The 103,693-nt window shown below is 37.2% G+C and overlaps 1 protein-coding gene and 1 long non-coding RNA gene across 2 annotated transcripts; one reads left to right on the plus strand and one right to left on the minus strand.

The window, feature by feature from the left end:
* Positions 1–8,062: 8,062 nt before the first annotated feature.
* Positions 8,063–11,419, plus strand: LOC149621334 (uncharacterized). The gene has a single exon (XM_089853766.1). The coding sequence runs from the start codon at positions 8,063–8,065 to the stop codon at positions 11,417–11,419; it is 3,357 nt and encodes a 1,118-aa protein (XP_089709892.1).
* Positions 11,420–24,486: 13,067 nt separating this feature from the next.
* On the minus strand, positions 24,487–75,344 carry LOC149621335 (uncharacterized). Its single transcript, XR_016375101.1, has 3 exons — positions 74,962–75,344; positions 33,027–33,128; positions 24,487–24,519 (listed from the first exon to the last, which is right to left on the minus strand). It is a non-coding gene; the product is annotated as an uncharacterized LOC149621335 (long non-coding RNA).
* Positions 75,345–103,693: the final 28,349 nt, after the last annotated feature.

The following is a 103,693-nucleotide window of genomic DNA, read 5'->3' on the forward strand; positions in this document are numbered from 1 at the left end:
TGAGAGAGAGAGAGCGGATCACAGAATAGAAAGAAGGCGGAGACCGTAGAAAGGGAAAAAAGGCATACATCATAAGTTTATAAGATACGTTACATCATAAGAATGACACTACCCATACTATTCGTAATGCTACCTAGAGACTTACAGCTCGAGATAACTAGTTCGAGGGAGAACGACGGAAGCGAGTCAATTGAAGTACTTACTACACTCGGATGGTTAATTAATTTTGCAGGACTTCTTCCATCTAGCTCCTATTTAGTCTGCATTACTAATTAGGTCTTTGACAGTCAGCGCCTCATGCACCAGGCGTATGTCGCTTTACCTCGAATCTATGACCTACTTCAATCACTTCAAAATTACAAGCTACAGTTTCTAAGTTACCAGACATTACAAACTTATAAGTGGAACATATCTTATGAACTTATGTAATACATGCATAGCTTAGTCTGTCTGCGATCGACACGGAAACGCAAAAGTGTCCACCAGTACTTGACGCCAATACAGCCTCAACGCTTTTACATGGAGTGAAAGCGAGAGTGAGATATAATATAAGCATGACATTTTTATATTATTATTATACCGTCGTTTCGTAACTACAAATTGAATTGACGATTGCCATTTTCACGCGAAACTCTACATGTATTTCTCCACCAAACTTTCGTACGCACGCTCTCCAAAACTTCCATGATATTTTATCAAACTTATAGGAAGTCTTCAACTCTAGTTTTGTAAGACAAGCAATGTTATGCCTATTCTTGAAAAGTGAGGCCTAATTTAGACTTCAAATAGATGAAGCACGAGCTAACCCTAATTTGAAACAATTTCAATCAATTAGCTAACCCTAAATTCAAACCGTATTTAAAGGAACAACTTAATTCTAATTTCAAACTGAAATAGATAAGACATTCAAATAATCCTCCCAACTAAGCCCAGAATTCAAATAATACTACCAGCTAAGACTTGCATTTATATAATTCTTCCAGCTAAGCCTAACAATCTAATAATCCTCCCAGCTAAGCCTTACATTCAAAAAATCCTTCCAGCTAAGCCTGGCATTCAAATAATCCCCCAGCTAAGCCTGGCATTCAAATAATCCCCCAGCTAACCCTAAATTCAAATCATTCTCCCAGCTAACCCTAATTAGGCTAATTTCAAATAATCCTCCCAGGTAAGCCTAGAATTCAAACTTTTGTAAACAACCACTAAGCCCATTTTCAACCGGCTTAAAACGAAACCACTAAGCCTAATTTCAAACTATTTAAACTCAAAACAGTTAACCCTAACAATCAAACTATGAAATTAAACCCTAGGCACTAACCCTTAAATTCATTCAACCAATTTCATTACAAAAATCCCGATAAAATTATCCACAACAAACCCAATATCTCCATTCCATCGCAACTTTCATAAAACTTCACCTAGGGTATAGGAAAAAAAAAACAAATAACAACAAAAGACACCAACATTTTCATCCCCAAAAAATCAGATCCCAAACCATATATATATAGAACCAGATATATATATATATATATATATATATATATATAAATAAAAACGTCTCTATGGTAAGAAAAGAAAAGATATCTGAGAATGAAAAAGAAGAAAAAGTGAAGACACGTACCCAATCAACTCTCTCCAGAAACAAAGAAAGGAAGACCAAGGCTTAGCTATATAGTTCATTTCTAACTGGGCGTGTATATAACCATAAGTTTATAAGATATGTTACATGATAAGTATGACACTACCTATACTATTCGTAATGCTACCAAGAGACTTACAACTCGAGATAACTAGTTCGAGAACAACGACAAGCAGGACTTCCATCTAGCTCCTATTTAGTCTGCATTACTAATTAGGCCTTTGACAGCAGCGCCTCACCAGGCGTACGTCGCTTTACCTCCAATCTATGACCTACCTCACTCACTTACTTCAAAATTACAAGCTCCAGTTTCTAAGTTACCAGCAGACTTTACAAACTTATGGATGGAATATATCTTATGAACTTATGGTATAACCCAAGAGGGACACGAAGTAAGAAAAAGAACCCAAAAAAAGAAATCTGGAAGATTTCAAGAATGGTATAGGAGGAGAGAAAGGGGATGGGGTTAAAAATAGCCAATAATAGCTCACGTAACTAAGAACGAAAACCGCAAAATAAGCAGAGGACATATTGGAAATAAGGGAACAGAAAAACTTAAGTATGGAACCAATTTTCCTTAAGCGCATTCCGATAAAAAAATTCATAATAATAAATAAATGAATTCTTAATTATATCCTCATTAAAGTTACCTTCTATTGTTAGTTCAAGGACCCAAACACAGTGTTATGACGTAATTAAAACGACAGGGCAACGTCATAACTGTGTGTATTGTTTACTGCAGTACGTCGAAATTTAACAGATATTTATTTCTCAAAATTAAGATCAGGTATTCATCAAAGGTCTTAATTTTATATTAAGAAAAAAAAAATGTTTCAATCCGAAATTTAATGATAGATTTATATGCAACTATCTCTTAACTTTGATCAGTTATTTCTAATGCATGGCAACGTCATAACTGTGTGTAGGGTTTACTGCAGTACGTCGAACTGCTACAGATATTTATTTCTCAAAATGTAGATCAGGTCTTAATTTTATATTAAGAAAAAAAAATATGTTTCAATATGAAATTTAATTGTACATCTATATGCAACTATCTCTTAAAGTGTTAGTGACATAATTTTCGTCATCCTCAAACTTAAAATGCGAAAAAAATCCTTGAAAAATCTAGTTTATTATGATATGTTTACTTTTTTATTTGGTTTCGTAGCAATTTATTAAATTGCAATCAAAGTTTTGTGTTTGGAAAAGGCCTAGTTGAGATTTTCTTTCGTTTGATGACGTAGTAAGGAGAAAATTTCACTCTAGATGTCGCTCACGTGATGCGCCTGTTAGTGTCGCTGCGCCGCGTTAAGCCTAATTTATTTAGATTCGCGCGCGCGCCGCATTAGTAGACTCGGGAGTCTCGCGCTTGGCTTTTCCGCGAGATGCCGTGAGTGACGTATCAAGGAGAAAAACCCGCCAAAAATGTTCTCCGCAAATTTGCCTTTGTCCCCCAAATTTCAAGTTTTCAAAGTGCATTTTCTGTGTTTTCCCTCATAATTAAATATTAATCAAGCATATTTTTGGAATCAGAAGAGTTTAAACTCTCAAAAAAGTAAGGTTTTCTTTAGATTTGAGATTATTTTTAAATCACGTCGCTATTCCTTTAACTTTGAACAAATATTTCTAATGCAGAGTAGTGGCAATAATGTTACCTTACCATAAAGAGTAATTCAGTTCATTATGGGCAACTGCCAATACTATATAAACTGTGCACGAAAACAAACTTCTTATGACCAATTAAAGTACTAGCTATCTCTCCCCAAGGGTATATCCCCATCCTCTATAATTCCCATAGGGAAAGTAAAAGAATTGAATGCAATATATCAATTATTACACTTTTCCTTAGTGTCATCCAATAGGTACACAATATTACTTTCATATCTGGGCTAGAACATACGTACTCCAACTAGTTGTCTTGCAATAACCCTACTAGACCAAGAATAGCCCTTGCTCTATCAAACAGGCATCAACAAAATTCAGAGTTCAAGTTAAAATATGTTATATAGGCTAGCTCCTTTAGATATGTAATATACTTATGAAATTTGTGATAAACATAGTCAAAAACACTTAGAGAGCTTAAAGCATAATTTAGTAAGCTTTTTAGATGATTAAAGAAAAACATCGCGTAATGATTCGTGTTTATAAAAATAGAAAAAAACTTAATGGAACGCCTTAAGAAATTATACTGTGTAATGACTAGCCTCAAGACGTTTCTAAAATATTACAACCATTAAGTCTACACCTTCTTAATCTAGGGCCTTGGCTTGGTGCGAGTCCACAAAGATTTTGAAAGCAACCCACATAACAACAAATTTTGAAACTGTTTCAATGAAAAGCTAAACTATACAGGGTGTTTCTGATATTATAAGTCTGGTGGCATAAATTAAGGGTGATGTTTAATCTTTGGGAAAACGATCTATTTTGAGTCTAAAATGTTCTATAGGCCTACTTCTATCGCCTCCATTTTGTTTACCACAAGGGACAATGCTATTTTCGAGTTAAGATTACATTCAGAGTATTTTACGGATGACGCCTTAACTAAATTTTATTAAGAACCTAATTAAGGCAATTATTTCTAATTTAATTTAATTAATTAAGGGGTCATCCCTAAAACACTGAATCAAATCATAACTCGAAAACAGTGTCCCTTATGATAAACAAAATGGAGGCGATAGAAGTTTAGATGTTACATTTTCGACTCCTTAATTAGATTTAATTAAGAACCTGATTAAGATGATAATTTCTAATTTAATTAATTAAGGGGTCATACCTAAAACACTGAGTCAAATCCTATCTCGAAAACAGTGTTCCTTGTGGTAAACAAAATGTAACAGATAGAAATTACTTACATTTTCGACTCAAAATCGTTTTTCCAAAGAACATCCCCCTTAATTTATGGAAGGCAGACTTATCATAAACACCCTGTATGTATATTGTCGGATAGCAATTAATTCCATTGTTTATCTAAGGATCTGAAAGCCCCTAAAGCTCTAAGCCTTGGCTGGTTATTTCCCAAATGGTTTTGCCTTTGAAATTAAAAGCGGTGTAGATAGATATTTAGACAGTATCGCTGGCTGCATGCCTTGGAAAAGTGGAATATTTATATTTAATTGTTTGCTTTGGGATTTGTCGCAACGCTAAGAGGGGAAAGATACGGAAAGGTACGGCGTGGGAGCGAGGAGGACAGAGTGAGTGTGTAGACAGGTTAAGAAATGGCTTTTTAAACGCCTACGCGTATACAGGGTGTTTCAGAAAGATCGGTCAGAAAATAAGGGGCTTGTTGCCTTGTTCTTTAGGTGATTTCCAATAGAAAATCCAATTTCTTTGATATTATTCCAAAAGGGACAATGCTGTTTTCGAGTTAAGATTGTTGTTGGAGTATTTTACGGATGACCCCCTTAAATTTGATTAAGAAGCTGATTTAGACAATGATTTCTAATTTAATTTAATTAAGGGGTCATCCCTAAAACACTAAAATCAAATCATAACTCGAAAACAGTAGCCCTTGGTACATTTTATAAATAGGAAACATTTTTAAATAAATAACTAACTAAAAATATCCGCATCAAATTCACTTCTATAAAATAATTTTCACGCGTATTAGTTATGTAAGTGAAACCGTCATTGTTTTTGCCGAGATTAAAAAAAACCCGGGCTAATAATATAGTGTAGCATGTTATATAGAGGTGGTTCAAATTGAGTATACCCCGGAATACATACAGCTAATTTGGAATCATTGTGTCTCCATATCTAAAAACGTTTATTTCAATGCTAGTTTTGTGGGCAGGGCTAGAGAGCTCGTTACACGTCAAGCCTATTAATAATTCTGATGGCGTCTTCCCAACTGTGATTTAAATGGTTGGTAGCAATGCGAGGTTCTTGTGTTTTTATAGGAAAATATAGGACTAAAAATGCTCATATAATACTGTTGTGCTTTAAAACTTTGTAGAGAAATCTAAAAAAATAATAACAAATTGGATTATACTTTGAAAATTCAGAGGAGCTTAATTAAAATATAATATAATTAAAAATCCTGAGCGAGCCTTTGAAGAAATTTCGGACATGTCTAGTCAAATGTGATCTCGATCATAAAAGAGCCAACTAAATTTTGATAAATTTGATGATAAACTATACGAAAACTTCCCCCAAACTAAGTCAAAAATATAGGATACTATGGGACATACATTTCATGAAATTATAGGTGATAATATAGAACAGGTTCAAAAATATAGGATTTTATGGGAATTATAGGACAGCGCGAAATAAAATTCGTCTAGTCTAGTTAGATCTTGCCACAAAAAAGCTGCCTAGATATGTTGAGTAAAAATGAAACGTACACAATCATTCCTAGTAGCTGTATGTATTCCCAAGTGTATATAAATAGAGAGGGGGGTTCACAAGTATATTAGCATTCGTGCGCGAATCGCTAAAGTCATTCGTCACGGAATGCGAATCAAATGGTCAGCGAGGCTGCTGGCAAAGGCCTAGCCAAAGGCTTAGCGTTAGAAAGCTAATAAAAATGTAGCAGCGAGGCCATGAAACCCTGGAAGTCGTTTTGCGGTTCCAAACTAATGCTTTATATACGCTAATATTGTAAGGGTCAGGCGCCTGTTCCAATTTGTATAATATATTGGTTGGGTACGCTTGTATCAAAATCAATTTCAGTTTTCCAGATTAAACTTAACAGCAAAAAATGTTCATTGTTTTAAAAGAAGAATGCATAAAACTAACGGGAAAGTTCAATGGTTTTTTTTTTTGACGTCATCTCAGGTTTTTTCAAATTAAACTATCAGAGTTAGAAAAGACCCGGGTTTTATTAAAAATAAAAACCGTAGTCTACCGGGTTTTATTGAGTTTTTGTGGGTTTTATTTTGTTTTGTTTTGTTGGGGTTTTAGTGGGTTTTATTTGGTATTTCTGAGTTTTATTGGGGTTTTTGTGGGTTTTAGTGGGTTTTATTTGGTATTTCTGAGTTTTATTGGGGTTTTTGTGGGTTTTATTGAGTTTTTCTGGGTTTTATTGCTTTTTTTGTATTTATCAGTTGTATTATTGTAGTAATTTTGAAAGAAAAGTCAATACTCGATGTTTCATAATAAATAAAAGAAATTAGTTTTGCATTTAAATTCATTAAAATTGAAGATTTTAGTGATCTGGGTTTTAATAAGTGGGTTTTTAATGGTGGATAAAGCCCAATAAAACCCATGGTTTGTTTTTGGATTCAAACCCTATGAACTATTCCCAATTTTTAATTTTGGTATATTAATTACTAAATACTAATTAATCAAATATAGCTATATTAACATGAATTTCATTTTCAAGATTAACCTTAACACAGAAAAAAATTATTTGATAACTTTAAAAACCAATTAAATTGTATTTAAAAAGTGAATTTAAAATGAGAAAAAAATTTCTCGTTTTAAATAAATTGGCTTACATCTCTTGCATTTCATTAAATTTATAAAAAAAAAAAAAATATTTCCTTAGCAAAAGACCCTATAACCTAAATTTTAGTGTGGGCTTAAAGAAAAAGTAAGAAAAAAAATGTTGGAAACGTTTGGTGATAGGTGGGATTTAGGATTTGATCCCGGTAGCGGTAGAGGTAGCTGCTATGGCACCTTGGGGCGATACCCGGGCCGGGGATCTTCGAAATGTAAATTGAGTAATTCGTCTCAATTTACTGGGCATTTTATATCGAGACGAGTATAGAACTTAGTGAAATATAGCCTACATATATTTCAGAATTAAGAAAAATCGCTTGCTGTATTCAGAATACATACAGTTAATTGGAATCATTGCGTTCCCATAAATACCAGATGTTAATTTAAATGCGGGGTATTGTGGGCAGGGCTTAAGTATCCTACAATAATATTAATCATTCTGACGTCTTTCTACCTGTAATTTCATTGGTTGATAACAACGCGAGGTCAGGTGCAACAAGCAGAGAGATAGATTATATTATTCGCCAGGTAAAATTAGTCATACATAATGATTAGTCTATACAAATAAAGCTGACTAGATACGTTTAGAAAAAGGGTACACAATCATTTCAATTAGCTGTATGCATTCCTACAGTAACTTGACCGAATGTTCTTTGATGACACTGACCACTCAGTAGGAGTCTAAATAACACAGACTTAAAATTATAGCAAACTTATGAGAAAACTTATATTATAATATTCCGATTCGCCTATATTGAAGCTTATCCCTGGACACCAAAGTATTGCGGGCTAAACATTTCTACAGGGGCCAGCCCCACAGTCCCAGTCCTAATCCCGTGCCGTCCAGCGTTCCCCCCTGACATTCGACCACATCCAGTCCCTTCCGCCCCCAGTGTCCCTTCCGCCAAGCGCCGTAAGAAAGTGAAACGTGGTAAAAGGCCTTCTAAACGGGCTCCAGCGAGCCACCGTATGGGGTTTATTAACATGCAGGGCGGTCGCGGTGCTACGAAGTGGCAGGAACTGGCCCATATTATGGATCGGGACCGGATTGATATCATGGCGGTAGCGGAAACGCATTTGCGTGATGGTGAGACTCCCCCGGTATCGGAGGGGCTCCATTGGACTGGCCTCAACAGAATCCAGGGTGATAAACGCGGAGGGGGGATAGGCTTCCTATCGTCCTCCGCTGAGGTTACAGTACTCAAGCGCTGTTGTGAACATCTTTGGGTGACCACGCCCACGACGCCGCCGCTCAACGTCGCGGTGGTCTATGGTAGCTCTGGTAGATCACAGGAGGTCTATCAGAAAAATGCGTCGATCTATTCCTGTCTCGCGTCAGATATCGCGGCTATGGACCCGAACCAAAGACTCTGCGTGGTGGGTGACTTCAATGGTCACATCGTGGAACTACCTCGCGAAGACGCTACTGGGCTTCACTACGAAGAAAACGCTAGCGGAGCGCTCCTAAAGACCTTCGCCGCTGACACGGGTCTGGTCATAGGCAACCTCTCCTCGTTGTGTAGAGGGCGATATACGTGGCAAGGACCAGTATCGCGCACGGCGGTGGACTTTGCGCTCTACTCGCCATCCCTCGCCTCCCTCCTCGTGAGCTTCATCATCGACGAAGATGGTCACCTCAGCATCGGTAGCGACCACAACGCGTTGGTTCTGGAGTGGAGGAACGATCCCAAACCCCCGCCTCCCGTTTTGCCCGACCCCGAGGTTGTCACCCCGGACCGCTATACCTGGGACTTCCAGGATGACAGAGCGATGGTAGCGTTCTCGTCCTACATGGAGACTCGTGCTATCGCCGGCCTCCCCACCTACGATACTTTTACCGCGGCTTTATTCGACGGTATGAACCTACACCTGCGCAGGAAGAAGCTATCGGCCCGACCGCACAAAGGTCACACACCGAAAAGGTGGTGGGATCAGGATGTTAAGGACGCGATCCTAACGCGGAAACAGCGCAACAAAAGCCATAGACTCTCGGTCCGTGCTCATGAGCCGGTCCAGGTGACGCGGAAAAAATGGCTAGCTTACCAGGATGCTCGCCAGTCTACAAAGCGTTTGATCCAAGACAAGATTAGGGAAACACATCGCAGGACTGAAAGAGCAATACTCGCAGCGGGACGTGACAAGGGCCGAAAATTCTGGCGTCACCTCAAGCGGCTCCGTAGTCAGGGCAAACGATTATCTACACAGCTAAAGGGGATAAAAACAAAGCAAGGTGCCATCCTAACGGCCCGCCAGGACATAATCCTCCGCATAGTCGAATATGTCCAGGACCTGGAAGCTGAGCTGCTTGCTCCACCCGGCAGCGGGCCAGGGTCTCAGGGACATACCCCGTCCCCACCTTCGTTCCCGACTCCATCTTCGGACCTCTGTGACGCGTTTGATATTGCGGAACTTCGCCATGTCCTCCTCCAGTTGAAATCTGGTAAGGCCGCGGGCCCCGATGGCGTCTACACCGAACCGCTAAAAGCACTTGGGCCAGCAGCCGCTTTCGCACTTCTCACCATTATCAACTCCATGAGGGCAGAGAACGTAGTCCCTGCGTCCTGGCTGCGCGCCCGAGTCTCTCTCATATTCAAAGGGAAGTCCAAGGACGAGGCCGACCTCGCTTCCTACCGCCCAATCGCTGTGTCATCCATCCTCTACAAGATGTATGCCCTCCTGCTGAAAAACCGGCTAAGCCCTTTCCTTGAAACCGGCCACCTCTTGGAGGAAGCCCAGGGCGGTTTTCGCCCCGACCGTCGCCTTGCCGACAGCCTTTTCGTTGTCACACAGTTAGTAGATCTGGCCCAACGGGCAGGTACTCCGCTCGAAGTCGTCTTTCTCGACATCCAAAAGGCGTACGATAGCGTGGACAGAACGCGTCTGTGGGCGACTCTCGCTACGAAAGGCATTCCGCCCGCGTTTATAGAGGAGATCCGGCGCCTATACACGGGGTCGTCGTATGAGTATACGCTGCATGGCTGCACCACCGCGCCCATTCCCAGTCTCGTTGGCCTTCGTCAGGGCTGCCCCCTCTCGCCTCTTCTGTTCCTGGTATACATTGATCGGTTGGTGGCTAGTCTTATCCATCTCAAATGTGGCGCAACGTTACCGGCTGTGGGGAACGGGGAGGCGATTATCATCTCCTGCGTCCTGTACGCTGATGATATCGTTCTCTTCGCGAACTCCCCCCGCGACATGCAAGCCCTCCTGGACGCCTGCAGTTCCTTTGCCTTGGAGACAGGCCTTCGGTTTAGCCGTGAAAAGTCTAACTCTATGGCTTTCTGTCGACTAGTCCAGCACCCCGGCTACGTTCTTCAAGGCTTCCGGGTCCCAGAGGTGGACGAATACGCTTATCTGGGGGTAGTGCTAACCAATGTCGGCAACTACCTGTCCAAGGCCGCCAACGTGCTCGCACAGAAGTGTAACCGCCTCCGCTGGTCCGTCCGCAACCTTGCGGAAGGGTCCTACAATAAATACTCCGTCGGTCGAACCTTATGGAAATCCGTTGCAGTCCCGGCCCTCACTCATGGAAATGAGGTACTTTGTTACCCCAAATCGGTGGGTGATACCTTGGAGCGTACCCAATCGATGGTTGGCAAAACGGCACTAAACGCGGGTTCGATGGCGGCTTACGCGGCAATCCAAGGGGAAATGGGCTGGAGCTCCATGGAGGCCAGAGAAGCTCGTTCCAAACTCAGGTACCTCGGCCGCCTAAAGTTCCTCCCCCAGGACAGATTGGCCAAACAAGTGTACGAGTCCATTCGTGCTAACGGTCTAGAGACCGCATGGACTTTCCGCGTCGCGGCGTTGGATAGAAAATATGGGGTCGGCACCGCTAGGGGTGAAGCAACATCCTATGCTACCTGGGCCAGCCAAGTCGACGGGGAAACAACCGAGCACGCTGAACGGACGTGGCGCTCCGCAATCTCCGCCAAGCAAAGCCTACGGCACTACGGGGCTAAAGCGCTTCCCTCCGTGGAGGCCTGCTATGATGGCTCTCACGGAGGAGGCCTCCTTTTCCAGGCACGGACGGGGTCCCTGCTTACGGGTGTCCGCCGCGCCGACTTCGGCGATTACCAGCGCACCTGTCGCCTCTGTGGTCTCCAGGACGAAGATGTCTTTCACGTCTTAATGGCGTGTCCAGAGACATGTGCCTCCCCCGCGACTTCCGATTGGCGACATGTCAATCGTGGTAGCCCGTTGGAAGTCGTCCTAGGTCTGGAGGGCTCCGTGTGGGACCACGACGCCGTTCGGGCCATCCTCACGACCTGGTGGACCAAAAATGAAGCCTGGCGACGCGCCCACCCTGACTCGTCCATACCACATTATCTGGACCGATAGGTCTCAAGACTTCCGTCCCCCGCTGCCACCACAAACATTTGCGCATTTTGTTGGACTTATTAACTTCTGCTGCGCTCCCCCAATTGTAGGGAGCCGCCCTGTTTCAAAAGGGCGTACCATTGTACGGCGAACAATTAAACCTGTAAACCTGTAAACCTGGGGATATTTCACCCTGAAAGTCGGCTTCGCACGCAGTACAATTATACAGGAGCCATAGTAAATACATTGGATTTTATAAGCATTGCATAATTTAAATTTACACCCGACTTTCGAAATATTTTCTATTGCTTTCTCTCAACATGGCGTACAACATTCCATAATGGGGTATGACGCTGCCTGATTGGCTAAAAGGGAATCTTACTATTTATATAAACACTCGCGATAAAATCCATACTTTTTTCATAACACTAAATTATTCATAAATCCAATTTACTTAAAATAAAACTATACTTTTCATTTTTAAAAATATAACAAAAAAACCCTTAAAAATATAAAAATAAATTCAAAATAAATATTTTTCTTTTTAAAACTTTGAAAAAAATAATAATAAAAAAATCATTCATTTATGTGTACATAGTAGCATAGGTTTAGAAGATATGTTCCTGCATAAGTTTGACAACACTGGTATACCTAGAAACTGGAGCTTGAAGTGAATGAGGTAGGTCATAGATTCAGGGTAAAGCGACATACGCCTGGTGCATGAGGCGCTGCTGTCAAAGGCCTAATTAGTAATGCTGACTAAATAAGAGCTAGATGGAATTAAGTCCTGCAAAATTAATTAACCACCGAGTGTAGGACTTCAATTCTCGCTTCCGTCGTTCTCGAACTAGTTATCTCGAGCTGTAAGTCTCAAGGTAGCATTACGAACTTTATAGAAAGTGTCATACTTATCACGTTACATATCTTATAAACTTATGATAGTAGAGAGATGATAGAGAAAGATAGTAACGGCATAAGACATAATCTTTTCATAGACTATAATACAGTCAAAGCCTGGCAACTGTCATTATCCTATACTGTGTCCATACTGTACAAAATATGGATGGAGCCTTCGTTAAAAAACTAGTACAAGGAAAAAAATCATGCTACGCTTCCTTTCCCAAAGGAAAAATCGAGTAAAAGTGTACAGTGTATATAGATGTATATACATATATACTAACCAAATTTTCTCCTCTAAATCTCATACATATTCCATGAGGTACATAGGGTTCCCAAGAAAAAACATACATCTCGATGAAACGAAGGAGTTGGGGTTGGGGTTTGGGGGTTTTGAACAAGTACAGAGACATAAGATCAAAGATTTGGTCTGAAAAGAGGGGAGGGGGCAGAATTTAAAGGGCAAGTTTCAGGAGTCAAAAGTAGTTACTCAAAGGTTTTTGGGGGTTTAAAGGGTCAGTACAAGTACAGGGTTCATACAACTTTTGGAAAACAATTTCCCTTGAGATTTCCAGGTTTTTCCCCACAGAATTCCCTGAATTTTTCAGGTTTTTCACGTTTATGGAGTATCCTATGGAGCAAATGTTAACGAAAGAGGAGGGGGGCTGGTAAATATGACTATTACATAATCAAAGGATATCCCCGTATCTTTAATAAAACCAGAGTTATGAGCCCAGCTCAAAGTATAGTCTAATGCTAATCCTATGGAGGGTATGTTTATGAACATTTTGCTTAATTACGCGGCCCTTGTTTGACGCAAATTTCCCTGATTTCCCTGAATTTTACTAAAAATTTGAAATTTCCCTGAGGTTTTTGTCAACTATTTATTTCCCTGATTTTTCCAGGTTTTTCCGGTTTCTATGAACCCTGAAGTAGAAGTATATAGTACTTCTCTTCTTCGAGAGAAGTGTACCACAACAAAGCGGGTATACGTAATTGTAAAATAATTTTTCCCGACACAATCATTCCTAGTAGCTGTATTTATTCCTCTGAGACTTATCCTTTAAACAAAAAAGGGGGAGGGGGTAGCTCTTTAAACTAATGAATGCAAAGACCGAAGATTGCTTCGATATTTTGGAGGAGTTGAAGTAAAAAAAAAGGAAAGAAACGAAATGCCAGTATAAGTAAAAGTACAAGTCGTATGTATGTTTGTAGACTAAGAAGGCCTTCGTTTTTAAAGGTTTTCAAATGGAATTGGGTCATTTTCCTAGATTGCGAAATTTATATATAAGACTAGAGAATAAAAATGCGGTTTTCTCGATTGGTTAAAAAAATTCAGAGGAAGAAAACAGTGTTCACTGATTCGCAAAAGGTTTTTCTTTTTGAGATTGTATATTGGAAAAAAATAAAAAGACAGTTTTTGCATGGGGTTCTGGATTGATCATAGAAGCATAAGTAAAATAATTTTAATACAAGTTCTAGCTAGGATTACGTCTTTTTCTAGGTACAAGGTTAGTTGATGACATCATAAGTTTATAAGATATGTTCCCCCATAAGTTTGTAAAGTCTGGTAACTTAGAAACTGGAGCTTGTAAATTCATTGCACCAATGTTTTTTAAATTCAAACCCAGAGCCTCACTGGTTGGTCCCATGCAATGACTATTACGACTACTTTTTCCAGATTTTTCCGTATATGGAGTATACTATGAAGCAAATGTTAACGAAGGAGTGGGGAGGGGCAAATAGGACTATTACATAATCAAAGGACATCCCCGTATCTCTAGTAGAACCAGAGTTATGAGCCTCCAAAGTTTAGTGTAATGCTATTCCTATGGAGGGGATGTTTATGAACATTTCGCTTAATTACTCGGCCCCTGTTTGACGCAAATTTCCCTGATTTCCCTGAATTTTACTAAAAATTATAAATTTCCCTGAGGTTTTTGTCAACTATTTATTTCCCTGATTTTTCCAGGTTTGTATGAACCCTGACTATATTTTGAAAGAGCATTGGAATAGTTTAAATAAACCGCATCTACTTTTGGCGAGTTACAGTACTCCTTTAAAACAACATATCAAAAACTAACATGGAAAAATGTATCAGATTTCTCTTATATAATACAAAACCGCAAGCAGAGTCTTTCTCTATAGTCCATTAGCTATCCGTGTTCTAAAACTAAAACAGGGCACTAAGATATAGATTAGCTAGCTTGCCTATATGGTTGGGAGTTTTGGCCAATCAGGCTCTCTCGCTATCTTGTATAAATTCACCGCAAAACTAACACGAGGGGGTAAGCCTATAGTGAGTCAAGCACTTACGAGCTAAAAACCCGACTCTTATATGCAATAAGGGTTTGCATATAGACATAATAAATTAATACATAAATGTGCTCGATTTTATAAGATGTATAAACCACCCATCACCTCTTCATTTGCCTTTCTCTAAATAATTATTAAGTGTTGGCATAGTAGGGGAAAATCACTGCGCATGTCGGAATGATGTATAAAAAGAATTATCATGATATTGCATGTGCTACATAAAAAATTTTGATTTAGGTTTGTTTTACATGGTTCTTTTTTCAAAGATTGATTGATTTCACATTGTAATTTAAAATCTTTATTATTTCAAATATATTTGATACATTATTTGAATGTTATAATTTCAAATATATTTCACATATTATTTCAACGTGATAATTTCAAACATTTAACACATAAGTAAATAACAAATGAAATGGCGGGAGATAATCAAGAAGGGTTAAGTAAGGAGTGATAAATAATAAAGATGGTTAACAATAGTGTGAAAAATAAGCCAGAGACTCGAATGTATCATCATGTTAAAACGTCCATGCATAGAATGGGAATGAAACCCATTTATCATACAGTTATAAATAAATATATATAACTATTTCTTATATCTATGATAAGGGAACAGAGAGACGAGATAGCGAGCGCGAGCGCGTGGTAAGGAATGGCGGGAGAGTGTTTTAGGCGCGCTTCCGATATCGAACCACGTGAGATACGGAGCATCTGTCGCGCGGGACCCCAAATAACATGAAAAACAAAAAAGAAAAAAAAATGCACTTATAGTCAAGAACCTGCAAACAAGCATCGTGCGACCCCCGGCAGATTGCTAAGTTATAACACTACGCTATTACCTTAGCGGGTCATTGTGCGGTTGGTGTAATTCTCCCCAACTAAACCTTCCTTGGTCTTCTTAACGAGTAATCTTGCTAAATTCGCACAAAGTGTCTGTATTACTATAAACATGCAGAAGTATATAATACTTCTTCCCTTCGAGAGAAGTGTACCTACAACAAAGCGGCCGGTTTAATTGTAACATGACTCTTCCCAACATCATCAGAATTAACATTTTAATTATAGCAAGGTTACTAAACCGAATCACATACGCCATGTAAATAGTGATTCCCCTCATCATTTCTAATCTATTAGCGCTGATTCCAACCAAGGCGCATATGCGTATGCGCTTGTGGTCATTTTTGTCCTATCACGTCAAGACAATCAAGGTTTGTGCAGGGTTGATTAATTGATTGCTGAGGATTTAGTAAATACCAAACAGTAATTTTCGAATTCACCCTAGCACGGTGCGATAGTTAAACACCCATCTGAATTAAATTTGATGAGCGGGAGAGCAAATTTACAAAAAGGGCTCGATCGCCTGGGAAGAATCATATTAAACATAACTAAAGTGTTAAGAGGATGCAGAGTGTCACACTTCTTCCATTATCACCTTCTGATATAAGAAATTATAGCTAGTGTTGCCAGGTATTTGTGGCGTGTGCAATTAAACCACTATCTACAACAGAACAGATACTGAAAAGCTAGTAGAATTCAGCTCGATTCAGTTCTAAACTGCAGCAGTAGATGCTCAAAACAAATTACTGACAACTCTAAAGAGGTTCATGCGAAGTTAAAGTTAAGCTTAAGAAAAAGTGTTAAGACCCACACTCCATACATAAATCTTCAGATCTTGAGGTCACGTGGTACCTGTGACGTATTTAAAATAATATTAACAACACCATCTTGCCGAGCGAGTGCTGCCTCATTTGTAGTCCCATTAAGTATCCAGGACTAAAACGGATTTACTGTAATTCAAAGTCCCAAGAGAGTTTAAGAAAAGATCTAAAAACTTTAATAAAAGTTCCTAAATATAACCAACCACTTCACACTATCTTTGACATTATCACACATGCATATTAAAAATCGGCGTGAATTTTTCAACTGGGTATAAGGTAAGGTATATACTCCGTAGCTATAGTAACGGAGACAACAAAGGAAAAGAGTCCGGGGAGAATGTGCACAGAGCGAGCGTCCAAACTAATATTTAGCGATATGAATGACATTCGTATATAACTAATAATTAATTCGACCACGCCCCCCTCTCTCTCTCTCTCTCTGTGTCGCGCCGACATCCAATTCTCCCAAGAGAGAGCGAACGAGAAGAGAGAGAGAGAGAGTGAGAGAAAGAGAGAGAGAGAGAGAGAGAGAATTGTTGAGAAAAATAATTAGTCCGGCACAAGTATTAGATCTCAAGGGGTTTAAAGTTTCTTTGAAAGTATAATATAAGTGTCGGTCTCGACATTTCGAAAACAGGATATTTCTTTTGTGTGTAAAATGCCGTGTCTGGGAACAGAACTATTTTCACCTGTTTAATATTGTACCGGGAATGCATACATCCACTAGGAATCATTGCGTACGTGCATGCCTATTTTGTGGGAGGAGCAAGCTTGTTAGACTAATCACTATGTATGACGAGTTTTCCCTGGCTAATTTATAATCTATCTCGCTGCGTGTTTCACCTTGCTCCTGCCTAGGAACTCGCGTTGCTACTAACTGTAACATTTGAAAATCGCAGTTAGAAAGACGCCATCAGAATTATAAATAGGCGTCACACGTGTTGTAAGTTCTCAAGCCCGGTATACCCATAAAACCCGAATTCATAGAAATTAACATGGAATGATTCCTAGTAGCTGTATGTATTCCTGCTTGACATAAATAACTGTAAACAAACCCTATTACTACAACTATTTATTACAAATTTTAATATGTTAAAATTTACCTTAAAAAAACACGTGGTAGAAAGCATTAACTTTCTTGGGACTTATTTATAATAACCAAAAAGCCAAGTTGGTTCCCTTTTTCAATACAAATATGGGGTAAAAGGACCCCAATTTGGACAACACGACAGAGTTACTATACATTTGTTTGTACGTCATACCCTTTGATACGTCGTTCTTATATAAACCCGCATCTTTTTCCCGCATTTATTTTTTTCATTTCACTCCGCGTCATTTTAACTTGAAACCGCTTAAACCGCCTAGACTCTAGTAACGATTAAAGTTCCCTGGTATTGTTTAGTTAAGTTGTACTTTGGGTACGGATCTCATTTACTTTCCGCCTCCGTAATCTTATCAAGTTCGTTTTTACCCGCGTTGTGTTGAGATGCTAACGTAAACAAGCTTCTTGTACGCCTTGTAGACACACACGTGTATTGGAAGTTGGGGAGGGGGGGGGGTAGTAGTAGTAGAGCCAAGGCTTAGCTGGTGCAAACTGCATGCCTATATCTTTTACGTCACCTTTCTTGTATGTCTTTTCTTTAACACTCATAGCTGATTCTTAGGAAACTCCAGAACTGTCTCGTTTTAGCCTTAGGCTTTGGGTACCGAGGTAAATTTCACTATTCAGATGGAATTTTACAAAAGTGTATTAGTCTAGAAGTATAAAGCCGAGGTTGCCTAAAAGTTATATAAGTTATAAATATTTAACGTTGGTTCAATTCAGTTCAGTTCAGTTCATAAAGGTAGGCACGCAATTAAATTATTCAGATGTTATCATCGTAAACCTTAAGAATTTTTGTAAAATCTAGCCCTGTTTTAAAAGTTACAATTATGAAACATGGGTTCATTTCAGTTCAGTTCAGTTCGTCAAGGTAGCAACGTAATAAGATTAAAGATATTATCATTATGAACCTATAGAATTTCTTTGAATCATAGCAATGTCTAAAAGGTAAGTTATAAATATGAAATGTTGGTTCATTTCAGTTCAGTTCATTATCCTATGCAATTTTGTAGAATAATGTAAGTTATAAATGTGCAACGTTGGCTCATTTCAGTTCAGTTCTCCTTGTAGCCACGCGATACTTATGTAGATATTGTCACCAAACCATTAAGTAATCCTATGTAACTTCGTAGAGTAATGTAAGCCACCAATATACAACGTTGGTTCATTTCAGTACAGTTCAGTTCTCCTGGTAGCCACGCGATGCTTATACAGATATTGTCAAAATTCATTAAATAATCCTATGTTTAGTAGAATAATAAAAGTAAAAACATGCAACGTTGGTTCATATCAGTACAGTTCAGTTCATCATGATGTTGCAATAATAAAATTACAGACAGATATTACAATTATCCATTCGGTAAAAAAATCGTAAATACTTTAGCAGAATCCGACTCTATATACTTATAAAAGATTATCTGACCGCAATAAAAACAGGTATAGCAAAAGAAGCCAAGTAGGCTAGCTAATCAAGGCAAAAACACCTAAGTAACAATACAACAGTATGGTAGTATCCTATCTCCGTTGAGTTGTTCATTGCACGGTGGTTAAGCCTTGGCTATTCCATTGGGGGTTTTCCCTCCAATCAATCCGTAGCAACCTTATAATCCCGACCTGAACGGGGTTAATCCTAATCCCCATTTCAAAGGGAACCGATGACAGATGAGGAGATTAAGGACCCCCTAAATCTCATCGACAGTAGGAGGACAGACAGACGGGCGGGTCAAGGGGTCGGACACTTCCAAGTGCTGCTCAACATCAAGGCCATCTAATAGATATATAGTCAAGGGGAGAGTTACTAGTTTTATCAAGAAGTGATATCTAGTTTACTAGGGAGAAGGTATAAGATGCCTAAGTATTCGCGCGCCATAGTCCCAGTCCCCCTTTCAAAATACAAGGGGGGGGGCGTAAAAAGAGGCCCAGGGCTATTTCGCTACACTCTCCTCAGTCGGAAAATATGACTGTGATTTTCGTCATTCGCGTCGATCGCGCTGACGTGAGTTTTCCAGAACCAATGAGATCGATGCTGGTTGTAATTTAGAGGCGGGGATTAACTCCGGCCCTACTATACGTTTGGACTGGAGTTAAAGCTGGAAATGTGGAGTGAATTTATACCTTCTCCCTAATAAACTAGATATCACTTCTTGGTTTCAAATCTATTAAAACACTCAGGCAATGGCCGGGTAGCTTAGTTAGGTATGTTTATAGAGAACTGTTCGACACCTCTGAATAAATGAAGGTAGGCAGTCAGCTTAGGTGGCTATTAAATCTACTCCAAGAAGGTCTTAAGACCCCGGTCTAACATATACTTAGGGTTAAGGGGGGGACTTGCTCTAAAACGGACAGAGTATGTCCTTAGTTGAGAGGATATGGCAACCAAATTGACTGCTTTAAATGTTAATCAATCGAAATGGTTACATATGAAGGTGGTTATTTAGCATAAATTAATAATTTATTTCTCTATCTCTTATTCTAGCTTCTTAATTTGTCTGTAGACCAATTTGGCCAATTAGTGATTGCAATCAGATCTACTTTAATATTATATTCATATTACTGTATGCAGTTATCTTAATTTGTGAACACATTTAATTTCCCTCTATACCCTGCTGCAGAAAATAGCAGTAGCCAACAACTGCAGCTCCAATTCGGTTGGTGATTGGTGACATAATTTGTTAATTCATGTTTTGAATTTTGAGCCTGCATGTTGCGTAATTGTCGACACACGGGAAAAATTAATGAGTTTGAAATTACGTAAGTGCATGCAGCTTCTTGGAAATCAAATTATTATGATCCAGTTTTGTAATCTATTGCGAAAAAAATAACGTGGGATTTCGAAATATTATTATCGAATTTATACCTAGCTCCTTACAAAAAATATTTCTTCATACGTAACTTGAACAAAATGAAAAAAAAAGAAAAAAAATTGCCCTTTTCGGATTACCTTTTATAGAAGCTATAAAACTATTTAAAAATTTTACACCTATTCCATTTAGAAGGCTGCACGTTTTTATTAACACTAATGTATTTAATTCCGGATATTAAATGCAGATAAGCTCGTGTATAAAAGGTAAGTATATATAAAAATCTTTTTACAAAATTAGAGAAAGGTTGAAAAGGGGGGAAAATTAAAGAAAGGAAAGAGCATATAGGTGCACTTAACCGCCATAATCTCTCACCAATCTTTCAAAGGCAGTAAATCAAGATAATTTCGGAACACCTTCGGGATTTATTGCATAATGTAAAAAAACTGAAGTCAAAATTAAAAATTTCAGAAATAACTTCCATAATTCATACCTCAAGCTCAACGATTTAATAAACACCAACATTTTAACTTTGACAAAAACAAAAAACAGAGAGAATTATAAGTTGAGGAGAGGATATATATTTCGCAACGAACGTGTGGTAGAGATCAACTAAAAGGTAAATCTCATTCTCTGCATGTTGTACTTGAAATTCTCTGATTGATTTGTCAAAAACAATTATTAGAAACAGAGAGAATTATAAACAATTTATATAAATGGAATTACCAGAAAACAACACGTGAGTTTTTTAACTCCTCTAGTTATAATTCTCTATGGTTCCAGATTTATATTAAATGAAATTACCAGAAAAGAACGCGTTATTTTATTAAACCCCCCTAGTTATAATTCTCTATGGTTCCAGATTTATATTAAGTGAAATTACTATATAAAACCACGTGTGTGGCTATCTTTTCCACTCCTCTAGTTACAATTCTCTGTGAATCCATACTTAACATAGCAACCAATGAAACTTAATACCCGTAACCGTAATGGTCATGCAGAACCGTATATTTTAACAAAAACGGTTTTGATAGTTTGACTTTAAATGGACTTAATCATTAACTCTTCCTTTTTTCGAGAGAGAGTCTCCACCCCTCCGACAGTACTTCAATACCGGAAGTAGATATTTTAAAAGCGGAAGTACAACACCCCCTACCCACTTTCTCCCCGCAGAGCCTAAATAGACAGCGGGGAGGGAGTAAATTTTCTGGAACTATTAATACGAACCTAATAGTTTTGACAAACTCCGTTGAATTTTGAATTACCTCCACCTTAGCTCCCCCTCCACTTCTCCGGTATCCGTTTTAGTTTTTGGAAAGTTAGAAATAACCAAACCTCCCTTAACAACGGTCCGTTCCTATAGTTTATGCTACGCAAACCGTAAATCTGTTCTGCATATAATAAACGTTTATCAAGAATGCATACAGCTACTAGGATTCATTGTATTCTATGCGAGGTTTGTGGGTATACCGGGCTTGAGAACTTACCTAATAATTCTGATGGAGTCTTTCAAACTGCGATTTCAAATGTTACAGTTGGTTAGTAGCAACGCCAGGTCAAGGTTCAACGCCCAGCGAGATAATTCTCGTCATACATAAAACTTAGACTAGCTCCTAACACAAAATCCTCTTAGATACGTTGAGTGAAAACGGTCATACCATACGCAATAATTCCAATTAGCTGTATGTATTCCAGCGTATATTTGATTATGGTTTTAGTTTTGTTTTTAACCATTAGAGAATGAAATTATGTTCGAGGTTTGATATAATGGTTCGATATTTTCAGGTTATTTATAAGCCTAAATTAGAGCAAAAATAGATCAAATATTTGGTTTTATATTGGCATCGTATAAATGGTAATCTGGTAACTTTAGCAAAACAGCAAAGTTGAAGGAAGACTTATAGTTAATATGTTACTGACGATCTAACAAAAAAATCAATTGATTAGGCCACCAAGGCTTAGCTAACGTTTGTTCATTCCTTCACGCACGAGATCTTTCCCATAAAAAATTGTTTACCACCTTTCAGGCGTTGAAGAAAAGCTAGCTAGCTATACATTTATCAATCCTTCGTATAAAACCAGGAATACATACAGCTACAAGGAATCATTGTGTATACCCATGTTAATTTCTATGAATTCGGGTTTTGTGGGTATACCAGGCTTGAGAACTTACTACATGTCAAGTCTATTAATAATTCTGATAGCGTCTTTCTAAATGCGATTTCAAATGTTACAGTTGGTAGCAACGTGAGGTCAAGGTTCAACGTGCAGCGAGATAGATCATTGTTCGCCAGATAAAATTCGTCATATATAATGATTAGTCTCTAGCTCCTCCCACTAAAAACGGAGCCCAGATCAGTCGGGGAAATAAGAATATTTTTTAAACTAGTCCTTAGGACCAGTGACCCCTAGTGTCCAAAATAATAAACTGGTCTCCGGACTGGTCCCCACCTTTGTTCTCCTATAGAGTTGCAATTAATAAACTGGTCCCGAGGACCAGTAACCCCCATGCACTTCTTGAGTTTAAAAACTAGTTCAAGCAATTAATAAACTGGTTTTGGATCAGAGAGAGTGTGCTAATTCCCAGGATGGGGTAGATACATTGATAAAAAATCCCCACACGCAATTATTCCAATTATTTGTATGTATTCCTTATAAAACCCAATTCCCCTTACAGCTATCCAGTTGGGGATGATGAAATTTGTCGCTAGCCAATCATAACCTCGTGTACACGGATGAAAAATTCCTTAAACTAAATCAGAGATTCCCAGCGCGATTCATAAAGTATATAGGAATGTCACGAGGTCCAAACAATTTTGCAGTTCACAGAAAAAAGGAGAGATAGGCCTATAAAAAAAAGAAAAAAAAACGGGTCATCGAAATCGAAAATGGTTGGATGAACGGACGAACGACGAACTCCGTTACGCTGTTGTAGCAATTTTCCGCTTTTTCGGTCAAAGAAAATGGAGAAGAAAATGGTCGCTGTATCCCTACAACCACTTGGGGAAAAGTAGCTAAAGATGACATGTATACCCAAGCCTTTGAACTCACTGTCAATTGACTTTGAGAATGAATATAGGCATATAATAAATAAACTATGGGAAAAATAACTTCATCTATAGTTTTTCTTCTTCTTTTTGCAAAGGTTACGAACGAGACACATGGATCTTTGAAGAATGGTTATGTTATTGTTCACGATTCTATTTATAAACACAGTGATTTGAATTAGTTGAAATTTAAATTTGGTAATGTTCACAATCATAACTTAATTGTGTTAGGGGTTGGTGCATGCATCCCTTATGGGGGGCATTCAAAATCGGCTGCTCATAGAAAGAAGTATAGAGTCACAATTTCGATTCTCAAAATCACCGGTAGAGTCCCTACACTTCTCTGTCTCTCCCTTTTTGACAATATAAAAAAAAAGGATAAAATAAATATATTTATAAAAGTGACCCAGTCTAAGAAGAAGGACGAAATATCGTCTGCGAGGGGGCTATAACCCCTTAAGTTTCAAGAACGATATTCGGCTCACGTGGAAAAAACCCAGAAAAAAGAAAGCGGGGGCATTGCCTCCCAGACAGAATATCCCGTTGAAATATATTGACAAGGTACGGGGGATTTTTCATAAATTTACAATTGGGTTAAGACCGTCTATTTTATTTATTTCTTTTTTTTTTTAATATTGGTCTATTATTTTAATTATTTAGATTGGTGTGCAGAGGGGTAAACATTTCTACAGGGGCCGTTGGATTAACAAGGGGTAGATTCAGCCTGGATGTTGGTTTTGCCCTGAGCACCAGTGTGAGGCAGTGTAAACATTTCTACAGGCGCTCGTTTATAGGTTTATAGGTTTATTACGGAAGCCGTACAAAGTACACCCCTTTATAACGAGGCGGCTCCTCTGTTGGAGGAGCTCAGCAATAAAATAAAATAAAACTGAATACAAAAGTGGTGACATAAGATTGAGAACTTGAAATGAGGAGTAAAAATTAAATAATTAAATGAGACGCGCACAAGCGTAAAGGTCACTTCTTTATGGGCGAAAAAATTGCCAGCCATCAAACCCGGCGTTTTGATCCCGAAGGTTTTCCCTTCGCCAAGCCTGTTTCTTGGCCCACCACAGGGAGAGGATACCCCTTACTACGTCATATCTCCAGGGTTCCCCTTTCAAACCGAGCATGGCCTCCAATGGTTTACCATAGTTTTCTAAACGCCAAATTATGGCATCCGCGCCTCCAATAGAACATGCTTTGTGTTCTCGTCCGCCTCTCCACATAATCTACAAACAGGTGGACAGTTCCCTATCACTGATTGGCGGACCCCAGTTAGTAGGGAGCCTGTGCGAGCCTGAAACATTTTAAACAAACGAACATAAAAGAATTTCTCCTCACCCACGTGGTCTCGAACCCGGGGCCTTCCGTTTGTGAAGCCGGTGAGATAACCACTTCACAGCAGATACATATACATGAAGGCATCGTTTGACTAAATCTTATGTGAATTAAAAACTAACTATATAAAATAACTTCCGTGTGTGAGCACTATCTTAATTAGACAAGACTTCATTGGGTTATGACCATCTTCGACGATTGATCTTTCTGTCACTGTCATTCAATGGCGCTACCAACAACGCCATGATACACGCTGCTGAACGCTATTTGAGCTAATTTAGTTGTCAATTTGAACTAGAAAGCTTAAAAAACTTCGGCGCACCTACGCGGTATCGAACCCGGGCCTCTCCGGATTTGGGGCGGATGAGACAACCAAAATGAGGTACCGACCCCATATGGGATACCGACCTCTTGAGGTACCGACCCCATATGGGATACCGACCTCTTGAGGTACCGACCCCAATTGGGATACCGACCTCTTGAGGTACCGACCCCAATTGGGATACCGACCTCTTGAGGTACCGACCCCAATTGGGATACCGACCTCATGAAGTACTGACCCCAATTGGGATACCGATCTCTGAACTCTCTTTGAGCTAATTTAGTTGTCAATTTAAACAAACGAGCATAAAAGAACTTCTCCGCACCCACGAGGTCTCGAACCCGGGTCCTTCCGAGAGTGAAGCGGATGCGATAACCACTACACAACAAATACATATAGAAACACAATTATTTGGATTAAATCTTATTTGACTTAAAAACTAACGAGCATAAAAAACTTGGCCGCGCCTACGCGGTCTCGACCCCGCGACTATCCGAGTGCGAAGCGTATGCAATAACCACTACACAACAGATTCATATACAACTGTGCATCGTTTGACTAAATCTTATTTGCTTTAAAAACTAACTAAAAAAAATAACTACGGTATCTGAGCACGAGCTTCCTTTGACACGACTTCACCGGGCACACCACTTCGGGTACCGATGCACTGTGTGATACTGACCACTTCGAAGATAGATCCTTTAAGCACTGGCATTCAACGGCTCTACCCACTGAGCCATGATACACGATCATGAAATCTCTTTGAGCTAATTTAGCTGTCAATTTAAACAAACGAACATAAAAGAATCTCCGCACCCACGTGGTCTCGAACCCGGGGCCTTCCGTTGGTGAAGCCGGTGAGACAACCACTACACAGCAGATACATATACATGAAGGCATCGTTTGACTAAATCTTATGTGAATTAAAAACTAACTATAAAAAATAACTTCTGTGTGTGAGCACTATCTTAATTAGACAAGACTTCATTGGGTAATGACCATCTTCGACGATTGATCTTTCTGTCACTGTCATTCAATGGCGCTACCAACAGCGCCATGATACACGCTGCTGAACGCTATTTGAGCTAATTTAGTTTCCAATTTGAACTAGAAAGCTTAAAAAACTTCGGCGCACCTACGCGGTATCGAACCCGGGCCTCTCCGGATTTGGGGCGGATGAGACAACCACTCCTCAAGAAAAAAAGGTACTGACCCCATATGGGATACCGACCTCATGAGGTACTGACCCCAATTGGGGTACGGACCTCTTGAGGTACTGACCCCAAATGGGGTACGGACCTCTTGAGGTACTGACCCCTTGAGGTACTGACCCCAGTTGGGGTACGGACCTCATGAAGTACTGACCCCAATTGGGATACCGACCTCTGAACTCTCTTTGAGCTAATTTAGTTGTCAATTTAAACAAACGAGCATAAAAGAATTTCTCCGCACCCACTAGGTCTCGAACCCGGGTCTTTCCGAGTGTGAGGCGGATACGATAACCACTACACAACAAATACATATAGAAACAAAAATCGTTTGACTAAATCTTATTTGAATTAAAAACTAACTCTAAAAGCTAACGAGCATAAAAAACGTGGCCGCGCCTACGCGGTCTCGATCCCATGTCTCTCCGGTTTAGAAGCGGATGAGCTAACCACTGAACGTGACATTCAATGGCTCTACCAACTGAGCCATGATACACAATGTTCAACCCCCTTTGAGCTGAATTAGTTGTGAATTTAAACTAACGAGCATAAAAGAAAATTTTCGCACCCACGTGGTCTCAAACCCGGGCCTTCCGGCTGAGAAGCGGATGAGATAGCCACTACACCACGGATACACATAGAAGTGCGAATCGTTTGACTAAATCTTATTTGATCTAATTTAGTAGAGAACTTTCCCCCATGGAGTAATAATAACGGGAGTGGTTTTTTTCTATAGTTTAAACAACCACTTCAGAGCAAATTTACTCAAACCTCAGAAATTCCAATGATAAATAAATTTTAAATTTCACTGAGTTTTTATCAACTATTTACTTCCCTGAGTTATCCAGGATTGTATGAACCCTGAATAGGTATAAATACGAGCATAAATAAAACCAAACTATTCCGGAAAAACCATGGACGTACCACCACAAAAGCAAGCGAGCAAGCCAATCCCCTTAATTCTTAAATAACAATTTGGAAATTTCGCAATGTAATCTGATAGAATCTCCCCGGGTAGGTAGGTGGGGTAGGTAGCTGGCATCGTTCGGTGGACGTTTGAAGAAAGCGCGTGCACAAAAAGGAGTCCTAAGCTGGAAGTAAAGATCAAGAGGAGTTGGATTGGAACGACGTCGACAACGGAGAGAGCTGGATGGGGGTTGGGGAGCACTGGAGCGAGCTAGTGCAACCCAGTGCAGCGACGGAGTAGAGAAATAAAGGCAGATTTTGCGGGTAGTGCCTTACCGAGCGCGTCAACCCTTTGCCAGTGTGCCCCGCGGGTATCCCGACGAAAGAGATCCCTGGGAATTGAGAAAGTAGATTGATTTTTTTCCCTCTCTCTCTCTCTATCTGCTTTCCAACTACCTATCCATCGTTACAAGTGGAATTCAAACCAAACACAAAGAGAGTATAAGGATATGACGATATAAACACGATTTAAAGGAGAGGTCCAATGAAATAATATCTAAGTTAAGTTCCTTTTCTAAAAGATTGTCTGCTTCAAATATGGGTTGAAACGGAACATTGAAATAGTATGGTATTTGGACATTAAATATGTTAGAAAACCTAATTTTCTATCTAGTTCAATCGAGATCAATATTATATGTTCACTGTTTCGATATTATGGTATCCATGTTACCGGAAGTTATAACGGAGAGCTAAATAATAAGTGAAGCATGGTACCATTTTATCATGGTTCGTTCGCTACGAAATTTTAGACGCCTTGGTTCCGTTTTAAAGTTTGAGTTACTGCAATTTGTATAATATTTAAATTCTTACTTCCCTCTCCAAAAAAATGTTTAAAAAACAGCAAATCAAATAAATGCGTTGGAATCTGGAATAAAACTATATGGTAATTTTTAAAAGCATAGACCCTAAGCCTTGGCGAATAAAAGTTTCAAACGTGGTTGTTGGCTGCGTTCAGCGAGGAAAAAAGATATAACCGGTATTTCCGGTAAGTACAACTGAACGTATTTTAGAGACGTCAAAACATACTGCAAACCCAACAAATTCAGGAATCTTTTTAATTTTAAGGAACTTCAATTCAATTTCGATATATTCCATGAGACTTGTCTGCTAAACAAACCACGCCATACCAGGCATACTTGGGACTTCATTCTTTTCCTAAGTTGGTACAAAACCACCGACGTGTACCAGAGCTTCTCTTATATACTAAGGTCTTATTCTTTACTGGAGAATCATCGTTTTTTTTACCCCCTACAAACGAATTCATCCCTCTTTTCTCGGTAAGCTCCAGTCATGACAGAGCTAAGTAATGTATATACACGCTACGTAGAAATGTATAATATCATAAGCTAATGATTAAGCATAATAAGTTAAACTTACTCGTTTAAACAAAACCAAATAGAAAAAATGGAAAGTAATTAGATACAGGGGTAAGGTTAATGAAAGTTTTGATTTTTTTCTTTCTAACTCTCTAGCTTCTTAATTTGTCTGTAGACCAATTTGACCAATCAGTGATTGCAATCAGATCTACTTTAATATTATGCATATTACTGTATGTAGTTATCTTTGTCATTACATTTAATTTCCCTCTATACCCAGCTGCAGAAAATAGCAGTAGCCAACAACTGCTCCAATTCGGTTGGTGATTGGTGACATAATTTGTTAATTCATGTTGAATTTTGAGCCCGCATGCGAAATTGATATTCGGGAAAAATTAATTAATGAGTTAGAATGATTATATTTCAATTGCTTCAATTGGAGTGATTATTAGCAAGCATAGATTAGATTTCGTAGTAGTAGACGTGCGACACCTGGTGGCTGGTATATGAAATTATATTTTCGGTTTGCAAATTGCATGTACCTACTCCCCAACTCATTCACAAATTAAGAGGCGATGATTGTGAATCACGTACGGGGATTGTCACCTGTACTGAATACCTCACTTTTTATTATTTCAATTTGCCATTGTTGGTTGGAGACTTATATGGGTATTATTGACTTATGATCATACTCGGGAATAAGAGTGGATAATGTTAATCTAAAAACAATATCGGGTAGGATTGCGTAAGCCATATCATGGAATCGGCCTGCCACTCAGCAAAAGTTATTAAAAATGTTATTTTCTTCCATTTCAGTTTTCAAACGGTTTTCATCAGTTTTTTTAACAAATTGAAAAAGGAGAAGAAAAAATATTAAATAAATTGGAAGACAGATTGAAATGTCAGTGGGTGTAAAACCTGACGTCCTTATCTTATCTCTAACCTTTGTTTGAAGGAGATAAAAGCTGACATACACTTTATAAAACACTGACAATTCCACCTGACTCCAAAATGAATATTTTATTTTACGCGAGATTATTTTCAGGAATTTTCCTACACAAAATTATTTTTAAATTATTTTTCTAGGCGTTTTTTAAACCGATGTTCGTTCTGGTTCTACTTTGATCTGGAATACATACAGATAATTGGAATAACTGTGCCTTCATGTATCACAAATCCCATAGTCCTAAACCCTACTAATACGAATCATCATTATTACTCAAATAAATCCCATAAATTAACTAAATAAAATTATTTAATTAAAAATAAAACAAAAATAAATAAAACTAATTCCATAAATTTAAATCCTAATTTGACCCAATTCCTCCAAACTGAAGCAAGAAATTAAAATACACGAATCAAAATTAATTAATAATTAATTTAATCACATTAATTAACTAAATAAACAATTCATCCATATATGTTTATTTTCTTCAACAAATTAACCGAAAACTCATAATTAAACTTACTATCTAGGGGCCCTCAAAAAATTAAATAAACGTTACTTTGACCAATTAATAAGGTTAAATCAAATTAGTTCCAATTAAAACACATACATACACACACCTTTAAACCCAAAAAAAAAACAATTAGATAAAAAGAAGGCAAGGCCAAAGGCCCTTAATTCGTAAGTTAAACAGAATAAGCGTGGTTGGAGCATTGAAAAGATAAGGAGAATACAGGGGAATGAAGAACCATCACACTCCTGCATACCGAACTGCGCTCTCGCATTCCTCTACCCGTAAAAACCTAATTAATCTTAAGTAACAAGGACCAGTTCGAGATAAAAAGTATCAAACCTCGAGTTAGCATACAGCCAAAGACCTTTTCATTAGCTACTGTATACACTATTTTTACGTAATGTTAAAGAGACAAAAGCTATAATGTGAAGTTGAAAATTCAACAACTAAAAATTACGATTATGAAATTTCAATAGATTAACCATAAGTTCATAAGATATGTTAAATAGGTTGTCACTGGTAACTTAGAAACTGGAGCTTGTAATTTTGAAGTGAGTGACCTAGGTAGGTCATAGATTCGAGGTTAAGCGACGTACGCCTTGTGAATGAGGCGCTGCTGTCAAAGGCCTAATTAGTAATGCAGACTAAATAGGAGCTAGATGGAACTTGGTCCTGCAAAATTAATTAACCATCCGAGTGTAGCTAGGACTTCAATTCTCGCTTCCGTCGTTCTCCTTCGAACTAGTTATCTCGAGCTGTAAGTCTCTCAGTAGCATTACGAAGTATAGGTAATGTCATACTTATTATAGAACATATCTTATAAACTTATACTATAGCGAGTCTCGGAGAGGCTGGGGTTTTTTTAATGCCACTAGATGGCTCTCCCATAGTCAAGGGCAGTGTCGAGAAGGGGTACCACCATCTGAATGGGCCTTAAGTTAACTTCGTATTACGCACTTTCGATTAAACCTTGCCTGATCTTTATTTTTTTTACAGTTTCAAACGGCTTATTGCATTGCTATACCACAAAGGGGGGTTGGTTAAGAAGCCTCATCCAATTAGCGTATAGGAAAGATACACTATCTCATCCTGGAACTACCCTCGGGTCAACTGAGCTTTGGTGGTACATGATAGTAAAATAGATCAACGCAAAGTTGTAGAAATTAATACTGAGAAATTGTTCGTCAAAACGTGTAACGAAAACCTCTAACGCTCTATAGAGGCACGAAATCCTTACAGATGGCGCCACGAGAAAAATGCCACATTAGTCTTAACTAGTACAAGTTCATGTGAAAATTGTAAGAAACTTAACGGAATCAAAACGGCGAACGTAAAACATACAAAAATGCATCAAATCATCTACATTATGTAAAGGCTAGTTTTTTACGTTCCCTTAGTGTTGCCAGGCAGTTGGTGACTCAAGAGATAACAGAGAGAAAGACTTGCAGTTCAGTTTAAATCAGTACTTGACCAACTTGACTCACAGAGAGCATGACAACACTGCACTTACGTTAAAGCTGAAAGAGCTGGGGGTGGAATTTTCTCTAGCCCCTTTAGTCAGAACTATCCAAAAACTAATTAATTTTCAATTAGCAACTAACTTTAGATTAATTTGCTTCTGTCTTAACGAGACAATGCCTGTTTAATGTATGTAATACTTTTTTCCTCGTGGTTTGCCAATGGTAAGTATATACTGTTGCAATTGAAGTATTACGGTTCACTGATTACTCAAAATGAGCAAGGACTCAAGGAGCAGATAAAAAAAAAAGAAAGTTGTTTTTGTGTTTTTTTGTTTTAACTCGCTATCCTTAGGCCTCCCTGAACTGTTTTTACTGGTTCTGGTTTGGTTCTTCCAGTGACTTTTTCTCCTCTTCTCAAAACCAAAGGTTTATTTTTTTTAGTAAAGATTAAGCGGGAAGTGTGTTTATCTTTAACTTTTCATAAGTAAGTTAATTAACTTTAAATAGCCTCGTAGCAATGACAATGAGTTATTCAGAGAGATGTTGTAAAGATGTGGTAAAGGTATTTTTAGTTTGGCTATGGTAGAATTAAACAACGTCTGATAGGAACTTAAGGATGTATTACCAACTTATGCTTTAACATTTAGAGGGGGAAAATCTTACCGATCTAGTCGAGCGTATTGTACAGTATTTAACCTAAAATTAAAGCGGAAAAACGGAGTGCTTTTTTTATTTGGGGAGGTTTCAAGCTTTGGTTTTTGTTTAGGTTCTTCAAATTGAAAGGAGGATTTTACGTTAAGAGGGTACGTGCTTTTAAATGTTTTAAGAGTGAAAGGGTTGGTTAATTATTTATTTATTTATTTTCTAATTTGGAGAGGTCGATTGAAGTTTCTTTTCTATTTCACCAAAGTAGATAATTGATGAAAAGATTTATTTATCCGAATAGACCTACGATTATATAGGCTATAATGCAAACAAAACCTAACAGTCATTATACAGACTCCCACCCGAGCAAACGTTCATAACGTCAAACACCTCATAAAACCAACTCCAATACCTCAGCGTATAAACCAGAAGATTATAGTAAATTTTAAGAATTATCCATAATGCTTACAAAACCTAACGGTCATTGTACAAACTACTACAAGACAAAACGTTCATAACGTCGAAAACCGCATAAAACCAACCAAAATACCTCAGCGTATAAACCAGAAGATTATAGCAAAATTTTCAGAATTTTCATATTTCTGACAAACCCTAACTGTCTTTATTCAAACTTCCATACGACCAAACGTTCTTAAAGTCGAACAGCCCATAAAACTAACCCCAATACATCAGAAGAATATAAAAAAAATTAAGAATAACCCACAATTCCAACAAAACCTAACGATCATTATGTAAACGCCCATACGATCAAACGTTCATAAAGTCGAACAGCCCATAAAACCAACCCCAAACTTCACAAGAAAATAAAATAATAATAAAATTTACGAATAACCCATAATTCCCACAAAACCTAACGATCCAAATGCCCATAACGTCGACAACCCCATACTCCAAAAAGGTTCGAACAACTTCCAAAACAGCAATAATAATTAGAGTGTCAACAAATCATCAAATAAACACAAAAAGAAACTACTCAATATTGAACAAAACAAAGCCCCGCCCACCCCTTTATAACCAAAAAAAAAATAATAAAAATAAAAAATGATGAAAACAAAAAAATATTCTTACCGCGTTGCTTGTTGTCGTCGTCGACTCCAAATCAAAAACGAAACGAGAGAGCGTTCCAGTGTCGTTCAGTTAGAAAAATCGACAGTTTCGTGAGTTCCTCATCTAAAAACGAATTGATAAAAGAGAGAAATAGCATTTAGTCACGGTAGGACATAACAGAGAAAGAGAACAATAAATAATCCAGGATTCTAGCCTGCACAAATAAAATAAACATTACGAATAGAACTTTCAAAGATTATTAGACAAAAGTTTGTCATTTCCGTTAAAAGCCCTTCTTCAACCTTTTTATGTTTTTCATAAGCTTTTAGCATAAGTTTATAAGATATGTTCCATCCATAAGTATGAATGACACTTCCTAAACATCTATACATCGTAATTATTTTATGATGAAATTAAATATTTAATAATAATTTATTACGACGAAATCTAATGTATGGGATAATAATCTCCAATTGAAGCAATTAAAATATAATCATTCTAACTCATTAAGTAATTTTTCCCGTCTCAATTACGCTGCAGGCTCCAATCAAAATAAACACATGATTTAAATCATTCAATATCACCCTAAATCTACTTTACCAGCCACCAACCAGGTGTTAATTTCACGTCTACTACAACTAAATCTAATCTATGCTTGCTAATAATCACTCCAATTGAAGCAATTAAAATATAATCATTCTAACTCATTAATTAATTTTTCCCGTGTTAATTATGCCGCATGCAGGCTCAAAATTCAACATGAATTAACAAATTATGTCACCAATCACCAACCGAATTGGAGCAGTTGCTGCCTACTGCTATTTTCTGCAGCTGGGTATAGAGGGAAATTAAATGTGATAACAAAGATAAATGCATGCAGTAATATCTGATAATATTAAAGTAGATCTGATTACAATCACTGATTGGTTGGTCAAATTGGTCCATACAGACAAATTAAGAAGCTAAAATGAAAGAGAAAGAAACGAATACATAATTTTACTAGGAATACACTTACTACTACTTAAGGCTTTTCATTAGCCTTCCCATCCCTAAAGCCTAGTTACTTTCTATTATTTCAATTTGCACTTGATTTCATATTTATAATGAATGACCGCTTCATTCAAATTATTTAATCCTTAAATTATGGCTTTTTCGTTAAAAAGGAGTAAAAGAATATTGAAGGGCGTACTTTATGAAGGTGCCCTAGCTCCCACCCTTTTTCCATAGCAAGTCGACAAAGAGTTTTTACCGGATATCCGGTTCCCCATTGAGTTCCCCTTGACCACGTGGTCGGAAACGCGAATCAAACGCTTTTTTATAGGCCTCTACTATTCGATTCCCGTTTTTTTCTTTTTTTCCTTTTTATATATGTATATATAACTTCAATGGAAAAGAGCAAAATCAATATATTTCCTAACTCTCGGATCCCAGTATAGCGGTTAAGCTTCAAAATAAAGTCAATAAAACATAAAGTTATCAAGAATTAAATACTGTGACTCAGATTTCATGATTCAAACAAATTCCCTGGTTTTCCATGGCTATTTCCCGGGGATTTTCCCTGAAATTTTAGGTCAAAATTGGTCAGTATATTTTTAAGAATATTATTGTAAACTCTTCAGAATAAATATGAAAAACATATAGTAACATTAAACGTTGGAATTTCACTAAAATCAAATTTTTCTGAGTTACCTAGGGTTTTTTGGCCTAATTTTAAATTCTCTGACTTATCTATGGCCTTTTGAGCCTATTTTTTAGACTCCGACTTATCTATGATCTTTTGGTATATTTTTTACTTATACACGACCTTTTTGGCTTATTTTAAAATTCTCTGATTTCTCTATCACCATTTGGCCTATTTTTAATAAATTTCCTGACATATCTATGACCATTTTTGCCTATTTTTAAATTATCTGACCTATCCCATATCTTTTTGGCCTAATACAAAATGATCAGACTTATCCCTGACCTTTTTGGCCTAATTTAAAATTATCAGCCTTATCCCTGAACCTTTTGACCTATGACTTATTCCTGAAATATTGGCCCATTTTTAAATTTCCTGACTACTAATCTATAACCTTTTTCGCCTATTTTTAAATTCCCTGACTAATCTATAACCTTTTTCGCCTATTTTTAAATTCTTTGACTTATCACAGACATTTTTGGCCTATTTTAAAATTATCCAACTTATCCCTGACCTTTCTGACCTATTTTAAAATTCTCCTCCTTATCCCTGACCTTATTGGCCTATTTTAAAATTCCCAAACTTTTAAAGACTAGTTCATCCACAGTACTTCCCAACTTCCGTATAATCCACTTCCGCTTATATAGAATTCAGGAAAAAACACTCTTCCTTTTTTTTTCCTCCTTCCTACAGAATTTCCCTTTCTTTTTTTTTTTTCGTAAGATACCGAGCGCCTTTTCCCTTTTCTTTGGAGGGGGGGGGAAGGGTACACATATACTGAACGAATTGCGTCGGGCAGAAAAAGGGGACAAAAATCTACGTGACAGATATTCAATTTTGAAGTCCATTTATTTTGTTTCCTTAGTTCCGTTCCGTATAGGTAACTCCCGCTTGCTGCAGCATGCGCTTAAGTTCACTTCGCGCCCGATCCTTATGGTCAAGTCCGAACTCCGGACTGTCATTTTTTTAAGCTTACATAAACTTTCTATGGGCCTATAGTGTCTGCTCTAAAATTAGCTTGGTAAAGAGACATTAGACCGGAGCTGAATGATGTACGACACTCCGGTTATAATGTTGTTTTGTTGAAGAAAAGAACTTAATGTTTTGAGTCGAGTCTCAAAGAATATACAGGGTGTTTAACGTTTTTCTGATACGTCTGGTGATGGCATAAATTAAGGGGGATGTTTGTTCTTTGGGAAATCAATCAATTTTTAGTCGAAAATGTTCTACACTTCTAACGCCTCCATTTTGTTTACCACAAGGGACACTGTTTTCGAGTTATGATTTGATTCAGTGTTTTAGGGATGACCCCTTAATTAAATTAAACTAGAAATAATTGTCTAAATCAGTTTCTTAATTAAATTTAAAGGGGTCATCCGTAAAATACTCCAACAGCAATCTTAACTCGATTTGAAACAGCGTTGTCCCTTGTGGTAAACAAAATGGAGGCGATAGAAGTAGATGTTACATTTTCGACTCAAAATCGATTGATTTCCCAAAGAACGTTACATCCCCCTTAATTTATGCCACCAGACTTATCAGAAACACCCTGTATATATAGCGGCATCTTGAAAGGAAAAATATTACAATATGACACTATGCTAATACCACTTTTATTGTTCATAGAAGTATAGAACAATTTTGATCCTCAAAATTCAGTTGATTTCCCATAGAACCAACCATCCCACTCATTGAACATACTTAATTCGGTCCTATAATTACTCCCTATCTCTTTTTGGAAGAACACCCTGTACAAATACAATCGTAATCACATCCGTCCCGCATTCACTCAATAGCTTGAAAATGATTACCCTTAAAGACTAACCACATTAATCGCGGGAAACCCAATAACAAATCAAAAATAGCCAATAGACGAAATGAAACCTTAGATGAATGAACACAACACACTCCCTCTGTAATCAAGCGGCGCATGAAAAGGACTACACTAGTAACAACCAGTTCCAGAATCCAGATCAAACTATAAACTCCCAAATCCCAATACACCAACGATACTTCGACGAAGAAGTACTTGATGCCAATTCCACCATCACACCATCGTGACGTTTAGTAGTCTTTCCGGAAGCAGCTAGCGACTGATAGAGAAGGATATGGTGGTAACTTTATAAGCTTATAACCTCGTCGGCGGCAGTCTCTTTTGTCGAGAGTAATGTCTGACACGTGACAGACGATATCGGGGAAGGCAGGGAGGGAGGGGAAAAATCCATAACCTTCCAATAGCTCAGGCTACCATACTACACATCGCCATATTCAGGCCGTTATTCTTCATAAAAGACTTGCTAGCTTGCACTGATGTCCGATTAGGGATTGGACACTTTGTGCATGTTTGTGGGTCTCGAATTTAGGAACGTCAATTCCTGCAGCTTTAGTTATGTACAGATAAAACTTTTGAATCATAAAGCCCTGAAATCCCTCTCAAAACAGCCATGAAAGCTCTGTCGAAACAACCCCGAAATCCGTGTCGAAACAACCCCGAAATCTGTCTCGAAACAACCCCGAAATCCCTCTCGAAACAACCCCGAAATCCCTCTCGAAACAACCCGAAATCCCTCTCGAAACAACCCCGAAATCCCTCTAGAAACGACCCCGAAATCCCTCTCGAAACGACCCCGAAATCCCTCTCGAAACAACCCCGAAATCCCTCTCGAAACAACCCCGAAATCCCTCTCGAAACAACCCCGAAATCCCTCTCGAAACGACCCCGAAATCCCTCTCAAAACAACCCTGAAATCCCTGTTGAAACAACCTGAAATCCCTCTCGAAACAACACTGAAATCCCTCTCGAAAAAACCCTGAAATCCGTGTCGAAACAACCCTGAAATCTGTGTCGAAACAGTCCTGAAATCTCTCTCGAAACAACCCTGAAATCTGTCTAGAAACAACCCTGAAATCCCTGTCGAAAAAACCCTGAAATCCCTCTCGAAACAACCCTGAAATCTCAGTTTGGAGCGTACATAAAAAATATAAAACATTCGAATCTTTTGAAACGAACCAAAAATTAACAGAATAACTTTCAAATCAAGTAAAATTTCAATGCAAGACCCTCAATAATGTATAGACGGCGCTATCCGACCCCACGGTCCAAAAAGGGCCCATCGCCAGCCGGTCAAATTTGTCATACTAGTTTCCCCTATATGAATAAAAGCGGTATAGCTCCCTTTTACAAGCGCCGTCCATGCAGCAGTACCATCAGAAATGATAATCAATGGCCGTTACAATACGTAATAAAAGGAAAGGAGATTAGAAATTTAGTCAAAGGCAGTTGGCTCTACGTTGCACGAGCCTTTTGGAATTACCCAATAATTTAACTGCCAACTAGGCTTGACTACCCAACATCCTTTATAAAAGTCCGAGTATATTAAATCCGATGGGGTGCATGCTGCATGCACCATGCGAGAGAGGCTTTCTAAGAAGATATTCTATTGTGCAAGAGGATTAAGGCTTACTAAATTGTATTTCTTATCCTTTGGATATATGAAAATATGCTAAAATCATGCATTCACTGTTGCAAGGGTTTTGTCATGATTTTCATATTGGACAAGCTTCTTTATCATTTTCATTCTTATTTTGGTGATAACGTGGATTAAATGATAGAATGTGTTATTACTTCTTTAACATGACAAGAGACCAACCACGGATGTCACAAACTCCATATAGGTACATGGACTTTGTAATGTGAAATATTGTAAAGAGGACCAGCAAATTAAGGTTTATTTATTTATTTTTTTGCGTTACTAAATTAGCATAATTTATTATATTAGTCAGTTTCTCCACCCTTCAAGGCACGCCTACCTTTAAACAGAGATTATACTTTGAAATTAATTAAGTTCTAGCAAAGGTTCTAGTAAATACCTTGATACATCACTTAAAATAAATAAAGATCCTAAGCTATTTTACGTCACATTGGCTTTAAAAACAGCGATTTCTAAAATTAATATTAAAATTACCGTTGAAATACTAGAATAATCGGTTGATATCGGTTTCATTTGGTTAAATAATCCGTTGATATCGGTTTCCTTTGGTTAAATAATCCGTTGGTATCGGTTTCATTGGGTTAAATAATTGGATGAAATCGGTTTCATTTGATTAAAAATCAGATGATATCGGTTTCATTTGATTAAAAATCAGATGATATCGGTTTCATTTGATTAAATAATTGATTGCCTCGCCAAATTTAAATAATCGGTTAAAATCGGTATCGATTAAAGTAAAACTTCGATATCGACCATCACTAATTAGAAAAACGAATCGAAAGTCCAAAATCTTTAACTGTAATTAAAAATGTATTTAAAGAAATTCAGAGCAAGCGACAGACAGACAGACAACTTTAAGTTAAAGCATAATCCGTTTTCTACGGTCGTTCAGGAGCATCGCTCCCTTTTCACTAACGGATATTCAATGCTAATGTTTTCGGGGATCCCCCTGTTTTTCTTTTATGGCGGGAAAAAAGGCATACACTGTTAAAAATAAAGGTATTTTGAAGGTACTATAAAATACCTCCGCGACCTTTTTAGTACCCATGAACGTATTTTATTAGTTGTCTCACAGTGCGGGTATTAAATGATTTCGAAAAAGGTATTTTGGAAATATAAGGTATATAATGAAACCTTTTAGAGTTTCTGCGCTTCTGCTGGTATGTTATCGTACCCTGGAAGTAGAAAAGGACTTAACAGACTCCTTTAGAGGGAGTTTTTAGTTCCGGCGTGCTGATTATAATTAACACTACGAAAGTAAAATACATGATATAATACTTCAAGCCCAAATTCTCTAACACTAACTGTTTACTTCACCAGTAGCACTAGTAATGACAGCGTAGAAGAAATCTCTGTTGGAATATTATTAATAACCATAAAGAATAGGTTCGGTAGGGTAGAATAGGGTAGTGGTTTTCTACCCGAGATTTCAATTTCAATCTCAAGTTTCCTAGCTAGTGGTTTTTCTTAAATATATAATTACATATAATTAACATTAATTATTTTCTTTGACAGCTATATACACTAGCATACGTTACATCATTTAAAGGCAATACAATTATGATATAAGGCTTACATAGTTAATATAAAGGTTTGAATCCGAGCTTACGCCTTCAGTCGCCATTCAGAAAATATCCATGTATATGTGACCCTGAATTACCTTTACACTATAACAGTATCACACCTTCCTTAACAAGGGGAAGCTAAATATAGTATCGGGAAATGTAGAGTGGTTAATCCCTTGCTTACTATGCGAACTCTCACGACCCCGCAAGCCTATGGCGCAGACACTTAAAGGCGAGATGGAAGGCAAAATTTTACCCTCATCCCGTAAGCCCACAACACAGACACTAAAAGTTGAGATGGAAGGAAAATATTACTCTCGTGTCTTTCAGTCTCATTTGCATCGAAGTGGTGTATTGCTTACCATGTCTGAAAATGATTCAAGCCCGCGGTAATAAAGGAAAGTTTACCAGTTTCAAATGTGGCGCAAATATTTTTGATGGCGCGAAAGTATAATTTAGACCTGTTTGTGGGTTTTATTTGACACCTAATTCGGTAGCACAAAATACCTTTAGAAGTATATTATCGAACCTTTTCGAGTGTTAACAGGTACCCTTTTCGGTAATAAGGAGTACCTTTCACAATTTGAAAGTTTTATTCCGACCTTTGTTGAGGTTTAAATGATACCCATTACGGGATCACAAAATACCTTGTAGTCCTCAAAAGTACCTTCTTCAAGAGGTATTTCATAGTACCCTTACACAACGGTATTTTGTAGTACCTATATAGGTACGTCTGGGGATGCATTGAAAAATACCTTTAAAGGTACTAGACAGTACGGTTATTTTTTACAGTGTAGGGTCCAAATGGGAGTCCGATGTCATCTTCCCAACTTAACTTTTATTTCTGTGTCCCCAATCTCTTACTGCTACCGGGGTTCAAAAATGGGGACTTTAACACGTCCCTTCCTGTCGTCTGCTTAAACGATTTATATCTCGTTTCATCGATTTTTAATCGGAACTCGCCCTATCGAGGTAAAAGTACTTTTAAAACCCCCCATAATGTCGCACGTCGACGTTATGAGAATTGCACTTAACGTGTGTTAGAGGTTATCACCTTAGCTTAGAGGTATTGTCAGGGATAGATTTAATTTTAGAAGTAGGAATAGAGAACAGAGTAATATCTGGGCGCGCGCGGCGCGCCACAGTCCCGGACCCCCTTCCACTGGACGGGGGGGAGGTATGAAAGAAGAGGTGGCCGGTCATAGCGACAGAGGTAAAAAGGAATTACGTATTTTTCGCCGTCCCCGCATCAGCAACGTCATCAAAACGTAGTTTAAGTGAGCAGCCAATAAGATAATTTAAACTTTTCGTTACGTGTTGGAGGGAGGGGCTCTATACTGGGTGGTCTATGAGTCGGAATAATTGAAGTAAATACTAACCGTTCTCCATTCCTACTTCTAAAATTTAATCTACCCCTGAAATTACTAAAAATTCTCTAGCTTTTGGTAAAGATTTAAAAATAAATAATTAAAATAACAAAATTAGAAAATAATATTTCTGTAATTCCAAAAATTAACAGAACTTCCATAAATTAGTTCTATTAGAGGAAATGAATATTAATAAAAAAACTCCCATTAACATGACTTAAAATTAATTCGTGAATTTCAATTTTGGTGCAAAATGTTCATAATTCATTAAGTTGTGCAGGTACATAATCTAATATCTAAGTTAAATAATCCGGGCGTTCAAAATGAAATCAACAAGGATGTAATTACAGAAATCCTAGCTTAGTTTCTCATCGTGGGTGGCTCATACCCTTAAAACCCCGTGCGCGAGGCAGAAACTAAAGGGATAATAGCACGTAAATCGATAATTTTATTGACAATAGACCTGTTTCAAAAGGGGCGGGGCGTAGTAACGTCTGCTTGATATAGGGGTAAGGACTAAGGACGGAACATTGATTGGGTACGTGGACACAAAGACCTTAGATAAGGGCTTCGAAGTTACCAGTCCGTCATATTTGGTCTGTATTGTTTGAAGTCATGTCTAGGGTATTTGTATCAAATCGATTTTAACCGATTATTTCACCGAATGAAACCGATATCGACGAATTATCAACCGAATGAAACTGATATCGACGAATTATCAACCGATTTTACCGATTATAAACCGATTTGTACCGATTATTAACCAATTTGAATCAATTATCAACCGATTTGTACCGATTATTAACCGATTTGAATCAAATGTCAACCGATTTTTACCCGATTATTAAACCAAACAAAACCGATATCGACGAATTATCAGCCGATTTTTAACCGATATATCGGTAAAACAACCTCTAACCGATTAATCGGTAAATTAAGCTCGACCCTCGATGTATCGGTTAAAGTGCCATAGGTGTCACAGATACCGATACCATATCAGTTTGTGTCAACCACTAACCTAAACTAAATTATTAGGCCTAGCTCCTCCCATTTTTCATAAACACATTGCAACAGTATTTCACAGTCGAACATTAAAAACTACTATCCCTTTTACTGGGGACTTAGAGCATCGCGGCGACGGTGAACTCAGTCACTTAAGCCTTGGTCCCGCTGCTGTACCGGAAGCGTGCCATTTAAATATTGATAGGTAAAGTTACGGGTATATGAAAAGGGATTTGTTCGAGTCTGACGTCAATGGTACCGGTATTTCCCGAGGGGGATTAAAATTGAAGGAAAGTGAACTTTAACCTCGACAAAGTTAGAAAAGGCAGGTATTAATATATTAAAATACTCGAAATGCTCTTGATTAAATGACTTCTCGAGGGATTAAAGGTCGACCTATTATTTGATAGCGAGTTTTATAACGAAAGCAGACGGACTTTAATAACAATATCGTCAAAGTTGGATTAAAATTTAAATTGTATAACGAAAAAGAATCGCGTACGTGGTTTACAGGCTAGACTTTAAGTCTGACCTAGAACTCATTCATGTCACTAAGAATAAGGAAATATTAAATTAAAATTTAATATTTCCATATTCTTAGTAACATGAATGAGTTTAAACACTAGGAAAATGAAAATTTATAAATTTATTTATAGGAAATTTATCTGGTGTAAAATATAGGAGGAAATTGGTGTAAAAGCTAACATATGATATTAAAACGCAGAGCGCATGCGCTAAAATACCTAAACTCGATAAACCCCATAATTTAAATCTTCCAACTTCAAAAAAAAAAAAAAAAAAAGAATACAAAGTTATTTTATTGACATAGTACAAAATCGACTTCAGAATCAATTCAATAAAATAGGAATATCGCAACCTACGCAATTTGAATATAATGATCACGGGACAAAACTTTCGCAACGTTTTGTTTGTCCTTATAATTTTCCTAAGCCTTGGCCAAGACACTTTCTACTATATATATATTATGAAAAAGAACACCTGGTTAGTCCTCCACGAAAACTTCGATTAGTTATAAGGTCGTTAATGGTACGGCGCAGTATACTAAAGCAACATTTCGAAAATAAAAAAAAAACCCCAAGCTATTGCCAGTTACATGAGTAAGGTGGAACCGATTTTGGTCAGAACAATTTCAGGATAGTTTAGCGTTTGGGGACTGATGGTTGCTGCTTACTGGTAAATCCATATATGTACTTGAACATATCATGTGTATACATTGGTTTAACCTTTCAACTTTGTACTATTTTTATAAGTTGTCTTATTTAAGGTATTTTTGGTAGATTTCTAGGCTTAGGAACAAAGGCTTAAGAAAGCTAGTAATCAATTGGTTTTTCAATAAAAAAAAAGATCTACTGAGGGATCTAAAGGCCCGATTCTACTCTACTGGGGGGATCCAAGGCCGGACTCGCCTCTACTGGGGAATTCATGGCCCGGCTCTACTCGACTCTATTGGGGAATTCAAGGCCCGACTCGCCTCTACTGGGGAGTACCAAGGCCCGACTCGCCTCTACTGGGGTGATCCAAGGCCCGACTCGCCTCTACTGGGGTGATCCAAGGCCCGACTCGCCTCTACTGGGGTGATCCAAGGCCCGACTCGCCTCTACTGGGGTGATCCAAGGCCCGACTCTACTCTACTGGGGTGATCCAAGGCCCGACTCGCCTCTACTGGGGTGATCCAAGGCCCGACTCTACTCTACTGGGGTGATCCAAGGCCCGACTCGCCTCTACTGGGGTGATCCAAGGCCCGACTCTACTCTACTGGGGTGATCCAAGGCATGACTCGATTCTATTGGAAACCAAGTTCTTACACTGCCATATCAAACCCCAACTCAACTACAAACCAGATCTTAAATTGGCTCAAACAGAAACCAAGGCCTCCTTAACTACGTGTTCTATATCCACAAAAATACATCCCCAATCTCACATATCTCTTAAACTGGCCATTACAGGGTCTAAATTGCAGTAATAACTCAAATTTAAAAACGAAAAATCTAGATCTAAACATTTTCAAATGATAATTGCGGACCGGACTTGGCCATATCTCATAAACATACAAATATGCAAAATTCAGTTCGAAATAAATAGCTGAAAAATTGCATTTACATATTTGGTATCTCCCCAGGCTTGCAAATATCGTACAAACCAGAAATAAAACGAGAAAAATAATAATAAATAAAAAAAATAGCAAACAAAAAAGATACATAAGGTTCTGAAATCGGAAATATAGCTTAATCATGGACTTTACGATTACAAAGAGGACAGGAAAAGCATGTAATATTTTGCTATAAAACTAATTAACATATACATAGATGAATACATCCAATTCATTAACCCTTCCCTTGTGCACCTTTGAAATTATTTAATTTCATGAAAGTAACCTTGATATACCAGAAAAAAAAACAAAATACAGATACTAATTTTCCCGCCATCTTACTTTAAAATTTATACTAACCTTGATATACTACAATTTTCACCATAATTTCCAAGCTCGTACCAACCGTGCGTGGTTTTGCCTCAACCTTTAAATAGTGACCTTGATATACCAGTTAAAATTGCCTTGATACACAACAGCACTAACAATCCCCTTATTCATGCACAGCGTGTGCATGGAATATATTTTAACACATGGGGAAATTGTTCTCTCCTGGTTCTCCAATCCCCTATGGAGTTCTTAAGATCCGTGGCTTAATGTAGGAAGTGTTTTCTTGTTCGCGTTTACACCGTACCTATACAGGGTGTTACCAGCAAAATTTAAGGGGGTCATTGGTAAAACACTCCAATCCAATGTTCAATCATAACTTGTGTTAGGGGGTGCATGCATCCCTTACTGGGGGCATTCAAAATCGGCTGCTCATAGATAGAAGTATAGAGTTATACATTTTCGACCCTCAAAATTGATCAATGATTTCCCATAGAACCATGCCAGGGTTCATACAACTTTTGGAAAACAAATTTCCCTGCGATTTCCAGGTTTTTCCCCATATATTTCCCAGAGTTTCCCAGATTTTTCCCGTATATGGAGTATCCTAATTAGCAAATGTTAACGAAGGAGGAGGGGTAAATAGGACTATTACATAATCAAAGGGCATCCCCGTATCTCTAATATAACCAGAGTTACGAGCCTCCAAAGTATAGTGTAATGTAAATCCTATGGAGGGTATGTTCACGAACATTTTGCTTAATTACTCGGTCCCTGTTTGACGCAAAGTTCCCTGATTTCCCTGAATTTTACTAAAAATTCGAAATTTCCCTGAAGTTTTTGTCAACTATTTATTTCCCTGATTTTTCCAGGTTTTCCCGGTTTTCCAGGTGTGTATGAACCCTGCCATGCATTCTGGTACTTCGGTTCTATAACTATACCCTCCCTTTTGGGGAGAACACCCTGTATATTCTGTTCGGGGATCTCTAGAGAAACAGCATCTGGTCTTTTTCTCCCCAAAAAGAGGCCAAATATTAGCTCTCTAGTCTTCTTGCTTAGCAGCAACGAAAACCTAACGTAGTATCTTTTGCAGGGAAAAGCAAACGAAAATGTTTCGTTTCCCAAAGTCTCCCCTAGAGAAGCCAATTTCAATTTGCCCGGGAATTAAATATTAAAATGATGAGAAATTATTATTCTACAGAGAAATTGGTTGGTGCAGTATAACCCCCCCCTCTCTCTCTCTCTCTCTCTCTATCTCTCTCTCTCTCTCTCTCTCTTCCGCCCTTAACCCTTGGTGCCTTTTCCCTAGGCTCTTTTCCATTAGATTTATTAAAACGTAACGTATGCACGAACTCTTTGCTAGTATTCAAAAGAGTATTATTATCTGGAAGGGTTTTAAATTAAATTGAATTAAAAGTTAGTTCAAAAATATTAATAGCGGGATTCGTTTCCGGGTTTTAGAGTTTAGAGTGAGTTTCTTCTCTTCATTAGCTTTTAAATGAGTGGTAACTCGAAGGGGTTTAATTGAAATTAAATGTTAGTTCAAACTAGTTCAAAAAATATTAATGAGGGAATTCGGATCGGGGTTTTAGAGTTTAGAGTGAGTTTCTTCTCTTCGTAAGTTTTTAAATGAGTGGTAACTCGAAGGGGTTTAATTGAAATTAAATGTTAGTTCAAACTAGTTCAAAAATATTAATGGGTTAATTTGAATTCTTAAGGTAAAGCATCAGTGTTTAAATAAATTAAAGTATCAGTTCAATTAAGTTCAAATAAAAATTCGAGGTCCACCATCAGCTTTCTCTCTGTATAAGCTTTCAAATGAGTGGTAACTCGATAGGGTTTAAACCAATCAAAACTTGCGTTAGTTCAACTAAGTTCAAAATCAATTTAATATACCTTTCCAAGTACTCTAATGAAAGCTGGTAACGAGATTAACCCAAATATGCCAATAATTTAACGATAATCCAAAGGTACAACCCTAAAACAAACGTTTAAACATCTCAAGTAAGTACTTAACCCGAGTCATCTGAATTAAAACCAACAAGATGCCATAAAATGACGAATGACGCGGTCACTCCCATTCGTTCCCGTGACCGTTGCTTAGAAAGGTCAACAAGGCAGGGTCAAATAGTTAAACCCAAAATCCCTCGGATAGTCTAAGCCTTATTTATGAGCTAAAGTAATTGGAGCTGTCATTTTGAGCGATTTCCCATACAAGAGCGTCACGCTAGAACAAAGAACACGTCACGGTTGAGCCGCTTGACAATCCCAGTGTACGGGTAGACTATAATCTCAGTAATATAAAGCTATACTTAAAGATAAATACACCACCACGGATTTAATATAAAAAGTAAACAAGACGCATTACGTATACGCTGCTCAAGAACCCATAAACGACCACCTGAGAACCTTCAAAGATTGAACTGGGCTGTACTGTAGCGTTCCCACCAAGATTTTGGCAAGTTTACAATGGCCAAGTTCAAAAAGTATGAACTCACTGGCTCAAGAACCCATATACGACCACTTGAGAACAATCAAAGATTGAACTGGGCTGTACTGTATAGCGTTCCCAACAAAATATTGACAAGATTACAATGGCCAAGTTCAAAAAGTATGAACTCACTGGCTCAAGAACCCATAAACGACCATCTGAGAACCATCAAAGATTGAACTGAGCTGTACTATAGCGTTTCCACCAAAATTTTTGCAAGTTTACAAAAAAGCCAGTTCAGAAAGTATAAACTCACGGAAAGCCACGCAAGGGTTCTCAGTATTTACATTTGTTCTTGATATAGTTGGTACATTTCCACGTTACCTACGCAGTCTAGTCACTATCTAAAATCCCTTGACCCTACTGAACTTTACCTGGACATTGAGAATCAATAGAAAGGTTAAGAAAACTTTAACTGGTGGCCATTTTGAAAAATGGCGACCAGAAAGATTTGTCTTCCTAAAAAATGGTAAATTTCAACCGATTCAAATGAAATTCCGTACACAAGTTAAATAAATATAAAGCAAAATCCAGCTTAATCTGTCTGTCTATTAGTAACGCTCTACAACAATTATCTTAAGAAAACCTACTTAGCAACTTTACAAACAGTGGCTTAAGCTTAGAATTATGGTACCATAAATTCAAATAGTTTCTAAAGTGTTTGAGGTACACGTAGACGTTTAGAAAAACCAATCTTAACCTCTCCAAACCGATACGAGGAACAGAAAGAGGGGGGGGGCAAATCTTCAGAAGCCATGGAGTCTTGCTTGTAGGAAAAAGTCAAACATCAAGACCAATTTAGTGGAAATCAGACGAAAAAAAAAATTCCCGTTCCAAGATTGGAAGATTGTTTTTTCTTTTTCATCAGTACATACCTGACAGGGACAGGGACAGTAGGGAAGGTGGTCCCTAAAGACCGTGTGCGAAAATCGAATAGAAATCCCAATAGGTAAGTAGGTAGGCCTACACTGTTATTTTTACTTCCAAAAACCAAAAGTATGCGTGGTAGGTCAAATAGTAGGCCAATTGGCCTATTTACCAGGTGGGAATTTTTTTATATTAGTAGTAGTAGCTATTTGGGAAAAAAGCCCTATTAAAGGGCTTAATGAGGTCAGAGTTCGTTGAAAAATGGTTAAGGAGTTGCTACACAAAGTTTTCAGACTATGGGAGGATTGGTACTATTAACACCAGGAGACCAGGCTACTTTTCGGACCAATTGCCTCGCGGTACCAAGTGGTCTGGCCTCCTGGACTCAAAATAGAACCATCCCACTCACTGTACATCGGTCCAATAATTACCCTACCTTTTTGTATTAACACCCTGTATTTTTGGGGATAAACCTAGCCGCTCAAATACTATATCTATATAAAAACACCCATCGATTTTTTTCTCTTTGCTACAAAGAGTTAAATGAAAAACAGCAAAACCGAAAAAGGTGAAAATAAAATAAATTAACTTCACCAGGTTTTTCGCCAAATCCCTTTTACTAAATAAATCCGGTTTTTAAAACAAAAAAGTCTTATAACTCCTTCGCCTTTCTATCGAGGCCTTAAAGATACCTGAGTTTCTCCTGTCATTTACCAAAAAAACAACAAAATCCATGGTATCTAAAGAGGTACTTAAATGATGAAAACAATTTTTTTTTGAAACCATGCGCCTATTTTGGGGCACTAAATTTTGGTATTGTTTCCAACGCAGGTTTCTCAGCAACGAATTAAGCGATTTCGTTCATTATTTAATTATAATTAAAGGCAGTTTAAATATCTACGACGTGATATAACTCGATTTCCAAATATGTCATCGGTGGTTGAGATATTTGAGGTCAAAGGTCAACATGTCTATGTGGAAGAAAAAACCTCACGGTTTTATTGGGTGCTTAATAAACTCATCACTAAAATCCGAAATTTTGATGGATTTAAATGCTTAAATAATTTATTTTAAATATAGTTTAAGATATTTATGGTTTGCTTATCATTTTTTATGATGCATTTTAAGATATTTTTAAAATTGAGCACAAACTTTTGAGTGAAAATTACTACAATTTACGTAACTGCTAAATAAAATTTAAAAAAACCCAATAAAACCCGATGGATTGAGATTTTTTTAATTAAAAAAGCGCGTCTTTTCGAACCGTTTCAAATCCTGATAAATAAATAAATAAATAAAAAAATTTGATTAGATCACGTTTTTTATCTATAAATTAAATCCCCTGTTTCTTTCCCCATACCAAGGCTACCAATCATATTAAAACTAATTAATACATTATTAATTAATTTAAGAGTTAAAAAAAGTTAAGTACGACTTTAACAAAAAAAATAAATAAATAAATAAAAAAGAATAGAATTGAGACGAAGCAGATGAGCAAAACTTGATAAACACATCCTAGCTGCAATCAGAGTCAACTTTAAAAGTCAGCGCGTACAACCCTATAGTCACCCTTTAATCTTCCCGATAAAACTTAAGAGTTTACATGAACAGTAGGATTACAGGTACTGACAATTCAACCTGACTCCAACTGTATATTTTTTTTTGTTTTTTGTGTAGTATTCCCAACCCAACCTAACCGAGATAAGAAGCCCCCAAACCATAAGTTCATAAGATATGTTCCATATAAGCTTGTCAGTGGTAACTTAGAAACTGGAGCTTGTAATTTTGAAGTGATTGAGGTAGGTCATAGATTCAAGGTAAAGCGACGTACGCCTGGTGCATGAGGCGCTGCTGTCAAAGGCCTAATTAGTAATGCAGACTAAATAGAAGCTAGATGGAATTAAGAAGTCCTGCAAAATTAATTAACCACCACCGAGTGTAGTAAGTACTTCAATTGACTCGCTTCCGTCGTTCTCCTTAGAACTAGTTATCTCGAGCTGTAAGTCTCTAGGTAGCATTACGAAGTGTCATACTTATCACGTAACATATCTTATAAACTTATGTCAAAACGTATTGATCCGCAGGCCCACAGTTTCCAAAAACTAAAGGATAGATACACTGGCAGGCAACGGGGTTTGCTGGAGAGTCGACCTATATACATCAAAGAGCTATTTTTACACCCCAACCTTTTAGGTGGACCGGATATATACCTATACAAAAATCGGACAGTCGCCCAGTCCAGCTAGGGCCAGTTGTCATTTTTGATAATTCTATGATGCTAAGGTATAGAGTGAAATCATTTGATTAACCCTTCTCCCAACCTTAAAGAGATAGTAGCATTTAATTACGATTAACTTAAGGTTTTGGTAGTTTAAAAACGCAAGAGATGTTTCTAAAGGCCGATTCAGACTATAGAGTCAAATATTACGATCCTCTTAAATTTCGTTTCAGTCGCGTCATTGGTACGTTCAGACGTCACGCGAGAGCAGACGACTTAAAACGAGTCGTGTCGTGCATATGTTGATTTTTTTAAAACCCAAGACTTTTGAATACTAAAATAACAGCTCATCCAAAATGCTAAACAAATACCCCTTGCCAAGAATCCTAAAACATTTCATAATATCGTCTGCTAAAGCGAGCACGAAGTTAACTCGATCACGCGTCAGCTAGTAACTTAGGCATGATCGAGTGAGCTATGGCTAAAGAAAGACGGGCTAACTTAGGTGGCGCCATCTCGATCTACACTGCCCCCGATGAAACTGAAAACTTGTTTTCAAACTATAAACCCGCGGCGAATCTTATACGTAGTCGTTTGTTGACACGTGTCTAACTAATTAAGCGAGAAAAGGGACTTCACCGACGTGAACGTAAAATTTTCGTTACAAAATTATCAATTTCTATACTACTATCCCTTTAAGTATCATGTTGTTAATATTTTTCGGGGAGGAACTATATTAAGTTTTATGACCTCCGGTAATATAAAATCCATCGTTAATTTTGATTAAAATTAATGGTAGATAGTAATTTCGCCGATACAGTCGATTACGTTTTTTTCTTCTTTGAACATACATAAGTCTTGCCCTGATTGTTGTTAACCCCATCGTTGGAAAGAGAAGATATAGGACTATAACATACTCAAAGGACATCAATGTATCTCTTACAGAAACAGAGTTACAAGGTGTCGTGTAAATAAGCCAAATTTAATCATATGGAGATTTTAGGTTTATGAAAATTTTGCTTAATTACTCGGACCCTGATTGTTGTAACCCCCACAGTATTTAGTATCATTGGAAAGCTAAGAAATAGGGCTATAACATACTCAAAGGACATCCCTGTATCTCTGATAGAACCAGAGTTATGAGCCTCCAAAATATAAGATACAACTGTATAGTCAGCCCCTGGAAGGTGTTTACACCTCAAAACAGTAGTGCATAGCGGGTGAAACACTTCTACAGGCGCCATAGAAAATACATTAGGATAATTTTTTATTTTAAAAAATGTCAAAGGGCACGATAAATAATTATATATTAAATAGAACTCGACGAGGGCTTTAAAATAGTACAAATTTCGCCAAAATCGGTAAAATAGAAATGACCAACTGAACCTCATAAATAAATATAAAGAAAGATAAAAAATATTTTTAAATTAAACAATAGATAAATAAATAAATAAATTCGGTTATTGCAAATATTCGGTACGAAAAATATAACTTTAGCAATAAACACGATGGGAAAATTCTTTACAGGTAAACCTTTCTAAGGAGCAGAGCCGCAAAATCTAATTAATTGAAACCTCGGTGTTCACAAAGATCGAGTGAGTGAGTGAGTTAACTCCAGAACTGTAAAACTATATAGACGTGTGTTCCACAAACAAGAACAGAACCAAATCTCAGCAGAAAAGAGAAGAAAAATCTCGTAAAACAAAAGTCTTAAAAGAGATTTTTACGAGATAGAAACAAACCTTTTCGCCTCGGACATAACTGTACACGCGAATTACTTTTCATCATTTGTTTCCCAAGTATTGTCGGCATTGCGTGATAAACGCCTTAAAAACGCAACGACTCACTCTCAAGTTAAACTGAAATCTTCGCAGCGTTCTAATGTCTTTATCATACCAACTTCAAAGCGAGTGTACAAGGCAGGTATTATTTCTAACACGGTACGGTTTCCTTTTGAAAAAAGATAACTCGGTTGAATCAAAAGTAACATAAACGTGTATAAGTATGATAAGTATATTTTTGAAAGGTGAGTAATTGACCTTTTTCAAAAGACGGTTGGTTTGGGGGGGGGGGGGGTTAAATAGATCACCCAAAGACGATAGATATGGCTTCAGACAAAAGGACTGGTAACTTTGAGCCCTAAAAGTCTTTGTTGTCCACATACCCAATCAATAGATGATATTAAGCAGATGATTCAGCGCCCCTCCCCCTTTTTGAGAGAACCAATGAGGTGCCGGGTATTAAACACCGATATCCAATAAAAATAGTTCTAGGTAATCTGATACTAAAAAATTGGGAGGGGCGAAAAGTGTGTTCCTTTTTGGCTCCTCCCCTTTAGGCCAAAATTTACGTGAGATAGTGGAGAAATGCACCTGATTGACTAAGCGAGGGTCTGACGTTTCTTAGTGGAGATTTTAACCCCCTTTGAACGCCTCTATTGATAATTTCACTTAATTTTAATTAATTCTGAATCTGTTAACGAAAAACAAGGGGAAGTTCAAGGTGGTTTAGTTCAACTGAAGATCAAGAACATAAGAGACGCCCTATTGTTAACATAGAAGCAATCAAACATTTGCCAGAGCAATTCGCAACTCAGACATACTTATTATTTTGACGTTACTTCTGGTAGGTTGAATGTAAGGTAAGCTAAAGGTAAGAGAGAGAGAGAGAGTTGTATAAGGCGGCTTGGCGAGCACCTGGACCCTGGGATCATTGAGGTTAAGTAGTTGGAAGGCGTAGCCTTACCCTTAAGGCTAAAGGCTCAGACCTAAGGGTACCCTCGTGGTCCTGAATATAAAAGGGGTTTGTTTTTTCTAGCACCAAGCAATTTGAGCAAAATGTTTGGTGAGCTGAATACTGGATAGTGTAGGAGTAATATAAGACCGCGCCAAATTCTTAACTCGGATAACTCCAACCTTATTCAATCACTGAATTGAATTATTAAGAATAATACAGTTCGATAAAATGGTACAAAGAGAGACCTCAGTGAACTTACTCCAGAATCAAATGTATTTCAGGATTGTTTATAAATTTTAAGGAAAAATGTCAAGTAACATAACTGATTATACCAGGGATAGATTTAATTTTAGAAGTAGGAATGGAGAACAGAGTAATGTGGGCGCGCATGGTCAAAGTCCCGGACCCCGTCTTCCACGGGACGGGGGGGGGTATGAATGAAGAGGCGGGTCATAGCGACAGAGGTAAAAAGGAATTACGTATTTTTCGCCGTCCCCGCATCAGCAACGTCATCAAAACGTAGTTTAAGTGAGCACCCAATAAGATAATTTAAACTTTTCGTTACGTGTTGGAGGGAGGGGCTCTTTACTGGGTGGTCTATGAGTCGGAATAACTGAAGTAAATACTAACCGTTAGACTCCATTCCTACTTCTTGGGGCTCCTTGATATTGTTTATATTACAACTAATTAAATAGTTAAGCCTAATCTTAGCTGCACATAACCATAATCCAAAATCCTCACGTGAACTCAATCTGAATAACCAATCTCCTCTATACTCTAGAGAAACCCAAAATCCCTAATCCTAATAACCAACACAAAATCCAAAATCCTTAAGCCTAATCCGAAAACGTAATCTTCTGGCACGAAAATTGATTGTTAAGCCTAATCCTGAATTCCATCAATGCTCTTTCAATACAATAAGACTCCTTAAAAATTGAACAACTAATTTCCGGGATTGGCGCATGCTCATTAATACTGCATTTGAAAATAATCAAGGAATGGATCTTATATTCCCTATAGGGGACGGGAAAACTGAACTGAACTGGTATTCCTCCTAATTTGAAGTTCTGCAATCATAATTTATGCCAACTAATTTGGTAACGCCAAAAAATTATTTCTGGTCCTCTTTAGAATTATAAAGTCCATGGAATATTGAGGGAGGAAGGTTCTTCCGAAAATATTCGGAAGTAAGAATCGGAAGAGAGAAAAATTCGAGGAAAAGAAAATTTAAATGAAAAATAATAAAAATGCGAACTCAACCGTGTACTGTCAAACCCATAATTCCTAACAAATCCGAAAAAGTGAGAGTTGGAAACCCAACGGGGGAAAAAATAGAGAGAAGGAAAATATAGACAGGACGAAAAGAAGATTTGCAAGCAGCTATACTCTCTTAGAAACTTGGGAAGAAATTACTTAGTATCAAAGGTGGATAGTGAAGTAACTGAAAGTGAAATAGCATAGGCACTGGGGAGACGTTAATGAAAGCTAGTATCCAGTTCCAGTATGGTTTAGGTTGTACTACAACAAAGACTTGATTTTGGTTCCCTTTTTGCCAAATTGCTCACTTTCTGTTATTTCTATTTGCCTTTGAAAATAAAAATAAATGAACATAAACTGAATAAATGAATTAAAATTTGAATAAATGAATAAAAAATTAAATAAATGAGTACAAAATTAAATAAATGAATACAAAATTAAATAAATGAATAAAAAATAAATAAATAATTGAATAAATGAATAAAAAATTAAATAAATAATTGAATAAATGAATAAAAAATTAAATAAATAATTGAATAAATGAATAAAAATAATATAAATATAACAAAATAAAAGCATAAATAAACATAAAAAATATAAAAAACATAAAAAATAAATAAATACATAAAAAATAAAATAAAGTAAATTTAAAAATTAATTCTACTTAAAATAATCACTCAGTGGGTGAAAAAAACTCTGATCTTAGCAAGGCGAATCTTCCAAGATGCTAAGCGACTAGAGACCGGAAAAAAGGAGGAGGCATTTCTATTCATACCCGATGTAAGCTTAATTCTCTCGTCGGATCTCTTATTTTTTTCTCTCTCTCTTGTCTCAGAGTCTGAGAGAGAAAGAGAACAATTTCAGTGGCAATTTAAATCTCGGCAAAAGAAATCCCCGGCCGGCACCCGTACCATACAGAACAGAACAGAAGAGAAGAGACAGCTCGCGGATTTCTTTAACGCAAAAGAAAGAAGGAAGGACTATTATATAATGGGATGAGAGACAAAAGCGAGAGAGAGAATAAGATCCGCGCAATTTTAACATCATTTACATCTTTTTCTATAAAAATATACATATAAAAAAGGGTGTGGATGGAAGAAAACTTATAAAAGCGTATATTTGCCCAGAAATAGGTCTATAATTTGCGACTGTACGAGGTTTTAAAAGGTACCCTTTAGTGTCCCTCGTGTATTACAAAACACTTTACCAAAAAAGGGTTCAGTTTTCGTTCTATTTTTTCATCTGAATTTTTATATATATTTATAGATCAAAGAGACTTTGTAACAGTTTTTGTCTAGGTCATGAATTTTCTTCTCTTCATTATTTTTTAAACGAGGTGTTACACGATATTTAGTTCAATTGAGTTCAAATTAGTTCAAAAAATATATTTTTTTCTAAATTATATGTGGCATTGGATTCCTCTCTTTGTAAGGATTCCAACGAGTGGTTACAAGATAGGGTTTAAATTTAAATAATTATGAAATTAGTTCAGAAATAGTTCAAAAATTAAGAAAGGTTTCTAATTTTGGGTTTATATTTATACCATTGGCTTTCTCTCTTTGTAAGGATTCCAACGAGTGGTCGCAAGATATGGTTTAAATAATTATGAAATTAGTTCAAATTAGTTCAGAAATTGTTCAAAAATTAAAAATATTCTAATTTTTGGTTAATATTTATACTATTGGCTTCCTTTCTTTTTACGGATTCCAAGATAGCGTTTAACCAATTTTCCAAGTAAGTTCATAATAGTTCAAACAAGTTCACTTCAAATCGTTAAAAATACCAATTTAATACAAAATATAGCTTATGGCTACTCAAATGAAACGTTACAACACTACCAATACACTTAAACTACCATAAAAAGTTTCAAAATCAAATTCATCACGTAAACACCCTTTAAAACCTATCTCTACTTCTAAAAAGAGACAAAATCCGAAAAGACAAAGACAATCTCAATATTTCCTTTATACATAATTTAATACATCTTTTCTATTAAAATGTATAAGACTGTAAAATACTCAAATCCAAGATAAGAAAGAGGAAAGAGAATAAAAAAAATCTGATGAAATCGTGTCAAAATGAATTTATTTCAGAATATATCTGAAAAAGATTTAAAATTCAAATTTGCAGGAGGAGATCTTTTTCAAGATAAAACCTTTCACGATCAGAGAAAGAAAATCTAAGAGATAAGAATATTACTTTCTCATTCTAGAGGGATTAATTAAATTTTTTCTTTTGCGCCAGCTTTCGTTTAATCCGATTAAAGATTTTAGACCAAATTTTTGTTCCTTTTCTGAAATAAATGAGCTCTAATATTTGCTTTTTCATTGTCTTAAATCTACATTTATAAATTATTAAAGACCCTAATCGCTTTACCCAGGAATTTCAAAACTAGATTTGCAATTTAATTACTGTTAAATTAAAAATAAAATTTCATTTACGAGCCACCAGGTGTCGCACGTCTACTACAACTAATATTAAAGTAGATCTGCAATCACTGATTGGTGCATTGGTCTACAGACAAATTAACAAGCTAGAAAGAGAAATTAATCAAGACTTGATTGGTGTACGTCGTAAACCAGGACTAAACTGCGAAGTTCAGGCTTTCATGAACCTCCCCAGCACCTAACCTAATTACTTTCTGTTCTTCCTATTCACCTTTGATATTACAAATACCTATACGGTATTTTTATGGTTAATTTCACCGTTATCCAGTTAATAGAAAAATGAATAATCTTCTCAATGTCAATGATAGTTCAATGAAATTTCTTTAGGCCTATTACGTAACAGCAAAATCATAGTAGTTCAAAGTAGAGTTAAGGGCTGGACCTGTCTAGGCGCCTATATGTGAAAATCAAAGAGTCCACAACCCTTAACCCTAAGGGCTAAATCGCGCAAAACACGAGGAGGGTAAAGGGAAAGCTCAATATTTCCTTTCGGATAAATCCCAAAGAAAGATTCCCTTTTTCTTCTTTTGGTTCTTTACGTGACGCGACTTCAAGACGAAGATCGCGTCTTGTCTGTCTTGTTAGTCTCCTCGCAATCAAAAACAAGATGAAGTAAACTAGAACGAATTTACTGTTTGCAAGAAAAGATAACTTGTGTTGAAATAACTATCATTACAAGAAAAAAAAACAAATTTTGTGAAATTAGATGTAGTAGGTCTATTGTTTATATAGATTAGCGCTATATCAGACGTTTTAATTGTGGTAGAATGATGGCTTGATTAGGCTTCGAGATTTTAGAAAGATAAGGGCAGTTAAGGCTTAGGGATTTTAGAAAGACAAGGGTAGATTAGGCTTTGGGATTTTAGAAAGACAAGGGTAGATTAGGCTTTGGGATTTTAGAAAGACAAGGGTAGATTAGGCTTTGGGATTTTAGAAAGACAAGGGTAGATTAGGCTTTGGGATTTTAGAAAGACAAGGGTAGATTAGGCTTTGGGATTTTAGAAAGACAAGGGTAGATTAGGCAAAACAACTGTGGAAAGATGACAGCTAGATTAGGCTTTATGATAGATTATGTTTAATCATTGTGTAAAGAATGGGACTAGATTAGGCTTGGAATAGGTTAAGCATTGGGATTATGAAAAGATAAGTCTAGATTAGGCTTAAGGGTGATGGAAATATTATGAATAAATTAGGCTTAAAGACTGATAAGATGAGGGCTAGATTATGCTTAGGAATTGAGGAGAGATTAGGGAGTAGATTAGGCTTAACTACTGTAGAAAGATTAGGCTTAACTACAGCAGAAAGATTAGGAGTAGATTAGGCTTAACTACTATGGAAATATTATTAGTAGATTAGGCTTAACCACTGTGGAAAGATAGCTGCACGCCTACATCTACTACATTACTACAATCTTCAAAAGCACTACACACTGCGAAGAAATGAAGGTGGAGCGACCTAAAACGAATCAAATGGAGTACACTGATGCAGTACGCGGGCCCGAGAACGATTGTCATCCCTTCGCTATTAGCTAGAGGAAAGTCCAATCGGAATACAAAGCTATTCCCTTTCTATCTATAAAAAGAAAAGAAAAGAAAAACCCCGGGTCCGCTCATACGCGTAAAAACTACACGATGTATCAAGTTTATTCCTAGCAAATAATATCGTTGTTTTTCCTAACTTTATCCAAACCTCGTAAGAAATTTAAGGAACGTCAGTGGGAGTCGCGAGGCATTCTGGGAAGGAAAATAACAAATAAAAAAGTTGGTAAAAAATGTCTTGCAAAAGATAGACAATCTCACTTAAAAAAGAAAGAGAAAGATATAAAAAAGATGAGCTATATATAGTTTTCAAATAAAAGTGACTTGTTTTTTTTTTACCAAAAGCAAATAGAGAAAAACAGAAAGTGAATATCAGTAAGGAGAGCGTATGAGTCAAGAAAACAAATATTTACTGCCCTCTCGTACGTCTTACTCATAATTTTACTGGGAATACACTACTTAAACCTTTCATCCACTCACTCACTGACTTTCTGTTATTTCTATTTGCTATTGATATTACTGACCGGTTTTTTATTATTGTACGAAAACATATCGAATCAAATTGTATTGAATTGAATAGAATTGAATTGGTTGGGAAATGCGAAATAAAAACTTCGATAAATTGTAACGATTTAACCTACAGCCAATAGCGTTTGACCTACAGTCCTACACTGAAAAGCAACTTAAAGGGCAAGCCTCACCTAACTAAAAAAAACCCTATAGTTATTTTTAATAATTATTTAAAACACCGAATCAATTTAGAGACATATAGAGATATTTATTTGTTGCTATGAACTTTCAAAATAACCATAATTTTATACCCAAACCAATTCAGTAGCGAAAAACATATGGAAGATTTTGTTAGTAAAAGATAATAAAATTCAGATAGATGTTCTACATCTAGATTCAAACTCTCATAAAATACTCATAATAATAATGATTTCCCTTGTACAATCGTCATCCGAAAAAGAGAGGGGGGAAAAAAGTAGTTGAGTTCAAACGAGAAAAAAAAGAACTTAGTGTTTTATGGATGAAAACGAATTTGATTGCTTCATGGTGACACGGAGAATATACCTCCAGGAGTAGAAGTTTAATTAATTTGGTACTTCGTCGTAAACATAATTTTCTCGTGCACTACCTAATCAGTGTCGAATTACTTTCTGTTATACTTCTATATACCTTTGCTATACTCACACAGGGTTGCTACGGAATTTTCAGAACCAAATTCCCTGACTTTTCCAGGTAAAGTTTTCCCTGACCTTTTTAGGCCAAAAGTGTAAATGTTTACAGCACGTTTAAAGTGCTTATAATTAAATAAACTCGATCTACATTAAGTTTTCCAATGTATTTGTTACACCCAAATGAATAAGAAACATTTTAACTATAAATAACAGTCCAAAAGATTTTTTTAAAGGCATTTACTATATAAAAACAATTCTAGACATTTTTAAGGATTGCTCTAGAGTTTTCTGTGTTAAGAGAGGATGAGGAGAAACTTTCATTACTCTTTCAATAAAGACATCCCCAGAAAGTTTACCCACTAAAACCAAATTCCCTGACTTTGCTAGCTGAAACTTTTAAAATTCCCTGACTTTTCCCTGACCTTTTCGGCCCACTTTTAAATTCCCTGACATTTCCAGGTTTTCCCTGACCCGTGGCAAGCCTGTCACAATGCCAAACAAAATAACCTCGAGACAAAAGCTAACTTTCAATGCCTTTCGTTACATTTTCTATGGCGACTCTGGGAAATATTATAGCTAAGAATCCCTAGATCGATTTCCTGAAGAGACAACGAGAGCTTGCAGAGAGAAAGAGAGAGATAGGAAAGAAAAGACGTCGACAAAGATAAAGGAGGGGGGTAGGTAATTGTTATTTAAATCATCCAGAGGGTTCAGTTCCCTCCGTTGACAAGTGTCGTCAACGTCCCTGAGGGGACAACTGGGGACACCGTCGTCGTGTGATGGTGTGAGAAAACGAACTGGCACTAACAGCAGTTCCAAACTCCGTATACCACCACCACCACTAGCACCCCAGCCCCTAGGCCTTGGTCCTGTGTAGAAGCTATACGGAATCATCGAATCGACAGCGCTGGGGGAAGGGTTCAAAGGTTATTGGTTGGCAAGGAATAGAAAGGAAAAAAAAAGAAAATATGCGATGTCTGTTGTCAATCAGTTGTCAAAGATGCCTGGAGTAATGTCATCGGGTGGTTGGTGTTGTTTTTTTCATATTATTCTTTGCTTATAAGTTTGGAATAACTTTTAATTACGAGGGTCTTGTATTGACAGTTAATGCATTGTTCGATGATCGATACAGCATGGGTTAGATATTAAGGAACGCTCTTGAGTTATATGGGAAATTTTATATTATTATTTAATTTTTGGGAGCTATTGAAAAGTTTTTCAAAATTGGTAGCTCTTTTAGGGTTTTATCAAGAGGTGGTATCTAGTTTATTAGGGAGAAGGTATAAGATGCCTAAGTATTCGCGCCAGGCCATAGTCCCAGTCCCCCTTTCAAAATACAAGGGGGGGGTAAAAGGAGGCCCTGGGCTATTTCGCAGCCTCTCCTCAGTCGGAAAATATGACTGTAATTTTCGTCATTCGCGTTGGTCGCGCTGACGTGTGTTTTCAAGAACCAATGAGAAGCTGCTTGTGTAATTTAGAGGCGGCGGTGATTAACTCCGGACCTACTATACGTTTGGACTGGAGATAAAGCTGGAAATGTGGATGAACTAATTTATACCTTCTCCCTAATAAATTAGATATCACTTCTTGGATTCATATTGAAAATCCTTGACTTTAATTAAAAGCTTATCTCGGAGTGAAAATGGTACGTACACAATAATTCCAATTAACTTTATGCATTCCTGCTAATAATTATATGAAATACACAAAATATAAAGACTATTTTTTATGTGTGCCTGTTACTTCTTATTTCTTCTTGTGGTATCATATGTTTTCAAAGTCACGTTTCGAGTCTTAAGATATCATAACATTCAAAAGAAAAAGAGCATCTTTTCTAATGTAACGACCACAAATTTTCAAAAGTTTTCCAAGCGTCTATAATATATTCCAAAATCTCTTCACTATTTGAACGTCATCGTCCGCGGTTAAAATTTGTGGAAATACCCAGAAATGTCACGTCCCGAAACTAAACTTAATGATATACCGAAAATATGTTATTTTTCTTTTTTAATATTATAGCCAAAATGAGGTTGAAATTATAAAGTCGAAACAGTTTTCGAAAAACCCCTATTTGTAATTAGATATAACGCTCAAAAGACCTAATATCGTTTACCCATAATCGTCATAACGTCTAACCCATGCGCATATACAGTAAATAGATTATGTTAAATAGTAGTTTTATTAAGTCAAAAAGTTTTAGAAACTCCTATTTGTAATAAGATATAACGCTCAAAAGACCTAATATCGTTTTCCCATAATCGTCATAACGTCTAAACCACATAAACAGAAAAACAAATTATGTTAAATAGTAGTTTTATAAAGTCAAAAAGATTTAGAAACTTCTATTTGTAATTAGAAGATATAACGCTCAAAAGACCTAATATCGTTTTCCCATAACGTCATAACGTCTAACCCGCATATACAGAAAATAAATTATGTTAAATAGTAGTTTTATAAAGTCAAAACGTTTTAGAAACTCCAATTTGTAATTAGATATAACGCTCAAAAGACCTAATATAGTTTTCCCATAATCGTCATAACACCAATACCGCATATACAGAAAATAAATTATGTTAAGTAGTACTTTTAATCTTTTATAAAGTCAAAACGTTTCAGAAAACCTATTTTTAATTAGATATAACGCTCAAAGACCTAATACAGTTTCCTATAATCGTCATAACACCTAACAGAAACTTATGACTGCGAGATTAAAATTTAATCAGTGTTCATAAAATTTCAGGTTAAACTGACCAAATTCCACACAAATCAACTCAAGGCTAATAAAATTCAGGCTAAGCTGTCTGAATTTCACTCAATCTGAGGTTCACAATTTTCAGGTTAACCAGTCTGAATTTCACTCAATCCGAGGTTCACAATTTTCAGGTTAACCAGTCAGAATTTTACACATAATTCAATCCATGGTTCATAAATTTCAAATTTAAAACCAGGCTGACTTCATTTCGTACAATTTCATGCTTACTTCGAGTGTCTGATAAACTTCTGATAATATATATATAGTCTATACACGACAAACGAAGCAAGAGAGAGAGAGAAAGAGAGAATTGCGCTTCGGCCAAATGACTAGATCTCGTGCTCCGATTGAAAATAGCCGATGGAAGCATGTATAGTATGGTAGTGTCTAAGGGGGTTCCCAGTGGATCTATATTTACAGACACACACACATTCATATGATAAATGAGGATATACTGTATACGGAGAGAGATATGGTATAAGATATCATTCCCGGATTGCAAAAAGCCCAAACCCAATACATATTTCTTTGTATATTTCTCCATCTCATAAAATATACTGGCATACAAACTGAAGAAATGTAAACAGATAAACAAATTAATAAATAAATAGAGAATAGTATAGAAAAACAACAGAAAAATGTTTTTCTTAATTTGTTATTTCCACCAGGGATAGATTTAATTTTAGGAGTAGGAATGGAGGACAGAGTAATCTGGGCGCGCGTCAAAGTCCCGGACCCCCTTCCACGGTACGGGGGGGGGGTATGAAAGAAGAGGCGGCCGGGTCATAGCGACAGAGGTAAAAGAAATTACGTAGTATTTTTCGCCGTCCCCGTCAGCAACGTCATCAAAACGTAGTTTAAGTGAGTCAACCAATAAGATAATTTAAACTTTTCGTTACGTGTTGGAGGGAGGGGCTCTATACTGAGTGGTCTGTGAGTCGGACTGAAGTAAATACTAATTAGCCGTTCTCCATTCCTACTTCTAAAATTAAATCTATCCCTGATATATCCTTAATTTCTATTACCTAAAAGAAAATTGTTAAAATGTACAAGTTTAAATAAAAACTCCATTTTGGTCAAAAATTTCCGGGTTGGCAAAGTTTCAGAAAAACAATTTTTTTTAATTTAAAAATAAAATATTTAAGTGGTTACACGCGTTGTAAGTTAATTCGCGAACAAAGGCTGTAATTAACGTTTCTATTCCGCCGTTAATGTACTTAGAAAACCGTTCATTAATTACAAAATATTTTTTCAAGGACATGTCAGTTAATTAAAAAAATAAATAAATAATAGGCAAGAAGAATTTTCATATCGAATTTTTAGCCAAGCCTGTGTATACACACGCCTTAATTTGTTCTTTCTAATGAAGGTTATTAAAAAAACCGGCATTATTTTTTAAAATTAAGTATGATTTAAAGGGAAATGCATTAAACTTTAATCCCGATGCGTAGGTGCATGTTTTATGTCATTATCTACCTGCGGGTCGATGTAACACCAACGTATATACAAAATGTCTTTGTTGTTTGAAAATAATTAGGTATGGCTATAGTAATTTTTGAGTTAATTTAATAATTTGTTTAGGGATGATGATTTGATTAGGACAAAAAACCATCATAGAACATTTTCGCCTTAAAATTGAACATAGAACCATAACCAGGGTTTGAATAAAAAATTGGGATTATAAAAAACTCACTTAATAAAATCCATCATTAAAATCTTCTTCAATTTTTATCAAATTTAAATGCCAAATTTATTTATTTTTAAAGGATGTTTCAACTTCAAAAGTATTATTTTAAGAAATTGTTAAGATTTATTTTTAAATAAGCGACGTACGACTTTTGAATAATTACTACAAAAAAACCCAATAAAACCCGGTGAGTTGGTTTTTTATTAAAAATAAAACCCGGTTTTTTTATTAAAAATAAAACCCGGTTTTATTTTTTTTTCCAAACCCACTAGACTTCGGTCCTGATACCACCCTTATCACAACCCTTTGTACAACACTGTCCTCTAATAGCTAATCAACCTCACGAATATTCTGACTAAATGAAGATTTAGAATGTTGGCGCCATTGAGAGGCAGATTGGGTCGAAGTTTCCGCATTAGAGACCCTTTAATAGTCGATAATTACTTTCTCTTCCTTTGGTACGTCGTTGTCGACAACGTCATTCGGTTCTCTCGCGCTTGTGTCAACCCATAAAACCCGATAAAACCCAACGCGACAAATAGAGGGACATTTATTTCTTATATACCACCAATATACCTGCAAAAAGGAAGAACATACACTGGTCTTTAATAGCTTAGTTGGCAATTAAAAACAATGCCTTATTAGATGCCACGTCCAAGAGTTTAAAGATACAGTGCAACTAGAATACAGTCACACCAGACCGTATTTTACACCGTCGACCTTTCCAAAGGGTCAATTAAACGGTCAAAACAACGCTAGCTTTACAGTACAAGTTGTTCCAAATTACCAAATAACTAACTCACAAACTTGCGATTCAACTTAAAACTAAACCTAAACTATTTATAACTATTTTAAACGCAGCTACAGTAAAACCAGGGATAGATTTAATTTTAGAAGTAGGAATGGAGAACGGCTAGTTAGTATTTACTTCAGTCCAACTCATAGACCATGCACCCAGTATAGAGCCCCTCCCTCCAACACGTAACGAAAATTTTAAATTATCTTATTGGCTGCTCAATTAAAGTACGTTTTGATGACGTTGCTGATGCGGGGACGGCGAAAAATACGTAATTCCTTTTTACCTCTCACACTATGACCCGGCCGCCTCTTCTTCATACCCACCCTCGTCCCGTGGAAGGGGGTCCGGGACTTTGACGCGGCGCCCAGATTACTCTGTTCTCCATTCCTACTTATAAAATTAAATCTATCCATGGGTAAAACAATACAAAACCTTTACCCATTGTCCATGTGGGTCATAATGCTTCCAAGGAAGCAAGGTAGGAAGGTATATAGCGGCAAGGTTCAACCGAGCTTAGCCAATAACCATCCGGAAGACCGAAGAAGTAACGTAAAAGTAAAACAAGTTGGGAAACCAAAATAAACCTCTCCGAGCCGAGACGAATTTACTTTCTAAACACAGGTCCACCAGCATATGAGAAAAACCGGAAATACATAGTTCAAATTGGCGAAATATTGCCAAGGTCTTTAGCAAAGGCTTAAGCGTTTAACAATTTCCTTTGTATCCTCAATTATTCTAATGAGGACCTAAAATGTATCACTGAAGGGTGTATTTTACTTTCGGCTCACTCTGAACCGTTAACACCTCCTATAAGAGGAGGTTTTCTAGTTTAAATCTAGGGTATCTTATTTCACAGACCCAATCGTTTCAGCACTTGTGGATAGATGAAGAATAAACACCCATATTATCTAATGAATAAAAGAAATGCGATTACACTATATATATAAATATAGTAAAGCTGAATTAAAAAGTAAACACCAAATTTGAAATATTAATATCTAATGATGTTCTTGTAATATTAAGATGAAACAGAGCTTTATAGCTACACAACTACTTAAAGAATCGTAATGCCGAAAAATATTTAAAATATTTCCATTTAATATTCTTCAAAAAGGAAATGTTATCGTTTTGTAAGAGATCGTATCATCCTACTCGCTTTATATTAACTTTGATGTGCGTGTAGTGTTTCGATTCGGATGCCATCTTCATTACTCGTTATATATAAATTCTCACTTGTGTCATTACATAGAAATAAGTTTATCTTAAATAATTAATTAAATATAAATGATATTAATTATTTTAATCGCTAGTAAATAACTTTAAAAATAGTTAAATCGTTTAAAATAAAATTGTTCCTATTATCTTTCGAAACTTTGCTAATATTGACGTTTAAGTGAAGGGTACCCCTCTTGCCCGCTTTCTTCAAATTTTGGGGTATATATACAATTCGTTTCCATTATAATAATAGATAAAAACGCATGCGCGTGAACCTTTGGTGGAAGCCCTACCATTGGGAGGCTAGACGTTTCTCGTAACCCTGGCCGATCGCCGCGTATATCTTAAAACCAACCGATAACGATGGAGAAGAAGCCGGAATGGACAAAGACCTGAAGATGGTGGTGCATAGAAGCTGGTGTCAATGTGGGATTGACGAAGAACAGAAGATGGTGGTGCTTACGAGCTAGCAAGTACAGGCTAGTGTCCATGTGGGATGGACAAAGACTTGCAGATTGTGGTCCTTAGAAGCAAGTTAGTTAAGACTGGTGTTGGCAGATGAATGGCCAAATTTCCGTGAACCGCGAACGCTTTCGGGTATTTGTTTGCTCCGATTTGTAAACTGCGAACGCGGTCACGTGGGGTGTGACAGACAGACACACACACAGACAGACACACACACAGACAGACACGTCCAGTGCAATACCTCTCCGTGACGTCATCGTCACTCGGAGAGGTAAAAAGAAATCATAAACGATAACCCAGTATTTTTTACGATCGTCCATTTCCTTTTTACAACTAAACGAACTATTTTCTCCAAAGACAAGACAAGACACTGGACGCTTGGACAGGGTGTCCTTCCCAATCCCAAAAAGGGACTGAGAGTGTAAGTAATTATAGGACGGAAGTACAATGAATGGGATTGTCAAGAAGCGATATCTAGTTTATTAGGGAGAAGGTATAAGATGCCTAAGTATTCGCGCGCCATAGTCCCAGTCCCCCTTTCAAAATATAAGGGGGGGGGACGTAAAAGGAGGCCGGGCTATTTCGCTGCCTCTCCTCAGTCGGAAAATATGACTGTAATTTTCGTCATTCGCGTTGGTCGCGCTGACGTGAGTTGTCAAGAACCAATGAGATGCTGGTTGTAATTTAGAGGCGGCGGGGATTAACTCCGGACCTACGTAACGTTTGGACAGGAGATAAAGCTAGATTACAAATGTGGCGAATTTACTCCTTCTCCCTAATAAACTAGATATCACTTCTTGGTAAAACATTGCTCCAATGAGCAAAATTGATTTTCCATAGAACCCTTCCACTTTGAAACACCCTGTAGATGTTAAAGTCCGAAAAAAGGGTATGTATGGTATGAGCAACCGTTAAGATTTCTATTTTTGGTGTCCAAGAGAGAGAGAGAGACAGGAACACAAGGAAATTCTTATCTCTTTTAGTTATTTCCTTGTACCAGTATAGTAGACACAGAGATAGGCGTGGTACGGACCCAGCTAGGGCCGAGGGTATTGTGTTTACCAAAGGTAAATTTTGTGACCTGTTGGTTTAGGTAAGGGGTTTTTTTTTTTTTCGTTTCCTTTTTTTGATGTATTGTGACGTACGTCCATCAGACATGGTCAATATTTGCTACGGTGTTTCTCGCTTCAATTCTCAAACGAAATAGCCTATGCCTTATTTCCATATAAATGTAATGTAATATTGTATAATACAATAATACGCCTTTACGATATATTTGTTGATTTTGAAGCAAGGCAAAGAAGGGAGATATAACTGTATTGCAAAATTCAATGGTTGAGTTCACATTTGCACACGTCACAAATGACTGGCAAAAACTTGCACACTATCTATAGATAGACAAGTTTATTTTCGAGTAAAAAAACTTCCATGCTATTTGCCAAATAACGAATATTCGCCATTCGACGAGTGGTATTTGACCTAATAGTAGCGTTAATCGGAAACAGATATGGGGGAAATTTTACGTGGAAAATATCGACATATATTTTGCTCCATGTACTATTTGGCAAATAACGAATATTCGCCTCGCCTTTCGTCGAGCGGTATTTGCCAAATGACAAGCATTCGTAAACAAATATGGGAGAATTAACGGAGGACGACGAAGATCCGTGGACACATTACGCGAAATGACGAGTACGAAATATTCGTGCTCGCCTTGAGACGAATAACCCATATTCGTATTCCCAAAAATAAGCGTTTTTTTTCCTCAAACAGCGCTAACTTATCCGGGAGGTCTTCATTCACTTATGTCAAAATTTAGACAAGAAAAACTTAGCAGTTAAAATTGCTACAATATTTAAATAAATCAAAGCCTTTTAAAAAGAAACACTATGACAAGAAGGATAGCTTTTAAAGCGAGTTGTTACACAACTCGCGGAATGTCTGCATCCAAAAAAAAAATGCAATCAAAAAAATTTAAAACATTTTCCTTTTTTTAAAAAAAAAAATAAAATAAAAAAGTGAACTTTTTTTGTGTAACAAAGTATGTTAGCCCTTTAGCTATGAGTTGACACTCTACTCTAGTAGTAGTTGGGAATTCTTCTTGATAGCAGTGCCTTGAAAGCGAACTAGCCTAGGCTAGAGAGGGCAACTTCAGGGCAGCAAAGGTTACTAGGCTTAGCAGCCCATAACCAAAAGTAAAATGAAAATAAACACCAGGCGTGAGTATGATTTCAATCATTCAATATCACCCTAAATCTACTAAACTTTACCAGTCACCAACCCGGTGTTAATTTCACGTCTACTACAACAACTAAATCTAATCTATTCTTGCTAATAATCACTCCAATTGAAGCAATTAAAATATAATCATTCTAACTCATTAATTTATTTTTCCCGTGTTAATTACGCTGCATGCAGGTTCAAAATTCAACATGAATTAACAAATTATGTCACCAATCACCAACCGAATTGAAGCAGTTGTTGACTACTGCTATTTTCTGCAGCAGGGTATAGATGGAAATTAAATGTGATCACAAAGATAATTAACTGCATACAGTAATATGTGTATAATATTAAAGCATATCTGATTGCAATCACTGATTGGTCAAATTGGTCCATACAGACTAATTAAGAAGCTAGAATGAGAGAAGGAAAGAAACCAATTAAGACTTGATTGCATAATGAAAATTTAAAAGACGCAATAAATTAATTAACTAAATAAATAAATAAATATTTTAAGTTTAATAAATTTTCGGGGACTACTTCAAAGTGATGGACCTTGTTCAAATAAATATAGGAAAGAGGGGACCTGGAAAGGAAAGAGGTCTTAGCCCTTAGGGACTTCATTACTGCAAGAATCAGAGGGGGCTTTGAGAGCCGGGGCAAGCGAGCAAGCAAGCAAGGGCCGTGATTCTAACGAATTTGCCCAGACAATCGAAAATACCCAAAACGTAGCCTAAGGACACGAGTGACGGCAAGGATGTTAAGGCAAAGGCAACAACCAGGACACTATGAATCCAACTTCCTACCCCCCCCCCTTCGACATCACATGCGGAGGAGAAACAATGCGTCCTCTTTAGAAGTAAAGAAGGAAAATTGCACGATTTTCAGCTATAGTGCATTATAGGCTTTGGGTGTATTGGATTTTTGCGCAGTAGGTCTAATAAATCACTCGATACCGATTATTCAACCCAATGAAACAGGTATATATCGATTTTATTTTAAATACACTGATAATCAACCGATTTTATTCGAAAAAAATCGATAATCAACCGATTTTATTCAAAATCCTCCGATATTCAACCGATTTTATTCAAAATCCACCGATATTCAACCGATTTTATTCAAAATCCACCGATATTCAACCGATTTTATTCGAAATACACCGATAATCAATCGATTTTATTCAAAATACTTCGATAATCAACCGATTTTATTCGAAATACACCGATAATCAACCGATTTTATTCGAAATACACCGATAATCAACCGATTTTATTCAAAATACACCGATATTCAACCGATTTTATTCGAAATACACCGATAATCAACCGATTTTATTCAAAATACTTCGATAATCAACCGATTTTATTCAAAATACTTCGATAATCAACCGATTTTATTTTAAATACACCGATAATCAACCGATTTTATTCGAAATACACCGATAATCAACCGATTTTATTCAAAATACACCGATAATCAAGCAATTTTATTCAAAATCCACCGATATTCAACCGATTTTATTCGAAATACACCGATAATCAATCGATTTTATTCAAAATACTTCGATAATCAACCGATTTTATTTTAAATACACCGATAATCAACCGATTTTATTCGAAATACACCGATAATCAACCGATTTTATTCGAAATACACCGATAATCAACCGATTTTATTCAAAATACACCGATAATCAACCGATTTTTTAAACCGATAAATCGGAAAAATTGGCCTCGAACCCGTTAAGTCTCGCATCAATTTATGGTTATTTTGAGCAAATAAGCTTAGGTTCCAATTTCATATATAAGACATAATATCCTTACGTATCAAGTTTCTTATTCGTTCCGTGAAAATTTGCATAATTTCAAACTTGGTATATGTATGATTAAAATGCCACGGTGTACTTTTCATTAGGGTTTATGTTCGGCTACATGAATATATTTATAATTAAACCTATATTTTACAGTATTTTGATACCAATTAGGGGTAGAAAGGATACCGCATCGGTTACCCATATTCAGTATCAAATTATGAGATGCATTGACCTTTTCCAAACTAAAAAATAACAATCTAAACAATACCATAATCATGATACCCTTTCACAATTAACCATGATACCCTGTTAAACCAGCGGATGGCGCTAGTTACTACCATTAAAAACAGGTTATCCAATGACCAATGCTTCCCATAGCTGACGCTGTTTCCGATATCTTTCAACTCAATTTTAATACCAACCCAAAATAACTCAAAATAGACCTAAACTACTTTTGTATCTTATATCCATTAACTCTAAAATCATTAAGCTATAGAACAGATGGGGGACTTTATAAATAACAAACGGATCTCATTGGCTCAAATAAAATAAAAAAAAAAGATTTAAAAAAGGTCCATTACGTGCATTCAGGAAAACATGAATCGGAGGTAAACATTCAGACGTGCTGAGCTATTTGATATTACGTTCCCTAAAATTGAATTCATAAATGTAGAAATAGAAATTAGACCTTATTTTAGATGAAAACTCTACACAGGGAAATATATAGAGAAAAACAGGAATACATACAGCAGTAATAGGAATAATTGCGCACTCATATTTCCCATGTTAACTTTTTGTGGGTATACCGGCTTACTTACTTATCCATCTGAAGTTTTTCTAACTGCGAGTTGTTAGGCGTAGGCAGCGAGATAGATTATTGGCAAGGTAAAATTCGTCATATATATTGATTAGTCTAGCTTTCGTCCCACATAAAAACATGCCAAGATACGTAGAGTGAAAATGGCAGTTGCACAATGATTCCTGTTAACTGTATGCATTCCTGAGAAAAACCATAAATCATAGAAGCATATGGCTTTCCTCAAATAGCTAAACCATACTGTCGGTAACGATATTATAAATTCACTTTTAACTATAGCCACTACGTGAAATAACCATTAAAAAATATATATCTACATTTTGGTTTATAAAATATTCAAAAATGTAAAACCATTTTTAAAATATGATAATACGACTTCGATCATTTTGTAGATATCATCTTCATTTTTTAAAAACCGATACTGAACTAAAAATGAACCATTTTGTCAAATGTCACTCCCCTCTTAGACGATAAAAAAGAATAAATACAGCTACTAGGAATTATTGTACCCCCATTTATCCCTTGTTAATTTCTATGAATTCGGGTATTGTGGGTATACCGGACTAGAGAACTTACTACACACGTCACGCCTATTAATAATTCTGATGGCCTCTTTCTAACTGCGATTTCAAAAATTACGGTTGGAGCAACGCTGCGAGATAGGTTATATTATTCGCTTTTGTAAAATTTGATAAGTCCAGCTAGCTCCTCCCATTAAAAAAAAGTTGCCTAGATACGTTGAAAAACAATGGAACCTACACAAAGATTCCAATTAGCTCTATGCATTCCTGTTACATCACACAAAGTACTTCTAAAAATAATGATTATTTTAAAACTTCAAAGCAGTAAAATTTTGTGATAAATTATAGACGTTTCTGCAGACTCAAGTTCCCTGGTACACACACATTAGACGATATTAACGTTGTTTAATTCAAATCGATCTACACTGGAGTACCTCTGGAGTAAAACCAGAGTACTAGCTCGACCTGCGAGGGAGCCTTGTAAAATTAAGATTAATCTAGTACGGAACACCTTCTGACTTTTGCGCGTTTGTCCGCAAAGATTTCATGGACTTTTTGTTGTCATTCTTAAAGAGGACCGGCAATTTAGCGTTACCAAATTACCCTAATTAACATTATTAATTAAGATTGCAGGACTTCAGCTTGCATGCGCCCCTACCAGTTCAGTTCAGTTTTCCCGTCCCCTATATAGGGAACATTAATAAGGTCCATGAATGGATGGTTGTGTTCAACTCAAGGCATGCAGAACTTAAGTTCAATCTCGGTTGTTATTATTAATTATTATTGCGTTGGATTTTCGTCCTTCAATTCAAGTCCGACCGCGACCTCGACCTCTCGCGGATGGAATTTCGACTTTCTCTGTTTTAGTTAAGATTGATTAGGAATTTTTCGAAATCAGTATAATGAATGTATAGTTCTCTTTCATATATTTTCTAGGAAAATTTATATTTAGGTCTTGAAATTTAATCTCAATTAGTTTTAAATACCAGGCCAGACCGGACCGGGCCAGACTGGGAAATTTGGGAGAATTTAATTTTCCGGATAAAGTAAATTTAATAAATTAAATTTTGTATTTATTAATTTGTAGAGAATTTTCCTTTTCCGGAAAATACTAATTAACTATGTAAATATTTTTGGGGAGTTTATTTATATTTGTTTAATGTTAAAATCGTAAAAAAAAATAATTATATATGTACAGGGTGTTTCTGATAAGTCTGGTGATGGCATAAATTAAGGGGGATGTTTGTTCTTTGGGAAATCGATCGATTTTGAGTCGAAAATGTTCTATACTTCTATCGCCTCCATTTTGTTGTCACCCCAAGGGACAATGCTGTTTTCGAATTAAGATTGTTGTTGGAGTATTTTACGGATGACCCCGTTAAATTTAATTAAGAAACTTATTTAGACAATTATTTCTAATTTAATTTAATTAAGGGGTCATCCCTAAAAGATTCGAGCATTTTATTGATATTGATTTTTGGAAAATTCCGTTGCTAGAAAAACACAACTTAATAAACGCTAAATTTGAACAGAATATTAAAGTATAAATTTGATAAATATCTCAAAATTTATTTAAAAATTAATATAACTTCCTTAGTTTTGGTCCGATTTTAACGTTTTTGGTCTCATTTTAAAGAGAAAAACAAGCTCTACACGATTCTATAATTAAACCTAACCTAATTAAATACCCCTAACAGATAATGAGCACTTAAAGGGGTTAGATAAATTTCCTCCCCCATTCAGAGTTGGTAACTTGGTTGTCAGAAATTTGTTATTAAATCATTACTGCAGCAGATTTTGAACTGAATGATAATTTAAATTACTGAATCAAACCGAACTACAACCTTTACAACCTATTGTAGATAGCGACAGTTGAATTTCACACGTCACAAAGACCTAGCAACACTTATAGACACCCAGTATATTTAAATAAATAGTAGAATTAAATTAAACTTATCTCGATATTAAGTCAATTAATGTGACATCCAAATAACATCGCTTACTAGAAACATTTTCACGGTTGCTTCCCGGCCCGGGCCAAACTTGACCCCAAAAAAAGTAAGAGAAACATCAGCCAAAAAAACTAAAGAAAATGCGCGAAAACGGCATACCATCCCCAAAAGGCCCCTAGTTAACCCAAACATCACAAATGCCCTCTATCGAAAATATAGAAGAAGAAAAAAAACTTGCTGCAAATCCTCCTCAATTTATCTTATTTTTAGTAGTGCTAAAGAAGCAAGGAGTTGGCCACCAAAGAAGTCAATACATATATAACGTAGAAAATCCGATATGTTTGTAATTCGTTAAGATAGCTGGCCCAGAAACTTCCCGCCAATTACCTAAGAGTCCCAGGAAGATAAACATCCCAAAAAAAAGCCTAAGAAAGAAAAAAAAATAATAATACGAACACAACCCTTGTTCTGAATTTTTTCCCGCCAAATAAGTTAGCCAGCCGGCAAACTTCTCAAGTTATAACATAATCTTAGAAGAAAACATACTACCTAAATATTAAATAAAAAGTGATATTTTTATTTTACACTAATACCCGATTATGTAAACAAAACTGTGTAGTAAACACTCTAGATTACTTTCTGAATTTTTCAGGGCTCATACAAAATTTCTTGTTGTACTTGTGAAATAAATTTCCCTGACTTTTCCTGCTAGGTTGAGGTTTTGAAGAGCACTTTTTGATGAAGATAGTGGTATTTTACGCTACAACCTGACTATAACCATAGAACTAACTAAATTTACCGAAAAACGTGAACGTCAACGTGTAGAAAACACTCTAAAATACGTCCTGAACTTTTCAGGGCTCATACAAAATTTCCTGTACTTGTAAAACCAATTTCCCTGACTTTTCCAGGGATTTTAAAGAACATTTTTGATAAAAATAAAAGGTGGTATTTTACACTAAAACCCGACTCTGTCCATAAAACAAACTAAATTTGCAGTCAAAACGTGAACTTCAACGTGTATAAAACACTCAAAAATAAGTCCTGAATATTTCAGGGCTCAAACAAAATTTCCTGTACCTGCACCAAATTCCCTAACTTTTCCAGAGCTTTTACCGAGCGATATTGGTAAAAATAAAATGTGGTATTTTACACTAAAACCCGACTCTATCCATAGAACTAACGAAAATAACCGAAAAACCTGTACGTCAACGTGTATAACAAACACTATACAATACGTTCTGAACGCATACAAAATTTCCTGTACTTATAAAACCAATTTCCCTGACTTTTCCAGGGGCTTTTAAAGAGCGATATTGGTAAATTTCCAGGAGGTGTATCACTACATTACATTTGAAAGAGTAAACACAGAATCCACGCGCTTATTAACAAACAACGAGCACTTAAAGAGAAAATACAGTCAAAACTTACCCCCAAAAAAATCAAATCAGTGGAGAAAACCTCCTAAAAACACGTGTCTAATGTCAACTATTATGGTTAAATTTAACTTTAACGTAACTCAGTATCAGTACTGTCTTGAGATTCGACACGGACAGAGCCGAGCGTCCGTCTATATGGGCAACTATTCGACAAGTGCCGTGCAGCAGCGAGCCTGACGCGTTTGGATTCAGGCGCCAGAAAGCCTACTTGACTAGAGCGACTCTTTCCTTAATAGCAAATCTCCCCGGATTCTACACCGGAGCTACTCTAGTGTAGTCTAGGGTGTAAGAAGGGGGCAATGTAGAGAACGCCCAATGGCTGAAACTTGAGCAGCGGAAATAGCTATCGCGCAACCTCCGGACTGCTAAGACCTGCCCGACGCTAGCTGCCCCTTCCTACGTAAACACCAACGATTTAGAACAGCAGAAATCGAAATTCTAGTATTCTACATACAGCTTTGCCTCTCGACACCATCAAAAAAGCTCCAGGGATAGAGTCGCCCTCTATGACCTCGAGTCCGAAATAAATTATTTTGTGCATTACAGTGCATTGGGTTAAAAGATTGCGATATTTTCAGTGGCTATATTAGAGTGATTTGTAGCTTTAAATTGGGTGGTAATTAATGGGTAGGAAGAATTAGTAAAGTTGGGTAGTATAGAGGTCGAGAAATTGGGCTATGATTTGTGATTGGGTCGAAAATTTGGGCTATTATTGGTGAAAGGGTCGAAAAGTTGGTCTATAATGGGGGAGAGGGTCGAAACTTTGGGCTATAATGGGTGAAAGGGTCGAAACGAAACGTTGGGCTATAGTGGGTGAAAGGGTCGAGATCTTGGGCTAAAATGTGTGAAAGGGTCGGGATCTTGGGCTAAAATGGGTGAATGGGTCAAGATCTTGGGCAAAAACGAGTGAAAGGGTCGAGAAGTTGGGCTATAATGGATGAAAGGGTCGAGATGTTGGGCTATAATGGGTGAAAGGGTCGAGATGTTGGGCTCTAATGGGTGAAAGGGTCGAGATGTTGGGCTCTAATGGGTGAAAGGGTCGAGATGTTGGGCTCTAATGGGTGAAAGGGTCGAGATGTTGGGCTCTAATGGGTGAAAGGGTCGAGATGTTGGGCTCTAATGGGTGAAAGGGTCGAGATATTGGGCTCTAATGGGTGAAAGGGTCGAGATGTTGGGCTCTAATGGGTGAAAGGGTCGAGATGTTGGGCTATAATGGGTGAAAGGGTCGAGATGTTGGGCTCTAATGGGTGAAAGGGTCGAGATGTTGGGCTATAATGAGTGAAAGGGTCGAGATGTTGGGCTATAATGAGTGACAGGGTCGAGATGTTGGGCTATAATGGGTGAAAGGGTCGAGATGTTGGGCTATAATGAGTGAAAGGGTCGAGATGTTGGGTTATAATGAGTGACAGGGTCGAGATGTTGGGCTATAATGGGTGAAAGGGTCGAGATGTTGGGCTATAATGGGTGAAAGAGTCGAGATGTTGGGCTATAATGAGTGACAGAGTCGAGATGTTGGGCTATAATGAGTGACAGAGTCGAGAAGCTGGGCTTAATTGGAAAAAACGTCAAAAAGTGGCTAAAGTGTCTATAAATTTGACCTAAAATGGCCAACGTGTCACGAAATTTGTCATAAATTCCAACAAATTATCCATGCACAAAGTCAAAACAGCAAAAGAGAAAATAAAATTGGCTTATGTTCTACCCTTAATCTTTCCCAAATTACGAAATTATGTGGATTATGCAACGTTTAAAGTAATTATAAAATATCTAGATTAAGTCATTAATTACATGTACGTGTTTTAGCACCGCAGAAGCGAGCAAAAGGAAAATCTTTTGATTATAAAGATCACCGCTACTTTTCCAACCCTTGTAATTATTTTCGCGGAAAACCGCCAAAACCATTTAATAACAGAAAGCGCGCGCAATTAATTGGTGACCCCCGGCTGCAAGTGACGTCCCTTCCAAGTTCCAACCACCATCCTACATGGAATTCCCAGAAAAAGCGAACGTTTATACAATTTCATCGAATTAGATATAGATAAATCAGATGCTATAGGCTATATAAGTTTCCTCGAAACTTCAATACAATTCTTCATCGTGCCGGATCTTCTCAAATAGCACTTTTAGGGTTTCTGGTGCTTTGGGGCAGTGTTAAATCAAGAAGTGATATCTAATTATTTATTAGGGAGAAGGTATAAATTCACACCACATTTCTAGCTTTATCACCAGTCCAAACGTTACGTAGGTCTGGAGTTAATCCCCGCCTCAAAATTACAACCAGCATCTCATTGGTTCTTGAAAACTCACGTCAGCGCGGTGACGCGAATGACGAAAATTACAGTCATATTTTCCGACTGAGGAGAGGCTGCGAAATAGCCCGGTTTCCTTTTACCCAAGGTTGTTGGAGATATTGCCTTTTACCTACCCCCCTGTTGTATTTTGAAAGGGGGACTGGCCCTATGGTATGGAACGCGAATACTTAGGCATCTTATACCTTCTACCTAATAAACTAGATATCACTTCTTGGTTAAATGTAATGCAACAATTGGGCAAATATTAAGGACGCTGTGCCTTCTAAAATATGATGGTGTACAGTTTGGGGTTTAACTAAAATATGGTGCATAGTTTAGATTTTCCTAAAGCAAGGTGCAAATACAACGAACATTTTTTGGGCTATTTTAATAACAAACCAAAGACTTTCTAATAGCAAATAAAAACATTGCACAAATATTGGACTAAATTAAAAACAATGTTCCCAGAACATCCTAAATTTCAAAACACAATATCAAAACGAAAAACAATAAAAAATGCACTCACCCAAACACAACCCACATTAGAATCTTCCGTGAAACCCAATCCAACCTGCAATTTAAAACAAACAAACATAAATTTTAAACATTTGTAAAATAAATAAATAAATACCTTTACAACAATTAAGCCTTAAACATCATAATCATTTAAATACCGAAGCATTGAAACCACGTGCCGAAAAGCAGCTGCCATAAAAGCTGTACAAAGCCGCTTTGATACACACGTAAACACTTGTACAATATGAGCTAAACCCTTAATTACTTTCAAAATATATGAGGGCGTTTAAGTCAACTTAAAGCGGCACGACAGCTGGTTTCCTACGTCTGCCTTGACTATTGCTATCAATTTGAGTTGAACAAATATATTATAATAACCATATTCGTTTCATATTAAGTGTATAGCGTTGATTAAACGGGGGTAAAGGTTAAAAACGTGCTCCCTCACGTGGCCTCGTGCGTAGCGAACGCCGGAATTCATTTATTAAGCATTTATTGCGTAACTCCAGCCAGTTCTATAGGGATCTAAAAATTTTAATTATGTTTCATACACAGCTAAGCCTAGGCCACCTATTGGGGAAATTCCGAAACTTGCTTGAAGATAAGTGTCATAACAAGAGTAAGTAGAACGATGCAACAAAATTTATCATACTACGTATGGCCCTCTTAAATTTAGTTAAGAAACTGATTTAGACAATTATTTCTAATTTAATTTAATTAAGGGGTCATCGCTAAAACACTGAATCAAATCATAACTCGAAAACAGTAAGTGTCCCTTGTGGTAAACAAAATGGAGGCGATAGAAGTATAGATGTTACATTTTGGACTCAAAATCGATTTCCCAAAGAACAAACATCCCCCTTGGAAATAACCCAATAAGTTGTTTGCTTCTCTTATCTTCTAGAATTAATGGAAGGGTCTATTGTAGGCTAAGCAAACTAAAACAATAATTAAGGTTTAAAATAATAATAAATAATAGCAGACTTATAATTTCCAATTTACTTAAATAAGGCGTACCTAATGTATTTTTCAAAATAACCAGCTATAAATTAATTCTTTTGGAAAAAAACCAAAAATATAATAATATTTCAACCAATTTTTATCAAAAAAAAAAAAATGTAAACACGAAACTTCGTGTAGCATTTAAAATAAATTTGGTTCCAGTACGGGTCACGTCACGAAATATAAGATAATATTATTTCTATCATATGAGCTATGTATAAAAATTATCTAAGATTTAAATTTAAAAGACAGACAAACATAACTCCGATAATAAACCTCGCCTTAAAACGTTCCTTACCACTACAGAAACTGAAAAAAAAAAACACTCGATACAATCGTACTCTACAAACCAAATGCAGAAAACCGACGACTGGAGGGACAAAACAAGTAATTTATGATAAAAATAGTGAAAAAATATGTATTCTCAACTTTGTCATTTTATAGTCGAATAAACAGAAAGAATAAAAAACGAGGGGACCACCACTACAGATTAAGGGGGTCATTGGTAAAATAATCCAATCCAATGTTCAATGTTCATAACTTGTGTTAGGGGGTGCATGCATCCCTTATGGGGGACATATTCAAAATCGGCTGCTCATAGAAATAAGTATAAAGTTACATTTTCAATTCTCAAAATTGATCAATGATTTCCCATAGAACCAATGATACATCCCACTCACTGACTGTACTTCGGCTCTGTATTTATTATTGCCCATTTTGGACAACACTCTGGGGGTTGGTTAGCCCCTCGGAAAGAAGGAAGGGGGAGATTTTTTCCCCCAGACTTCTAGACAGAACACAATGAATTATGACATTTTGGGTAAAATCCTAGAGAGAGAGAGAGGAGATTGGGGGCCCTCGAAGTCGAGTCGGGGTTAAAAGATGGGAAAAAAGTTGCCGAAAGGGAAATGTATCAAAACAAGACGTTCTCATTATAAAGGAAGGAACCACCCGTTGTTTTTTAACGCTAACTAAAGTCCCATTCAGACTAGAGTAAATTACATATTACGTTACCATCGGTCGCCTCGTTAATTAATTTCGTTTCGGCTGCACCGGTACGTTCAATTTACTGTTCAGTCTGAATAGGCCTTTACTAAGTCTACAGGTCGGTACCATCATTTTCCTGTTCAGTCTGAATGGGCCTTTACTAAATCTAAGCGCAGATATACACGTCATTTCATTCTCTCTTTAAGCTTTGAACGTCTTTCATTCAAGATTGATTTAGTTTTGTGATTGCATTTCATACGAAAACTACTTATTTAATTAGTCCACGTTTTCAAAAGCTGTCTATACCAATCACGTCATCAATTTTATAAACCTTTCGTCGTCTGCTCGAAAAAAAAAATCAAAAAAGGAAAAGAAAGTACAATAAACGAGATTACGTTTTTCGCTTTTTACCCAGATTAAAAATCTAAAAAAAATATACTATATAGCTACAATATTTTAAAAATTCCATTTGTTTTTAAAGTTTTGATGTTTAAAGGGCAAGTAAATGTTCGTTTAACACTATATAAAGCAAACTTGAAACTACCTATTAACTACTTAACTTGGAAAATAGTTCATAAACACAAATCCATTAACGTTAATAATTAATTCGGAGGTCCCATAAGCATTGTTATTGTAGTTAATGCCAATATTTATTATTTATAAATGAAAACAAAACCCAGTACGGAAACTTTCCCTTTAAAAGGGAGGGTGAAAAGGAAAATCAAATTATTTTGCTAATCGATTCTTGTACTAATTATAAGCTCAATCTACTTATAGTAAAACATCCAGGAATACTTATAAATCATTTAAAATTCAAATTAGATTTCATGGATAATTTCAAATTTGCACCAGCGACCAATCAAGTAACGCATTGACTTCTTGTTAAAAAACCACCTCACTTTCCTTAAACTCCACTCTCCCTTAAACTTCACTCTCCCTTAAACTTCACTCTCCCTTAAACTTCACTCTCCCTTTTAAATATCTCGCTTTGCTTTTAGCTGCAAGCAAGCAAAGCAATCCAGTTTGCATACTGTTTAAATCCCCGTACAGTTTATAGCGATGCAAGCTTGAAAAGTGTCAATATTCAAGGCTCACCAAGGCATTATAATAAAAAAAGAAGAAATATTTTCTAATCCCCTTGAAGCTCACCCAAAGTTTCTAAAGAAAAAGAAGAACGGAGGAGGATCGTAGCCTTAAGTTTAATCCTTCGGAAAGGATTAACTTCGAAAGAGAAACGGGGGGGGGGGAGAAGAAAAAGAAGAAGATGTAATCAGAGCGAAAAGCGAAGATTCGAATTAAGTATGCAAAAGAGATAAATCTTATCTTTGAACCCATCTCCCGGACCCGCTCACTCCAAAAACTATAAACAATATTGGGATAGAATGGTTTAGCTAATAGATATAAAGTGTAATATTATCATTATCTATGTATATCATAAGTTTATAAGATATGTTCCTCCATAAGTTTGTCACTGGTTAGTGAGAGCTTGACTATTCCCTGACCTTTTTGCTCCATTTTTAAATTCCCCGACTTTTCCTTAACCTTTTGGCCCCATTTAAAATATCCGTGACTTTTCCCTAACCTTTTTGGCCAATTTTAAAATTCTCTGACTTTTCCCTACTTTTTGGCCAATTTTAAAATTCCCTAAATTTTCCCTAACCTTTGAGACCACTTTTAAAATTCCCTGAATTTTCCCTAACCTTTTTGGCCCATTTTAAAATTCTCTACTTTTCCCTAATATTTTTGCCCCATCTTAAAATTCCCTGACTTTTCCCTAACCTTTTTGTCCCATTATCAAATTCCCTGACTTTTCCCAAACCTTTTAGGCCAATTTTAAATTCCCCAACTTTTCCCTGACCTTTTTGGTCTCACTACCAAATTCCCTAACATTTCCCTGACCTTATTGTCCAATTATCAAATTTCCTGACATTTCCCTGACCGTTTTTGTACCATTACCAAATTCCCTAACTTTCCCCTGATTTTTTTTACCCATTTTAAAATTCCCTAACTTTTCCCTGACCATATTGTCCAATTACAAAATTCCCTGACTATTCCAGGTTTTCCCTGACCTAGCTGTAGCAACCCTGTAAAAAAAACAAAAACCTTGAGAACACCTCGTTACTATTCCACGAGCTGTTAAAACCCTTACCAACCTACCAACTCCTTCAGAACACAGAAGTAAAGATCAATAATGACATTTTAAAGCATAAAGGTTTTGGATGACAATGTATCAAAAGAATTCCTAGCAGGCAGAGCAGTCACCCCCGTGAATTATAAAAGCATTTAAAAGCAATAAAAACAGTCAGAAGAAAATCATGAAATCCTCGCCGCATCAAATGTTAAAAATATGCTAATGACCACGCCCTCCCCATCATCCAAAGCCCCCCCCCCCCAAAGGTTATAAATTATTCAGAAACCACCACCGTCCTCTTTAACAAAACCCATTTTTTCGAATCCTAGAATTGATAAGACGGTAGAGGGGCCAATACGCCGTTAAATAAAGAAAGAAAAAACCGTGGAAATATACAGGGTATTCTTCCCAAAAGGGCTCAGAGTAATTACTTGTCTTATGGGACATTCAAAATCGTCTGGTCATAAAAGTATAGATTATTGATAATAATTAAACCCTCTCTTTTTGTTACACCAAAAAGTGATATCTAGTTTATTAGGGAGAAGGTATAAGATGCCTATAAGTATTCTCGCGAGGCCATAGTCTCAGACAGTCCCCCTTTCAAAATACAAGGGGGGTCGTAAAAAGAGGCCGGGCTATTTCGCAGCCTCTCCTCAGTCGGAAAATATGACTGTAATTTTCGTCATTCGCGTCGCCTCGCTGACGTGAGTTTTCAAGAACCAATGAGATCGATGCTGGTTGTAATTTAGAGGCGGCGGGGATTAACTCCGGACCTACGTCTTTTGGACTGGAGATAAAGCTAGATTATAAATGTTGCGAATTTATAGCTTCTCCCTAATAAACTAGATATCACTTCTTGATTACACCATGTAAATGTTTTTTGGATAAGACTGGAATTAGAGCAATGGACATAGTACCCCCTAGCAATTCTGCCGGCGGCGTTAAGCCTTTTTTGAACAGCGACCTGACGACGGAAGTCACAAGCTATTTGTCAGAGAGCGCTAAATCCCTCTGATATTTTTTTATACTTCTTTCTCTCAAGTACATATAGAAGATATAGGCCAACGTAAAGCCATTAAATCGACCTAGAAAACTATATACAATTTCCAGGTATGTACACCTTTGAGAAAATTTGGGGTACATCCATGGACCTTACTTAAACAGTATACAAGTATTGAGAGTCATTTGTGACGTAAGCGTATCAATTCAACCGAGTAACATGTTCACCAATCTTTAGTGACGCGAGAAATTACTTCAACACTTTAAATACTAAGTGTGAATGAATTAAGGGGGTTAAAATGAATTAGACAGCTCACTTCATAGAAACCGTTAAAAAGCGTTAAAAATAACATCGCTTCCGGATAACGGTTCTGCTTGTATCTATAAATTTAACTTAGCCATGGTACTTTTAAGTTCGTTCGGTCGAGGGGACAATCACTTATAATCAGGGATAGATTTAATTTTAGAAGTAGGAATGGAGCATGAACAGAGTAATGTGGGCGCGCATGGTCAAAGTCCCGAACCCCCTTCCACGGGATGAGGGGGGGGGTATGAAAGAAGAGGCGGGTCATAGCGAGCGACAGAGGTAAAAAGGAATTACGTAGTATTTTTCGACGTCCCCGCATCAGCAACGTCATCAAAACGTATAGTTTAAGTGAGCAGCCAATAAGATATGATTTAAACTTTTCGTTACGTGTTAATTGGAGGGAGGGGCTCTATACTGGGCTATGATGAGTCGGAATAACTGAAGTAAATACTAACCCGTTAGACTCCATTCCTACTTCTAAAATTAAATCTATCCCTGATCAAATAAATCGTCTCGTGTAAACGCGCAGCTATACTGAAGCTGAGAGTAAATACCCCCTCGAATTCATACCCACACTACAATCTGTATCGCTTAAAAATCCTCTAGATCAAAAGGCGTAAAAACTCGAGAGCCAAAATCACCACTACCAAAGGAATGCAACATACACTCGACATTTCTCGTTAAGCCATACGTAGCTTTAGTTAAGATTTTCGGGGGTAGCCATAAGAAGCCGACGGTCCTTTGTCGGTCCCAAAACGATATACAGCTACTTAGCTTTTCATTTTTCTTTATTTTCTTTTTTGGACACTTAAGCCTTTCAAAAATTATATTTTCCAACAACTACGGCAGGCTTTTGGAGGAAGTAAAATTCTTCAAGTTAGTTAATTTGAAAAAGAAACCTCGAGGAAGCAACGCCAGTACTGGGATTTAAAATTAACTAGAAGATATCATGTCATGTCATGTCATTTTCGATAATTCATAATCACAACTTGTTTATGGCTCCAGCAATACACACAGTTAATAGAATCATTGTGTCAACAACATATCCCTGGTTTTGTGGCTACTCGTTTAATAACTTCAAATTACTTTACTTCTGTTTACAATTTTAAAAATAAAGTCGTTGAGATCGTTGACAGCTGCGATCGCTTACGACACGATTAAGTAAATGCAAAAAACAACCAGCTTTAAATGTGCTTAATTCTTAAGCATACAACTACAATTTTAAAAACTAAAATTCCCTAATAAAACCCATTCTCAAAAAACATCCCTGACAAAACCCATTCTCAAAACATCCCTGACAAAACACATTCTCATAGTCCTTGAACCTTCATGGAAAACATGAAAAAAATCAGGGACGTTTGGGAATAGATGTCAGGGATGTTTTGACAATTGGTGTCAGGGATGCTTCGGAATGGGTTTTGCTGACAAAAATTCTCAAAACATCTCTGGCAAAACCCATTCTCAAAACATCCCTAGCTTTCCCATATTTTCCATGAAGTTCAAAGTACTATGGATTTAAACCCATTCTCAAAACATCCCTAGCTTTCTCATGTTTTCCATGAAGTTCAAAGTACTATAGATTGAAACCCTGTTTAAATATGCAACCAGGTCACAAACAAAATAAATAAAATGCACCGAAAACTAAAATTTAAATATCCTAAACAAACAATGGCATCTCTTTCATAAAAGAAACTCACCCAGGGCAGAGACTCCAGTACATAAAAATTAATCGTTCTACTACGTCGTCGTGGTATAATCAAATGGCAAAGAGCTGCCTGCGACAAGGCAGGCGGACAATAAAATTACTTATCGAATGGAAGGCGTTATGTAACGTATATACAATACGGCCTAGATTCATCAAAATCACTTCCTTGACTTTGATATAAAAAACAACGCCACTACAAGATGAACTGTATTTGTAAGATTAATGAAACGCAAATAAAATAAAAAAAAATCCTAGACCATCGTAAATCAAAACCCCCAATGTAATCCTAAACTCTAATTTATAATAATCAAAACAATGACGTCATAACTACAGTTCCTCCTCGTTATTGGGCTAGGTACCGTCTTTGCCTGTAGACCATTTGACCAACCAATCAGTGATTGCAATCAGATCTACATACATATTACTGTATGCAGTTATCTTTGCGATCACATTTAATTTCCCATACCCAGCTGCAGAAAATAGCAGTAGCCAACAATTGCTCCAATTCGGTGATTGGTGCAGTAATTTGTTAATTCATGTTGAATTTTGAGCCTGCATGCATGGGTAATTGACACACGGGAAAAATTAATTAATGAGTTAGAATGATTATATAATATTGCTTAAAATTTAGATTATTAGGCCTATCATAGATTAGATTTCGTAGTAGCAGACCTAGAGCAAACTTTTCCATTCTGTAGCACCTTACTTTCAATAATTTATATCTACCTTTGTTAATAGTTAATTTCAAACTATCTTAATCTGCGTGAAGGAGCGAGTAAAACACACCCACACAAACACAAATCCTTTGAGAATTAAGAGGGAATCATCAAAAAGAGCAAAGATTGGAGAGAGAGAGAGAGAGAGAGAGAGAGAGAGAGAGAGAGAGAGAGAGAGAGAGAGAGAGAGAGAGAGAGAGAGAGAGAGAGAGAGAGAGAGAGAGAGAGAAAGAGAGAGAGAGGGAATACTGGGTCTCCCCCCCTCTCTTAACAAGTATTTAATTAAGAAGTGAGCGGAAAACGATGATGAAATGCAGGAATGCTTTTGGTCATTAACCTTGCTTTCGGTTTTCTTTCCTTAAGAACAGCGCTAAGATTATCATTCTAGAATATTCTATCCCTTTTATGAGAAAAAGCGTAAGTCTTAAAACCCCTTCTAAGAAAAACTCCCTCTGAGATTCGCATCTCCGAAGTAAATTCAACTGAAGTATTAGACATTCGTCAAAATGTTTGAGAGCATCTCACAGTTCGTTTTCTATGGGTTTAACGTTTCTGTACACGTCAGAGGGGCGTTCAGTGCACATACCAAAGAGATTGGTTACGTGACCGGTTTGCCTCGCTGAACGCCGAGTAGCTTAAGAAGTGAATAAATAAAATAAAGCTTCGTTCACACAAGGGCGTTCAGTGCACATACCAAAGAGATTGGTTACGTGATCGGTTTGCCTCGCTGAACGAAATCAACAACACGACTATACTATATCCATGCTTAGTTAGTTGGAAAGTCAATTTCCAGTCCCTTCCCAGTTTTATGTCCTTTAAAACACGCCTGGTAGCTAAGACACTGTACAATAATAAAATAAAGCTTCAGTTTAATTCACTTTAATTCCTTAAAAAGTGTACTGGCATTAATTATGCCTTCAATTCTTATTTCCTCCTTAAACTGACGTAAAGAAAGGTAATTCGGTTTCATTAAAGCCTAGTTAACTTGACCATGATTTTGCCATTAGTAAGCTGTGATAAAATAACAGATTGAAAGATGTATGTATACATACAGGGTGTTTCTGATAAGTTTGGTGCCATAAATTAAGGGGGATGTCGATTTTGAGTCGAAAATGTTCTATATTTCTATCACCTCCATTTTGCTACAAGAAACACCCTGTATATCTAATGCCTTATTTTTGTTTTCAAGAGGACCAACTCCCCTTGAGTTTTTAATTTATTATATCTAGCTAGCAAGCATGGAGTGCTTTGCTCTGTGGTCCATGCAAAAGCAACTCGCTGTGTTCTGAATTAGAAGTGCTGTTTAACGCTTAAATACTCACGGGATAAAATCATTATGAACGCTGTATGGATTAGTTACGGTATAATTTCCTGTTTTGTAGAATTAACTATAATAAACACCCTTAACCTTGGTATTATAAATTTTAATTCGAAAGAGGAAAACCTACTGAGCTTAAAAAGTGAAAAATTAATGTTCTAAAACTAATTTTCTAATAACTATTCCATTAATTAGTTGGTTAACACACAGGCGGGAAGTAGACCACCCTCTAAGGTTATTTCGTTGGCGCCAACCGAGAGACAACTCCAGACGGAACCCAACGCTGGTGGCTCAGGCTACCCAACTCGCACAGTTGCCTCTAGCGGCGCTTCTTGGCGAGAGAAAATAACCCAAGATGGTGGGTGACCTTAGGTGAGATGGATGGTGTGGAAATGAAGATGGGCAACCTGCGTCATGCACAGAAACAATCTCTCCCAGGCAGTGTACCTTGGGTATACCCCTACCCTTGGGTAGAGAGGCCTTTTGTTAAGTGCTGCCGCGTAGCGCCAATGTTGTAATTGTATCTGAACTAGCTTCAATATTTAAGACAAAGAGGGCGTCATTTACGTTTCCGTACTGTACGACCCCACCAAAACGTAATAAACTAAGGATGGTGGGAGGACTATGGAGCCGTTCCCTAGATGGGGCTACAGAGGGAAGATTATAACTATAAGGGGGCGTTACCACTCCATCTCTCTCTCCTTCAAGCTTGGTCCATGACACTTGCCTCTAGATAAACTTTGAAGAAATAATTTAACTTATGATTTTCTAGGGTATAAATGAAGCGAATTTCTTTGAAAAATAAAGAGAGAGGGGGGAGCTAAAAGTACTTGGATCTCTGTGTCCCTAGGTTTAGCCATCCTTCAAGACGTGATCCAAAGGGGACCGTCCAAGCTAATAAAACAAGAGTCATTGAAACGGGGTATAGGTAGGAGGTTACCGGTAGCTGAAACCATTACTTTGTCGGGTCGATGTCAAAAAGAGACAGAGAGAGAGGAAAACAAAATGAGTCCTCTCCTCGCCTATCTCTCTCTCTACCATTCCAACTCAACCCTTGCGATACACCTAGTTTTCAACCCATGAGGAGAATTGATACCATTTACACCAGGATACCAGGGTACTTGGCTTACAAAGTGCAGTACCAAGCATAGCCTCACCTCCTGTAGTGTAAATGGTATCAATCCTCCAAGTCTGAAAAACCTATGTACTGACAACATAAACAGGTATATACTGTTCTTTAGGTACTACTCGCTAATGGTAGAACATAAAGCAAAATAAAAAAATACATATAAAAAAATAAAAGGCTACCTAACTGTCAAGTTTTAGTCTCTGTGATAGCGTCACTTTGTACTATCCTACCCACTACAAAGTTAAGTTGATTTTTTACATCAGATTAATATCGTTTGTGACCATCTTAGTATGTATTGAGACATGAAGACGTTCGTATTAACCACGAATAAACAGCGCTTCCAAATAATCCTTGAATCATCTCAGGGATAGATTTAATTTTAGAAGTAGGAATGGAGAATAGAGTAACGTTGGCGCGCGTCAAAGTCCCGGACCCCCTTCCACGGAACGAGGGGGTATGAAAGGAGAGCCGGGTCATAGCGACAGAGGTAGAAAAGAAACTAGGTATTTTTCGCTGTCCCCGTCAGCAACGTCATCAAAACGTAGTTTAAGTCAGCCAATAAGATAATTTAAACTTTTCGTTACGTGTTGGAGGGAGGGGCTCAATACTGGGTGGTCTATGAGTCGGACTGAAGTAAATACTAACCGTTCTCCATTCCTACTTCTAATATTAAATCTATGCTTGATCATCTATAATAGACCATGTCGATGTAACTATAAGGGAAAGACACGCACGAGTGTATATTTGTTGACTATAGAGAGCTACTGAGAGGGGAGGAGCTAAGGAGACGCGACGTCAACATCGGTATGGCCTGCAGGACTGACGACTTCCAATATGGTCGCCAAAACCGAGAGAAAAGATGGTGTGATGTCATGAGAAGGTTCGTAGTAGCAGACTATACTAAATTTAATAAACGTTTCTGGTGTTATATATTAATGTTAGACACGAATAAATTCATGTTTCAACATCGTAGTGTCGTTTTTTGATCTGAGCAGCGAGAGGAAAGAGTTAGTAGGAGTTAGTAAAGGAGAAGAGGATAAAATTGTGTTTACTGGCAATAATTCCGGTGAACGGCAGTTAAAAGGGCCGGGAAGCTTCAAGTATACAATGTCCTGACAGCACTTAACCGAAATTGCTGTCCGCGCGAGGTTTTTTCTAACGAAATTATGCTTTTAACTCCTTTACTAATAAAAAAAGAAATGTTGAAAATCTAACCCCTTATCCTCTAACCCTATAACTGACCTCTGATGAAAAATATAAAAAAGAGATAGTCGCAGATGATTTTATAAACGCCTATAGCAATATACAGGGTGTTTCTGATAAGTCTGGTGGCATGGCATAAATTAAGGTAGACAATGTTCTTTGGGAAATCGATTTTGAGTCGAAAATATAAGTAACTTCTATCGCCTCCATTATGTTTCCCACAAGTGACACTATTTTCGAGTTATGATTTGACTCAGTGTTTTAGGGATGACCCCTTAATTAAATTAAATTAGAAATAATTGTCTAAATCAGTTTCTTAATTAAATTTAACGGGGCCATCCGTAAAATACTCCAACAACAATCTTAACTCGAAAACAGCATTGTCCCTTCAACTAACTAGCTGACTCGCATAGCTGCCTCTAGCGGAGCTTCTTTGCGCCAGGGTAATAACCCATGAAGGTTACGTCTCCACCCTTGTGGTGTCTAAATGGCCTATATTGAACAAGATGACGTCATGTCATGCCATCCTCCTTAAATAAGGCCGCCAAATATAATTTAATCCCATATCCGTCCATTATTCAAATAAGCGTCCGGATCTTATTGGACCCAAAATCCTAAAGCCTATATCAAAAGTTGTCGATCCACGTGCCTGGATTGGTTTCTAGAGCTTATAAATGTCCCATTCTCCACCAGCCTACCCAAGTCCCAGCCCCGGGTCCGGGTACTGTCCAGAATCCCACGTCTTTTAGTGTAAACATAAACAAAATAATTCTAGAATAAGTTACAAAGAAATGGTTCGCAACCCAGGGCAGCAGACAGTGTCTGTATTTTGACTGTATGAGCCTCTCCGAAGTATAAAAGGGGGTAGACAAACGTACAAGGGTGTTGACCCATAGTCATCTGTGCTAATTTTCTAGCCTCAAAACGCCTAGAGCGCAGGCGCCGAGAAGCGAGATGGAAGGCAGAGTTTCACCCCCGTGTCTTTCCTTCATAGCTACATTGAAGAGGCTTATTATAACAATGGCGAACATAAACTTAGTGGATAATTATTTACTTATGATACATAACGGAAGTGAAGGAATATTCAATCGTTGGTTTGGGAGCGACGGGCGCGCGGTGGGCTCATCTTTAAAGATAGGTGTCCATGGTTGTCTTCTCACTTTTCTGTAGATCCTTCTTTTTCTATACCAACTGGGATTTGCCTGCCTCGCAAATCCGCCAAGGCTTAGTAAGACGGGGCTAGCAGCAGCGTTTGAATCGTGGATTTCTTTCTTTTCCTCTTCTCCAGAAAAGGGAAAAATCAAACGTCTAGTTCCGATGACGACCGTCGCGGGGCGCTAGAAGATCGGTCGCTAGCCGCATACTTAATAATATATACTCGATCTAAAGCGAATGAGCCTGAAAGAAAACGGGGGAAATGCGGGTCTTGGTTGGATAAGGAGGGTACGTCTAGTTAGGTCGCGATGTTCTTTGGGTCGCTGTCGCGACCTACTAATTCATATGGGGTAAGGATCCGATGGGTCAGTCGAGAGATGAAAGACCTACGAGTTGATGACGCTCAACAGCGTTTGAGTTTGGGACGGTCAACAGGAAATGGATCTCGGTCTACTAGTTCGGGATGCTAAAGAGGAGGACCTGAACCTATGACTTGGTGACGCTTAAGAAAAAGACCTGGACGGTCAACTGGAACAACCTGAACCAACGGGACAAGGACTTGGACCCAACATTTGGGACACTCAGCAGCAGAAGGACTGGGACCTAGGAGCACTTGGAGGACGCTTAACAGGAGAAAGATCTCAACCAACGACTTCGAGACGCTGACGCTCAGCAGAAGGACTTGCACCCAGGAGATGGGAACGCCTATTACCTAGTCCTACAAAGATGGAGACGACTATTACCTAGTCCTACGAAGATGGAGACGACTATTACCTAGTCCTACAAAGATGGGGACGCCAATTACCTAGTCCTACAAAGATGGGGACGCCAATTACCTAGTCCTACAAAGATGGGGACGCCAATTACCTAGTCCTACAAAGATGGGGACGCCAATTACCTAGTCCTACAAGTTAGGAACGCTCAACAAGAGAAGGACCTTGACTTACAAATTCATATACTTCCTCCACAGTAAAATTTGACAAAAATTCGAAATACAAGATCACGAAAGACATTCTTTAGATAAACTCCCTTCTAAACACGACGATGGGCAAAAATCTATGGTAAGCCTTTCGTCTGAAGACGGAAGAAACGTTGGTTGGTCCATAGGACGGTGAGGGAGAAAAAAGTAGCACGACCATCATCCTAATTGACTTGCTAAATACAATATCGACGATCTATATACCTACAATGTCCTCCTTAAACCTAAAGGAAGCAAAGAAAAAAGGGACAGCCATATCCCACCAAAGTCCCTCTTTGGAAAAAAAAGAGAAGAAAGTATATGTTAGGGACGATGAAGCCATCAAAAGAGTCGGGGGCTCAAGCCAGGATTTAAGGGGACCAACATTCAACGTCTTGAATACTAAACAGGCCAGAAAAGCTCCCGCCGACAAAAACCCCCAGATAGAAGCCAGAGTGCGTTCAGTTGTCCCTTGAATATCAACAACCCAGTCATAACTTGAGAACAGTATCTCTTAGAGCAACAAAATGGAGGCGATAGAAGTATAGAACATTTTCGACTCCAAATCGATTTCCCAAAGAACAAACATCCCCCTTAATTTATGCCACCAGACTTATCTTACATTGTTGGTTCTACATATTCATTGGAAGAAATGAATGACTTCACGCTCATCGCCAAGAAAAAGTTACAAAGAATAAGTTCTAAGAAAAAGAAGAGCAAAAAAGAGGCTAGTGATTGGGTCCCTAGTTCCCTCCCTCCCAATGAAGGTCCCTTGCCCATTTTATAAGGCCAAAATAAATCGAACCTTATGGGAACTTGGCCAACATTACCTACATAACTAATGTTTCTAGCTAAAAATTACTCGGAATTACTTAAAAGAGAAAAGAGAAATTTACCAAGAAAAAAACCAAGACCAAAAAGAAAATAAAAAAAACTCACAATAAAACCTCAGAAATCTTTATCAACAGCGCTGGACTGGTTTTCAGCAACAGGCGAAACGGCGGGATAAAACTGGACTAATTCAAATTAAATATCGCGGCTAGCAAATGGTCCTAAATCATTATATACCTCCGATAACAGTTTCAACGATAAGGAAAGTAAAAAAAATAATTTTAGCATAACTCTATAAGCATCTCCTTAAGTATGGGTTTACCGTAGAAGCCTATGTCCATGCGCGTCAAGAATAAGGCTGCTACGCCATCTACATTTAAAACTTTCTAATATAATAATCGGAATAACAGAATAGAGGCATGGCCAACTGTATTTCTTGATTTGTCGAATCGGGCTACCAATAGAGATATAGATCACAGTAGGCTATCATGGTTTTTGTAGCGCCATCTATGACAGAAATTTTCTCCGCAAACCAAAAATAACAGAATAGAGGCAGGGCCTACTGTGATTTTCGTTCCGTGGTCAAGTGGAGTTACAACAAAGACAAAGTTTGATATCTCAGTAGGCTATCATAGTTTCAGTTTCCTTAAAAACGGCCCGTTGCGCCATCTATGACAGAAAAAACTACCCAAACCCAAAATAACCGAATAGAGGCAGGGCCTACTGTGGTTTTAGTTCCTTGATCAAATGGAGTTACTACTTCCCAAGTAGAGATGGAGACCTCAGTAAGCCATGGTTCCTAACGCCCTTTACACTTTCACAAACGATGCGTGCCATAAACCTTTCTACAAAGTCTTTATTCTAGCTCTCAACATGTCAAAATGCTGCCTCATCTTCCCTCCCACGTCTACGTACGTGCTAGCCCCTGGTGGGAAATAGCATACAGAAACCGCCTATTCTTTCGACCCATACTTATGGAGAGCATTATAGGGTTTTGATAATATATAAAAAAAATCAAAGGTTAGGCGTTTTAAGCTTAGCTGCAGGGCAAAAACGTATGTACAAGTTACATGTAGACCTTGTTTTTTTTTTTCTTTTTCGAACCCCATAACCATAAAGGGGGTCCTATCAGAACCCTAGTTGAAGCAAACTGCTTGCAATAATACCATAGATCGGCACTAGGGGCTCCACCATAAAAACTAAAGACCTCAGATAAAATAACGTTAAAATGCCTGGGCTGGAAAAACGGTGAAAAGCATCCGAAAAATCCCTAAATGTTTAGACAAAATAAACCACGTCGGGACAATCATTGACTACAATCCCATGAAATTGGGCTTAAACTTATTTAAAGGGACAAGGGACAGATCACTTCATTCTTTAAGGAAGCGCTAATCAACTGATTAAATCCAATTTTTAATCGCCAAAAAATTAATTAAACCAAAGCAAATTAATTAGAAATAACAGAAAGTGGATGAAAGCTTTAAGAAGTCTCCAGTAAAATTATATTTACGACTTACATATCCAACTTCTCCAAGTCTTAATATGTTTCTTTCTCTCTTATTTTAGCTTCTTAATTTGTCTGTAGACCAATTTGACCAACCAATCAGTGATTGCAATCAGATCTGCTTTAATATTATACATATTACTGTATGCAGTTATCTTTGTGAACACATTTAATTTCCCTCTATACCCAGCTGGAGAAAATAGCAGTAGCCAACAACTGCTCCAATTCGGTTGGTGATTGGTGACATAATTTGTTAATTCATGTTGAATTTTGAGCCTGCATGCGTAATTGACACGGGAAAAATTAATTAATGAGTTAGAATGATTATATTTTAATTGCTTCAATTGGAGTGATTATTAGCAAGCATATATTAGATTTAGTTGTAGTAGACGTGAAATTAACACCTGGTTGGTGGCTGGTAAAGTAGATTTAGTGTGATATTGCATGATTTAAATCATGTGTTTATTTTCATTTGAGTCTGCAGCGTTGACACGGGAAAAATTAATTAATGAGTTCGAATGATTATATTTTAATTGCTTCAATTGGAGTGATTATTAGCAAGCATATATTAGATTTAGTTAGAGCATCACAAATTCCCCATAGAATCAATAAGATAAGATATGTATGCCCCTGTGATATCTAACTTGTCTAAAACCATACCGTAACGTAGGACATATCCTAACGTAAAATACATCCTTACCACCCCAAAAAAAGGAAGTCATTCCCAGTCTTAAAAAGTCTTGAAAAAAACTGATAACTTCTTGTAAATTAAGGTAGTCCAAGAATGCAAGGACAAAAAAAAGGTATTTCCTTGCCTTCCTGCCTTCCTTGCCCCCTTCGTCAGGCATAAGGAGCTTTAGCTTTTCCTTAGAGCGTACGTACATGAAGGTTGCCTTAAATTGAGCGAACTAAATTTTTTGAACCTTCAACCATTTTTCTTTATTTCCAGAGTGAGCGTGGCCCAGGAAGGTTTTTTGGGTATGGCCAATGTATGTAATCAGGAATGCATACAACTAACCGGAATCATTGCGTCCCCCACGTTAATTTAATTTCTATGCGGGTTTTGTGGGTATACCGGGCTTGAGAACTTACTACACGGCACGCCTCATAATAGGGACTTGGCAGTACTACGTCATGCAACGCCAGACTACCTTTCACAAGTGCTAAAACATACCGGAAGGAGGAGCTTATATAGCTTTCATTCTGTTAAAAAGCATACCATAATGGCCATGGGAGCGGAGTTAAGCCCGAATTGCCAAGCACCTATTTAGACTAGAAGTATATAATACTTCTCTTCGAGAGAAGTGTACCTATTGGCAGCACTACGTCATGCAACGTCCAACTACCTTTCACAAGTGCTAAAACATACCGGGAGGAAAAGCTTACGTAGCTTTCATTCTGTTAAAAAACATATCATAATGGCGATGGGGGCGGAGTTAAGCCCGAATTGCCAAGTCCCTATTTAGACTAGAAGTATATAATACTTCTCTTCGAGAGAAGTGTACCTATTGGCAGCACTACGTCATGCAACGTCAAACTACCTTTCACAAGTGCTAAAAACATACCGGAAGGAGGAGCTTAAATAGCTTTCATTCTGTTAAAAAGCATACCATAATGGCCATGGGAGCGGAGTTAAGCCCAAATTGCCAAGTCTCTATTTAGACTAGAAGTATATAATACTTCTCTTCGAGAGAAGTGTACCGATGAAAATGGAACGTACGCAATGATTCCTAGTAGCTGTATTTATTCCTGGTGATAATATAGACGGAGTAAAAGACTAAGTTTGAACGTGGCACTAAGCGGGTTCTGACCCTTTCTAACACGTCCAAGGCTCAGGCACTTTTAAATTGGCAAAAGACCTAGCCGTGTCCTGAATTTTTAAAAAGGCTGATATTTTCTTTTTTTTTCCTTGATATACCATGCCTGAGCTGACTTTGGAGCGACTATACAACGGAAAAGTTTAACACCGTTCCGTTTTCTCAAAGCTTGTATACTTAAATGTATACTATATACTATACAGAATGGGTTTGATATACGAGTGTTTTTGGTCCGCAATCGTAATTAACTTTAGTAGTTATTAAAAAAAAAAAAGAAAACGAGGTCGGAAATAATCATAATTTGCGAGTCTATCTTTAAACAGTAATTTCTTAGTTTAAAGTGACCTTGATATACCACCACCATCCAGAAAACAATGCAGGTATCCCTTACGTCCCCCCACCCAGGTTAGGCGTACCTTTGATCTTTATTAATACTCAGCGAGTTGACTGAATGAGCAGCTGAAGTTTATTCCATTGATGTACTCTAATTAGTGTTAACGCTAATCGTTAATCAATTTATTAATTTCTTCGAGCTGATCTATTTATCACGTACCGTTAATCCCTTATTATTTATATTTTAATTTGCACGTGGACAAAGCTTTCTTGACCAGTTCAGTTTTAAAACCCATCCCCTATAGGGAACATTTATAAAAGTCTAAATCCATGGCTTAAACTTCTACCCCAACTGCACGCCACGATCTCAAACTTAAGTAAAGAATATTGATGGTTTAAAACTTCTTTGAAAATTTTCTTACGTTTGGAAAAATTCAAACAAGACACAATTAAACTTGAATAAAAAAAAAACTTTCTGAAAATCAAATCTATAGGGAAATGGAATGGATATTTAAAAAGGAACAGTTTTTATTTTAATACAACGATCACAAAAAGCTTTAAAGTATTGAACAACCGTGTTCAGAGGGAAAGAAACCTTTAAGGATAAAAAGATGTAGGTTTTTTTAGTACAATATACAGGGTGTTTCTGATGAGTCTGGTGATGGTATAAATTAAGGGGGATGTAACGTTCTTTGGGAAATCATCGATTTTGAGTCTAAAATGTAACATCTATACTTCTATCGCCTCCATTTTGTTTACCACAAGGGACAATGCTGTTTTCGGGTTATGATTTGATTCAGTGTTTTAGGGATGACCCCTTAATTAAATTATTAATTAATCATTGTCTTAATCAGTTTCTTAATTAAATTTAATTAAGGGGTCATCCGTAAAATACTCCAACAACAATCTTAACTCGAAAACAGCATTGTCCCTTGTGGCCAACAAATTGGAGGCGATAGCAGTATAGATGTTGCATTTTGGACTCAAAATCGTTTTCCCAAAGAACAAACATCCCCCTTAATTTATGCCATCACCAGACTTATCAGAAACACCCTGTATATAAACGATCATTCTAAATTTAATTAAATATAATGTAAATTAGGGCTTTGTACTACCTTAAACCTTACATATGTTTAAGTCCGATATAAATATTTACGAGATAAAATTATAATTTTATAAATATAAACAATCCTAGTCCAGGTTTAAAATTTTAATATAATCAAAACGGTAGACACAGCCCCTGTTAAAAACCCTAGTAAGGGCACACCGCATTTGTTTCCTAACTAAATCCCTCCTAACCCCAATCAAAGGCATCTGGCACTAACACCCGGGCCCTTTTTAAAAAACAACCTAAAAAAAATGAAACAAGATGTTTTCTATACAAACATCCTGGGATTCTGCAAGGGCATTATTACATCGTCGGATGTTGTGAGATCCAAAAGACATCAGAATAAAAAAAAATGTATAAATAAAAAGAAACATGGAGTAAAGATCTCTCTTTTGAAAAAAAAAAATCAAAGAAGAATACAAAGAGGATGGGGATGAGGATGAAGCAACCGACACTTTGGCGCCAAAAGTTCCCGCCATCATCAAATCAATACATCAGGATGTAAGAAATGGGTATTATCATCTCCAGGAACCCATATACGAACTGAGAACGTTCAAACATGTAATACAGGATTCAAAGAACTTTTGGAAAACAAATTTCCCTGAGTTTTCCAGGTTTTTCCCCGTATACTTCCCTGAGTTTTCCAGGTTATTCCCGAATATAGAGTATCCTATCGAGCAAATGTTAACGAAGGAGAGGGGGGGGGCAAATAGGACTATTACATAATAAAAGGACATCCCCGTACCTCTAGTAGAACCACAGTTATGAGCCTCCAAAGTTTAGTGTAATGTTAATCCTATGGAGGGAATGTTCACGAACATTTTGCTTAATTACTTGGCCCATGTTTGACGCAAATTTCCCTGATTTCCCTGAATTTTACTAAAAATTATAAATTTCCCTGATTTCCCTGAATTTTACTAAAAATTATAAATTTCCCTGAGTTTTCCCTGAATTTTACTAAAAAATTATAAATTTCCCTGAGGTTTTTGTCAACTATTTATTTCCCTGATTTTTCCAGGTTTTCCAGGTTTGTATGAACCCTGTAATAGACCTGGTCTATATGGGTTCCGATGAAATTTTGGTATTGAAAATCCCCTGGCTCACTTTTAAAGCTTATCTCTGGAAAGGGATAGATTTAATTTTAGAAGTAGGAATGGAAAACGGGGTTAGTATTTACTTCAGTCCTACTCACAGACCACCCAGTATAGAGCCCCTCCCTCCAACACGTAACGAAAAGTTTAAATTATCTTATTGGCTGCTCACTTCAACTACGTTTTGATGACGTTGCTGACGGGGACGGCGAAAAATACGTAATTCCTTTTTACCTCTGTCGCTCCCCCCCGTCCCGTGGAAGGGGGTCCGGGACTTTGACCATGCGCGCCCAGATTATTCTGTTCTTCATTCCTACTTCTAAAATTAAATCTATATAGCCGAACTCTAGTGTGAATAGGCCTTTAGAACTAAGTACAAAGTACGGCAAACCCATAATTCCTCGCGCAATATTCTACTGGATTTAATGAGACTAAAGCTACATAGTCTTACTAGTTGCAGGAAGAACACTTTCCACGCACTTAAGACTAAATGTAGTTTGTTTTTAGCTAAAGAGGGGAAGAAACCCGGCATTCCATTCTTAGGGTCCAGGTCTTGATGAGCTAAGGATAAAGAAAGGAGGATAGGTGCTGAATGCTATACGAGACCCTAGGGAATTCGGAATACGTACGCGGTCCTTGTCCCTGCAGCTAAAGGTCCCAGATTCCCAGCGTTATCGTAAAACCAGGCCAAGGACTTTAAAACTCTAAGAGGACTAGAAAATCAATAAATTATTTCGTTTTCTTGCAAACAAAACTCATGTTGAAAATAATTAATTTCTCAGTTTAAAGTGACCTTGATATACCAGCATCCAGAAAACAATACAGATCCCTTACGTCCTCAAACCCCGTTACGCGTACCTATGATCTTTATTAATATTCAGCGAGTTGACTGAATGATGTACCCTTCTAGTGTTAACGCTAATCGTTAATTAATTTCCTCGAGCTGATCTACGGCGTACCGATAATCCCTTATCATATATATTTTAATTTCCACGTGGACAAAGAAATCTTGAATGCATGCGCCCCTCTACCGGTCCAGTTCAGTTCAGTTTTCCCGTCTCCTATTTATAAGATACATGTTGGTAAAACGGGCCATGAGAGAAATACTATAGCTCTGCAATCCAGAATAAAGAAAGAAAGAAGCCCACAATTTCTTTACCTAACTGAATGAGTAGATCGTGCTCAAGCACTATAGTACAACTTTTCTATAAGTAAATAGGTAGGCCTTGCCTTCTAGAGTTTTCTTTATCTCATATTGAGGATGCCGAACTGCTATGAAAATATTTTAATTGCGTAACCTTCCGCCGCTTATTGTCTCTAAGTTGCGCTTTACAACTGAGATGAATGTATACTCGTCATAATAGAACTAACCCTTCGTATCATATGAATCCCGGGGACAAAGAGAGAACAATTTTACCTTTTTGGGACAACAACTTATACCTATTTCTATATATAAAAAGAAGTTACTTTGTTTTGGTTCAAAAAGTACCAGGGAAAGGTGTCTGGCAGCATTGCATCTTCGAAAATGGCGCTAGGTTTTGCTCCCTACGTAGCTACGCTTCGTGCAATGCTAAATATGTGGGCCAGGTGTGACCAACTCTTCACGAAGTGGGCTCTGGTACATACCTTAAAATGGTCAGGGATATTGGCAAATTTTGGTCAGAGTAGGGATAGATTTAATTAAATCTATCCCTGGACCTACTAAAATCACATCCAACAAATCAGTATACCTAACATAATGCGTCCTTTAGGCTTAGGGCTACTAAAGCTTTTATACCTAACCTATGGGCCAAAAAAACAACAAAAACAAAAGAATGAAAGGTAGCTAGCTAGCTTTATATATGTCCCTTTTTCTCCCGCTGCAACCTTTTGTAGGACAAACGAAGATAGATTTGTTCGCCGACAGCATCTCATGCAGTCTCTGAGAGGGCCCGGGGTACTTTTCTTGGGATACTGGGGTAACCGGGGGCGTGGAAGGGGGTATGGGACCCTCTTCTTTAGAGCAAGCAAGCAAGTTCCTCGTGTACTATTAAGACTGTACTCAGGGACGCACGGTAATTGGAACATGTTCGCATTCGGGGCATAATTCCAAAAGCAAAAAGTAAATAAATTCGAGGTTATGATAGGATGGGGGTAGGCAATCCTAACCAAATTTGGATGGTCCGTATTGTTTTAAGACATATCTTAATTAAAAGACGCTTTGTTGACAAAAATACCCATAAATATTCAATACGTCTTAAGACAACAGGTTGGTCAACACACCAGACTCAAACCCCCGACTTTTGTCTCATAAACTCCAACAATAACTTGTAAATGGCGTCCTTAAGTCCAAAATATTACAGAACAATTTTGACTCAAAATTTATTCCCCATAGAACCATCGCCCCTGTACTAATTCGGTCCAATAGTTACCCTCCCTTTCTCTAACACCCTGTACAATAATAAAAGATTGCGTGAATGACCACGTGATTGAGAAGTTCGTCTAGAACCCCAAGATTCTAAAAAAATTCTATTTAATTACAATGATAACTTCGTACTAATTGACGATTTACAATATAAGTCCCAATCCCTTCATCACGGCGCTTCAGCTATGTCCCCAGTATCAAAGTCACCTTTATCAGTAGCCATCCCTTAAACGTCATTGGTGACAGGTTAGATTGGGACTGGTGGTGACGCTAAACCATTTCCTCTATAGCCTATTCGAGTGACGTATTTTCTCGTGTTTTCCCCATCAAGACTATCACGGGCTGCGCAAACGGAAATAGAAGCTTTCAACTTCCGGGATCGCTCTATAGTATAGTATAGTAAGAAAAATAGGCCGTATACCTTTTTTGTTCCGTACGATCTGTTTTAAGCGATCTACTGATTTCAATTAGAGTCACAGGGGAGGTCCAAGAATTGATGTTACTATAAGCATAAGTTCCCTACGCAACTCGTAAGTATGGGTCTACAGTTGCAGCTAATGGTTCATGCGAAAGAGATAGAAAACATTAACAGGCTGTAGAGTTATCGTTGTTTAAATGTTGGTCCTCCACACGCCACTCTATAAGAAATATATCAACTCGACACGCCCCTCTACGAAAAATACATAAACTCGACACGCCTCTATACGAATAATAAATCGACTCGACACGCCCCTCCACGAAAAACACATCAACTCGACACGCCCCTCCACGAAAAACACATCAACTCGACACGCCCCTCTTATAGAATTACATGAATTAGACACGCCCCTCTTAGAGAATTACATGAATTCGACACGCCCCTATATGAAAAATACATCAACTCAGCACGAAAAATAAATCAACTTGACACGCCCCTCCACGAAAAATACATCAACTCTACACACCCCTCTACGAGAATTACATAAATTAGACACGCCCCTCTACGAGAACTACATCACAACGACACGCCCCTTCACAAGATACACACCCCCACGACACGCCTCCTTACCCTTTTCTAAACAATGCCTATAGAAAATACTCTCTCGATCTTCACTTATCAGCAGTACGATAGCCCTATGCTATAAGGTATAGTTTTACTTGCACTTCTATTTCTTAGAGTTAATGGCGTTAAAGTTGAACAAAAGGGCATACACACACACCCACGCCACCACTTCGATCTATTTTCGATTGAAGGAAAAGGGCAATACAGGCTGTCTTGACTCTTTTACCGGATGGTGATTTTTATTTTGTGTTGATGTGTTTACCCATTCAGGTTTCTAAATTACTTTTATCCGGAATTTCTTTTACAGTTTCAACCCTTTTTTCTCTTAGAGATTGGGAAGCGATTACATTGGACCTTTAACCTTGGTAAAAAAATATCCTCCTCAAGACGTCTATAGTTCTTTACAATACCAGGAATAATTGCGTATCCATATATATCTAAAAGGTTAATATCTAAGCTGGTAAAAGGTTAATATCTAAGCTGGTTTTGTGAACCGGGAGCCCAGCCAAAAATTCCTAAATTCCTTATAGGAAAAATAGGATTTTTTTTCAGGAATGATAGGATTTTACAGGAGAAAAATCACGTGTTTTTATAGGAAAATATAGAGAATATAAATTATGATCATATATAATGCTATTTTGGCTTAAACTATGTGTGTAGAAAAATCTAAAGAAAGAAATAACAAATTGGATTTTACTTTGAAAATTTAGAGGAAATTAATTAAATTAAATGATATAATATAATTAAAAATCCCGAGCGAGCCTTTGAAGTAATTTCGGTCAAATCTAGTCAAATGTGATCTCGATCATAAAAGAGACAACTAATTTTTTTTTAAATTTGATGCTAAACTATAAACGAAAACTTACCCAAACTAAGTCAAAAATATAGGAAATTATAGGACCTTCCTTTCATGAAATTATAGGACCTTCCTTTCATGAAATTATAGGATAATATATAATAAAATAGGCTAAAAAATATAGGATTTTAAAATAAAAATTTTATAAACGTACACTATAATTCCAATTATCTGTATATATTCCTGAATAAAACGAAGAGAATTAGTCGCATAGGAGTCTGGGTAGGTGGAATGGATACGAAAAGGGGGCGGGGCGGGGCGTAGAGTGGGAGGGGGGGGGTGTTGCAGCTCGCAAAGTCGTCGTCGGTATGACAAGATAATCGTCCATTAATGAGCGCTAATAGAGGCAGATTTTATTCACGAGTCCTAGGCATAGCTTTCGTTGGTTGCATTCTATCCATAACTTTCCTTTCTCCTCCTTAGTTTTAATCCCGCGATACTTTTCGGCTTTAGAAGTATAAGCCAAGGCCCTCTCTTAACGTCTCTGTAAACCCTCCCATACAGATCCCGAAGCACTTATGAATATTTAACAATTCTAGGCTTAGTTATTACCAGCCGTTAGGGGATTTTATGTTTTAAAATTTCGGAGGCGGTGTATAGGCTATACGGTTCTGTTGGACATAGTGGGAGGTAGACTAACTTATATACAGGGTGTTTCTGATAAGTCTGGTGATGGCATAAATTGGGGGAAATCGATTTTGAGTCGAAAATGTTCTATACTTCTATCGCCTCAATTTTGTTTACCATAAGGGACACTTACTGTTTTCGAGTTATGATTTGACTCAGTGTTTTAGGGATGACCCCTTAATTAAATTAAATTAAATTAGAAATAATTGTCTTAACAAGTTTCTTAATTAAATTTAATTAAGGGGGTCATCTGTAAAATACTCCAACAACAATCTTAAGTCGATTTGAAACAGCATTGTCCCTTGTGGTAATCAAAATGGAGGCGATAGAAGTACAGATGTTACATTTTCGACTCAAAATCGATTGATTTTCCAAAGAACAAACACAGTCTCCCTTAATTTATGCCATCACCAGACTTATCAGAAACACCCTGTACATAAAATAAACAAGTATATTTATAAATAGGAAGCGTCAATTCGAAATTCGTCTAGCTCATATTGGCCAGGAATTAACTTGAGTAGAGGTTTATTATCGGTTATAAAATTGTCATGGTATATAAGACACTTTCCATAAGTATGACACTACATATACAGTTCGTAATGCTACCTAGAGACTTACAGTAGCTCGAGATAACTAGTTCAAGAAGGAGAACGACGGAAGCGAGTCAATTGAAGTACTTACTACACTCGGTGGT

This window comes from Phalangium opilio, unplaced genomic scaffold (genome assembly GCF_054372755.1).
Source record: "Phalangium opilio isolate 3A_F unplaced genomic scaffold, DU_Popi_V2 ptg000206l_1, whole genome shotgun sequence".
NCBI classification, from domain to species: domain Eukaryota; kingdom Metazoa; phylum Arthropoda; class Arachnida; order Opiliones; family Phalangiidae; genus Phalangium; species Phalangium opilio.

Excerpts from the sequence above, each read along its gene's own strand:
- LOC149621334 (XM_089853766.1), top strand. The coding sequence starts at position 8,063 with ATGCAGGGCGGTCGCGGTGCTACGAAGTGGCAGGAACTGGCCCATATT.